The sequence below is a fragment of the Periophthalmus magnuspinnatus genome, chromosome 5 (assembly GCF_009829125.3).
Source record: "Periophthalmus magnuspinnatus isolate fPerMag1 chromosome 5, fPerMag1.2.pri, whole genome shotgun sequence".
Taxonomy (NCBI): domain Eukaryota; kingdom Metazoa; phylum Chordata; class Actinopteri; order Gobiiformes; family Gobiidae; genus Periophthalmus; species Periophthalmus magnuspinnatus.
The window spans coordinates 4,045,260-4,189,438 of NC_047130.1; the positions used below are offsets into that span (position 1 = coordinate 4,045,260).

Sequence of the window (144,179 nt, forward strand, 5' to 3'; positions counted from 1 at the left end):
AAAAACTTCTAACTTCAAGTACACTCTTCTACTTTTATGAATAATGAGTGTACTGGTGTGTTACATTTACTTTTATGTAATTGTTGCTGTTTTTTTCCTTGTCCTGTTGACGACAATCCGATCGAAATTTGCCACATTGGCCTTAATCTTTGCATATTTACCTGCAAATGTTCATTAATATGTGATGCCCATTTATAAATACATAAAATAAGAAAAATAGATTGTGAAATGACCATTACTTGCTGCATAACTATTGTGTTTTCTCCATCTACAGGTTGTTCTGTTTCTTCCACATAAATGGCTAGTATTAATGGGGTGATAGTAGCGATGTTAGTAGTGTTTGCCCACTGATCGGAAGGTCGGTGGTTCGAATCCCGCTCTCGACATAAACATAATTAGTTGACTCATAGGTTGGCAGTGCGGTTCCAGCTCCCACAGATGAATGTGTTTGGGTACACTGGTGTGTGAATGGGTGAGTGGCTCCTATGCACCGCTTTGATTATCTAGAAGGTGAAAAAGCTCTATATAAAAATGTGTTTGCAGTTATCTTTCTCACACTATTCTATCTATTCACGGCACAGTTGATACACAGTATGAACACTGTGAGCACTTTTGATGTTACGCATGCACTGGTTTATTCGAATGAGATGACGTACATTGTATCCATACACTATTTCCATATGCGTGCCTTTATTCATTGGCCCATGACTATTAAAAGTAGTCGTAATAGATCAAAGCTGACCATATAGTGTATATCCATTGCAGACTCAAACAGTGCAGAGTAAAATTGGCTGTAGTAAAACGAAATAGACCTATGTTCCTTACCATTTTCAAACAAACTAATAATAATAAAATAAAAATCACCTTCCATAATAATAAGACTTTCCCTCTACCTGATATGATCGGAGCTGTTTCTGGGTCAAATGTTAAGCAAGCGTGACAAGGGGGTGTATAAAATGAAACCTAAGTTGGTGAGAATAGACATCTTAAAAAGCTAGTTCTAAAGGCGAACTGCTGTGAAGGTTTTTCTAACATTCAAAATAGACATGTATTATGATGACTAACTGCTATTATGTTTTACAAGGGGGCAATTCTCTCCACACAGTAATGAATCCAGTCTTTGTTGAGGTCGGTAAAGTATATGATTAGACGTGATTTGTGCTTGTCCTGTGTCCTCGGGCCATGCTAAAAAAAACAAGCACTTGCAGATGGGTTGTTTCAGGGAAACCACAGCACCAAAAGGGATCCCTCATCATTGTGGGATTAACATACACTACAAAGTACAAAGGCTGTAGCACTGCCTGGGCTGTGGTGAGTTCTGCATTGTGAAAATTCAATTCAATTTTATTTAAATTGCGTATTTAAAATAGCTTCAGCTGACCAAACTGCTTCACATAACAGTAAAAAAATATATACATAGACAATACAGATAACGTGATATATAGTAAAAGAACAATAAAACAACAATATCCTGTCTAGCTAGTATTAAGTACCAGGGAGAAGAATTGGGTTTTCAGTTTAGTAATACTGTACATTGCATTAAGGGCTGTTTTTTTCCTACATGCAATTATAACCATATTACTTCATTTAACTTTTTTTCTAATCCACAAAGCCCCACAGACACGCAGAATCTCATTTCATCTCATTTGGTTGCACTGCCACTGGGCTTGGAGATAATATTAATGAACACTTGTGACAATATTGCAGGATTTATTGCACTACTGTTTATGAGCTATAGACCTTAAAATGCCAATGGGACATCCTGTCATTTGAGCATTTGGGCTGGTGCAATGACGTACCAAGAACCTTCTCTGGGTATATGCTAAAAATATACCTGGAAACATATATAGGGCAGGAGCATCTGTGTCTTTATTAGTTTGATTGAGGATTTTCAAGAACACTGGGAGGACAATATCTCTTTTTGCTTCTCGTTTTGCATTCTTTCTTGAATCTATCACTTGGAAATAGTACCGCTCCCGTGTGTCAACCTGATATTATTGTATTTATTTATTCCGAGCTGGCCCATTTCCACCAAAGCATTAGAGTCCTTGGCCATATCCATATCTTAAATAAATATTGACCCTCAAAATTCTTGTTCCAGCTAACATCTATTGACCCATAAGTCGATATAGTAATTGCTGTGAATAGATTGTGTGTTATGTATGTGTAACAAGAATTCTCCTCACGCAAATACACAAGTGTGACACCGACACCTCATACATCCAGTGCTTCACCAAAGCCATGTTGCTGTGGAGTTTGGTGTCAAAGTTTGCATTCCTGTAAAATTAAAACATTCTTGCACAGCTGTTTTTGAGGACAAAGATTTTTCATTATCATTAAGGTGATGCAATGTTGTGGCGTTTTTTGTTTTTTTTTCTTTTTGGCTGAATCTTAATCCCAAGTCTCTCAAGTATTTAAGTCCGATCAATGAGAGAGACAGAGAAAGAGAGAGAGAGAGGCATGTGAAAAGCAAAAGAGGCCACTTTAACCTGTGCGTTTCAGTGTCAGACAGAGGGCTCATGTCATAACAACACCACACAATCATAACAAGCTAATTTTTCTTTCAGGAAACATGTTTTTCTCTCTGAAACTGTACATTAACTTTAAAGACCGGCTATTACACTTATGGGTTAACAGTGCAATTAAGCTCCCCGTGCTTTAAGTCACTCCCCCTTCAAAGTGCCATCAAAACACATTTGACAAGCTAATGAAACTTTAATAATAATGAAGGTGTGTGGAGTTGTAGTGTAGGTTATTGTTTTGTTTTGTTTATCCTGCTTTTGTGTATTTATAAAAAAAAATGACAAGAGCAAGTGCAAGAGCATGACAAAGAGTGCTTTCTGGTTACAAAGGCTTGTTGGCTGAGTCCAAAATAGTTATAAGATGAACTACATGTGCATTTGTCGGCACTGGATTAATTAAACTCTTTTTTTCCTGTTGTGAACATTTTTACTTAGAAACCTGAAATACAGTGCAAGGCTCCACCAAAGTACGGAGCCAGTAAGACAAAGGGTAGACAAAGCTGACATCCTCTGAGTGTGTTTAAATCATCAGTACTCAGTCCTGCACACACGCAGCAGGTGATTTCACTATCTTCACCAAACAAAGTACCATACGGCGTGTATACATTTCTATCTCTCATCTAAACATGCCCAGATTCACACTAATTACAGAGGTAAAGCTGTTCCTGTCTGTATCTGGACTCAGGTGACCCCTCTCCACACTGCTCTGGCTGCAGGCTGCTGACACCCACACAATACAGGCCCTGACCCAGAACACTAAACTAAATACAATATGACAAAGTGCAAGATGGAGTGTCGGGGGAGGAAGCCGGTTCAGATGTGTGGGTTAAACTTGTGTTGAGCTTTGCATTTTCAAGTTAGAACATTCTTCACTTTAGAGTCGTGTAAGTGATGTGATTTTAATTAAAAGCGCTTTACCTGATTTGTACTGTCTTAAAAATGTGAAAAACAGTATTAGTTCATTTTAAACAGTTTGCAGTGCTTGCATGCTAGTTATTCCTCACTTACCTTATGCATTCAGAGCTTCAGAGTTTATAAGCGCTTTCTGCTGATTTCTGCTGTCACTGTAATGTTAACAATAACATGGCATGCTAACAGTGCACCGCTTGATTATTGGACAATACAATACTTCATAATGTGATGCAGACAGTACACAGTGGACTTATTTTGACTTCAAGAGCTTGTATGGTATATCTGTGCTGGGGCAAAACTAATTTTGCTTAAATATATGGAAAAAATGTGTACAGGGCCTTTAAGTTTGGAGATATTTTTTGCAAACAGGAAAAAACTGACTATGAATAAATAGTGCTATATGCTCTGATTACAAGTTGCATTTGCTGAAGTTACTTATTTGAATTGTTATTAACTGTGCAACAAAAATAATATTTTTTTCCTCACACTGACCGATTATATTTAAATAAAAATATAATTCAATATATATTTTTGTACTTAAATAATACAGACTCAACATTTACACAGAAAATAGTCAAAATTGTTCCTTCAAAATCTGAACTCTGCTCCAAACCACATGCTGACAGAGGACTGGCTCTAGACCTCTTGGTTTAAAAGCCCTAATTATATCATTGACAATTAGAAATGACTCAATCTTGATCTTGATTAAAATTGGATTAATTGGCCACTGCTAGCTATATGTAATTTTAGATATGTGCCAACAGACTACAGGGCTGTAGAGTATTACTTCAGCATAAAGCAAGGAAACTGAAAGAGCATATGACAAGTTTTCATGTTTTTCTAATTATGACTTGGTTTGGTGGGATAGTAAGTGTGGTAAATATTTATCATAGTTATCATTTTACATCAGTTACGTTTGTGGGGAAAAAAGTTGAGAAGAAAAGTACAAAAATACAAGAAGAAGTACTGAGTACAAAATTGTAAATGTATAAAATAAAAAAAAATAAAAATAAACTAGATAAAACTAGGCAAATTTTTTTGTAAAATCTTAGATATAATCATGTTTATGTGAAATGAGTAGTCTCATACTGTGCTATTGTCTGATCTATGTTATTATAATGTTTCCTCATCAAAAACACACCTGGAGTTGTGTTTTGTTTCATTCTCATAATTTGTATGTTGTAATGTTCCATCTTGTGATGTCATGTTGTAATACAGGAAGTGCTCCACCGTGTTTTTAAACTCCATACACCTTCACTAGAATCATTTTGGATAATTTAAACGCTGGAATTGCCAATCTCTACCAAGCAAAAAGTAAAAGGTAGCTGTTAACTTGAAAACTACCACATCATGACATCAGAAGGTGAAACAGAGCATTTTGAGCTCTGGAGATGTAGATAGCCTAGCAGGATTAGTTGTAGGAATGAAACAAAACACAACTCCAGGTACGTTTTTGATGAAGTAACAACATTCTAACATGACGTAAAGTTCACAAGAGTCTATTTTGTGAATATAGGACCTTCAAAAAACAGTTATTCATTAGTTACTAATTGAGAAAAAGCACTGATCATTCATAATTTATACTCTGCAAAAAAATCTAAAAGCTGAAAATACCACACGTTAAGTATAACATCACTCTTTAGAACAAATCCATAGATTCTTCCTAAACACTAAAAGGGTTTATTTGTAATATCCAGAGGAGCCATGGGACCCGCTCAGCTGGTTTCATTTTGAAACATGTACATGTGATGACTTCACTGCAGCACAAAGCGAACATATCCCCTCTCGGTGAATGGGAATTGTCACTTGCCATATGAAAAAGCAACACGTGGGGAGAGCACATGTGCAGTGGATTAACATGAGGCTCATGTGTAAGTGAGCCTGGGCCTGATAATAGGGACCATGTCACTCTGAGGTTGTGAAAGCACAGATGAAGCCTGGCTTGTACGGGGTTGTAACCGCATGGGGTGAAACCACACTCAAAACCTGACCAAATACTCTCTTACAAGTACATAAGCTAATAGTTAAGATCATTCATGAGTACAAATTACTTTTAGCTGTGTTCAGTTATGTAAGAAAATCCAATTCTGGTCAGATATACACTACCTTTGGCATTACCTTTTATAGAGATCAGAAGATGCCATACTGGTGCCGGTACCACTGTGGAATCCATATATATGTAACACTGTCTGTTTTGACTTTCACTTTCACCCCTGATTTAAATAAATACCGACTGCTTTGTTTTTGAAAAACAAGCAGAGGGAAGCAATATGTGCATTTGTCTATGGGTAAGACGCAAGTGCTTTTCTCTCAACTGGATTTAACTAAACTTAGATTTTTTGGCTTGTTCTGCTATTGTGACGCTTTAAACTGTATCACTTGGGCCAAATGTTTTGGATATCCTTCCACAAGCTTCTCACAGTTTTGGCCCATTCCTCCTAACAGAACTTGTGTAACTGAACCAAGTTTGTAGGTCACCTTGCTCGCACATGCCTTTTCAGATCTGCTCATACATTTTCAATAGGATTGAGATCAGGGCTTTGTGATGACCTCTCCAAAACATTGACTTTGTTACCCTTAAGCACTTTGTAACCAGTTTGGCAGTGTGCTTCAGGTCATTGTCCATTTGGAAGTCCCATTTGCGCCGAAGCTTTAACTTCCTGGCTGATGTCTGGAGATGTTGCTTCAGTATTTTCACATATTTCACATGTTTGTTCCTTTTGTTGCCATCTATTTTGTCAAGTGCACCAGTCCCTGCTGCAGCAAAACACCCTCACAACATGCTTCTCAGGCTTGCCTTTTTCCTCCAAACATAATGATGTTCATTACGGCTATTCAATTTTAGTTTCATCAGACCACAGGATATGTCTCCAAAAATTAAAGTTTTTGTCCCTGTGCGCATTTGCAAACTGTATTCTGTCTTTTTTAATAGTAATGGCTTCTTCCTGGTACAGTTGCCTTTCAGCCCATGTCTGTACAGTACTCGTTTCACTGTAGATGATGACACACTCTTACCAGCTTCAGCAGCATCTTCACAAGATCTGTTGCCTTTGTTCTTGTGTTGATATGCTTATTTTGGACCAAAGCACATTCATCTCTGGGACACAGTCTCCTTCCTGAGCGGTATGATGGCTGGACCTTCCCATGGTGTTTAAACTTGTGTATAATTGTTTGAACAGATGAACGTGGCACCTTCAGGCATCTGGAAATTACACCCAAGGATGAAGCAGACTTGTGCAAGTCCACAGTTCTCTTCCTGATATCTTGACTGATTTCTTTTGACTTTCCCATGATGTTAGACAAAGAAGCAGTGTGTTTCAGACGTGCCTTTAAATGCATCCATATGTGTGTCTCTAATCAACTCAAATGTTGTCAATAAACCTATCAGAAGTTTCCAAACACATGATCATCTGGGTTTTCGCAAATTGTTCAAAGGCATAGTAATGTTACTGTATTTAAACATCTGACTTTGAAGAAAGTAATGAAAAATTGTCTACAAAAATCCTTCTGTCATTATTCTGGCATTTAGCAAATAGAAATAATTTTGGTATCCCTAATTGATCTACAGCGGGAAAAGTTTAGTCTGATTTCATGTCAGACAGTGAGAAAAAAGCATATGTATCTTTTTTATATAACGTATGTAAACTTCTGGCTTCAACTGTATATAACATGATGGACCTTGACACCAGCTGTGCCCCATCCACAGAACATGTCAGCTGGTCAAAGGGCTATCAGAGTCTGCAGAGTGTGAGAATAATACCGTGAGAATGGAGGCCTTTTCTCCAGCCTCTCAATAATAGAGTGAGCTCAGTAAAGTTACAATAGACAGGTGTGTTAAACGACAGTGCCCCCAATAATCTTAATATTTCCACTTTACTTCCTGTTCACAATTCTGGCCTCACCATTTTTTATTTACTTTGTTCAATATGTTTTTTTCTGTCATTGTAGTACTGCTTTGTGTAACTACAAGAGGTTGAACGTGTCAGCATTTAACCCCCTTTTTGTCCAAACGAGCCAAATGTATGTCATGTCTCATCCCTAATACAGAACATCTATTTGACATCTATGACACAAAAGGTTGCGTATCACTCCTTAAACAGTTTTATGGTAATAGGGTGTAATCTGGTAGCTCAAAGTGTTATTGTGATAATTAATTACACCGACGAAGGATGGAACTATGGAACAGATGAGTGACGCAATATACACACGGCACTACTCCAGCTTGCTAAGACTTATAATACTTTCAGTTATCTAAGAAAACAGCTCCATAAAGGTCAAACTCTGCTATATTTAAACAGAGAAGCCGTAGTGTAATTGAATAAAATGTTATCTTTAGAGGGGTGATTTTAGGTCAGCTGGAAGCGCGTTTGTCCACTGATCTGAAGGTTGGCGGTTCGAATCCTACTCTCGACATAAACATCATTAGGTTGGCTATATATAAAAACATTTACAATTTGCCGTGTTTATTTAATTACCCAAAGAATAATGGAGAGTTTTTGTTTTTCTGAAGCCGAAAACATTACAAAATCATATGAATATCGTGATACATGGAGATATGCATCAGATCTTGAGAAAACTGTCCATAGTAATTACTCATACAAACGGCCCATTTGTCGTTCTAGTTTATTACAAGGTTTTATGATTGAACCAAACACGGACCCAAACACATGATTAAGTCTAAGTCACCAGGAAAACGCATTATTCTTTGTTACATTATGGAACCGGGTTTGCAGACGTGTCCCTCATTAGACCAGTTACAGGCTGTATTTGTAGCGTTTAACCGTACCATTACTCTGCTGTAAAGTAAAGTGCACTCCCTTAAACAAATGAGGCTGGATCATCTTGAGCAGACATTTGACCTGAGTCCCTGGTGAACTCTGTTGAACCCTAGCTCTTCTTATCTCTGCCTGATGAGTCTGGTCTGTTCTGCCGGTACCATTCCTCAGAAACAGAGAGAGAGGGAGAGCTCTGGAAAGCACTTGTGTACAGCTGTTAGGCTTGGTTTATCTTTGGTGCAATAAAAGCTCCCCTCAAAGCAAAAAACATTTAGAGGAGATCGAGTGCAGAAATGGGTAGCAGTCCTCTATTACATTTTCTCAATTTCATTTACTTGAGAAGCCGCACTTCAACTTCTTAGTTTGAAGTAGCAGTATTGAGTAAAAGTTTTGATTTGTCTGCCCACTGTGAGTAAGTCTGCAGTGTCAAACGTTTATGTCAACAATATTAAATGATTTGAACTGTCTAATATGTAATTTTATAATATATGAAAATTCTGTTACAGACTATCACTTTGTACACAGTTGCTTCAAATACTCATACTTTTATACTTATTCTATTTATTCAGAGAGTAAGTTTTACTTGAGTAGAAGTAAAAAGTGGCTCATCTCGACCCTCCTCTGACCACTGATTTACACATGCATTGATTTAGTAGATTCCTGTTGAGTTGCATTAAGATAATAACAAGGTCACTTATTTTGAATTAAATATTTATTTGTGTTTTATATGGATGGAATTCACTTTCATTGGACTCAGCTGTGAATAATCTCAACTGCTCAACACCACATGGTGAGCTAAGCAACTTTGCTGTAGGACAAACTTTTTTTTTTTTTTTTTTTTTTTTTTTTTACTTCTGCTGCTCCTCAAACTGTGCTCCCATGAATTGTTAACTGTGATGTGCAATTCTCAAACAGGATTAAAAAATGCGGTTCTCAAATTGTGGATTGTAAATTGCAATTCTTGAACTGTAGATTATAAAGTGTGATTCTCAAACTGAGGATTACAATTTCTGAACTCTTGCATGGGGAAAAACTGACCTCTTGTGATTATTATTTCATTTCCATTTTCAAGGACTAAGGACTCATTCCTTCAAGACCCAGAATTTGAATCACTCATCATCCAAAAACCTGTATGCCTCACAATCTCCTATCCACTGTATCCCATGTCCACAAAGGTCACTACAGAAGCGCCCTGACTTCAAATCCTGCTCTTTCATGACTGGCAGCTCACTCGGAGACTCTAGTCTGTCGGGGCGGGGTCAAGTCAAATGAGATTTTGAAAGCACTCAAATTAAAGGGTATCTCTTTGAAATCCCTACACCAGGCAGGGCCTCTTCATTCAAGATCTGCACTCCCTCTCAACCTATCTGATTTAAAGGGGAAGTGAAGTTTACTCTGTTGATAGCGGCTCTCACTGATACTGTCTGTGTACAACTCACTGTCTGACCCCAGTGACCGTCCATTGAGAAAACACACCCTCCGAGGCTCCATTGACAAGCGCACAGCGGAGTGACACAGTTCAGAAACAAAAATCAAAAAGCTGTAAACTTCTACAATTTTCTCATGTGTGCACAATCCTGTGACAATTTTATCTTATGAGATCTTGTGGGATGAGACCTTCCAGTCTCCAAGAAAGTCTGGCAGCAGGCCTCCACCCAGAGGGTCCTACTCTGCAGACCTCCACCAGGATGCAACTCCACCAACATGTCCCTTACCATTTTTCATTAGTTTACTTTATAAAGGACTTCATTACATCAGCTGTTACCTATTAAAGTTCATTAAAGGTGATTTTGTAGGTGCTTTTGTAACGTTACGTAGGCTTTGGTCTTTTCGCTTGGCCACTGTTTGTTTACTTTCAAGGACCTGTGGATATACAGAAGTCACGTGAGGGATCTCCTGGTGGAGGTCTGCAGGTTGGGTCCTCTAGGTGCAAGTCTGTTGCCAGATCCCTCTCAGATCTTGCCCCATCCCAAGAGGACCCTTTTGCAGGTCATGGGAAAACACAGCAATTATTCATCTTAAAACAGTCAAGGTGTGACAAAAAACATGGGAAAATAAAATAGAATGAATGGTTGAATGAGCATTTAAATCTAAATATCTTGATCTAGTTGTTAGTTTAAATGGTCAGTGACTGAGGATAATGAGACTTACAATTACTTTGAAATGCAGGGCAACTTTCCATTCACTGTTGGAATTGGAAAAGCATAACTCTTTAACACTCTAGAAGTCAATGAGCCAAGCCCGTGCACATTAAGCACTTGCATCTGACCCCACAGCTGTTAGACTGGTTTATGGAGACTCCTGAAAACACTGACCTGTTAGCAAAGGAAAGAAAATGTGTAATACATATTGCTAATCCCAATATTGCCCATAAAGATTGCTGATGAAAGAAGGATGATGTGGCTCTATATCACTTTTTCCTGTATTCCTATTCTGTTCACATCACCTCCAAGAACAACCTCACCGTCTTTTAACTTCATCACCTTTGTCACATTCTGTAATTTCTTATGTAAAACCATCTAGACTGCATCTGTATTAGGCTATCCAATCTAAGCAGCATGTGTTACCAAAGTATTATCTTAAAAAATACAGCTCTTAATAGCTACTAATTTGCGAAGATAAGAACTACTAACCTGTTGAGATAAACTTGACTCAGCATTCCTGCACATTGCTCTTTTACTACAGAGGCTTTTATATTGGACTGCAAAGGCAACAGACTCTATTGTCTTACCCTGATTATTACTGGTGATTTCAGTTAAGCGTAGCAGAACAAGGCCTGCATCACATTCGATTCTGCGTGAAATTCAAAAGAACTGGGGCCAACAACAATAATGGAACAATAGCAAGATATTTGTGGTATAGTGGTAGCTGTAACACATTTCCAGTAACTTTAGTGGTGTATTAACTGTGCCAATAGTGTATTGATGGTGGTATAAGCACAATAATTTCTCTTTCACAAGCAGTTTGAGCAAGGAAATCTTTGGTTGAGTAAGTTTACTTCTATTAGCCTGTAGCAGTCTTACAAGCTATTTTAAATATGTGGTACTTTATTCCCTCGTAGTGGACATAAATGACCCCTTACCACAATAGACTAGCAGGAGGGGCTTGACTGTGGGACAGTGGCTTGTGCGCGTGAGCCCGCCCCTCGCTGTACAGAGCTGGTGCACAGGCAGCAGCAGAGACCATCGCAGGCGAATGCAGGAGCAGCCCACTTCTATGAGCAGAATGCATGTTCACCAGGCTCTCCGTGGAGCGCTCACGTCCCGACCCTGTGTTTCCGCGGCCACAAATAAGCTACTCAGGAGTCGAGGATAACCAAGTTGGATGTGGCAGACGGACAGAGGGCCGACAGCCCGGAGCGACCGGACCAAGAGCAGAACTACACAGCAATACGGACTGTCGCTCTATTCTGAACGTGAACAATCATGCATGTGCTTCTCTGGGGTCTAGGGTTGCTACTATTCCCTGATGTATTGAATGTAGTCGCATTACCGGACAAACTGCTCTTAAATCAGAGTACAGGTACAGTATGACGCTTTTGAACGCCCACGTTTACTTTCTTCTACTACTTTTCTTGCACCACCGCGGAGGGTTACGAATGAATGGATTTTGAATGCAGCCACAGCCATATAGTTTTTTCCCCCGAACAAGTTCACTGACAGGAGGAAATAGCTTTGCATCTTCCTATCTTTGAATGAATTGAATGTAAAAGCCACATGGAATCTATTAACACCTTGTCTCTTAACTGTTTGCACTCTAGGAAAGGAGGACTCCAGTGTTTATGAAATTGTGACCCCTGTACGTGTGAATGAAGTCGGTGACAAGTTTCCAACAACTATGCATTTTAAGAGGAAAAGGCGAAGTTTGGACGAGAACACTGGCACTGCGCCGGATCAGTGGGCCTCACCAAATATTCACTACAGGATCCGTGCCTTTGGACAGAGCTACCACTTGAACCTCACGCGAGATTCGGGATTTATCGCACCTCTGTACACTGTGACAGTACTGGGACTACACCGCACAGATAACATAACGGCTTTTGCAACAGATGACAAGGAAGAGGAGGACACTGAGCTGCGGCACTGCTTCTACACAGGATACGTAAATGCACGTTCTGAACACGCCGCGGCCATCAGTCTGTGCTCTGGATTGGTGAGTTTTTACGCACAACTTTATCCGCATCTTATCACTGACTGTGATCAGTACTGTAAGAACATTTGAATAACATTTGAATTCTAATGTAAAGAAATGTATTCTTATAAATCCTTAATGCCAACAGGTTGTTGTACAATAGTTTTTCTTAAGTAAAAGCCTATGTGCAGTTCTCGTTTAGAAAAGGCGCTTTTTCTTTCGTTGCAGTGACTGCTGTTAGTAAATCAAAGCATTTCGCCGGCGGAAGAATGCTCTTAGCTGCGGTGCTTCCTGACAGCTTTAATGAACACTTTGCTCTGTATCTTACGTCCTTGCATCTCTCTAGTGAGCCGGTGACGTCTTTACGCACGTTTTTGCAGCGGGAGTATGACTAGACTGACGTCATAGCGCATAGAGCCTGCCTCAAGCAGTTGACTGGAGGGACATACACATGTTATTAGAAGAGAAGCGTCATGAATGTTTATTAAATATGTCCAAATCTAAGTATTAGTGCAACACAGCTTGTGACGTGTGCGGTGGTGCATGACTGGACAGAATGGATGATTGATAACAGCATATATTTTCATTTATATTCAGCTGGGCACTTTTAGGTCTCCAGAGGGGGAGTATTTTGTGGAACCCCTACACAGCTACCAAGGAGAACACTATGAAGAGGAACACATAAAACCTCATATTGTTTATAAGAAGACTGCTTCCAAAAAAGATATCTCTGAAGATAACTCCATATGTGACACAGCAGGTACTACAAACCACATGCTGGGATGGCAAAGACTTTACGAATTGGGAAACATATTAAGTTGTTGTTGTACAAAAAACTCAGTATGGTGAACCTGGTACCAGCCAAGAATAACAGGTGTAGAACGTGTATAAATAAAAGTGTAAAATTGTGCAATAATGAGTAGGGCATCAGCACCATCCAGGATCTCCAGCTGTCACAGGAAAAGACTTTAGGAAGTTCAGTCTTGTATCATCCCATCTCAGTTTACTGCTCCATGTCCTGTTGATTCTGGACTTCCTCTAACTCTTTGATAAGACCGCCATACTGATGCACAGAGCCAAAGGGCACAAAGACACATTTCAATATTCAAATCTAAAGTGTAATCTTTTCTTTTTTGTGCCAAATGAATTTACATAGAATATTTATGATTGTGTAGATGAAAGGAAGATTTTTCATCATTTTAACTGACCATTCCTGTACATTTTGACATCAGTCTACATCTGACTAAAGTCTAAAGATTAAGATGAAACTCGGGTCAAATCAGTCTCTTTTATATTTAGGTCTACTGCCCCTTTTAAGTCTGCCACTACAATTTATTCTTGATTTTTATGGCTGGATGCCAGGTTTACCTAGCCTGAACTCTTTGCACACAATGCTCCCCATTTTTCAGACAATGACAAGAGAACCAGAAAAAAACTGTTCAAATATTGTAACACTTTGCCTATGGAAAATGCACTGTTTTGTTTGCTTTATAATATATGGTTACAAGTGCTTCTGTTTTGGGTTCTTTTTGTAGGACATAAACAAAAACATAAAAGACACACACGAAGGAGAAGGCCGGCTGTTGGGGTCACCACTGCTGCGCCTGTGGTCAGCTCTAATATTCTCAGTGACATTGAGACATTGAGTTCTGGACTAGTCAGTGGAGCACTTCTTACTTCGGAAAGCAGCAATTCTAGCAGTGCTAGACCCTCAAATGATAGCAGCAGTGACTCCGGACCTCACAGGAGATCAAAGCGTTTCCTCTCCTACCCGCGCTTTGTTGAAGTCATGCTGGTCGCCGACAGCAAAATGGTGGAGCACCATGGCAGCAATTTACAGCATTACATTCTAACGTTGATGTCCATTGTAAGTTCTCACACTCAGCAAATCTGTTTTTAAGGTATTTTCTTCATCAGTCATTCAGGGCAAATTAGGCAAAGAGGCCTTTGATTTTAGGCTGTGTACTCATGCTCCAACATCTACAATATCAAACTGTCTTAGCAAAGCCTGTGTTATTCATATAGTTCTCAGAAAAATCAGCTCTAATGGATATTAAAACTAACGTATACTAAACGATACTGAGTAAAATCACTTAAATAAAATGAAATTGAACACAATTTTTCAGTGTGATGAAAAAATACGGCTGTTGCCCTAGCAATTAATGTGTTGAAATGTATACTCTATTTTCCTTTGTTGTCTATTTTTTTTGTGGTGTCAAAAACTTTATTGAGGGAGTATTTTCCTTAGTATTAAAATCAGTTTGACATTTTAATATTGTGACCACACTATTTTCCTCACATCTTCTGCTCTTAAATCTGAACTTTCATTGTCGTCTGGGACCACAGTTCCCCATGGGACCTGAGATGACCTATATTTTGATCTTGGCCATGATTGTATTCTCAACAGGAGGTCGCAGTCTAGTCAGCATCATCCCCTAACACCACTTTGTTATAGATAGAAAAACAACAGTCCTCCAAGTCTTGTATTATTGTTCATTTCTTTTTGGTCTTACACAAGTATTCACGCTTGATCCACTTTAAATACAGGTGTCTTCAATCTACAAAGACCCCAGCATTGGAAATGTCATAAACATAGTGATAGTAAAGTTGGTCATTATTAACCACGAACAGGTAAGTGACTTATAATAATAAGGTTTATAGTCAAAGCTATTTAAGTTTTCACTGACAAACTTATTGTTGACTGTTTACTTTTCCTATTTCAGGAGGGTCCAGTTATTTCTTTCAATGCACAGACCACTTTAAAAAACTTCTGCATTTGGCAGCAGAGCCAGAACATTCTAGATGACAACCATCATTCTCATCATGACACAGCCATCCTCATCACAAGGTGCAGGAATATCATATCATTCTGTTTATATACATTCATTTTGATTGAGTTTCTCATATTAAATGGACAATCATATCATTAACCCCTTTTAAATGTAATTAAACCAGCAGTTAGTGTGATTCTGCTGTACAATTTAACTTATTGTGTGTCCTTTGTACAGACAAGACATTTGTCGAGCAAGAGATAAATGTGATACTTTAGGTAAGTTTTATAATGTTAGTAAAATAAAAAAAATAAAAAATGTGATAAATTATAAATAGTAACAACAAACTAATGACAAATAATACTTTCAGGGCTTGCAGAACTGGGAACTGTGTGTGATCCATACAGAAGCTGTAGCATCAGTGAAGATAACGGGCTCAGTACTGCATTCACTATTGCCCATGAACTTGGCCATGTGTAAGTATTGAATAGCACAGTTAAGTGGTGTGCATTGATTTTAAAGGAGCACTATGCAACTTTTCTGGTTGAGAGTCCACCTGCTTCTCTAAATGAAGATGTATGACAAGTGGGTGACTCCAGCCAAGATTAGGTCAGCTCTATGGAGAGACAAGTCCTCTCCCTGTGAAAATATATATTTTCGCTAAAAACACCTGTAATTGAATATGTGCAGAAAAGACACGTTTAATGCCATACTGTGGAGCATTCCAGGCAATGCAATGACATCTCCGTAGAGGCAAGCATGATGGCGCACCCTCCCTCAGAAAAGTTACATAGTGTATCTTTAAAGAGCAAAAAAAATAAACTGCATATGCTTAACGTATTTAAATTCATGCCTGTTTTGACAAATCCTGTGTTCCAATCATTTAAGCACTTTCAGTTGTTTCAGTCTCTACCAATGGCCTGGCGGTTTATTATTTATTTTTTAAGGGATAGAATATAAAATAAAATGTAGCTGGCAGAGTTTTTTTTGTTCTTGTTTGTTTTTTAAGTTGGATAATATATGACCTTTTCAAGAAAATGTATTTAGAAAGTAAGTTTGCTTCAGGAGGGGGAGTGGGTTCTATGACTAAGTCTGTGCAAAGTCCTCAGTACGGCTGTGCTTGTGGTGTTAGCCGACCGCACTGGAGACTGTTACAGACTCTAAGAGCCGTCATCTGTAGAAAAGACTCTTTCTGACCTCAACAAAAGAGAGGATTGTTAAACTGTGCATTAGGCAGTGACAGCTTGAGCCACAGAGCTTAGTGTCGTATGGTACCTGTGCAGTGGGTCACTCAGTAGCTCACTGAGGACTCTGGGCACAGTCTAGCACCAACCAAGAGCCTGAGCACCCTATTGGAGATTTATGAGACTGCATACGTAGACCACTGCTTAGACGTTATGCAACTGGGAAGTGTATGCATGTCTTAAGTAAAAGGTTTACTTGTGTAACTGCAATCTTTTTGGGTCCTGTTTTCTGTCTGCCAGGTTCAACATGCCACACGATGACAGCAACAAGTGCAAAGAGGATGGAGTCAAAGTGCAGCAACATGTGATGGCTCCCACACTGAACTATAACACAAATCCTTGGATGTGGTCCAAATGCAGTAGGAAATTTATCACAGAATTCCTGGAGTGAGTTTCAGAGGCATTAGACATAAACAGATCATCATGGTAACCTTTTAGGGGTTTATATATTTGCTTTTTCTTTAATCTCTCTTCTTTTCTCAATAGCACAGGATATGGTGAATGTTTACTTGACGAGCCAGTTTCTAGGCCCTACACTCTTTCACAACGGTTGCCTGGACGGGTATACAGTGTCAATAAACAATGTGAATTGATATTTGGCCCAGGAACACAGGTGTGCCCTTATATGGTGAGTGCTCTCTCCAAACACATTACAGCAGTGGTTCCCTGTTTGAACACACTTGCATAGCAAAAGTGGTGTATAATCAAAATTAAACATGTATTAATGCTAACACTCATTTGTCAAAACAAAAAACTGTACACTTTTATTGTTTAGACACAGTGTCGCCGCCTGTGGTGCACCAGTCCAGAGGGGGTACAGAGGGGCTGCAGGACCCAGCACATGCCCTGGGCTGATGGCACTGACTGTGCACCTGGAAAGGTAAATATTACAGTAATCTACATTTAAGGAAGGATGCAATTTAACATTTAAGTTCTTTTTAAGTTCTTTCGTAATTTCAGGGCATTATAAATGTCAATTGTATATTAGTGTTTAATGGTGAAATTGTGGTCAAATAGCCAGTAAAACTTTGGTTAAGACGAAGGCAACTCAAGAATTCACAAAAACTTTTCCATTTCATGCTTCCATTGCTTTACCAGTGATCAGCTGTAAGGTATTTATATTATGTTTGAAGTTTTATTATGTTATGGAATATGACTGAGAGCTGTATGCATGGAATCTTGTAATGTTTTTTTTTGTTTAGTGTTACGTCTTTTCCAGGACTTTAGAGTGTTATTTGCCTCAGCTTATAGAGTTGTACCTGTATTATCAGTTGCATGGATATGATTTTATCTGTGTTTTGTGTCATTGGGCTCTGCTGTTTTTTTCTTATATTCTTTATTCAACTAAGTCTCATTAATTCATTTAAACTCATTTGTAGCACTGCAAGCATGGCCTGTGCATAGCCAAGGAGCAGGATGCCACCCCTGTAGAGGGAGCGTGGGGTGTATGGAGTCCTTTTGGAACATGTTCGCGCACATGTGGAGGAGGCATCAAGGTGGCTGCTCGGGAATGCAACAGACCAGAGTGAGCACTTCTCTTCTATTGTCTTTGATCTTACCTTGTTCCTATTTGTAATCTATGAAGAAGAAGTAGGCTCTCTAAAGAGCAGAGAAGTAGCTTATTTTGTATTATAGTGTTTGTTTTTTTTAAGTGTAAATGACATTTGATCTTCCTATAGGCACGTTGGACACAGTTTCACAGAATAATGTGTGCACAATGTTTCTCTTCAGACCCAGAAATGGTGGAATGTACTGTGTGGGCCGTCGGATGAAGTTTCGCTCCTGTAACTCTGAGCCCTGCTCCAGGCAGAAGAAGGACTTCAGGGAGGAACAGTGTGCTGCCTTTGATGGTCGCCATTTTAACATCAACGGACTACCTCCAAATGTTCGCTGGGTTCCCAAGTACAGCGGAAGTGAGGCTTTTGTGTTGTGACAGAAAAACTAATAGCAAATAGACAGTTGTTTGATTGTTTGCCATCTATTGTTTCAGTCCTGATGAAGGATCGCTGTAAGCTATTCTGCAGGGTGGCCGGCAGCACAGCTTACTACCAGCTCAGGGACAGAGTTATAGATGGCACGACATGTGGTCCAGACACCAATGACATCTGTGTCCAGGGCTTGTGCAGAGTAAGACCCTTTTCTATTGATGTGGTTGTGAATGTTTCTATTTTACTATAAACAAATCAGGTACTAACAGTCAATTACAGTTAGTTGCCAGATGCTGTCAGAACAGTAAAATATTTTGAAATAAAATGTAATTCCAGCATTTTTTTTTATTCATGAAGCAAGCAGGCTGTGACCATGTCCTGAACTCCAAAGCCAGGAGGGACAAGTGTGGTGTGTGTGGAGGAGACAATTCATCGTGCAAAACTATAGCGGGCACCTTCAACATTGTCCGCTATGGTATGTCATATACCTAAATGGGAATTACTATGAATATGGTATGACTTATAAGTTCATGAATCTTTTTAAACCCTACCTTCTCAGGATATAATGAAGTGGTGCGCATACCTGTTGGTGCTACAAATATAGATATTCGGCAGCACAGCTACTCAGGAAAACCAGAGGATGACAATTACCTTGGTAAGCACAGTATCCCAGCTTACAATGCAATGCTGTTTTGCTGCTATCTTGTTGGTATGAGCATGCTAATATCTAATAACCCTCTGGGTAACATCACATCCAGGCAGACAGTTGTGTCTGCATTATGTAATTTCACCTAGTGTGTTGAGGATGAACAAAAGAATATTTGTAGTTTTCTTTACAATGGCTAACACAATGCATGTGTAATCAGAGGGAATTGATGAATGTACATTGCTATGTTGCAGTTCTGAAAATCTAAAATAGTGTTTTATGCTAAATAGTCTAATATAAATGTGTTATCTCTCTGCAGCCATATCAAATACTCATGGTGAATTCCTTCTTAATGGCGAGTTTGTGGTCAGCATGTTCAAAAGGGAAATTAAAGTTGGAAATGCTGTCCTTGAGTATAGTGGTTCTGACCATATCATTGAAAGAATCAACTGTACAGAACGTATTGAGGATGAGATTATTGTCCAGGTATGACCTCATCTTCATCTGGTTTGCAGAAGAATGTCTTACAGCTTTAATTGATAACTATACTTGAGTCTAAATGTCTACAGAATATGTGTGTAAAGGGCCTGTATTTTCCAGGTGTTGTCAGTGGGGAATCTTTACAACCCAGATGTCAGGTACTCTTTTAACATTCCCATAGAGGACAGACCACAGCACTTCTTCTGGGATGCTTATGGGCCTTGGCAGGAGTGCAGCCGTCTGTGCCAAGGTGAGTAGGAGGTAAAACACACTGGCAGAGATAGGTGAGAAATGTATCGGAGCCACAAGCGAATGGGTGCAAATAATAATGGGATAACTGCTCTACAATCTGTCTTTTATAAATATATGCTTGACCTTTTGGACAGTTCAACTTGGAATAATGTCCACACTTACCAAAGAGGTTTTGTTCTTACAATGTAATGTTTATTGCATTATGATGTACATCTTTATACTTTTATTTTATTTTAATAGATAATTTTTTTCAGACCAAGGTTTATTTTGTTTTTATACCTGACAGTTTTGATTGCTCACTAGTGGTCTTCTTCAGAGTGGTCATGTGTTTTTTGGGTGTTTTTTTTTGTTCTTCTGTTTAATTATTCTTGACATTCTGTAATGTAAAATTATACTGTGTATTTTATCTATTTAATTTGTAACAGTCCTTGGATGTCTTCTACAGGTGAACGCAAGCGAAAGATTGTGTGTAGCAGAGAATCCGACAGAGTTGTGGTGTCAGACCAGAGGTGTCATGGTACACCCAGGCCAGCTGTTGTCACGGAGACCTGCAACACTGACTGTGAACTCAGGTTTGTGATGTTAGCAAGTCTTTCATAGCACAAACATGTTCTCATTTACTCATACCCCCATATGACTGTAACCCAGGTGGTATATCGCCCGTAAAAGTGAGTGCTCTGCTCAGTGTGGCACAGGATATCGTACCCTGGAAATATACTGTGCCAAAATAAATCATGCTGATAGTAAGACTCAAAAGGTTGATGACCGTTACTGTAGCAACGTTCATAAACCAGATGACAAGGAAAGCTGCCATGGCGACTGCAGCCCAGGAGGCTGGGAGTACTCGCCCTGGTCAGAGGTGAGAATGTACACTAAATGAAAGCCTGCCTTTTGCATGTGCATGTTCGCTCTGTGTTTACTCATTTGTGTTTTGTAGTGCTCCAAGAGTTGTGGTGGAGGCACCCGCCATCGAGGGGCAGTCTGCAGAAAGGCAGCAGAAAGTGGGGGCGATGAAAGCATGTGTAGCCAAAGGGACAAGCTTACCGTCCAATCCTGCAATGAATTCCTCTGTCCTCTCTGGAAAAGTGGGGACTGGTCTGAGGTGACTGTACATTACTTTGTGAAAATGTTTGAATTGTTTTTAGGACTTTTTTAGGAGTTTAAGTAGAAGTTATTTCTAGCTTCTCTTGAGTTTGACGTGCATGTATGTTGTAGTGCCTGGTTACATGCGGAAAAGGCTACAAACACAGGCAGATTTGGTGTCAGTTTGGTGAAGATCGACTGGACGACCACCACTGTGGTTCAGCCAAACCAGAGTCAGTTCAGACGTGCCAACAACAGGAGTGTGCCTCTTGGCAGGTCGGACCCTGGGGACAGGTCAGTTTAATTGTTGTGTCGTTTGGCAAGACATTTCAGCTAATCCACTCCATAACTGCTGTGGCAACAAAACTAGTTTACAACCTTCACACTGTATAACTGCAATATAAATATAACATGCTGCGACGGCCTTCAAAAGCTCTATGCAACTGTAATCCATTATAAGCAGCAGTGCAGGTTTTTTGTAAGTCACTACACTGCTTAAACTAATTTTACTTTATTTATTTTATTAGTAGTTTACTTTATTAACTGTTTGTGTTCAAGTGTGCTGTAAAATGTGAAAAAGTTAGCCAAAAGCCTTATGTAGAGCCAAAACATTCCAGGATGGGCAGATACAAGGATACATTTGAAGCCATTAAATGAAGCATAGTCAAATAGTAGTTGAAGTTGCCACCACACCGATTTGACCTTGTTTTATTGGAGGCAGTGAGGCAGAAGAGAAATGGGGAGGGTCCAATGACTTGGCAGTGCAGAAATTATTTGGCTCTTGATGGGGCTAATTTACTCGTTTTCCTCTGTATAGTGTTTGTAGTCATTCCGATGGATGCCTTTCTTGTCTTCTTCTCATACTCCCACTCCACTGCTCCTTTTTTCTCTCTTTGAACTCAGTGCACTACCTCATGTGGGCCAGGTTACCAGATGCGAGCAGTCAAATGTGTTGTGGGCTCTTTTGGTGCTGTGATGGACGACACTGAATGTAATGCTGCTACCCGTCCCACTGACACCCAGGTAAAAAAAATCATTTTGACACACTGCATGTTTAGTTCAGGTTTTTAATCAGTTTACTGCCTTGTTTTGTCTAAGTGTGATAATGTATTTGAGGCAGATTGTGATCAGGCCAGAGTAACAGCAGGTCTGAATTCCAGCCTCTGGCCAAGTGGAGCCTATGGCCCCACCTCACTGTGATTTCAACCAGTCAGTCATGAACAGGGTCATTTGACCAGCCATTCCCATCACTAGAGCCATTACATAGCATTACCAGAGATTATATGTGATATAGAGTGGAGGAATGGGACTCATGATGAATTAGCTTTAAATGTTTGATTTTTGAATGTTGTTTCCATATCCCACGTCTACACAGAGCATAAGTGACTTCCTTAAAAAGGTTCAATGTGGAATGTGGAGCCTGGTCACTGCCTGTCCAACTCAATTATGGGCCTTACCTCTAGAGAGAGGGGTCAGAGGGCAGCAGAGGGCACAAAGACAAAAGTGAAAGGGCAGAAGGTGAGCAACATGTGGCTGATGAGGGCGGAGTTTACCACAGCAGAGCATTGGCATTGGAGGCCCAAATACCACTCCACTATGACCTGTTATGACAGGGATCAGGCCTTTATGCTGAGTGGCTTACTACCACAATCCATAGTTTGAACTGACAGCCAACTTATTTCTTGTTGTTTTGGTAATGTGGGTGAGGTGTGGGGATGATGGGAAACGCAGTGGTTAAGCACAGAGCTTAGAAAATAAACTTTTTTTTTTTGGTTCAAGGCATTTGATCTAACATATTTTAGTATGGTTGTCTTTTTTATTGGATTAAGTATATATATTTTTAACAGGACTGTGAGGTGGCCCAATGTCCAAGCAGCCAGCCTGTTCCCCCGGGGACTAAAGTGCCCTCTCACCCGAGCCATAAAACTCAGTGGAGATATGGCTCCTGGACACAGGTTTGTAGTTTATCAGGAGTCCTATCTGATACTATATGTTGCTTTTTAGCTCATTTTTTTTTCTGGTACAGTGCAGTGCCAGCTGTGGAAAAGGGAGTCGTATGCGATATGTAAGTTGCCGTGACAACCAAGGTGGTGTTGCAGAAGAGCAAGCATGTGCCCACCTCCCAAAACCCCCTGCAAGAGAAGTGTGCTCTGTGGTGGCCTGTGGACAGTGGAAAGTATTGGAGTGGTCAACAGTAAGGAATCAACAAATCCATCTAACTGACAATTGTAGTAAACATTTATACTTCACATTTACACTTCATATATCCATAGTACATGTCTATGACCAAATACTATACATTACTATTATGTGAGATTGAATCCCAGATGCACTCATTGTGTCAGGAGAGTAACAAGTGTGCTGTAAGTGCAGTAGGAGGCGCACACAGAATGAGCAGCAGAGGGGCTGGAGTGAGGGGCAGAGCTTTGTTTACAGATGGTTCTCATCAGAGCCCTGTGATACAGTGCAGTCTGACTGCAGCGCTGGTCACCGCACACCCCCGCACATACAAACATGTTCACCCTCACACTTGCACACTAGGCCAAAGGCACTCAGGCCGCTCCCTAAGGAAAAATGTTTATCCACAAGTGCAAACTGATTCTGGTCCTGTGTATAGGTCTGAAGAAGACTTAAACCATGACTGAAACAGAGAGGGTTATTAACTTCTATTTACATGTTCTGTTTCAGTGCTCAGTGACTTGTGGCCAGGGAAAGACAACACGACAGGTGCTCTGTGTCAATTTCAATGAACAGGAAGTGGATGCCAGTGAGTGTGACCTGGATGATCGTCCAAACACCCAGCAGGACTGTGCTATGTCTCAGTGTCCACCCCGCTCCAGTGAGCCTCGACTGACCCCGTCCTTACCCAACAGCAGCACAAAGAACAACCTTCCTCACAACCAGGCCCACCAGTGGAGGACAGGACCCTGGGGCGCGGTGAGCTTTACATTATCTGCAGTACATGCTATAAGAAGTTGTAATCTCTCTATATGTAATGTATCTAATATGTTTCTGACAACAGTGCTCCAGCACTTGTGCAGGGGGTTTTCAGCGACGAGTGGTGGTGTGCCAGGATGAGAACGGTTACTCTGCCAATCACTGTGAGGAGCGCAGCAGGCCCAGTGAACAGCGCTCCTGTGAGGCAGGCCCATGTCCACAGTGGATCTATGGCGACTGGGGAGAGGTACCACTACAACACTTTTTTTATATTGTTTATACTGTTAAAAATGTGTGATAAATAATTGCAAAATAGTATTATTGTTATTAATTAATGAATAAAATGTATAAATGGTCACTCTACACACAAAATATTGTTTCTCAATACACATGTATTTTTCTTTGTATACAAAAAAATATGAAACCAGTTTGATTCAAAGGCTATTGTCAACATCTGTTTGCAGTGCACCAAACCTTGTGGAGGTGGCATTAAGACAAGACTTGTGGTTTGTCAGCGTCCAAACGGTGAGCGCTTCAATGACCTGAGCTGTGAGATCCATGACAAGCCCCCGGACCGGGAGCAGTGCAATACTCAGCCATGCCCCTCAGGCCCCCACTGGAGCACAGACCCCTGGAGCTCGGTACGCTCATAAAACAAACATCACTTCTGCTTCTCTTCCCATTCTTCACCTTAACCCTCTTTTCCTGCCCCACTCTGGGCTCTGAGACTTCCATAAGATATTTGAAAAATTGCCTCTGCTGGGCTTGGATGACAAATGTGCATGTGGTTACTACATGCAACATAGTCCACATACGACTGCCTGAGCCTTTCAGTTTTCAAGTCAGGATCCCATTGTACACAATCACAGTTTTGTAAATTATTATTTTCCAATATAATTTATTATAGTTATTGTAAATAGCAACAAATTATATTTTATTCTATAGATTATCCACTCCACACATCCATTGATTTGATATCACAAATGAATGTTTTGTACATCAAGAATAATTTTCAGTAGAGAACCTTTCATATTTTAGCCAGAGAAAAGCCCATATTTACAGAATCTGTCAGGACACATTTTCCCAAAATACTTTGTTATTTGTGCCACTACAAGCATATTTGATAGTACTTGCTATTTATTGGAAATGGTACTGATATTATTTTTGAAGCACTTGTTATGATTCCAAAGACCAATCCAAACATATGCATATCGTAGTACAAACAACTTTAATAATCACTTTACCTGGAATCCAAATGCATAGACCATGCTGGTGTAAACAGAACTGGTTCTGCGTACATTTCACCGTAATATTTTTGTATGTATGCAATGAATTGTTCCAAAGGTGCTGAACATGTATATTTATAATATTTAAGGTTGCTTTTGCTCCATATAGTTTGTACATGGTTTAGATAAAATTTCTATATGCTCAGAAATACCTCACATTTATCTCAAGTAGCCATTAAGCCAGTATTTTACAATGACACGCAAGGGAAGTAATATTAGTTAAATATAATTTTTATGACAAAACATGTTTGATAAATAGGCAATTCATTGAGATTCTTATGTTTTATATAAGCAGTGTGTCTTTTAAAATGGCTCCATAACTAAAACCCTGTTGGCTTTTTGAGCCTGACCTTCACTGTGTAGTTGTCAAATAGTGAAGGTGACCACAAGGGAAGTTACACGTGCTTTGTTTGTGGAGCTCTTACTCTGAGCCAACATTATGTCTACCTCAGTGTCTGATATGACTGCCCCCCACTGCACCGCCCTCTCCCAGCTCTGGAGAGAGAGCTGCTGTTTTAGATGGATTGAAACATGGATTGTTAGGGCTGCCTTGCACTGCTCTTGCATCAACACTATGTTTCTTCTTCCTTCTCATGTTGACCACCTTTCAAGGCCAGTTAAACCTCATATGGTATCTGTGGTGGGGGCAGTATGTGTCTACAGCCCACCCGGCTGATTCCCCTTGGTCATAAATGTCTTTGCTGACATTACACCTTATTTTAAGGGCCTGTAAAATCAGCAGTGAGTGCCTTTTACTGTGCTCATTTACTAAAGACAACTACTGTACATAATGGGTCCCATATGTGATTACAAGCAAGCAACCTTTAAGAGCTGTACGCTGAGGAGGTCAATGTAAAAATGTTACATTTATTTGTCCTTTTATTTTGGTGCTACAGAGTTTACAGCTCTAACGCCAAATCAACAGGTTCTGATAAGTATATATTGTATTTTCTTTTTCACAAATGGCAGTATTAGTTTCTGTTCAAGAATTTGTATATTTATGTAATTATTACATGTATTTATTGTTTTATTACTATGTATTGTCAGTATTTAATTTCATATGGATATGTTTGACTGTGTTTATTTTGAGAAAAAAAACAACTTTTAATTAAAAAGAAGTCGAGGTACTATCAACGGCTTTTTTTCCTTTTTTGACTATTTTGTCACATACATGAACTGGCCCACTTTATGGAGAATGATTCACATAAACCTCGCTTTATATGTTTTACTACAAGCTTGTCTAATTACTACTCACATTTTCTACTCTCCCTTACTCACAGTAAATTCTATTGCCTAATTATCATATTCATTCAGTCTCAAAGCTAACACGTGCATTTTACTGGGAAGAATGGTGACACATGCGAGTCTATGAAATAGTCTACCCCTCTGGCCCCTGGCCTAATCCTGGCTGGACCAGTGGACCACTAAGAGTGACTTCAGTGAAGAACAAGACACTGTAGTGATGTATAGTGGGTCAGAGGTTATGTTTGATCAGGGGAGGCCCCCGTGCCCATTCACTGCACCAGCATCAGTTGACTTCTGGGAAATCCCTGAGGTCCCATGTAAAGAAAATAAAAACATCAAAGCCCCTAAAATGTGAATATTGCCAGAAGAAGATGTCAGCATTTGAGAACAAGTTCTTATAGACAATTTAATTCCTATAATTTCCAGATTCAGATTTTCAGTTTAGACCTGTGCACCATAACTGTAAAATATAGAAATAAAAACAAGACACTCATTCATTATGAGATCAATGTAAATGGATGGAAATCATGATCAGAAAGATCCATCCTCTTCATCATCACCCTCATCAATGAATTCACCCTGAATGAGGTGAGAGTTCATAGCCAGTATTAAGGCTTACTCAATGAGAGAGCACCACTCGCTGGGCCCCGCACTCATTCAACTCAGGGCCTGTCAGTTTCTATCCATCCCACATGCAACACCCCCTTGATTATCCAAGCACAACACAACTGTTCAGCCTGTCAAAATGTGTTAGCCTCTCACAAGCAACTCGGAAGTGAATCACAACACTACCGGGTGAGCCTCCCCTTTTGATTGAACGTTTCAAAGGCAAAGCTATTAGCAAATCTCCAAACATCAAATACTGAATGTGTCATATGTGAACTTGAAACTTATAACTTGTATCCTTTTATTCCATAGTGTTCTGCATCCTGTGGAAGAGGTTATAAGTACCGTAAGGTGAATTGTGTGACAGGATCAGGGCGTGGTGTCCCAGATCAGAACTGCCTGCACCTCTCTGCAAAGCCCAGCAGGCAGAGGCGCTGCCGAGGAGGACAGTGCCCCAAGTGGACAACCGGGGACTGGGAGGAGGTAAGTCCTGACCCCTGAAAGATCTTTTCACCCTGTACACCACTTTCATGTAGCTTACTTGAGTGAGTAGACGACTAAATGTGGAGGAAAGAGAAATGTATTTTCTCCCAGTGCTGAGCCTTTACACCTGATGACGTGGTTTGCTGAATGCTAAAACAAGGTGGTCGGGGTTGACTGAAAATAAGCTTTAAGAAAATGAAAATGTCTTCAACATAAACTTGACATTAACACCAGCCAGTGTGAAGTCCATTTTAATCCAAATGTTTATATTTCTTTCTATCCCTTTTATCCTACTCTTCCTCCTTAATCTTACTCGAGTAAAGGACCAGGTTGCACATGTTATCCAAAACCTCTTGTCTGAAGTACTTGTGACGCCAGAGGCATCACAGACGATATGCACATGGATAGCTCTTTGCGTTTTTCTTCATTTTCACCCAACCTTCATTCTTCACATTCACCCCAATGGTCTAAGGTCCAAGCATGTGTCCTCCATATGGCAGAGATGATCTGAGTCAGCCCAGGACAGCTGTCGGCTGGACTGAGGCCAAGAGGAAATAGTGGTCCGCATGTGGCTGTTGGTCAGTGCAGGACTGTTACCTGTGGTACATTTGAATCACATAACAATGTATTCTGTACACTTACTGTATACGTGCAAGAATGGCATGGCTCATCTGTATCCAGACTCTGAATGAAACAAAAAAGACACTTTGTGCATGCACTCTAAATATTACATGAACATATACTGTAGTAAGATCTTTTACAGTAGAGTTTGACATGATGTAGACTATAGAAATTCTTGCATGCATTACATTTTTTCACTTCAACAGAAAATAATAAAACAAGTTTTAGTGGTAATCCTTACCTATTCCACCCCCAGTGCTCAGTGACATGTGGTGATGGCGTTCAGCGACGAGAAGTCTTTTGCCAAACTGGAGAAAAGCGCAGCGTGATGGAGAATGGCTGTTCCCCCCGCTCCAGACCTGCCTCCAGCCAGAGCTGCCGTGCGGCAGACTGCCCCTCACACTACCGCTGGAGAGAAGGCCAGTGGCACACAGTGAGTTCTATCTGACATTCTGTGTAGAGGCGGCCTCCCCTCTGCTGCGTCACATCTGAGTGAGAGAGTGAGTGGGGTTAGAGGAAGGAGGCCAGAGGAGGGGTGGGTATGAGCTGCTGCTCTACCCCCAGGGAACTCCCATCAGTTTTGTTTTACTCATATTCATGCTGATGAATTCAAGGGATTTGTGTCATTTCTAACTATTCCAATAATAACAGATAGAAAGCATTACTTACCTTATGCGTGTATCGTCTATACTGTATGATCAGGGCCACTTCACAGCTATGTTTATTCAATTCAATCAAGTATTTTATTTTATACTGTAAATAAACTAAACTATCAATATTTGAACATTACTAGCCCCTAAATTATAGTGATTTGAGACTACATTCCGGTTGTGAGTTATGCTTTTTTTCTCTGGGCTCAGGGCTATAAATTCTTATTTAGAGTGGGGAATATAAGAAGGAAGCATGCAAGAGCAGCTGCAGCAGAAGTCTCGTCTTCATGTACTGAATGTGGGTCATGGAACAGCATGATATGTCTTCTTTAAGGAGGCTCTCATTAGTGCGGAAAGTTTGTGGAGGTCCCTGCCCAAGTGGTCCCATTAACAGCAGGATGTTATTATAACAGTTCAACTAGTCTTTTTTCACTGTGCTGGTCTAGAATGACAGTCATATGTTGACTATTATTGTGTGGTGTATTTTTTCACTCTTTGTGGTTACTGGTGTTGTTTTTCATTCATTGTCACTGTATTTGTATACAGCCCCTGATCATATGTACCTGAGATATTGCATTAATGCGTGCTATATGTGTCTTGTTGACTCTAGTGCAGTAAGTCTTGTGGATCAGGTCATCGACACCGGGCCCTACAATGTGTGGACTATAAGGAACAGGAGGTACATGACATGTACTGTGTAAACCAAATCAAACCACCACATATAGAGAGCTGCAATACTCACGCCTGTGAGTACATTTGGATCACTGGGGAATGGTCTGAGGTACGTGACAGAATTCTGCTCTGATATCAGACATAAATGTGATCAGACAGATCATAATGAGCCTCTTATTCACTGTCATTTTCTCTGCAGTGCTCTGTGAGCTGTGGGCAGGGTTACCGCCATCGCCTGGTCTCCTGTAGTGAGGTGCATGTGGACAATGACAACTATGAGTACAGCCATCAGTCTCTATCCAGCTGCCCAGGCACTCCCCCAGAGACCTACATGCCCTGTGACACAGGCCCATGTGCGCAAGTGCAGGAATGGAGAGTTGGAAGCTGGGGACATGTAAGTTCCTAAAATGTGTTTCTTTGCCTTTTTATCATATTAAAACTGTAAAGCAGGTGTGTGATGTTACTATGAATAATAATGATATAAGTGTCAGGATACAATAGATAACATTCATTTGGTATATCACAAATATAACATAGATAATTAATGGGCATTGTATTTCATATTAACACAGCCCGCCATAAAATTTGAAAGTACAGTGATATATTACAGCATGCCCAAAATGTGGAAAACAATTGCAAATAAATATTTATAAATACATTCAATGCATGTACAGTCATTTATGTGACGTGCTCTGTGAATGGCACAAAATCAAACCAAATGTTGAAACCTGATCCAGAGGGCCATAGCTGTTCAAACATGAACATCCCATTCCCTTGGATGATGATGAGAAATGTGGCCAAAGAGCATGCCATTAGTATGTAGACTGATTTGGTTTTGAATGGCCTGCAGTGCTCGGTGAGCTGTGGAGTTGGTGTTATGGAGAGGACGGTGCAGTGTGTGGCAGCAGATGGACAAGAAGGCCATAGGTGCTCACCAGATGTCATGCCAGACTCTAAAAAATCCTGCAGAAACCATCAGACATGTGAGTGCAGACATATCAAATACCACAGCAGTTCACTTTTTACTGGTAGTTCATTTGCATTTACTTAATGTGACTCTGGCGTTAAATGGCACATTCAAGCATTAGATATTGTTACTTGTGTGTTTAGGTCATTTGCCTTTGAGCTGCTTGGACATCCGGAGCCTTAATGGACCACTCCCTGACAATGAGCATGTCCTCAACATTCAAGGAAAAGCTCTCAAGGTTTAACTTTTAAGCTATTTAAATTCCTTTTTCCTATCAAATTACACATGATGAAACACTGTCAGGTGTAGTTTGTGTTTCATCCCGTCCAGTTTGAGTTTGATTCAACACTCTCGCTTTTTTGTTTCGTTTTATTAGCTTTCCACTCTGTTTGACTCTTCACCTCTCACCCCTCTCCTCTCCCTTCTGTGTCTTAGGTCTACTGTGCAGGAATGCAGACAGAGATGCCTCAGGAGTATATCACCCTGACAACGGGTGAAGGGGAGAATTTTTCTGAGATCTTTGGCTTTAGGTAAATGAAGATATACAATTTAACATAGCCACTGAAGTACAAAAATAATGTTTGTTGTTTGTGTGCTTTCCAGACTCAACGACCCAACTCTGTGCCCAGCTAACAGCTCAAACAGAGAAGACTGTGATTGTCGAAAAGACTACAAGGCTGCTGGCCTAACCACCTTCTCCAAAGTCCGCCTTGATATCAACTCTATGAACATCATCAGTGAGTTACTGATCCATACTCAGCCATTTTGAGCCAAAATGTCAACCCACCAAATTATCCTGGGGAAAAAAAAACAATTACTAGTCACTAATTATCAAACACTGGGGACCACACTTATAGAACAACTTGGCTTGGTGGTTAATTATAGACATTCTTATGAGACTAAATATGTAACTTTTCATTTAAAACACATTTTAAATGTCTCATAAAAAGATATGTATAACAATGGCATGCTTGCTTATTAATGCAAATTCATACATTCATTTTTTTCCCTTTTTCTTCAGCAACTGATTGGCAGTTTGCTTTTACCCAAGAAGGACAGAAAATCCCATTTGCTACAGCCGGTGACTGCTACAGTGCCAGCCGCTGTCCGCAGGTGGGACTGCACCAAACATAGTAAGGAGGTTGAGTTTTGTGTGTACAGCCAATGATTAATATGTTTCTCTTTTCCTTTATTTCAGGGACAATTCCGGCTTAACCTCTCAGGAACTGGTTTTAAAGTGGCAGATGACACCTCATGGATAACTCATGGCAACTATGCAGTCGCTGATGTACATAAATCACAGGTAAACCTTGTATACACAGATTGAATGTTTTATTTTGAAAATAATAAACATGGAAGGTAATCATTTTTATTCTCAGTGTAAAATACATTGCATAGCGTTTTCTAGAGCATAATTAAAAGGGGAGCAGAGAACACAGACTACCTCTCAGTTTAGATTCTTATTCTTTACGTTACAATGAAGACTTTTGATGCAGATGCAATATTTCTACAGCTGTGTTTTTCTTGTACTGCTCTCACAATGCTGTACTGTCCACAGGATGGCAGCAGAGTGTCAGGAATCTGTGGAGGCTACTGTGGCAAATGTACTCCGTCTGCAGTCTCCCATCTGCCTGTGGCTGTAGCATAGATGTATCACACTGGTAGGCCATGCATGAAAAGTCCCATAAAACGCACACCATATATTACCAAGTGGTACAATTTTTCTAAACCTAAAAGGAAGCCAGTGCTGTAGTAAGGATAACCATTTGTCAACATATTAGCACATGCATCTGTTTACTTTTGGCCCTAACTTTTATTTACAAGTGCTTGTGCTCCTCCACAGCCCGTCCATCACATTACCTCTTTGTTTATAGTGTAAATACAATAATGTACACACCTGTACATAGTAGGAAATGTCATTATTTATTGTGTTGTAATATTTTGTATTGTGTCATTCCAAACTATTTTTATATATTTATATACCATGTAAAACTCTTTTCCTCCTTAAAATACTATAGATACTACAATGTGGGTTCTCAGGCGTTCAGTGCATGAGTCAGTCCTTATTTAAACATTATTGAAACACAGTGAACTACAAAGTACACATCAAGTGAAATATAGCTGGTTGTCGCATCTGAAACTACATCACAGATACATTTGTGTACTCAAATTAAACAATACCATTAAACAATACTTTTTGTGAAGCCCATGCTCATATACTTCACGTACTGTAGTAATTTGCTCTCAATGTTTACGTTATACCGTCCGTTGTGCACAATAATCATACACACATTAGGACCTTTTGCATATTACTGAGACACAGAAATATGTGGATGAAGTCATGTGTCAGCTGTGGTAATAATGACTGAGATGTGCACTGTTGTCTGTCACTATTTTTTTTTTTGTTTATTAATGATTTGATTGATACAACATCAGGGTACGTTTATTTTGTGTATTTTTTAACTGTATTCTTTGTAAAGATTTGTTTGAATGAACTACAAAGCCATATAAACTTAAATGACTTTACTTTACATGGTGCTATTTCTACACTTTTGTTCTTACATTAGCTGCATCAATCTACAATATGTATCGCAGCCAAAGGGGAATTCTTTTTAACTTTGAGATTATTTATGAAAACTCTAGCAGTATGTCAAAATCAAATTGACTTCTCAGGGCTTGTATGATAATGAAGGGACATTTGGTTTTGATATGAACTGTATTGTACATTGTAATGTCATATGTACTGTATTACTAAACCACATGCTCTATTTTATAATTATTTATTTCACTTTTCTTGTGAATGTACATAGTCTGTATGCAGTAATGACAGAGAATGCAAATCTCTCTGTTTGTCTTTTTTATGAATTTATGTACAATGTATGCGATTTGGTGCCATAGTCAAATAAAGTTAAGTTCATGTATTATAATAAGATATAAAGTTAAAAATAAACAAATAAAACAGCTTTTATTCACACTGTGCCTGGTTGTCTTTTCAGTACATTAAGCTATCCTGCCAAATGCAAACAACTGTACGCTACATTTCAAATGTAACTGTCTACCCTTGTAAAATGAATGTATCATCAGCGTGCAATTGTTCTATCTGTACTATCTTTGTTATCTTCAGTAAAAGTGATCAAGATCTTATGGTTAAAAAACATATTCTACAGATATTTATGTATTGATAAACATGATCTTGACTTATGTTCCCAGATAAGAGGTAGACATGTCCAAATCAAATATAGATTTTACTGATAACATTTATTTTTGATTAGGAAAAAAAAAAAAAAAAAAAGAAATTGACTCGGATCTGTATCCTCACTACCTAAACCTCAGAACTTACAGCTAATCAATAATCAGTGCTAGTGCAGCCTCTGTAGCTCAGTAAGTGAATTCAGGAGGTTCTAAGTTTTCACGTGTCTTTCCATATACTGAGAATGTGAAACTTGTATGTGTCCACTACATCCAGGTGAAACTTGTATGTGTGGTGAAACTTCTATGTGTCCAGTACATGTAGGTGAAGGCACTGGCATCCCGGGCTCAGCTATGATTTTTTTTTTTTTTTTTATACCTTTCTTTAAAAAAAAGAGCGAAGACGACATACAGTTCCTTTAAATATGTCTTTAAATATTCCAATTTAGAGAGATTTTTAACGCTCAGTCCTATTGGCTGCAGGACTCACGTGGGCGGGGCTTGGCAGAGCCGCTCCATCCAACCCCGCGAGCGTCTGGAGCGTTCACCAGGAATTTGGCCTCACTGGAAGAATTATAATACATCTCATTCAGACTTTTAATAGATTCTTCGTGTAGCTCTTTCCTCCTCGGGACTTGAGTTCACTTTTCTGGCCCCTGCTGTCATGTTAAGTCGGAGTTTTAAGAGACACCCCAGCAGCTGCTCCAGGACGGTACGCACTTTACTCATTTTCTTGACGTTTTGTTGCTTAGCGCTGTGCAAACACTTGTCTGTGTAAACTTTGAGTGCCGTTGCTGGCTAACTTCGACTACCATGAAAAAGTTGGACTCGTGATCAAATGGCAAAAGGAGGCAAAAAAATAAAAATAAAAAATAAAAATCCAACCATATGAATATTTGTGCTGTTTAAATATGTGTTCCTTATGCCGAGCGCACTGCACCATGGGAAATGAAGCAGAAATGAAGAATGAACCAGTGTCTTACAAGTTATTAAAAAATAACATTACATATGGATATTATAATAGACTATATAATGTGTGGGTGTGTGTGGTGTATGTGTGTGTGGGGGTGTGTGTGTGTGTGTGTGTGTGTGGGGGTGTGTGTATGTATGTGTATATGTCTGTGTATATGTATGTATGTGTGTATATGTGTGTGTACGTGTGTCTATGTGCATGTATGTGTGTATATGTGTGTGTGTGCGTGTGTATATATGTATATGTAGGGGTGTGTGGGGGTGTGTATGTGTGTGTGTGAAAGCATTTGTGTGTGTGTGTTTGTGTGTGCTAAAAAAACAAAACTTTACTTTATTAAACTTTGCTCCTTGTACCAAAGTTTGCCTCAGCAATGACAGGCTTAAAGAAATATCAATAGACGATATCGACTAAATTATTATTATGATTATTGTTATTATGATGATGATGATGATGATGATGATGATGATGATTATTATTATTATTATTATTATTATTATTATTATCCCCATGATGATATTCAGACCATCCAATGGCAGTCTATCTGAAATTTGCTCAAATGTTTCTGTAAACTGAGGTTCAGTCGTACAAAACTTGTATGGACTGAACTAGAGTCGTCCCAATACAAAAAATTCAAAAACTATTTCAGTCCTAAGGAATAGACTCAATAATACCAATTCTGATACTACTGTGATAATAAAAACACTCTTTATTTAGACAGTAATATATAATTAGTATTGTATTTCCAATATTTTGACAACCCTAGACTGAACAGTTAACCACAGACATGTTATCTTGTAACTCTGTTTGGAGGAAAAACAGTGTGTACATTTTTGTTTCTTTTTGATTTCCATCTAATTCTTTTTGCAATCCATTTTATTGCTGACAAACATTCTGTGTTGTAGCTGAACTGTGCGGAGGAGGCATACAGAGGACAGCCTTGTGTCACCTGTGGCGTGCAGTGCCCTGGATTTGCCCTGCACAAATGGAGGTACAGTGTTCACTCCTCTGCTAATGGGTCTCACTGACCATTTACTCATCTGTCAGTGACACCACATGTCAAAGGTGCTATTCTGCTCTATGACATATGGGTAAAACTACCTTAGGTCTTTGTTCTTAGACGATGATTAAAAAGAAGGACCCATGCACACAGTAGAGGAGACATTTGAAGCTTCTGTTAGGAGAACTCAAAATAAATATGTTGGCGAAACAGTTGTACATTTTGTGTCATGTTCTATCAGCAAACACAGTATTGTTGGAAAGTAACTAAATCCTAAATATACTGAATATATCAAAAATACGTAAGCTATATAAAATAATAAGAGAGTTAAATAAATTGCAGGATTTCATTAGGATTCGGACTGCATGGTTTTAGTAAGAAAAGGAGAAACCACTACTCTTGAGAACATGTAGGATTTTTCCCACTCTGATGTGTAACAAAGCTGCCACATACTGCATAAAACTGTCTTACTTGTATGTAATGTTTTGTATGTATGTGAACGTTTTCAGAGTTTTCAAAATACACTACTCCGAGTTGAGCATGTAAGAGAATATGTTACTTCATTTTAATGCAAGTTCAGTATTCTGTCACTAAATACATTCAAAGTAATCCCTCCATCACTGTCTATTTACCTAAACAATCGTGTAACAACATTGTGTCTAATTGACTTTAAGGAGTGTAGTACTATAATCGTCACCTTAATGTGAGACGGCACTGTCTTTTATTAGATCACTATCATCTGACTTTGGTTGTAACAAGGCACGATCAAAGTCACAAGAACAGTGCGCTAAACCGTGTGGTAATAAAGCACCTCCATTCGAGTCTTCCAGTCGATTAGGGGACCATGGGAGCGCTCAGAAAACAAATCGTTGCTTTACTTGATTTTCTTATTTGTCATAATGGTGATCGTTTGGTAAATTGCATCAACAAAAATAGTTAAAATGGTTCTTATGTAAAAGTATGAAACTGTGCAACAGACCAGATCGTGAAAACAAAGGAGAGATTAAACATAGCTGAAGAAGAAGCAGGATGACAGTTGCAGGACGCCAGGAGCAACAAGTGAAGAATTCTGTTATATTATTGACCTTTATTTAACCAGGATGAAGGGAGGGCAAAGAGAGCTGAAGTTTGCTGGATGAGATGAGACTGTCCAGAGAACCATGACTAGCAGTGTTGGATTTACTTATTGAGTTTAAATGTGGTAGCTGGAAAATGAGGAGCAGTTAGGATTGGGTAGGAGGTGCCGGCTTATGGCTGAAGGCGAGATGTGGCCCAACCCCTGGACATATTGAAAGTAATATAAAAGTAATCCGGCATGTACACATCAAGCTGTTTTGGTTCTGATATCGATACATTAGCTGATAACAGTGTAGGGACTGAAAACCACTTTTTCTTCTCTTAAACAGTTAAATTACTACAAAATTAATCCAATTGTGTTATGCAGTTGTTATTTATCCTGCAAGTAACTGAATTGCTTTCTATGAATTAAAGTTAAAACATTACTGGGCCTACATCAGTTTGTAAATAGTCTCATTACACCCAAATTAAACACCTGATCCAGCAAATTTTCCTAAAAGTAATCTAAAAGTTTTACAAGTGTACATGTGTTATTGCAATATTTAACTTCTTTATACGTGGAACAGACAAGAAATAGAGTTTGGTTGAATTGACTCAACAGTGGCGCAATGGTTTATCTATTCACCCACCAACCACAAACAAAGTTATACCATACAACTCAAGTAGAAGTAATAGGTTTGTTATTAGAAGTGAAATTTATTGTCAGTTCTGTGTAGCCTTCTTTCTGAGTGAGCCTGAGGGCCATATATTTGTCAGTTGTGTTATTTGTGTTTTAATAGGACAGGGGCGGGGCTAAACCCTAAGAGCTCGGATACAGGAGTCAGAGCCGCTTCAGGAATGCAGCCTAATTGTATTCTTTGCTAGCCTACAACAAAAAGTCAAGCATCTTCTCCCCAACAAACTGGAATCAGTGTTTACAAGAAGTCCAAGGTAGTTTCTAAGGCTGTTTTTATGAGTTCAGTCTTTGTTCTCGGGATAAGACATAGTAAATGTGTTTTTCTGAAGATTTAGTGGAATGTTGTGGACTTGACATGACCTTAAGGTACACGGGGCTCTGGTGATGAGGTGTGGCTGTTTTGTTTTACTGTGCTAGTAGTTAACTGTGACCAATATATTGTGGTTAATGGTTTTACTTTCTCTACAGGTGAAGTCAACTTTAGTCAGGAGTCCTCAGAGCTGAAAAATTAGCCTTCTGCGTATGTTTAAAATTGATTGGGGTATTGCTGAGTTTCAGATGACATCACAATTTTCCTAAGGTCTACAATATTCAGTGCAGATGAGGGGCAGATAAAATCCTATTATCATCTGAAAACCAATTTACTCCACATTGACTTTGCTTGTTTCTTTTCTATACAGAGTGAAAGTATTTAGAAGGCTCTGTACAGATTTCTTCTCTCTTCTGTTCCACTCCACAGTCACATTAAGGCTGTGTTTGGCTGTTTTTTTTAACTCAATATATTAAGAAGTTCCTCTCTTGTTTTCAGCACACGAGAAAGCCAGTGATGCATATGTCCCATCGCCCAGGCCGACCCTAACAGTACCTCACTACTCTTTGGTTGACGTCATTTAGCTTCAATCAAATCTTTGTGTGTAACAAGCAAGCCTATGCAGGATGTCCGGTCAAATTCACTAGATGAGAGGGCATTTCTTTGACTTTACGGTTCTTGCACTAAGTGAACCAGCAGTGGAGAAAATCCCCTGGCCTAAGTAACATGCTGCTCAGGGACGGCTTAGCAACAGGAGAAGGCTCTCTGGTGAATATTTCATGGCTGCTTTTGGATCCATTGATTTAGCCTGTGCTAATGATGCTCATTACCAGACTTACTAACGTGTGAGTGTGAATGGGAGAACCTGAGCTACGGGATCAGATGGATGCAGTCACCTTATACATCCAGTAATACTGTGGTCAAAAGACACTTTCAGTTTACACTGATCTAAGGACTGGGTTAGGTCAAAGTCAACTAAAGGCCTGTTAGCCCCACAACAGATGTCCTATCATCAATGCCAGAGCTGAACCACATGAGAAAATATCTGAGTCTTTTCTGACAGGTATTGCGATTGATTTGGATTTGAACTTTCTGTTTTAATATTTTTGATTCTTTTTAAAGTTCAAATTTTAAACCTTGTCCAGTAGAATTGACAACAAAATTGAAATATGAAATGACATATATATGCAATATGAAATACAAGAATAACATTTCAGAACACACTGTAGATCTTAACTACAGGGTTGGCGTTTTTTATGCAAAATAAGACAGAATATTTTATTGCTTGTGGAGGCAATTACTTCAAAAATTGCAGCCTTTTTGATTTGCTAATTGCATCCATTCAAATAGTGATTTGATTATGATTAATGTTGCAGCCCAAGCCAGTACTGATCAATCATATCTGTACTGACATATGGTTTGTGTGTCCTGCATTCAGAACAGTCAACAAGGCACATTGGCTAGCTTGTATTCTCATCCTCTTTTAAAAGTACATTATGTAACTTATCTGGTAAATTTATTTATCTCCATGAAGACAAGCAGTGGCACCGTCATGCCAATTTAAATGTCAAATGTGGAGAGGCGATCTCTCTTAAGAACAGATGCATTTTGATTTATTTTTGAGCAACAAATACATTTATAATAAATCCAAGCAAGAATTTAATGCCATATTTTTTAAACCTTCCAGGCAAAGCAATAACATCTCTATTAGTCTACTTTTTCTCTTCTCTCCCATTACGTTTTCCCCATTATATACCTGTTTTTATGAGGTTTTAAATATATTTTATTGTCTTTTTGTTTGATCTCCTGAATAACACAGTTGTAAAGGTCAAGGTTTGCACTTTATAATCGATTAAGTCAAAAGACATTCAATATATTTATATGTTTTCTATATATTTATATTCTACTACTACTACTACTACTACTATTTGCTTGCATATATTGCTTGCATATATTAGTACTACTTTCACTATTGATTCGTCAGATAAAGCCGCACCAAAGGAGCAGTGAACAGAGAGGAGGTCTGGAGCAAAACAAGACCAAGTTGAGTTTTAACCCAGCGCTGAATGCCTCCATGACGCCTGTCCCCTCGGTAACCCACAGACATCTACATAACACAAGCCGTCCCTGCTATTCACTGTGTTAACAAGACCACTGGCAGACAAATGCGTCAAAGCCCAGGCATTTGAATGGACCCTGTAAGGCCCACTCGGAGGTGAGAGGAGCAGAAGAATAGAGCAGCCGCTGGTGGGCAGGCTCTCCACAATAGATTAAAACTTTGACTTAAGAGGGATGGTTGCGCTTATAGGCGTGTAGCTAAGCGGTTGTCCCTTCTACTACCTCGACAAGAACACAACATCTTATTGAAGTCAGAAACTCCCTTTTGTCAAAACAAACTTTATCCAGTAAGCTTTTGGGCTTGTGGGACAAATTATGATACTAAGGAAACAGTTTGATACTTGATAACGCAGAGAAAAAGTACACCTTGACAGATTGTAAATGTCTCTACTATCGCGTATAGTCCAAATGCAATTTTCACCCCAAAATAACAGGATTATTTTTTTTAATTCTCAACAAATCTGTAATATTTCTTATTCAGTATTGATACTCACTCAAATGTGTATCTAGTTAAAGCTGCATTATGTTACTTGTTCTGGTTCTGGTGGAGGTTCTGTCAGCTACTTGTCTCCATGGAGATGTTATTGCTTTGCCTTAAATATTCCACCATATAATATTAAATTTATTCTTTTATTTGTGCTTTAATGTTCAAAATATACCTGAAAAACAGTTATTCTGACTAAGAGCTTGGTTGCCACTCCACAGATCTGACCTGTAACTTGGCTTTATGGCATCACCTGCTTGTGTCCATGAAGATAGATATGTTTAATGTCATACTGTGGAATATTCCAGCAGTAACATAAAAGTTACATAGTGCAGCATTAAGATAGTGTTTTAGTATTGATTAGTGATAGTATTTATTTGACAATCCCAATAGAATTACACATTATAAATAGTCTATAGATGTTTTTTTTTTTTACATTGGGATAAAGGTACAGAATGATCCGCTTGTTTTAGGTGAGCTGTGGGTTACCTGATGCAGCAGGTGGGCTCTGTCTTTGCAACTCTACACCAGTCAGGGTGTCAGGTAACCGAGTGGCAGTGTTACTCGTAGTATTAGCTGTAGCTTTTTGTAGTTTGTGTATCATTAGTGCTGCACAACTAGTTACGCAGCATATCCACTTATGTACACAGCCAAAGGTCAGACTCACAGTTGCTATTGAGATATCCTCCAGTTGTTGTTTTTTTTTTCATTAACAAAATTGAGCAAAATAGAAAATTTACTTCTAGACAGGGCTCCAAGATTAATTACAACACAAAAGCTGCTTAAGAACTATAATCTTTTTCACAAACATATCCTGTCATATTCTACATAAAAACTGCTAACTTCAGTAGTTTAGATCTGAACAAACATATTCTGAAATGCGATCCTTAGATTATCAGTATTGTATTGGTCATGTGTTTTGTTTTTTGTAGAAATATTGAATTACACAACTTAATTCATAGGTGGGAAGTTAGTAAGCCTTATATCAAATGGCCAGCAGGAGGCAGTCATGTTCACCTGATTGCAAGCAATAGCCTATGATCTTCTGTACAGTATCTTTGCACTTACCAGCTCATCATAGAAGCTTTTTGTTAAGTCTTCAGTGCACTTGTCTTTGTAAAACCTGCTGCAGTTTGTAAAAAAGTAAAAAAAAAAAGAAAGTGTTATGATATACTTTTAATCCATACTTTATATAGCCTAACTGTATAGATAAATTGCACACGGTCTTGACAGTGCATGGCTGCTTGACCATCATTATTGCAGAGGTATAAATGCTAATAATTGTCTAATTTAATAAAAACATGGTTTGGTTAGATCCACGGTAATGCAATTTTCAACTTTTACCATTTGATTATGTTTGTCACCCATTATCCCAACTATTTTCTCCCCCACAGCTGCTCTCATTCTGTTCTTTCTTTTGTAAAATATTTTTAGTGAAGGTTGTCTTGTTGTCAAGGTGACGGCTGCACTGTGTTTACGGTTTCCTTGACTACAGACGAGTGTTGCACATGAAGTTAAGGAACAAGGACAGAAGCTGTGATGGCATCTGGATTACACTGTTGACTGGGTCTGTGTAAAAAAAAAAGATCCGGAGCTTAAGGATTGTGCAACCAGCAGTTTACTTTTCAACTTGTAGTGCAGTTAGCATTGTGTATTGGCGCTTGTGAGAAAATGTGTTTTATTTGGATGGATGTCTGTATTGCAAGTCTTCCGAATAATGTGAGATTATAGTTATTTAATATGGCAGTCATTGTTACAGCAAATAACTGTGCTGAAATCAAATTTGAAGAAACATTGAGGAAAGATAACATTTATTGATTTTTAGATCAAATTGAATTGATTTGATTCGTTTCAAGGACAAGAATCTCATTTTAATTAAGTCTACCCAATAACCCTTTTGTGGTCTGTTAGTGCCATATGACTTGGAGCGGCGTGTAACATTGTTTGTCCACTGCAGGACGGGAATTCCCATGATTTTCTGACATGACAGTGGCCCTGAAGATGACCGCAGAACCGTGAAGTCACTAAGCCAAATGAGCTGATGTCTGAATCAAAAGGCCAGTGATTTCATGTCAGAGGTCAGCTTTAACCAGCAAATCCCCTTTTCCCTTGTATAATCCTGAGTCCTGGGCCTTTCTCACACCATGACACCAACTCACACAAGTGCATAACCATAAGATAAACGTAAACTAATGTTCCATAAAGCATTTTAATCTGGCATCTTATAAAGTCCTTTTATGCCCTGCTTTGTGTATAGGGCGCTGAGACTTTTTTTTCCTTCCTCATGTTGATAAATTACAATGTATATATGCATTTTTTCTTTATATATGTATTGATTTTAGTGAGCATACAAGTACAATACAATAAATGCGCTCTACTGCAGTGCCAGTGTTCGATTTTTAAAAAGTCATATTAAAATGAAACGCATAGTCATACAGTAGTTCATGGTATTTTTTTCTGCAGTTGTATCAAGATTTAATGTGGTTGATGTAGACTTTTCATTTTGTGCTTTTTTATTCACGATGCAACGTTTATGTGAGGTTTAGTCTAGCGCAGGTTCAGTCCTAGTCTATTCCCAACGTGGATGTGGTGTATGTGTAAACTACATGTTCAATTTGCAGGAATAATGTTTATTTATTGCGTAGCACAACTCCCTTGAAGTGTAAATATTACTGTCCGTCCAGGTGTATATACTGTGTCACTGTGCATTCTTTACCATCGAACTTTCCTCTATTCAATCCCATGAGTAATAGCACCCGGATCCACAGCACATCTCCTCCTTCACATACCTCTGTCCTATCCCCCTGCATATTCATCTGGTGTCAACATCAAAGTCCGCACTATTTACAGTGGGCTCTGGGCGTAATTATTATCTCGTTTGAGGCCCTGTCCCATCTGCCCTTTATTTATCAGGGGTTATTTATTTACCCGCTCAAACCCAACCACCTCTTCCTCATTACCGCCCCTTTAATCTCCTCAGAGTAGAGAGTAATAGACTTATAATGAAGCACATTGCCGTTAGAAGTAAATAGTTTGCTTGCAGCACTGAGAGATGGGAGCGTCCTGTCCTTTGCCTGATTTTGATGGCACGTTTTTTTTTTTGTTTTTTTTTGCTCCCATCTGTTTGGCTGATCCGCCTCTGGGATTTCTCTGTTTGTTTACTGTCTAATGTGTTTTTAAGGTCTGCTCATTTGGCCTGCCTTTTATAAGCGGCTTTGATTCACATCTGCCAAGAGACGTTATCGGTTGCCATGTTGGGTTATGGTTTAAGCCACTTGTTGGATTAATATGAAAGTTAAAGAGGGGCTATTATGCAAAACCGTGGAGCGTGCTACCATATATGTTATAACGTTGTTCTCTCATTAAAATCATGCCTGAAGAGGTTTTATAAACTTTTTTACACTCATTAAAATGTTGTTTTCTGCGTGTATAGGATTTTCAAAACAATAAAAGGTAACATAGTGCTCAAAATATGCAATGTGTTAGTACCTACAGTGTAGTTTAATACCCCCCCTCTTTAAAATATGCAGTTGTAAAATGTTTCAAATCATGAGAAGTGATTAATTTTGGATGTCATTGCTATGGCACAGTGTATTATAATTGTGAAGCATTTATAATATGCACTGTTGTTGTATCGGTATCATGAAGTTGGGATTTTTTTCTATCTATCGTGTCTGCAGCATACCCCAAGATATCCAGCCTATATTTTTTTCTTAATTTTTTCTATTCCTAATGTAACTAGATGAGCAATGAAGTTAAAGAGGTGGCGGCATCTTTCTACAGGCATCAGTAGTATAACAAAGTACAGAAAATTATACTATCATACTATCATTTGGCAGTTTAAAGTTATTGGCTGCACAAAATCTATATCAAACTATCCCCAGCCTGACCTGGACATAAAGTAGGAACTAATTTGATGATGCTTTCATATGGGAGACCACTGAACCCAAGAAGTAGAGCTTGAGTCGTGACAGCAGGACAGTATTGTATCCACCTGTGGGACGCCCCAAAGCAGGTGCAGACTGTGCTCACCTCTACATGTGTCCGCCCATGTTTGGCTTGGTGTGAATAGTCTCAGCTCTTCCAATATAATATTCAGTGGCTTGACATTTAAGCCAGAAAGCGTGCCTCCTTTTATACATAGATGTTTAGTCCAAAAAAAAGCACAATTAGGATGTGAGGATACAGCCAACCTAAATGTTTTATACTTAATATAAGCTGTACATTAACTACCTGTTCTGAGAATCACTATTACTTAATTTGGACATCGTTTGTAAAAGGGCTGCATGATTTAGAAAAAGAAAACACATTGGAACTGTTGCCATTACGTTAAGATTTGCAATAAATGTTTGAAAAGTAGTATTTTTTTCAGGGTGCACATTGTAAACAACTCAGGAGCATTAACGTCACATACATTTCAGAACTCGTGTGTACAGAAGTTTAAACTGCAGGTACTACATTTTTTGTTATTTGCAGAGGATATGCTATTAATTGCAACTCTTTCTATAAATTTCTGTCTGATTGTGATTGATTGTGCAGCCCTAGTTTGTATATAAAAGGTTTGTCCCGTTTGGCAGGTTATGTAGGAGCAAGGAGTAGGAGCATGTACTTGTTATGAACACAGGGATTAGTGTGATGTACACAGTGTATTTATAGCACAGAGAGCATACAGGCTTCTCTGATTAATGATGTGAGGTGACACAAGGGGAGCCATGACTTTGCTTAACCAACACCATAGACTCAGCAACACCTGCAGTATAAATGTTTTATTTTTATTACACAGGGAGACAGTGTTCTACAAGAGCAAGAGTTTTATTTCTCCCCAGCTGAAAAATTTTCAGAGTACTTAAATAGTAACTCCTAAGAGAGATTTATTTCAGTCTATCAGACCACAAATAGGTATACTTTGTTGTGCCTATAGGGAATTTTGTCCTCAGGGTTAACCTGCCAGGAGCAATGGACCATCACCAGATCTTGAGGCTTAGTCAGAACTGCCAAACTGGATACACATTTTCCATAAATGCACATTACGTTCATTGCAGCCTACACTCATTGCACAGTTCCTATAATTGCACATCACACTCAATGCACAAATCCCATAATTACACCTTAACCTCACTGCACATTACAGTCACTGCACAGTTCCCATTATTGCACCATCCGAAATATTGCACAAACCATTCATTGCACAGTATTTCAGTCAGTTTGGCCTACCATTCCAGACATGTGAAGCTCAGAACCTCCAGAATTCACTCACTGAGCTGCAGAGGCTGCACTGGCACTCATTAATGACTGACTGCAGGAGCTGGGGTTTAGGTAGTGACGATTCAGATCAGAGAGAGTCCTTTTAGGTTTCAGCATTGAAACTGGCAACCCGAACGAGAGACTCATGTGAGGCTCATTCTGCATTCTCATTTAATAATTATATTGAGAATCATACACAACTTGGCAATCATGTCATATGTTTTTGAATAAACCAGCTTTGCAAATGTTGATTTGAACTTTTTTTTTTTTTTTACGACAGAAAGATACTGTTTATGTAACTGAAAATCTAAATCTTGCATAGTGTCCCTTTAAAGTTGATGGGACAAACCAGAGCGCGTGGAGGCATTAGCACAGTCAGACACTTATAGATTTAGATCTGTGTGTGTGTGTGTGTGGGTGTGTGGGGGGGGTGTGTGTGTGTGGGTGTGTGTGTGTGTGTGTGACCTATGACGTTATAGGAGGTGGTTTTGTGCAGGGTGCTGGACTCATTAGCCCAGTTTGGGGTGAACAGGGTCATGTTCCTGCCTTTTGCATGAAGATCTACACATGTGGGAGTGATTTGGTGACTGGTAGAGTTATGGTATTTGATAACCACTTGTTAATAGGGCATGTTTCTACCATCTGCTTGTCTTTGAAATGTTATTCCTTTGCCTGGCCTGTTCCACAGCATCATATTAGTCTTGCATTTATTTAATTACAGGCGTTTAATGTGAAAAAATATAGTGTGAACCAAAACATGCATTCTTTCTGTCAGTGGGCTCGCTTCTCCACAGATCTGACCTGCAACTTGTTCTGGTCCATTGATAAGTTTAATGCCATATTTTTACACACTTCTGATGTTATACTGTCTAAAAGTGTTACCAGTTTGAAATGAGGATAAAAGGACAGGTTGTGTATATGGCCACCTATGGTCTCATCTTCACTGAGAAATAAGTAATTGGATGATCAGTTGATATGCAAATCTTTCTTCATACAAATTCATACTTTTTGTCTCTGTTTTTTTTTTTTTTTTTTATCCGGATGAAATGTTTTTGTTATTCTGCGTTTTACTCTTACTTAATTTCAGTTCCATGTTAGAATCTGTAACAAAAGCTCAAGGATTTTGGCAGTGACTACAAACTGGATTCACATTCACTGACACAGTTGACAATTCATCACAAACCTATCGTTGCACATAAATTCTACACTTACTTTGCCATCACTATAAAAAATCACCAGCACATCTTTGCTGTTACACTGGTTCCATTTGTCTTTGTAGAGCATTAAAACGTGGCTCTGGTGAGACTGACGGCAGATATGATGCTTTTTCTAATGAGATTTTTTCTTTCCTTTTTGTCTCACGAGGGAATCATTGGAAAAGCCTTGAACCGTGAACAGAGAGGCTGGACACAGAGAGAGTGGAGGGGGAGAAGGGGCGGGATGGTCCCCGACTCCATGCTACGCATTGTCAGTTTGGTTTGCCATGAAGGAAATATTATTCCCCTATAACCTTTTCTTACAAAAGCCAATGTTGAATGTGGAAAAACAACTTTTTACACATTTATTTGACCTTTTTTCTGTATTTTTACTGAATCTACAATTTTTCATTTAATACACAGCTCTGGTTTAATTGAGAATTGATTAATCAAAATGCTGTGTAAAAAGAATTAGAATTTGTAAAACTGTAAAAGAAGCTCACAGTGAGAACGCTGTGTGCTGTCTGCATATATTTACTAACCCGTATCCTCCATGAATCAGGAAGTAAGGCTGGTGCACTGTTAGTTGTTGTTAACTTTACCGGGACAGCCACTGAACATTGAGATATGAGCAAGAAAATTGTGGTGAAGTAGGAGGCTAGGAATGCGTTCGGAAAATGAGGAATAACTTTAGACTGCTGCATACTATAAGCCTAAGACAGTTAATACCACGCTGACCTTTAAATAAATACAATAATCTCATCTCAAACATTCCTTTTTGCATCCCCATAAATCCCAAATGCATCTTGTTTGCTCTTGTGCATTTCAAATAGCAGCAGATGTATAGGGCTCATTTATCTGTCTGTTAACCCCCCCATCCCTCCCAGCATGACAAATGACTTCTACTTAGCTCTGACTTAATATAATGAGCAAGCTGATAACCTTTTTATGCAGCCTTTTAGCCTCAAACCAAAAACACAATAGGGACGTCTGTCAATGGAGAAAGCATGCTCATTGGTATTAACTAGCTTTGTTATTTGTTGTCATTGAAGAGAATGGACTGCAGATATTATTCGAACACATCTCTGATATGTATATAAGTATTGTTTAGGATTTGTCATTTGTAGTTTGATATTTTTGACTGTATTCTCTATAATAACATTTAAATTATGAAAATATTTTATCTATATTCCCAAACTTTTGAGGCCAGTACTGACAAAATAACTATATAATTAAAAGTGCTGCACCTGATTTTTGCTGAACTATTCCATTTTAAACAGTTCTCAGCGGTCCAAAGTTATTCCTTAGTTACCTTATACATTCAGAACATTCAAATTAGTCAACACGATGAGTTTACAAGCACTTTTGACAACTCTGACAACACCAGATCGAAATTTTGCTGTGACAATAAGCAATAACAACTAGCATGCTTCCTGATTATGACCTCCATCAGCAAACCCATGCAGCAGGATAGAATAGTTTTTTGTATCAGCTGCATAGCTCATTATCCTGCATTACTCCCAGTAAACCTCAACTAATAGACTCGCACGACTGAGTGTGCATGAGAAAAATTTTGAGGGGAAAATGACAGGAAGTGCAGCTATAAAACACTAAGAGCCCTGTCAGGATCCTTATAGTCTCGTTTCCGCTTGAGTAGGCATCTTCAACTGGAGTGGTCATGCTGTAACTGCATGACTTCCTGACTGTCTACTTTCCCCTGATAAAGGCAGACATTAAGTACTTTAACAACTTAGCGTCAAAGGCACTGAGGCGCAGGGATTTCCTTTGTCAATGTGGGGTGATGGACCTGCTTTTTGTCCCGGTCTGTCCACGTTAAGTTGAAATACAGAGGATGTTCTGGAGATGCTGTTAGATCACGTCCAATGGGACAAGTGGCTTGGCCCGCTCAGGCTGAACTGAACTGCCATTGCAAAGGAAAATCTCATTTGATCTGCTTTTCTCTTTGAGTGGATGTATTTGATGCAGCCTGAGTGAATCACTGTCAGAATCAGAGAAAAAGCTTTATTGTCATTCCCAGTGAACACATTTTAAAACTATTGGAAATGAATAAATATACCAAATATTTGACCAGAATAATTAATTTATAATATATTCTGCTGAAGTCTTAGTAATGCATTTCCTCTGTGTTTGACACGCATGAGTTAAATGAAGAATTTCCTTTGTTAAGTTTTAGTAAGTTATATTTTGAAGTCTGTCAGATGATCAAGTCCTTTTAACTTAAAGCTGCACTATGTACTACCAAGTTGCATCCGTGAGTTGTTATTGTTTGCCTGTAATGTTCCACACTATGGCATTAATCTTTTGCATTTATTCAGTTACTGGCGGTTTTATTGCTTCAAAATATATGGTAAAGCATGCATTCTGTGAGTGGGGTCGCGTCTCCAATTTTTTATTTTTTTTTTAAGTTAGATATTTGGACATTTAAATGCCCGAATTACAGACTGAAGGGTCATTATTCAGGTCTATTTTCCACTTTATTTCCTCTTCTTAAAGCCCCCCTGTTGTCACATTTAAACCCAGCGTCTATTATGCATAAGGCTGACAGTATCATTGCACAGTCACATAAAATATGCATGAGCTCCTATGCAATCCCCCTCCTCACACTTTGGTTCTCTACCCCCATAGGAAGAAATCATTTTGTGCTGTCTGATTGGGTTAGCGGCCCAGGATCATCAATCCATTGTTCTGGTCCACTGGCATCTTCAACCAAGACAAAGGATGAAAGGAGGATGGTGGTAACAAAGAAAGATATGCTGAAGAAGTAAAAAAGTACAGGTGTGGGCACAAGGTTATAGCATTTCAAATGATTCAAGAAGGATGGCCCTATATAGATTCTTTTTTGAGCTGCTGTTGTAGCCAATAATAGCCAGTATGACTTTTTTTTTAAATGCATTGCAAGGACCAAAAATGTATGCTAAGTTATAGTAAAGTTCACAAATAATTTTAGAATTTTTTTAAACATAAAACCACATTTACCTTATAGACTATTTCATTTTTCACTCATTAATCTGTTCAAAAAGACACATCTTATGCATTGGGCTCATGCACTGGGACATGTAGAAAAAAATATTGGTGCCAAATATCAGCTACATTTTCAGACTGTTATCGATATCTGGGAAACCCTCTGACTAATCCAAGCCTACAAAGAGCCACAGCTTATAAGAAGGACTCTGAGCTCATCAAACAGATGGAGACTCTACTGGGGCCTGTCAATAAAAGCAATATGTACTGATTGATCGTGTCACGCTGCGTCGTCCCCAGAGACTAGAGTTCGTGTGTGTGTGTGTGTGTGTGTTGATTGGGTTTCAGCTGTTGGGTTGTGTGCGTGTTTTGGTTAACCCTCTAGCGATGTCTTATTGTGTGTTTTTACAATAGGAGCGCCTTCAGATCTTTGCACGCTCCTCCACCCAGTTCTCTATTCAGAATGCTGTTAGTTTAGGGGCACTCTGTGGATCGCCCAGTGGCTTTTAAATGAGATCTGAGAGCCCGAGCATGTGTCCGCTGTGTAATTTAGGGATGTTTCTTTCCAACCGTTTTGTTCCCATCCGTGAGGGGAGTGGAGCCAGTGTTATGATTGGTGTGTGAGGGTTTGCGGTGGAGCTAAGAAAGCAATGGAAGACGTATTTAAGCTCAAAGTGGATGAGAAGTGACAGGGACATCTGGAAGACTCTAGATAGACTGTATGGGAGACGCACACTTTAATGATGGCATTTTAGGATACTTTTAAGACTCAGTAGTAGAAGTGATAGGCTTTCTTTTAGAGATATGCCAATATATCGAGCTGATATTTGGACTTTTTAACGTATAAGCTATCGGCCTTAAATCTCCAAACCGATATTTTGTTTTAGTCTATCTGCTGCCTGAAAAATACATACAAAGCTTTATATTAACACTTTAATACGAAGAGATGGCTGCACAAAACATGACTACACAGCTCTCATATGGGTTTGTGGTAAAAAAAAAAAAAAAAAAAGGGCTTGAGGGAGTTTGGAGTAAATTTATATTACATCATTTGGGGAAAATCATCAAAATCTGCCTTACATATCATTCCAAAAATATGGGCAGAGCTTAGTGGCCATCGGTTTCTCTGGATTCTAAATAATCGGTATTGGCGCCTGTCATGAAAAAAACACATATCAGTCTATTTTTTCTGTATGTTTGAAGGACTTGAGAAAAAAGTATTACTGAAATTGGTTATGTGACTAAACACGGTATATACGACTTTTTAAGTAGTAACTTCCTTAAAGCTTGGGTTAGATTTTTTTTTTTTTTTAATTAAGATAAACGACATTATTGAAATCAAACCATAAAGCAGAATTTTCCCCCAGAAAGTACTCTAAATGTACAAAAAATTACTTTATTGTCAAAGCAAAATCTGACAATTGCACGCTGTCAGCATCTAATTGTTAAACATTTTATCATTTGCAAATAGTCACGATAACTACTATATCGACTTATCGCTCAATACATGAACTTGGACTTTTTCTTTGCAATAATGGAGAGAATTTTGTTATTTTTGTTGTGATATAATAAGGTTTGAGCTGTAGATGGATGAATAAGTTACTTCTGTGGCTAATTATTGCTTCATTCTGACATTTATTTGTTCCAGCTCAGGCCTTTTAATGACACGGTATAGTTTAAAATTAGTGTACTGGGATTATCCTGCTTTGTGTCATTAGCATTAAGTAGTTTCAGTATTATCTTTCATCGTGGTATTTCTCTGTATCTCTCTATTTTAGTGTGATATATTGCTGAAGTAAATGTAGACGATAAACGACATTATTGAAATCAAACCAAAAAGCAGAATTTTCCCCAAGAAAGTACTCTAAATGTACAAAAAATTAAATAACAGAATGCTTATGTAGATAGTAGTTTGTATCTAGAATGAGTCATAGAAGTTCATAATTCAACCTTCTACAGCTCAAATCTCATTGTAGTACAGAAAAAAAGCAAAAAACAATTCCCAGTAGTACAAAAAAAAGTACACACGATAAATAATGACTCCCAAAAAGTATTGTTCCATTTAATATATATGGATGATGGAAGTTGATGTAATATTTCTCATGACAGACCCGGAGGTCCTCATCATTTTTGAGTTTTTGCATATAGTACGTTTATCTTTCTTATACCGGCTGACATCATACACCGCTCCTATAGGATTAATCGTTGGTGAACCAAAATTGAGTTGTGGTACGACACTGGAAAAATAAGTATAATAGCGTGCATGTAATATGTATATAGAAAAACATATAGCAGCCATCCCACAGAAATATACTGACTGTGCATAACCTCGTCATGACCTCAGCTCGCATTGGCAATCTAAACATTTCCAGATTGCTGAGGGTACGTGCTATTTCTCCCATCCTCTTGTCTTCAATGACTAATACCTCCTGCAAATTGCCTTCTCATCATGAGTACTTGTTTAGTCAGCAGGTTCTGTGGATAACAACAACATGACTTTATCTTTATTGCTCGCCTCATTCTCAGAAGCCTCACCAATCACACTCAAAATATGCAGATTTGATTATAACCATTCAGGGAGTTAATAGTTTCTGGATTAATGGTGAGGACTTCATTGTCTAAAAATGCAGTATTCTTTAGTTATAGAAGAATACTGCAGTAAAATAAAAATTCAAAGCTGTTAACTGGACAAAAAGTTGTAGGAATGAAGCTGTTTCGCTGCTCGTCCATGCTGCTTCTTCAGTTTTGGTCAGATTGCCTTATATCTATCTGAAGGGAGGAGCTAACTACACTGAAACTAACACACAAGCCAAGTTGACAGATTTGACTTTTTTCTTTTACTATGGATCATACCTGGATGACTGAGGGATTACACAGACATATATATATATTTTATTTAATTCACCTTAAACTGTGAAAGTGCTTGGTGTTACTCATATCCTTGGTTACTAACGTCTTCCACACAGATGACCGCATCGTGAAGTCCTAAGCTTTTAATATTTCCTCTGCAATTTGTCATAGAAAGAAGTGTCTTTTAAATGCAGGGTGAGAGTGATTTGTTTCTGAATGGTTTATTGCTGCGCGGGTTGGTGGTGAATTCTTAATAATTACTTCTCCATGGAAATCACTGTTTTGAAGTTCCTCAAGTTATCCATCATTCGCAGTGGAGACAGTTTCAACCAAACAGAAGCCTATCTTCATCTTAGGGGAAAAAAGAGCTGATTTGTGTCTTTTTTCCAGCTTGTCCACATCGTTAGGTTGATTGACAGCTGTGATGGACACTGCTTATTACTGAGCTGTGGAGGTGGAACGCTGAGTAAGTGGTGCGACGGCGACCTGTGAAAGAGTGCATGTGGGGGTGTGAGGAAGTGTCTGCTTGTCAGTCCCCTGAGGTTTAGAGCATTAAAAGGCATTAAAAGACTGCGAAAATGACAATAAAAACATGTTTAAAAGGAGAATATGAACTACCGAGCTCATGCTGTACCATCAGTGTATTTACTGAAGTTTTAAAGATGAGAGCATTCAGAGTTTGATTTCAAAAACTGATTATATACTAAAATAATGTTGATTTAATTAGAATGAAAGTGGATTAAGGGTTTTCAGAAGAATCGCAACTCAAAAACTTGATATTCTAACATCCTTTACCCAATTTGGTTCCATTGTAATAGAAAACAGAAACAATTGTGAAAGTAATTGAGTAATTGCCAGTGATGCTTTCTTAAACTAATAATCAATATGGCAGAGATTTTGGTCAGTTTATTGAGTATCCGCTATTGGTAGTAGCTAGTAGTAGGCTAGGAAAATATCATAAAAAGGGGCTGTGCATAAAGTAATACATCTGTTTTGCCACTGTATAGTTAAAAAAGCATCTCTAGGGTCAAAATTAGACCAGTTTGCGCTTTTCAATATCTCATTATAAAGCTTATTTATCAACCATGAACCAGTAAGTAAAGCTGTTGCACTGTTAGCATGCTAGTTGCAGTTAGGAGTGGCAATTTTCAGGCCATAAACATTGCGAAACGTGCTTCTAAACTCATTGACGTGGATGGGAGGCACAAGTTTGGAAAGCAAAGTATAAGTTTGGATGCTGAAGACACTTTCAAATGAACTAGTCCTGTTTTTCATGCTTTGAAGCTACAGTGACTTTAATTGTGTTAAATGTACAGGTTTGAGCATCTAGACTGAAGCTGTTGTATGTGTTGTGAGCAGGTGTCAGATCTCCTCGAGCTGTTAGGCGTTTTAACTGTAGGAGAAACATGAGGATCTGGACTCTCTTAAAGACGTGAGAGAAAACTGAGAATGTGTGAACTGCTGTTGTCCATCTGCGTGTGAGTGTGCTAACAGAATCTTCATGGCTGTAGACGCTTGAGTGAAACGGCTAGCTGCTGTGAAACCCAAGATTGGCCCTAAGTGCTGGGATTTGCCTCAAGAGCTCATAAGCACTTTGCTAACTGCCGGAGAGCTGGATGCGAGGGAGCTAAATGATTGTCTGTTGTCCATTGTCCAAAAAGACTGCAATGTTCTGTACTTTGCTCATGCATTCTGTCTTGTTTAAGTTCATGTGAAAAACTAACGGATTGAAAACGGCTTTGAATCTTACACGATCTTGTATTGACCAACGATTTATTTTTGATTTTCAGGGAACCAAGTCTAAGGACGACATAGAGCCTTAGTGGTCTGAATTCTTGTTTCAAATGAAGAATGTCTGTGAATTGATATCTGGACCGAAAATTGAACCCCATCAACCTAAATCATTGTAACAGCTCACCTTTGGGCCACAGCTTCCTCGAAAATGGTGGGACTTTTAATTGTTAAATGTTGATCATCTAAACATGGCCAAAAGATAATTCATCTAGGACCGAGGAGGTGTAATTTAGAACTAAACTAAACACGACCTAATCTAGGACTAAACCACATTTAAATCTGGAGTACCTCATTTGAAGGTGGAAGTAGGTGTTTAAATCAGTGTAATTCATCCCTTGCTCCCACATACTTTTTGGCACATCATTAATATCCACATCTTTTCTTTTTTCAATTGGCAAAGTGAAACTGGGGTAGACCGCCTACGCGCATCCAATCAGAGCGCAGCATTTGGCACCTACTTCCTGGTTGACAAGACATTTTTACACATAATACTAAAAATCTAGGGAAAACAGATTTTAATTAATTAGCCCCCGTGACCTGTCTCCGGATAAGCAGGAGAAAATCGATGGATGGATGGATCAATTAGCCATAAAAAGCCTGTATTAAAAATCACACAAAGTCACAAAATCAACCAAAATGCTTCAGTTACCACTTCACTTTGAGAACCACGGGCTTTTTCACTCTCTAAAAATACACACCACCAAGATCTTAAATCCTCACAGCTTTGCTTTGACTCGGCTCCTCAGTTTGCATGAGTGTGTCAGTGAGGTTACCCAATATGCAATGGATAACACTCAGTTTGCCAAAAGGCTCTCTGCCAGACCATGAGAGGAGCAATAAGCACAAATCCTGCTCTGTACTCCTCTCCCACTTTTGTTTCCCTCTCACCCAGAAACAAAGGATGGAATACTTCAAGATGTCTCTTTATCTCTGTAATGTGCACCACTGTCTTGGCCATAAGAAATAGATGTCTCTTCTCTGTAGACTCCTCTCATCTTCTGTAACAATGCAGGCCTGAAACAAAGCCATGCAAATGAGAAAAGAACGCTCAAGCAGTCGGGAAATCCGCTGGAATATTGTCGGGTCACAAGACTGTGAATCATTTTGAAGCGGCATGTGACAAATGTGACCTTGGAAAAAAATGTCTGTCCATAATTGATTTTAAACACAAAGACGACCTCTGGGTGTTTCTATATATGGGTCTATCTGGTTCTAAGGGTTACTATGAGTTACTTTAATGTTTCAACGTGGTGTCAGTGGAGCGTAGTAAGCTGGGTGAACTTGCAGAAAACACGATCATATCAGACAGATCCATGGCGATACTTCATCTTAAAGACATTGTACATTAAAAAACATGAATGACAGTTTGTTTTAGTGTGCAGTGATCCCATTCTTCACTTAACTTACGCATTTGAAGCATCCTAATTGTTCACTTCAATGAGTTTCTAAGTACTTTTCACAACTTTCAGAGCCTAGAGCGGAGATTCGCTAACACCAACTAGCATGGTAACAGCGCACCATCCTCACTTCCTGGTTTGTGGACGATAAAAAATGCTTCATATTTAGATGTAGACAGCGGTTTCATTTTGACCTTAAGATCTGCTTTTGCAATATAGGCCTATTGCACTGGGACACGACCAATTTTACTTTACGCTCAAAATTCAACAAAGAGCTAAATGCAAAATATGACCTCATTTTGGAGCAATGAATGCATTTCCATTTTATTAGAGTTCTTCCCCCCTGATTGCTCTGTTGGGGATTGCTGCATGCACACAGATTTGCAAATGGTAAATATTTCCAAATGATGTCTGTGAAGAAATGGGTTACAGAGATTTACAGTAACTGATGGACACACAGATAAGCTTGTGTGGGGTTGTGCTGTCTAAGTAAATATTTGTACATTTGTTTCTATCAGTTTTTCATGTCATTTTTGTATTACATTGTCTGCTTTGTTATTCCCAGTGACCCTGCTCTTGGGCGATGTGTGTGACTGATAACTTCATTAGCCTCCTGACACCACGCTCCTCTGTGTCGGATGGTTAGACAGGGCTTTCCCTCTCCTGTGTCTCTGTCGGGACACTGCAGGTCTTCTACACGTCCTGGAGTTAACACTGACAAATGAGGTGGTTTCTGAAAAAGCATTAGCTCAGCCGTTAGGAAAATAACTGGGACTATTGTAGAGTCTTGTTTTTTTTTTTTTTTTTGTTAAATGAATGTGACCAATTGTTCCCGTCATACATTGTCAGTAAATTAAAATATAACATATTGCACTTCTTTTTTTGAAATTATTGTTTGTAATACATCATGGTTATTGTTGTAGCTATATATCTGACACAATGTAATCCTTCTATTGAACTGCTCAAAATATCTTGCCAGTTTCATAGCTTCATTGTTTCCAGTTATTTGACTATAGTATTATAAGTAATAAATAATAAATTACAAAGGACTTATATCTTAGAACGCCAGAAGACCTTTGTTTCAGTCCATGCTTAATTCTCATTACACTTTTTATACCTCATTGATAATGAGAAACAACACACACTAAATATAGTTTCTTTAAAGCAGACTTAGCTTTTGACCGTGTTATAGTTGTTTCCTCTCACCTTTTAATCACCTGAAGTTGTTTTTAGATTAATTTGTGCATATTTGAGCATTCTTTAATTGCTTATTTTCAAGACGCCATTTGGCCGATCAACCCCCGTTGTCACTGCCACCGGCACAAGCTCACTGCTCTGTAAATATTTAATTTTCAATATTTAATCAATGATACACGGTGCAATCGGGAGTCATTTTGGTACTTTTTTTTAATTTACGTCTCCCTTTCATGATGTGCAGCTATCAACAGTTGCAAGGCTCTTTGTTGTGATGACGTTTACGGTGACATCAGCTCCAACTGGACAATGCAGTTTTCTTATGCAGGAGTCTGTGAACTTGTTTCTTTTATCAAGTTGAATATTGAGTTTTAAAATGTCCAAATTATAACATAACGATCCATGGGTGTCATAGATTATAACTATATAGCAGACACAAGAACAATAGGTATCTCCATGTGATCTTATGCAAGTTTTGATATAGTTCAAAACCATTCTAAACATAGGTCAAATTTCAGTATTGCCCAAATGATTATGGTGCTTTCCTATTAGTTTTAGTATCAATTAGTATCTGGGTATCACTTTTTGACAGCTCGTTTGCAGGCCATTCTACGCAGATATGTATTTCAACATCTCAGACAAGTGTGGTCTCTGTTGCCAGGTGCAGACAGGGCTATCCTCTTAGACCCCTGCTCTTCTCCATAGAACGATCTGAGCTGTTGGTGTGAACAGTAGTGCACAGTGAAGAGTGAAGCAGCGGTGAGGACATTGTACCACATGACCGCTGGCCTCACGGACCACAAACCACAGGTCTGGACTGCACCTCAGAGAAAGGCGGCTCTTTCCTCTGCTCCTGTATTTATTTGAAATGACTGGGCTGGGAGGGGCCGGGTAGACTCTCTTGCATTCAGACATACTGGGCTACAGTTGGTTTAGGTTAGGCATCTAGAGACCCATTACAACGTCACAGTGGTCTTGTGTTGATTTAAGTTATCCGCTGCTAGACAGTGCGTTAGACAGAAGTAGTCCTGCAGATGTTTCCACAGACTCTGCCCTGCTGCAGATCCAAGACAACGCACTGATTGACTGCCCTGGGGGGAATACTACCGCGGCACTCCCTAATAAACTTCAACATCAGTCATTGTAACTGCACACAATTTGCATTTGAATTTAAGAGAGTGCACAGGAATCTGGAAGTGATAAACCCAAACCTGAAAAATGTGTAAATGCTGAATGTTGTCCAAAAACATTAATTCTGGCACATTAGCAAGTTATTTTTAAAGACATACAAAGAGAAATACAGTAGGAGATGTATTTACCTTGTTAACATGTTTCGACTGCTAGCTGCAAGCCATCTTCACAACTGTCTTCACAACTTCAGCCAAAACATGTCAACAAGGTAATTACATCTCCTACTGTATTGGCTGAATATAGTGCCTTAATTTTATACAAACTAATAGCTAAATAAAAAAAATAGTTCAATTTTTTTTTTTTTTTTTTTTTTTTTTTGGCAAAACAGTTAAAATAACATCACGCTATTCCAATAATGCTACCTTGCTGTATGGTTTTTCACTAAGTCAGCAACACTCATACTTGCAAGCATTGTATAAAAGTGTTTCTTGGCCCATGCTGGAGTTTGTAATAAAATCATTTGTTTTATCATTCATATTCATTCATATGAAAGCTGAAACAGTATATTTTGGATTCAAGATTACTACTGGGAAATTTTGAGTTATTTTTTTGCCTTTACAATAAGATTTAAGCCATAAAAAGTTCAATTAATAACTTCTATGAGTCATTACAGATGCAAATTAAGTACTAAAGTGTTTCATTCTGCTGTTTACTTATTGCATCTCATTTTTTTTTTTTTTTTTTACAATATTGTAGATTTAGAATAGTTTTTGTGGTTTAAATCTGCTGTTGGGTTGTGTCAGTAGCATAAATTAGCTTCAATATTATCATTTATCATCTATAGTTACTTCAGCAATATATTGAACTTCAAAATCTGTTATCGTGACAGGCCTACCGGGGAATTATTTCAAATGTTTTACAGTGAATTACAAGTCTTGATCATCTCCTTAGGACTGTCAGTTTTCGAGTAAAAGCCCAACATTTTCCAGACCATGCTTGATAAATGAGAACATTTAGGTTTTAATAAACAAACCAGAAACTATGAGCACTTTCTTGAGTCTGTGTGCACTCCCTGATTGGACTTTTCGATTGTGAACCTTTCGAGATGAGAGAATAGTCCATGTAATTGTAAAGCAGCGCGGTCGGCGTCTGTTTAGCCCTGAAAGTGCATATAATGTCTGCCTGCTGTGAGGGGATGTATTTTGTGGAACAATTATTGTCAACAGTGGATTTAGCGGTTTCCACTGATTGCGTTCATCTGTTGATAGTTGATGTTTTCCACACATTTACATTCCTGTTCAAGTGAAGACATCTACACCTCTACCATCATTTCACCAATCTGTCATTTTAGCTCTCGTGCATAAAACAAACATAACAGACCATTTCTATAAAAAAAAATAAAGCACATTCATTTCTTCACCCCTTCACCTTTCCCCCAGCGCTTCATGATGCCTTGAGGAACCTTGATTCGTTTTTCTTATTGAGCTGCTCTGCTGTTTGACGGTGTTGGTTCCTTAAGCGTTGATTGGTGCTGCTGAGTTGTACTTGGCAGTGAGTCAGAATATTCCCCAGAGTGGTGTAAGTTTGCCACTTGGACACTGTGTTTTTGGAAGGTTAGCTCCTGGAGTGATGGAGGAGCTTTCTCAAGGGCGCTGTTGAAAATTTGGACGTAAGGGATTGTTTTAATATAAAGAGCTCAAGCACACTGAAAGGTTTGTCGGTTCATGCAAAGTCAGGCAGAATAGTGAGAATAAAATAAAGTTAGAATTGTGAAGACTAGGAATTTCATGATATAAAACTTTAGTGTTGCAATTATTGTGATTTATGATTATTCACTTGTTGACAGAAAAATCCCTATTCATTGTTATAATCGATCACCATTCCCCTTGTGTGTGAGTTTTACGAAATCTGAATTTTCTGAATGATAAAGTTATGTTTTTGTTATACATAAACAGCTACAGGAAACAGCTTTTTAAATGTAGCTTTTAAATTTGTCACAATTTTTTTATATTTTATTCACAATCACATTTTCACCTGAATTATCACGATTATGTATTAAATGATTAGACTCTTGCCATCCCTTATGTAGCCATTGGACTGGTTTTAACTTGGAAAGATAAAGTTCCCTTACCTTTGCTTAATAGTACTGTCTCCCAGTTGAAGGGTAAATGCTGTTTATAGGGAAAGGTGGGATGCAAATGTTCCAACAATGCTAACGTGAGTGGTAGCTGCTCTAAAGGCTAGATATATTGATATATTAGTGTAGTTAGCTTGTTCCTTAAGACAGATATAAGGCAATGTCCACCGGCAATCTGACCAGAACTGAAGAAGCAGCTTGGATGAGCAGTGAAACGTCTTCACTACTACAACTTTTTGTCCAGTTGACAGATTGGAATTTTTCTTTTACTATGGGTCATACCTGGACGAAGTGATATATTGTTTGTTGAGATTTTCATTGGCATCTTCCTGGGGTCATTTTGAATCACAAATATTACAGCTCCTAATAATCAAAGTTTATAATACTTCACAAGATGTTTCAAACCATATTCACTGTTGCAAACTTTTAGAGGAGACTGACCAATATGGGTTTTTTTCACCTTTTTTTTCAAGCTTTGCAGATATGTTTGGACTGATTTGTAAGGCAGATTTTGTTCATTTTCTCCAAAATATATAATTTAAAATGATTACAAACTCACCCACAGCCCTTTCTTACCGCAAACCTTTAAGAGCGCTGTGTAGTGATGCTTTGTTCAGCTTTATCGTCTCACTTAAATGTTCAAATTAAACTATATGTTCATTTTTAGGGCAGTAGGTCGGTCTCTGAACATCTAAGACTGATAGCCGATACATTAAAAGTGCAAGTATTGTCCCGATACATCTTTAATTTTTAGAAGACCTTCGCTATTTTCTCAGTATTTTGTGACATAACTACAGATTTGAACTGTGCTTTTTAAGTCACATTATCTTCAAACAGGAATCAGATGAAAGAGTGCTTGACTGGAGAATGGGTTTAAGGATGAATTAAATTAAAGGGATAGACCGGGGCACAGTTGCTGCTAACAAGGCCTCGTCATCTCAGCTGTTGGACTGAAGTGGACTGACTCACTCTCACAGCTGTGCCGAATACCTCTCCTTTTATTTTTAACACACTTATACTGGACTCCTGAGGGTCCCGACTATTGTCTCAAAGCTCTGTTATATATCAGCACGTGCACTTTAAACAGCAGATAAATCACTTGTAAAATTGTACCATCATGTTCACATTTTTAAAGAAAGCAAACCAATTATCTTTTTAAAAATATTTATATGTATGACAAGTTAGTTTTTAAAAAAAAATTATTTATTTATTTATTTATTTATTTTTATCCCAGTTTTATCTAAGTTTCTTCTGGTCAAGTTTAGTCGTGGTCTTGTTAACTCTTTTATTTAGCCCTGATCTGATCCTAGTTTCTGTTTTCTTCTATCTAAAACCTGAATAGCCCTGGTTTAGTCTTTTTTATGGTTTTCCTGAATAGCTCATCCTTTATCAGCCATATAGTTTATTCTTAATCCAGCTGCTAAATCCTAGTTTGTGGTTAGATCATTTATGTTTTCTAATCCCGCTCTACCACATATGAGTGCAGCACAATTTATATTTGATCCCATTTTATGTGGAGCCTCCAATTACACTGAACGTGACAGGGCTAAGAACATTCGTGTTAGCGGCAGCGCTCTCTCTGCAGACTGTTGACCATGTGAGTGTATGTGTAAACTGCAGTGCATTCCTCACTGACATGCTGCCAGCTCTTGTAATAGCACCCTTGTGTGAGAGATTGTCAAAATAAGAGCAGGTTTTTGAATACATGCACAAATTCACATTCTTTTTTAACACCTAGAGTAGAGTTTTGGATACTTATATTTAATTTACTTTTTTATCAGACAATGTTACACCTATATCCTTAAAATCTTTGGAAACAGAACGTCTGCATTCTGAAGCCCGGTTGCGTTCTGTGCATTAGCTCCAAGCATTTTCAACAGGTGGGTTAATGCTTCCCTCCAAACATAACAAACTGTGAAAAACCAGGTTCAGTTTGGCGACCGACTGCCACATTTGAATAACATCAGAGTCTCACAACAAGACATTGCAAAGTGTAAGACTTTAGTGTATTTATTGATGAGCGCTCAAACCACGTAATGAACATTATGTTGGACCAATAACAGTTTGACCTTATACATCAACTACTTGCATATCTACACGACAACAGACTTATTTTTAAAGATTCCAAAAACTGTGTAATGTAAGTTTACTAAATGCAAGGAAGTAGGAGTCAGGAGAGGAGAAAGGACAGTGAATGAAAAGCTTTTCTATGTGGATCTTCGTGTTCTCCTCAGACTTAGCGGCTTAACCATTGATTCGACTGTCCTCTCTCTCCCACCGCTTAGTCACTGCAGCGTAAACAGGAAACAGGTCGATGGGCACGGCTCACTGTAGCATTCCAACCGCATTGATCTGGTGTATTGATCCAAATCCTGTTGTTGTTCATATCATCACAATTACAAAAGGTCTAATCATACGCCTGGATGGACATACCGTTCAACACCTGCACACTTTTGATTTCATTAATAACGCTAGTGCACATGAAAAGCGTAGTGTATTGTATTTTATAACACTAAATAATGTGGGGGTATGCCCATATTATAGGTCTGTTAAACAATTATTTTATGGTTTGTGCTGCTAGCTAATAAGCAAAGAGAATGCTTTACATGTGGTAGTGTAAATACTAGTCATTTTTTTCACATGTTAAAAAAAAAAATGTATATGTCCCAAGTAAAATCCCAGGGCTATAAAAATATAAATATATCTCTGTCAAAGTCTTTAACATACAGGTAAGGGATGGAAAACAATATTTGACACAAAATACGGATATTAAATTATTTTGAGACAGTATTTGTAGCAGATGGTCCAAGAAAAAGTATGACCAAATTTTCCAGTCAATTTGTGTTTTTTATGGAGATTATCAAAAACTTGATCACACTTAGTTTTGTTTTAATCTCATACATTGCATTAAACCCGGTTACAACTTTTGCCAGACATCCATCTCGTGTCATAAGGTCTCCACAGGGGTGCAGCCATTTTAACAAAGGCCCATTCTCTCCTCTGTTACTGAATGACATCTCGAAAGACACAGTATTTAAATGCTTGTGATATATTCCTTGCTGCCCTATGTATTCCTATCATGACACTAGCTCGCACACACATTGGCACACATCGCAAAGGTGAGAAGTGTGTCTGGAAAAAGCTGAGTGCCTCTCCTGTGATAAGGTCAGCGGCTCAGGGCCTGTCCATCAAACACAAGAGGCTCTCCTGTGCTCCTCGGCCCACAGAGATGCACTGATTACAGGGAGGGAAGCAGTGGAGAGGCAGGGGAGTAAGAGGATTCAAGTATGTCTCTGCAGAGAGGCCAGTGGAATAGACTCCATGAAAGAAAGCCCTCTATTAACTTCCAAATACATTAGAAAAGACTGGGTGATTTTTTTGCACACACTGGACAATTACATTTTCAGTTGATTTTAACTGAAGTCAGAGCAATGACTGTTAGTGTGTCAAACAGGAGAAGCTCTTTACATTCTAATTTTGATTATATCTGATTATTTAAGAAATTGTAAACTGCCTCCAGTTACATTCATATAAATATGAATAGTTAATTCATAGTTAATAGTTAATAGTTTATATTAGAATGTGATTTTTTCCCCCTACAATGTAAATAATTATTAAAAACATAAATTAATTGAATTGATTTGATTAATTGATTAATTTCATTAAAACTTTACTTTATGATATTTATAAATGCATTTGAAGAAAATCTTAACTGGGTTTGCAGAAGCTTTTGCAGCCACTTTGTAGAAAATATGATCAGTTGAGACTCATTTGTGTCTCAGACTGTCTTTCTTTGGCATACATTATAACTGTGGTTTTGTAGTAGAGTAGCAATCTGATTATCAAAAAAGTTTTACTTAATCTGTAGAATTTTACAGTAACCAATTTGAAAATAAGTCTCACGTTGTCTTCCATTTTGTCTTTGCCTTTATTTGCATATTTCAAATGTCAAAGAAATCAGATAACTCACATCAGGTGTAACTGCTCACATGACATTTCAATAATCTAACTCCAGAAATCAGATAATGATCAAATTTCCAGTGTGCATGTAAACACAGCCTCTGGCACATTAGTGCTGAGAGGAAGTACAATTGATATGCTTTTTACATTTCAGCAAAGACAACAAAGAACATAATGAAGACCAAACAGGGACCAGACTGCTTTAACAAAGAACATGAGGCTGTTGTGTTCATATCAGATGAGCATGACACACTGTTTTCCCCTTATTTAAACATTCAAGCTGTAATCAGTTACACAAACCTCCAGTCTGTGCCTCTAAACAAGTGAAGTCTTGAGACACCAATTCTGTTTGGGTTTACACTTTAAAGAGGTGCATGTGTGTGACTTGTGCTTAGCGAAGGTCACAATATGAGGGCAACTTTTAGGTGCATTTGGCAGGATAGACTACTCATTTTACTAAAACAGGATTAAATGATTAACATTTTCCTAAAAATCATGCCTATTTTTTTTGTCTGTTTGTAAATTTTGGTCAAGTTTGTAACTGTACTTCCTGGTTGGACACAGTCAGCAATTGAAACACACATAGAGGTCATTTCTTAACTTTTAACGAGGAACAAAACATGACTAAATTACTCAATAATTATGATTAGACAAAAAATAATAATAATAGCACTTTTATTTTGTTAAATGATAGTTTAAACTATCAGAAAAATGCTTTTTGACCATGCATTTTAAATGGCATATTTTCAGTGTTCATACGTACGCAGAGGTATTCCAATATGAAACCTACCTCTACTTCCCATATTTTTGCACTTTCCTCCAATTTTTTCCCACAAACTGTCACTTAAAACTATGACAAATATTCACCACAGGTATTATCCCACCAAACCAGGAAATAATCAGAAAAAACATTAAAAATATGAACTTTAAACTATGTCATTTGTGATATCTTTTTCAGTACTTCAGTTTGTTCGATTAGTAAGTGATAAACTCACCCATTCACACGCACATTCAGATACCAGTATATACAGACACCGGGGCGAGGGGGGTTAAGTGCCTTTCCCAAGGACACAGCGACAGCATTCATCTGTGAGAGCTGGAATCGTACCACCAATCTGTGGGTCTGTGGATTTGACCAGTCTCTCAATGATGTCCCAGTCGAGAGCGGGATAAAAAAGACTCACTTACCCTGCGCTTCCTGTCTCACACCAGTGATCACAGACAGCCCAGACATCTCCACTCACCATCTCCTAATACCAGGAAGTGACCAGAACACAACTGACCTGCACAAATCCCCAAAAGATGGATTGGACATTTATTGGATGCACAGCTTAGATCTCACCCTAATGAATAAAGTGGGGTGTGAGTGAGTGGGGCCCACAGCTGATGCACATGTAACATCACCTCTATCTGTGGGAAGTTCTCATAATAGAAAATCTGGCATTGGAAAATCTCTGTTGTTTTTGATCCATCTGCTAAATGCATTGCACAAAACAAGGCTATTTTTGGATGGGAATGATTATAGTGGGAAAGTGCCAACCCTCACACTGTCCAGTATACCCCTGATAAAAGATAATGAGATGAGACTGTTTTTGAAGAGATTGTGATAGTGCTTTACTATGGTAGAGGGAGCAAACAAAGTGAAGTTACAAGTTAGCGTTTGCTGTTACATAATATTCAGTGTTTTCTGTTAGATTAAATTCCCAGTCGATTAGTTATTTTCTTCAAATCAAAGTACAAAACCAGGTAGTTGATTGTCCTTATTACATAGGTTTCTCCAATGTTTTGCATAAGCTTGAGACAGCATATAGCCTCCATGCTAGGGTCATATGTCTGTGTCTCAGTGTCATATGTCTTGTGCTTAGATCACACTGAGCTAGTCCCGGAGGTATGACAGCTATGTGGGAGCAGAGCTGTCAGCAACGTGCATTGCGAGATAGGGTCATAAAATGAACGAAAGTAACAAGCTAGTATCATGGGTGATCTTATGGATAGGGATGTAACAATAACTGAAATGCTTTGATGCTGTATTGTCAAATAATAATATCATGGCCATAGTAGATTGAATTTCAAGCTTCAATAAAAAAAAATTTAAAAAACAGAGGAAACTACATATACCATGATCCTTTGCTCTGTTTCAGTGCAGACAACATGAAGAAATAACTGTTATTAAGCACTTTTATTTGCTAATCATTTTCATTTTAACAGCAATAATGGTACCAAAGGCTTGTTAAGGTATTTTAAATGGAAAAAGTTGCATATCCACAATTTCGTTACGCTTCCCAAAATCTTTAGGCAATATCATTGTACTGTGAGATTCGGATATTATTTCTTCCCTAGCTGTGAATTGAGCAGCCAGAATTGTAGGAAAAAAGTTTGAAAAGATTTATAAATGGTACTTTTTGTTCCCTCTTTCTGGTCAAATGTAAATAATTTTTAAATACTTAATAGTTTTTTGATATGTACTCATAGTTTGCAGTACCATGGACATGTGCAAAACTGAAGCTACTGTTGTCTTGGAACGAGATTCTAGTCTCTATGGTGATGTGCAGAGAAATCTAAAGCCATGCATGCTTTCTCCTTTTATCCTAGTTTATAATGCCACGTTACCATAAATACAGAGCTTGTGTGGAAACTAATGGTGATGCAGGCAGTTTGCGGGGCAACAAAACCTTTCATTAGGCCCAATGCCAACCATATGGGACAGCAGGTATAGACCTCTATCAGTGTGGGCCAAACCTCTACTCACTCACACATGCTATTACACCATTCAAGTGGTCAGGACAGTTTGGATAAAGAGCGGAGCACCTGGCAACGCATTACAACAGTGGAAATCAAGGCTGGCAGCGATTACCTCTGCTACACTGAAGAGTAGTTTGGATGACATTGGTTGAAAGAATAGGTCTTTGTATGTCTTTTTTTTTTCCTTTTTGTGTGTTCAGTGGATAATAAGGGTGGAAAAAGAGATGAGACACAACACAAGAACAAGACAAGATTTTAATATTTTAATACCTAATTTTGTGTGGTTCAGCTCACAATTTTGCCTTTTTTGTTACATATTGTACTACATACTAGTTTGTCAAGAGGAGTAGCTTACTAGCACGTAACCATTTTTTTGTCCAACCAAAATGGAAATATATTGAAAAAGATCACATTTTTAAATGTATGCACAATCTTCTAGCAATTTCTTCTCACACCTTCTGGCACGACATCTTGTCCTATCCCTAGTGGTTAATGCTATTGATTGAAAAGTCGACTTTGTCTGTGTTCATCATCGTTATTGTTGTGTAAAAATCATAAATGTAAGCAAATTGAAAATCTATCCATCCATTTTCTTCCACTTTACCCGAGACCGGGTCACAGAGGCAGCAGTTTCAGCTGGGAGGCCCAGAGTTCTCTCTCAGCACACACTTCCTCTAGCTCTTCCAGGAGGATTCCGAGGCGTTCCCAGGCCAGCCAAGAGACATAGTCGCTCTAGCGTATCCTGGGTCTTCCCCGGGGCTTCCTCCTGGCATCCTGGAGGCATCCGGAATAGATGCCCGAGCCACTTCATCTGGCTCCTCTCGACGTGTGACTGAGCTCATCAACCTATCTCTAAGGGAGCACCTAGCCACCCTGCAGAGGAAACTCATTTTGGCTGCTTGTATCTGTGATCTTGTCCTTTTGGTCATTACCCAAAGCTCATGACCATAGGTGAGGGTAGAAATGTAGATTTACCGGTAAATTGAGAGCTTTGCCTTTCGACTCAGCTACTTCTTGACCTCAACAGTCCACTCTGAGACTCTTGAACTCCTCCACTTGAGGCAAGGACTCACCACCCACCCAGAGAGGACAAGCCACCTTTTTCCGGTTGAGAACCATGGCCTTGGATTTGGAGGAACTGATTTTCATCCCAGCTGCTTCACACTGCTGCAGGTCCTGGCTCGATGAAGCCATCAGGACAACATCATCTGCAAACAGCAGAGATGAGATCCTCTGGTTCCCAAACCGGCCCCACTCTGACCTGTGTCTGTGCCTAGAAATTCTATCCATAAAAACAATGAAAAGAGACAAGGGCCAGCTCTGGTGGAGTCCAACATGCACCGGGAACAGGTCTGATTTACTATGCAATGCAAACACAGCTCCTGCTCTGGTCATACAGGGACTGGACAGCCTTCAGCAAATGGCCCTTCTCCAGATCCACAATGCACATGTGGACTGGCTGGGCAAACTCATGAACCCTCAAGCACCTGATGGACAGTATTGAGCTGGTCCAGTGTTCCGCAAACGGGGACGAAAATCACACTGCTCTTCCTGAATCCGAGGTTCGACTACCAGTCGGATTCTCCTCTCCAGTACCCTGGAATAGACCTTACCGGGAAGGCTGAGGAGTGTGATTCCCCTGAAGTTCGAACACACCCTCTGAAACACCTTCTTAAACAGAGGGACCACCACCCTCATCTGCCATTCCACAGGCACTGTCCCTGACCACCACGCAATGTTGCAGAAGCATGTCAGCCAAGAAACCCCCACAGCATCCAGAGACTCAGGATACTCAGGACGGATCTCAACCACCCCGGAGCCTTGCCACTGAGGAGCTTGCCAACAACCTCAGTAACTTCAGCCAGGGTGATGGATTAGTCCGCCTCCAAGTCCTCAGTCTCTGCTTCCTCCTCAGAAGATGTGACAGTGGGAATGAGATCCTCAAAGTATTTTTTCCACCGTCCAACAACATCCCCAGTTGAGGTCAGCAGCTCTCCACCTGCACTGTAATGAGTGTCTGTGAATCACCGCTTCCCCCTCCTATTTCATAGGCATCAGACAGTTTGGTGATTGGTGTCTTGCCCAAGGACACAAAGACACTAAACCACAAAAGTCCAGGTTATAAGACAATCAACTGAACAACTGTCGCCATATTAATTTTATGTAAAAAGACTTAATAAAGCATTAGTGGACAAGTATTTCGATTTTAATTTGGTTGTTAATAGTTATAATGGACAAAAGCTAGACCCAGCCCAGTCTTTCCTGGGTCCACACAGGGACACAGACAAACAACAATTAAGAATTACTCATTCCCCTAACATATTTGCATATGTCTTTGTGCTGCTACAGATGGCTTTTAGGGCAAGGAACAGGGATGAAAAATGTACACACTGAGTGAATATAGCTGGAGAGAATAGAATACTCTTGAGGATTAAAGAAAGTTAATTAAAAAGAGCAGAAGAGTGAAGGTCGTTTGGAGGTGACAGTATCATCACGATGTCTTTGTTGAATCTTAGGAGGATCAAGCAATGAGGTGAAAGGAGGGTCTACCGCAGAGAGGAGCCGGAGCAGGGAGAAAGGGCTGGGGGCTGTGCCAAGGTGTCCCATTTGTGATGAATGATCCCTTAGTTAAGCATGTGTTCTAGGGCTGGAGCATATCATATCGCTGGTGTTTTGTAGTAGCCTACACAAGAAATTAGGGCTTGTGATACAACCTGGTACAATGTTTCCGTTCTGTTAATAAAGAGCCTGTATATATTGTATAAGCTCTTGAGGTAAATATATGTCTGCTGTGTGCTGTCTGCATCTAATTAGAAATTGGCATTATTAACAATATATTATTATCTGATAATCAGGAAGTGTGCATTAGTATGCTAATTGTTAGCTTTACTGTCACGGGAAAGGAGGAATAACTTCACTGCAAACTGTTTATAATGAACTAGTTCTATGTTTCGTGTTTTTAAGACCTTTAAGAGTAATGAAGTTGGGCACTGTCTCATTAAATAATAAAACTAAACTAAGGCCTAAGATATATTGTTAATTATATAAATTGAGCAAAATTTCTCATTTTCTTAAAATGACATATTGTCCCATCATAGTGTGCACTCTTCAGCTTCTTAAATGGAAGAGCACCACAGCCTTGGCATGAAACATGAACAGATCCACTAGCGTCTTGCACATTCTGCCTCCGAAATGTGATCTGTCTCCAGCCACCCACTGTTTCCTCATCTCCACAACTTATCCTCCCTTTGTTTCTTTGTGTCTCGTTCCCCAGACCAGAAGTGGCAGCAGCACAGTGTGCTTTCAGGAAAAGAAATAGCCCATTGTTGGGTATGACATCCACGCATACGCCATATGAGAAGAGACAAATGGTGGATTCTGTCTTGTCAGTAAACAAGTGGTGTTAGCTTGTCCGCATGCCAACAACGCTAAACAATACAGACAGAGAAAGACAATGGACTTGCATATGTCATTACACGTGGCAGCAACATGGCAGAAGAAAAAGACAGAATGAATTAATCATAGTACTAAAAAAGATTAGGCAAGCCATTGCCGTAGCAATTAACTATTCAAAACAATATAATCTCCTTCAAATGGTGAAAGGCACTCAAAATGTCACTTTTAAAAACGAAGCTGAAAACCATGAACAGCTATAGTTTTCTGAGTGTATTATGTATCATTGATATTATAAAACTGCCAGTAGAATTACTATTACCCCTTAAAAATCATCAGATTTAGTAAGTAGCCATGTACTTTTTCTCTCAAAATGATCAGAAAAACTGAATGTACAATCCACTGACTCAAATGATGGTCGTTTTTCACCTAAATCTCTCCCAAATGACTGGAGCCTAGTGGGGAGAGTCAAGGGTCCAGGCAGAAAGTGGGGCAATACACATTTCTGGTTTGCTTTCTTTTGTATCAGCTATTTATATTTTAATGTTTTACAAAACAGATGTTTCAGATGTTGCACTTTTGCCCGAGGTAACTTAGTTGCCCACAAGTAATCACAACAGTAATAACCTGGCAGCCAGATGGGCGCTACGTCTCAAGATGGTACAAACTCAGCAAGTGAATTCTTCTGACTTATTTTGTTGAATTCAAGGGCAGACAGCAGGGTAATGGACACATCAGTTATGTTGAGAAGAGATGGTAAACACACCTCTGGTTTAAAATCTCTGTATTCTCAGTGGAAGATGGCTGTATTGGATACAGCGTGAAGGCACTAAATCACACTCCTGACCTGATTTCTCTCCACCAGGGACAATGCCTCACAGGTGACTCCTTTTCATGCTTTTACCTGCAAACTCAGTAACAGTTTGCTCTTTCAATCCTTGGGCTCACTCTGATTGTTGAATGTCTCAGTCAAGCTTCCAATTGGTCTGTGTGGCTGAAGCTTTCATTGATTGTAATAGATTTTGAACCCCCTATGAAGGCGTTTTGTGGTCATCATATTAAAGAGTCTATCCGATTCTTTCCAAGTAAAATTTGTCTTGCCCCAGTCGAGATATATTGTAAATCTTATCTTGGGATCAAAATGAGACCACCGTGTGCCATCTACATCTAATTATGTGTTTTTATTGTCTGTGAACCAGGAAGTAAGGTGTTAGCATGCTAGTTGTTGTTAGCATTGTCATGACTGCAAAGCTCCACTCTGGCCTCTGCTTATAAACTCATCACGGGGTGAATAATTAGGATGCTGGTTCAAAATTAACTAGTTCAGGTTTCTAGACAGCAAAGATCTTGTAGCCTACAGCAGTAGTAGTAGCTTTTGTTCAATTCACCATGACAATAGGTATTGTTAAATATAAAATTCTAATTCATAAACAAGACTCTGTAGCTGTTAAGCTCTGGTAAATATGTTTAGTCATAGACACAGATACATGTTTCTGATTAAGAGACATATGCATGGGCATTGTACCATTTTTACTAGCAGCAAAAAAGAAATAATAATATAAAACATTGCTTTATTTTAGTTGAAACAGTTGAAAACCACATGCTTTGGAATAGAAAGTGTATGGAGTTCAGAGTGTAGAGTGTGAACACATGCGCACGTCAGACAACCCGCTGATCTTGGCTTGTGCAATGGATTTGGACCAAGTTTGTGTGAGTGGGTGTACTCTGCTTCTTGGCTTTCTCTTCACTGTATATGGCTTTTGACTGCTCATATTCACTTTTTCATAATCTAAAACTGTTGTTTTGGGGATCACTTCTCTTGTCTCCTCTCATTTGGCTAAAATCAGGCCAGTGAAAAGTTCCACGCTTCTTACACCTACGTCATTTGATTCTGTCCGGAATAGCTGCGGTGTCGTCATGCCTGGAGTTGTACAAATTGTATACACTACATTATTGTTTTGAAGCATAAAAATTGAGTGAGATAAACACTGTCAGCGAATACTTTAAGAGGAATGTGCATAAGAAATAGACGAGTGAAAGAAAAGAATGGAGATGAATGAATGAAAGAAACAAGGCAGGGAAAAAGGAAATAAATTATTGTGAGAGGGGTCACCTCTCCGTGGATCTGGCCTGTAACTTTACACCTCTTGATAGTCTCCACAGGGATGTACACGTTTAATACTATACTGTGGAACATTCTAAGGAAATCAATAACATATCCATGGAGACAAGCAGGTAGTGTACCACCTTAACTTATATTTCAGGTATACAACAATACATTATGTCTTAGATTGTCCTTTATTTGGCTTGAGAGCTTATCTGGAGTAAAGCACGACTAAACCTTGTCAGCCACTAGCAGGAAATTTTCCATTGAGAAAAAAAGTGGCGAATGTGCTATGGCTCCTTTGGTCTGCTGTCATATTCCTTCATAGTTTTGTCAATGGCTTATTTATTGCACTTAAGATTTCAAGTGTATTCCCGCATGATGAAAGAGCTAAGAATTATTTGACCTCTTTATGCTGTTGTAATCACAATTTAATGCAAGCTAGCTGTCAGACATTGTCCTCATTAATAAGTGGTAAACACCTGTCAGCAATCTTAGCTATGACTGAACAGGGCTGCCAAATCCATTTTGAAGGACAACTCCATGTGTCTGTGTGCATTTGTGTGGCTGCGTGTGTGCGCAAGTGTGTGCATGTGTGTGACCCCACTGGAGCATGTAGCATTAATGAGTGGCCGGAGACGGGGCTTATCAGTAGGTCCTCAGTCCTGTCCAAACTGTAATGAGCTTATAAATGCTCTGTGCAGACTTGCAATCCTGCACTGAAGCAAAATACACACACGTCAGACACATTTAAATTACGCTATGACAAATTCAAATAATTATGTTTTTAGAGGTTTATAGTAAAAGTCAAGCTGTGCATGTTACAGATGTATTATTCCATTTTAATAAAGCATTGCAACAACAACTTATTTATTTATTTATTGGATCCCTCTTAGCCCCCTTACAAAAGTTAAAACTATTCTTGTTTGTATGACACAACATAATAAAGACATGTATTAATATACCTGGAAGGATAAAGAGGACTGGCTAGAAAAATGTTTTTAAAAGCCATAATTAAAGCAGTGCATGATCAGTGGCTGTATGTAAAACCACCTCTAAACCAATGAATGACTTCCTGTAGCCTCGTGTATCAGTGAGCTGCAGGCTCATTATTACATCTGAAGGAGGAACAGAGCACCCTTAAATGTTCCCACACTCTACAAAGACCACACTGCAGATAAGACAGCTGCCATCACTGCTGCTTTTCATGGTGCTTATCTTTATGCGCCCACAAGCCTGGAACAAAACAGCATTTTAAAACTGTATTGTGCTTTGTTATTTCATTGTAACTGCTCTATGTGAAATATCTGTGCAGAGAAGGTTTCAGCAGTAGTCATCATCGTCACTGGTTTTGCAGATGTTTGGGCTCCCATTCAAAGGTCATTTTTGATGGTATTTGTTTGAAACCCCGGGATTAATACTACACTGAGTTGGATAAGTCTTACACGCTCTTTCTTGTCAAATCTATGTTTAATTTTAATGTTTTGTCTTAAAAACATGAAATAAACAAACTTGTTCATTTTAAACAGTTTCCAGTGATTGTATTTATTGAGTGTGGACGGTTTTATTACTGGTCCATGTTTTCCTCACTTACCTAACACATTCCTAGATTTGCAGTTATAATGATGAGTTTATAAGCCTTTTTGTCAACTTATGGCCAGGGCGTAGCTTTACCTTTACACACCAATACTAAGCACCAGCATGATTCTCGGACAATAAAATTCTTCATAATTGGATGCAGGCAGCACACAGTTGTCTTATTTTAACCCTAAGAGCTGTTTTAGTACTGCAAAAAACATAATTTTGTTCAAATACATACAGAAATTGGATACAGCTACTTTAAAGATACCCTTTTTTATATTTAAGGAAGTTAAGTTGACCTAAGCTTACAAAAAAGACAGTCAGATGAAGGCAGACTGTTGCTTAGGAAGTAAAGCATTAACTCACTAACTAAAAGGTTACCAGTTGGCTCTGACAAAATGTTGCCCTTTCACAAAACGTGCGTAGTAGCTGTTTAATTATGATGTGTTATACAAGTTGGCATGTTGCGTCAAGCTGCGTTACGGTAGTTAGGGATTCCTTTAAGTCATAAAAAGATGTACAAGCCGACCACACCTCCAGCCCTGCACTGCATGTGGCTGGATCCCCCAACCGCACACGCTCCCACAGAGATAATGAAAAACACATGAGGACATTCACTGAAGGTACATGTATTCAGATTAGGCATACTTTGATTTTGCATTCTCTACACAACATTGTATTTCGATTTTGTCTTTCTCTCTATTATTTAAAGTATCACACAATGCTTATAGTATTTCCAAAAGATGTACAACATTCCCAAAATGTCTCTTTGCAAAACAAAACTAAAATGTGTTTAATATAGGGTAATAGAAAGTGTAGCGACTCTGAGCTTTTGTTGCTTAGAGACGAGACCGGTAAAAAGTAGAGACACAAAATGCGTTTTCTTGTGGTTTAATGAAACAGTGGCTTAAACAGGTTATACATACACAGATGGTATAATGTAGGCCTTCAAAAATAGTATGGTAACAAGCAAACGAAGCGGTCAACGAAAAATACAGCTACCTGTCGTTTCCTCTCCACATTCCTAGATAGCAGGAAACCCGGTGCCTTTGAAACTACCGGCACATCACCTTTGCCCACGTGACCCCCCGCCCCTTAGGCATTGCCATAGCAACCAGTCACCCATATGGCTGCTACAGAAATGTATGCTTTAATTTATTTGCTGATACTGACACTTTCTGGGTGTACTGAAGTCCATTGGTAGATGGGATAGGCTCCAGTTGGATACTTTATAATACCGGTCACCTTAATAAACCTTAAACCTTAATCAAAGTCATGTTTGCACTGTTGTTCTGATGTTGTTGTGTATATCTATCTCTATGACTATTTTATTTTTAAACATAGCTTTTTTTTTAATCTTTTTTAATTTTATGCGTGCCCTTATTTGTATTTATAATAGCTATATTTCTACCTTTTTATATTATTATTTTTCAGTGTTTTATGTTGCACTTTATCACTGAAGAAAATTCCTAGTTTGTCGTGTCGAGTCGTGTTCTCTGACAATGGCAATAAAAGTCTTCTGATTCTGATTCAGTTCATTGTGGCCACCAACAATGATTAAGCAGAAGATCAATAATAAGATTGGATGTAGTGACAATGCTTTAAAAAATATCTCTGGATCATTACTGGTGAGTTCCATTGTTTTTCAAAGACTAGAAGTTACATTGATTATATTATAAAGAAGCATTGGTTGGACCTTTTTCCCTCACGCTGCCTCGTCTTTAACTCTTGGCTTTGTTTTCCCCAGTCTTCTGCATACCTTCTGAATTGTTTTGAATAGCTGCCGGCAAGTAGAATGTCCTATGTAATGAAAGGTGTTGAGATAGATTCACGTGGACATGCGTTCCCTCCTCTCACTCGAGTCAATAATTTAACCAAGCCTTCACAGATCGCACACAATCCTTCTTCGTCACGTGTAACAGCTCACACACAAGCACAGGGTTTGGCACACTTTCCCTTTGAGGTGTCTCTTTTAACCCAGTTCTGTCTCTGTTTGCCTGCAACAAAGATTGAACCTCAATCTCATATCAGAGTTTCACAATATAAAATTATGATGTCACAATTATTATTTGCGATGATTATTGGCACCATGACCAAACAGTGAAATCCGTAATTCACTTAGTCTATTATGTGACAAGCTTTACGAAATTAATTAAAGTTTACATGATGTTTTTTCATGTTTTTCTATGTATTACTTGATTTAGTCGAATAGTGCCTTTGGTGAATATTTATCATAGTTTTACAGTTAATTGGCAGTTTGTGGAAAAAAGTTAAGTAGAAAAGTACAAAAACACAGGAAGTAGCGCTGAGTTCTTAATGAAATACCTCTACTATGTCATCAACACAAAAAATTCCATCTAAGCGAGGATGGAAGGCATTTTTCGGGCAGTTTAACCCATCATTTAACAAAATAAAGGTGTTGCCATGTATTTCTATTTGTCAAGTAGGATTCCCACATAACTGGAAGCACCAACTGCAGCATAATTGTAGGTTGTAGCCGTAGCAGGAATAAGGTGAATAGATGGAATCGCCTTGTTTTGCTCCTACAATTCTTCCATGCTTATCATTTTTGTTTTGAGGATTATAACTGCGACCTGAACAACCATCATTATCAGTTAACCAAATAAACGTGACATCCCTGCTCTCATTACAACTTAACATTTGGTTGAATCCAGCAGGGAGTACACCGTGGTGGTAACACATTGTCTTCCACCTACTTCATGACTTAATTGTTCACAATCTGTGCACTGACAGAGTCCAGTTTTAGCCACTGCGTCTTTCCTTTCTAAAAATATTCCTCGTTCATGCACAGCAGAGGTGGCCTTTGTATTGCTGTTCTGTACAAATTCTGTTCTAGTCGTGAGTCAGCAGATTGCACCAAGCTGAGGTACGGTGTATTTGTACTGCAGTGGAATGAGTGCAGTCTTTTTTCTTTCTTTCTGTCGATGCTAAAAAAGTTACATGCACAGGACAGAAATGAGCCTTTCCTGAAATGCTTTAGAGTTAACTTGAGCTGTATCAGAACAAGTAAGACCAAATAGACTAGTATACACCTGGACAACTGAGGAATTACACCGATATAATGGTAATATAAACGAAAGTACACTACGATTTAATGTGGAAAATGATCTGATTATATTGTCTAAAGAGTGTCTTATTATCGTGGTATCGGAAGTATTGAGTCTATTCTTTAAATTTGAAGTTTTAGTATGGTGACAACACTCATTTGAACCTAGTAGAAGGATATATCATAATTAGACGCATTCAAAGTGAGATCTTTAATCCATTGGAAATACTCTGAAGATATATTGGGACATAAAGCACATTCAAATCCTGTTCTTTTGAATTTAAGCCCAGAATACAACTACATCTATTTCATCTGGTTCCAACACTCACTAGTTTGACAAAGCTTTTCCTGATCTCCTCTTATTTGCAACTAAGCTATGATTCCTGTATCTTCTTAAATCAAACTCTTTTGGCAGTGTAGAGCCGTTAGTTGGGTTGTCACCTTCAGTATAGCTCTCCAATTGCATGAGCCCATTTTGTCATAACGCTGTCATAATCTTAAATGCCTGCATGTCGTATATGTCTGGAATTACTGCTTCAGATGTCATGCATTACCATAACAGCTGTTTAAAGCCACCTGACTTAAGCAGCTCAGTTATATAGATAATGTAATGGGCTTTTAGTCATAATTAGAATAGTGTGGTCTGTCAGTTACCGGCTTTTTACAGTCTGGCTTTGCATTTTCAAGTGCTGACATTTACTAAGTGATCAAGGACAAGTGCTGTTATCTTTTGTGTAATAAGTCATTTGTAACATAAGGCATTGTCGTTTGTTTGGGCCATGTTCTATGTTCTTGAAACTCAACTCAAACATATAACTACGCTGTGCTATTAATCTAATTTTAACCGAGATTTTGTCATTTCTAATCTGGGTCTTTTTAATCAAGATGTCTACAGCCAATCAGTGTCAGTAAAAGCATGTGGTTTAGAGCAGAGTTTGAACTTTCGAGAAATTAATTTAATTATGTTGTTTGTGTTAAACGGTCTGTCCCATTACATCAATTAAAATGTCCAACCAGAATATTGGCTGAACCGATATTTGGAAGCCCATATTTGGAAGCTGATATCCGATCCAGCATCTGTTGTCTATTGATGCTGTTTTATGAAGTGTCTTTATGGTCTCTCTCTTTCAAAGTTTGTTGTTTCAAGTTTCTATCTCAAGGCTACACACATACAGTAATTCAGTTCAACAAATGTCAAATATGATAATAATTTGAAAAACATATATTGTCTTTTTTGACTATTTAGCTCTAGTGTCCATGATGATGTTAGTTATCGTTGGTTTCGAAAATTCCACTTCCAAGTTTGATTTCCAAATTTAGTTTGTTTCTACATAGTCTTCCTTTGTTCCATGCTTATGGGTGTCAGCTTCCTGTTATACGGTGCTATTTTGAGGACGGTTGACTATTCAAAAGATCAAATTTTCCAGGATCAGCGGCAGTATCTGATACCAGTATCAGAACGGTGCTAATCTGAACTGTTTGTATTGCAGAAATGAATATTGAAAATACATTAATTTGTTTTTTTTATAGATCATATTTTATTTTCTATCTCTAAAACATAAAATTCCTGTTCGTCTCATTGATTGTCAACATCCTTCAGAACAGATCTTTGCTTATGATCTTGGGGTCACGGCAGACCAAACAGAACTAGCAGAAGTAAACCGTCCTCAGCAGGTTGTGGCTTGGCTGTGTTCTCAGATGTGTATAATTCATAGCACATGGCTAAATTGTCCCAGATGCAAGGGTTGATATGTTGTTGTCCCTGGATGTTTTTGCTAAATCATCAAAAATCTCTTTTCACATATCCAGCGTTTCTGCATGGGGCCCATTTCCACAGTAGGGATGTGGATCGATTCAGTGTTTTGGAAAAATGTACTGTGATTGAGATCAGTAAGCAAAATGTACAACTTAAATGTCATAATATGTCAAAGCAAAAAAGATTCATGGAACCCCCGTTAAATCTGGAGTACCTGATTTTCATAGCATTTTTATTGCATAATAAAGTTACATTTGTTTTGCCCCATTACAGATATATTGTAAAAGCAACTCTTAGGGTCAAAACTCCACTTCTTTGGTCTTCTGATGGTTCATCGTGGTGAACAATTCCCACTGCCAACCGTAAACTGGCTCTCTTTTTCATGTTTTTCATATTAGCTACAGCGTCTATCACACTCATTCCTAGCTTTCAAAGCCCTTTGGCACATTGCTAGTTTTCATATGCGTGAATTTTTAGGTGCATGGACAGCTTTAGATTTACAACAGCCTTTTCAGACGAAGCAGGTTGGATCGCTAACACACATTCAGCCCCTTATCCTGGAGCGTTATCGCAGCACACATGGCTCTTTCTCCCGGGTTTGCAATCAATTAAATATTTTACAATTAAATGCAGACGTCTGATTTTGCTGTGTCACTATACATCGTTCATCATGATCAGGATACTTTTGAGTGAACGCCTCCTCCAGAACTTAGCGTATTAAAGTTTCCATTGGTTTACCATCAGGCTTACTTAGGAATTTGCTGTGGTGTGATGACACAATTTATGCCTATTTATTTTCCAATTAGAATCCAGAAGAACTTTGGTTACTCGCCCCAAATCCAACTGTTTTGTAGGTTATTGATCTGGCCTAGCTATGAAAACGAAAGACCCTCTCAGAGAAGATGAAACAGAATCAATAAGGTCTGCTCCGGTCAGGGGAGCAGTGGCCTTTGCAGAGTCACATTGTCAAACGCAGCACTAAAAGCTACAATCAATAAAACTTGTATCACATTTTCTGATATTTTTTGACACCGCTGTGGACCAAAATTAATGAAAAAACCAAGGTGAACATTCCAAAAGCACTTTATTTCAATCTAATACAGTTCCTATTGGCTGAAAGAGGCTTATTTTTTTCTTAAAATGGAGGTCATCCTCACTGGTGGACAGATCCATAGGTCAGATTGGAGAGAGCATGACTGTATTGGCATGTAGCGTGCTCTTAGATGGATAGGCTTGGCCCTCCTGATTTTCACACTCTCTTTAATGTAAGGTCTTTCATTCCATCTGTTGTCTATTGATGCTGTTTTATGGAGTGCTTTTATGGTCTCTCTAGTTAGTTTGTTGTTTCTAGTTTCTATCTCAAGGCTACACACATACAGTAATTCAGTTCAACAAATGTCAAGTATAGCAGTAGTTTGAAAAAACATTGCCACTGCCAACTGAAATCTTGTGTATTTTTTCACTGTTTAACTCTAGTATCCATCTTAAAGTCATTTATTGTTGGTTTTGAGAACTCCACTTCCAAGTTTGATTTCTAAATTTAGTTTGTTGAGTCTACATATTCTACCTTTGTCTCCATACTTCCTCATGGGTTTCAGCTTCCTGTTATACGGTGCCATTTTGAGAATGGTTGATTATTCAAAAGATATAATATTTTGTTTTCAATTGTTAATTGCTATGGCAACTGTCTAACCTTCTGAAACCCATGGATAGTCATGGATACAACCTCAAGCTATAGAGTCTGGCTCAGATCTGGAGAAAGTTGAAACAATAATCTTAACTTTCTTTCACATTCAACATTGTAATCTGCCTTTTTACATTTATTAGTATAAGCTTAATTATTATTACTTCTGGGTCTTTTGTGTGTTTGGTACTTTTGGGGCTACTTTGAGTGCAAATGTCAGTGCTCTTTTCACCTTACACTGTTGCCAGATAAATGGCATGAGGTGTTTGCGTTGGCTCTGAACATACGTCTTCTCTCAGCGACCCTCTTCAGTGCATCTCCTTGTTCTTGTGTTGGAATACTTGGCAACCTCGCATATCCTCATTTAGCCAGGCTGCACCTACGGAACACTGGCCTCATTGATGCTTGGGTCGACGTATGCTTTTTTCTTATGCTGCAATTTGACCAACACACACTAACCTTACTGTTCCCCGGCTGGTGTATGCATTTCAGATTTAACCTTCCACCATATTTGATTCTATCCTTTTCACACAATAATCTGTACAATTGCATACAGAGCAGTACCTATAGTGAAGTGTTGGCTAGATTAAAATCCTGGTAGTCCAATATTTGTGAGCCAGTAAATGTATCTCTGTGAAGAAAATAAGGTATCTGTTTTGCATTTATTCAATTACAGATGTGTTACAGATGTTTTATTGCTGAAACATGCATTCTTATTGTGAGTGAGCTTGCCTCTCCACAGATTTTGACATCCTCTTCATTTGACCCATCCCTCGTCCGTCTGCAGTCCAGCACCTGGGGACCCATCCCGAGATTTTGAGCTAGGCCTGGTCAGACCTACCTTAGCTGGAAGATTTTTTTTTATATTAGACTCTGCTTAAGAATTCTTGATCAAAATTGCATCTAATAATAAACACAAGCGCCATATAGTTCAACCATATAGAGAGGATTAAATATAGTTGATTTTAATATTTGTATCCAGACTTGTATGCACTGAGGAGTCTGTTCAGGAACATAGGCAGGCATAGACACTGGGTTTTGTGTACATGTCTCCCCTCCCCCTTTGGCCTTTCCTCTTTCCTGGTTTTCACACAAACACACAGCATTGAGGTTGTCTCCGCACACACGGCTCACACGGAGGTGCACAGTTCAAATAAACAGGGCCCTAAGCAGCCATAGGTCTGGTGTACACAGCAGGCAGCTCCTCTCACTTCTCTCTAATGGGCCATGCTTTAAACAGAGCATGGATGAGAGGAGGGCGAGTGCAGAATGAATTACTGACAAAAGATCTAGCACTTGGTTTGGTTTATGGGAGCTCTGTACCCTCTGTGCACACTCTCTCTTTGAAAATACTGTGCAAATAATTCTTGATCATTAACTTTACTAAACTAATTTAGTACTGTACTTCAAGTTGTCATAGTGGTCAGACCTACTAAAAAAAGATTGTTTGTCCAATATTTAGATTCTCTCTTTGCTCCCCTCCTCCCTCTGTCCAAAGCTGTGTAACTGTTAACAGCCTATTGTGAAGAAATGGTTGACTGTGTACAGCTCTGTGTCAGCTTGTTCCAGAACTGCCATATTGTTTTTAGTTTTTTTCATTTCTTTTTTGGTCTCATGACATCATTTTTGTATGTAATATTAATTCCAGAAAAAAAGATGCTTTCTAGTGTAGGGGGTGGCACCTGTTTGCCGCCATGGTATCAAGTGCATCCAAATAAATGTAACTAAAGCTTTTATTGCAAAAGAAAATTCAAATCTGTCAGCTGGACAAATATTTTAGAGTGATGACATTTCACTGCTCATCCAAGCAGCTTCTTTAGTTCTGCTCAGGTTACTGATGGGACACTAAAACTTTTGTCCAGTTAACAGAATTTTATTTTCTTTTGCTGTGGAATCTGAATGACTGAGGGATTACACATACATTTTTCATTGTAAAATATGCTTTTTCTATGGAAATAGGTATGTTTAATATCATACAATGGAGCATTCCAAGCAGCACAATATCTCCATGAAGACAAGTTAATTGTGGACCCTGTAAGTGAAAAGTTATAGTTAATTTTTAAGTATCCCACATCACATACCCCACATGATGAATGACAAGAAGATCAAGAAATCTATCTTATTTGGCCTGTTGTTTACCTTGTATGTACTGCATGTTTCTTTTTGTGTCCCTCATAATATTTCAACTTAATACACTCCTATTGGCACTGCCTTGTTGCTACTTGTGTGACACTAATGCAATGGGAAAAAAAAGTCTACTTAATTATGATGACTAAGTCAGAAGTATATACTGGAGGTTATTGGGTTCATTAATGCAGTTGGTTTAGTCATGGGTAGGGCTGGGCACTGAAACTCGGTTCTAAGAAGGAACCAACTGTAAAGGTTCGGTTAAGTACTGGTACTGAAAAAAACACTGCCTGTTTGTTGCCAAGTTTTGGTTCCTTTGCTTTAAATGCCAGCACCCTTTAGCCAATAAATACACTGCACTGATTTAACAGCAGAGCAGGTGCTCGCACATCACGACTGTACTCTGCACAAATGAATGGCACAAACTGCACTCGCATTTAAACATAGTCCTACATGTGTCCAAGCAAAGCACAGTGTATCATCTTACCCGTAAAACAGACTAGCTGAAGAAAGCGTGCAGAGTTTCAGTGTATCCATTTGAAAACACATTAAGTCTCCAGTGCCTTTACAGTGTCAAATATCAAAACACGTAATAATAAATCCACTGAAACCGAATAAAGAACCATCCAGGAACTGGTATCAAAATGTAGGCATCGTTAAAGTTCTGGTATAAAAAAAAAAAAACTGTACCCAGACCTAGTCGTGAGTAGTACGGAAACAGTGTGTTTAGTATTGCACTTAGGCCTGTCATGATAGCAAATTTTGATGCACAATACAGAAAATATCATGATAAAAATTTATATTGAAACTAATTAATGGCGCAGACACAATAACCATGAAGTAAAATAATCCCACTAAACCATTTTTAAACTATACAATAATAGTAGGTAACTGAAGCTATCTGCTTTTTCTGAAAGTTTACTCTTCATTGTGAATATATCCACCTGCCGCTCAATAAAACTATGACAGAAGCTGACCAATACACTATGTTCCAAATTATTATGCAAATGATATTTTTCTCTTATATTTTTCTCTGATTTAGCAAAATTTTCAATGTCAATGACAGTTATAATTTTCAAGAACAAATCTCCCTATGATAACAGTATTTTTTCAAGAATAAAAACTTAAAATGCACTGTTCCAAATTATTATGCACAACAGAGTTTCAAACCATGTTATTATTGTAAAGAACTAAAAATGGTCATTTTCAATTAGAAGCATTGTTACTACTACATTATTACTGAAATAAAAACGCTATTTCAATCAAAACATCTTAACAGATCAAGTTACATTTTAACATAGGAGCCCTTATTTGATTGGAGCTTCACAATTTCTGCATTCATTGAACTTGTGAGTTTGTGGAGCATTTCTGTTTGAATTTCTTTGCAGAATGTGAGATTAGCCTCCCAGAGCTGCTGTTTCAATGTGAACTGCCTCCTGCCCTCATAAATCTTTCGCTTGAGGATGCTCCAAAGGTTCTCAATAGGGTTGAGGTCAGGGGAGGATGGGGGCGACACCAAGAGTTTCTCTTCTTTTATGCCCATAGCAGCATGAGATGGTCCATTGTCCTGCATGAAGATGATTTTGCTATGGAAAGCACGGTTCTTCTTTTTGTACCATGGAAGAATGTGGTCAGTCAGAAACTCCACATACTTTGCAGAGGTCATTTTCACACCTTCGGGGACCCTAAAAGGGCCAACCAGCTCTCCTCATGATTCCAACCGAAAACATGACTCCGCCACTTCCTTGCTGATGTCGCAGCCTTGCTGGGACATGGTGGCCGTCCACCAGCCATCCACCACTCCTGGGCCATCCAGGGTTGCACGGCACTCACCAGTGAACAAGACTGTTTGAAAATTAGTTTTCATGTATTTCTGAGCCTACTTCTGCTTGTGAGCATTGAGGTGGCCGAATAGAAGGTTTATGCATAACTGCAATTCTTTGAAGGATCCTACACCTTGATGTTTGCAGGACTCCAGAGGCAGCAGCAGCTTCAAATACCTGTTTGCTGCTTTGTAATGGCATTTTAGCAGCTGCTCTCTTAATCCAATGTATTTATTTGGCAGAAACCTTCCTCATTGTGCCTTTATCTGCACGAATCTGTGTGTGCTCTGAACCCGCTACAAATCTCTTTGTGTCTGTCTTTGACCACAGAGCAGTATTAAACAGAAAAGCAGGGAATTGCAACATGCCAATTTTACCAAAGTATCAGATCGTTACATGGATGAGATCACCATATCGCCCACCCCTAATTCAAATCTTAGTATTACTATTGCATTACAAAAAAAATCTCCCCATTACTGCAATATTGAAGCCCAAAATATATTGTTCCACCCAGGACATCACTAGACCTACAGCTATACTGGGGCACAGGCCCCTTTGTATTGTACATATGTATTTTTTCTTAAGTCTCATATTGTACACCTCTTTCAGACAGCGGGGTCTGTATTATAGTACAAGTAAAGGCAAATTCACGTGTTTTCCACATGCTACTGTTCATTTGTGTCTAACTCTTGAGTCAGTGATTCTCTGTGGAGCCCCAGCCCCCACCTGCCTCTCTCTGCTCCACCCCTGCTCTCCAGCGCTCTGAGGGCACACAGTGAGCTGCAGCCTCATATCGCTCTGGACAGACCTCCAGAGTTCAGAAATCACTAAAGGCTCTAACATAGCTTATAGGACACCTGGCCTCACGTTTCAAGTTGCTTTTAATCCAACTGGAATATAGTGAAAATGTGAAACATGTCACACTTCACTGTGGTACCTAACACTATTGAGTCTACACACACATATTCTATCATAATTGTTTATGCTTCTAACTACATGAATATGGTGGATTTTCAAAAAATAAAAAGCCTCCTACTGTTCTTACTGCATTTGATCACTCGCTATATGCAGGTAAGGTGCAACTACGTTACACAGCACACGGGTTACCCCAGCGGTGTCCCCAGCTCCTCTCTTGTGCAGAACCATAGGTCATACAGTGATGCTCGGATCACCGTTATTAGGACACGTTTGGAAAGGCAAACAAACTCTCAAGAAACAGCACAGAACCTTTAAGGAGAGATTGAGACTAAAGCCTGGACCTGAGCTGACCTGGTGTAGTGTGAACTATGAAAATGTAACCTAGAAAACCACATGGGTTTAGTCTACCTATGTGTAGTATAGTTTTGTGGGCAAGAGCAGGGTGCTCCTCTTGTTGTTGCACTCTTGCTACTTGTCTCCTGCACAGAGCACGGGCTGCGTCTTTCCATACTGGGGCACAGCCAATTTATACTCGGGCACATGCCCCAGTAAAAAGGATCTAGTGACCTTTCTGTGTGGAGTTTGCATCTTCTTCCCATGTCTGGGTGAGTTTCCTCTGGGTGCTCCAGTCTCCCCCATTAACCCAAAACATGCACCATAAGTAAAATTCTCCAGCTATGTTAAGATCATGGAGATGGGTCCCCGAGCTCTTCTCTGCAGTGCTTACTGCTCCTGAAGAGATGGCATTGAAGGATGGGTCAAATGCAGAAGACAAATTTCCCTAAGGGACAATAAAGTGTTCCTTAACTTAAAAATAGTATCTGTCTGGACTAAATCTGCCCTGACTAGCAAACCTAAATATTTAAACATAGCATAGTTTACTTATTACTAAGGAGCCTGGAGAGCACCAGCTCCAAACCACCAACTTGGCAAAATAATATTAGGTCTGCAAAAATGTGACACGTGTGAGCTTGTTTTTTTTCTTTTTTCTGCCAAATGCAATGACTTCTCCAGAGACTTGTCGACATATAAAACATGTGTTATACCTTTGTTGTGTTTCCTCTGCACTGACGCTTGGCTTTTGTCTAACTTCAGCTTGGCTCTGGAAATAAAAGGCGATCGAGTATCACTAGTGCGGCTGCTACCCTGCAATTGTGGTGCAGCTAATGGCCATGCTAATATTTATTATTGATGAGGGGAACATCTGGTCAGTCTGAGTGAGATTGTGGGCACGAGCCTGCATGCAAAGTGATTGGTGTCCCAGAAAAGAGTTCATAATATGACTTTATTATGTAGACATTTAGTGATCTGCAAATTTGTTATTAAGTTGGTGTTTTATTGTCTAACACATCATAAGAATTATGTTTTAACATTTTGTAGATGGTAGTCCTTTTTGTGTACCAAGAGCTAATGTTTTGACCTCTGGCAAAAAAATACAACTCCAGGTATGTTTATGGTGAGGATATGCCATTGAAACATGATTAAATCCATAAAAAGTTATATTTCCATTAAAAAAATTAAATAAATCCCTACAAAAACAAAAAATCAGAGGTCAGCCACCTGCTTGTCTCCATGGAGATGTTGCTTTGACTGGAATTTTTCACACTTCTATCTTGCATTTGTTCAGTTACTCATAAGCAGTGTAACCTCTCCACTGATCTGACCTGTAACTTGGCCTGATGCCATGACTTGCCTGTCTCCATGAAGATAGGCGTGTTTAATGTCATACTGTGGGACATTCTAGGCAAAAAAATAAACTCTCCTTGGGGACAAAGTTACATAATGCAACTTCATCAAGCTTAAGACTATTGTTATGTTCCAAACTGCTTCCAAAACATCTTGCCTTTAAACCATCTACAGCAACATCAACACCTTTCTCCTTCTAACCCATTTCTCTGTTTTCCTGCTGGAGAAGTGACCTAGTTCTGAGTGTTAATGCACATGCAGGGCTGACAAAAGCTCTACCATCTCCAGTCACCAAGCAGCAGGAAGAGCTGTCCTGTTTGGGAACTGCTTTCCACCCGGAGAAGATGGATGGTTTGACAGGTAGACAGCAGCTACATACCCTTGAGAAGTCCACCCACAAGGTCACCTCTTTGCCCTGCCCTTCTTCTTGTCAAACTATGCAGCCAAGCAATTTCTCTCTCTGGACTGCTTTTTCCGTTTTTCCTGCATGCTTGTATTTTCTTTTACTTAATGGCTTACACAGACCTCTGTACCATCCAGGCTACTGAAGAGTTGAGTTTGTGTGCTAACGAACCCACAAGCTAATTAGAATTTCAAACCAAGCTGGCCAACCCAATTCCTTGGCAGTTCCCTCTGTTGGAAAAATACTATTTCACCCCTCACCCGTGCAGAATTAATCCTGTTAATGGTGAACATGGGTTGAATAATGGGACACTTATCTGAGCCGGACACGGGCACTGAAAATCTCTTTGGTGCAATAGCCGTGACATGCCTACAGCTTATGTTTGACGTCTACTGCCTTTGGGTAAAATGGAGGTCAGTAAGGAAAGAGATGCACTGGAGTAGATTCTAAAACTTTAAATGTATAACGTGCAGACACTAGCTCAATCATTCTTGCTTGAAATTCACTCAACTGGCAAGTATAGCAAAGTCTGCACTGCATAATAACTACAATAGATAAACAAGGACTAACTAGGTCTAACAAACGAGGTTAATAGGTTAAATTTTGCAATTGCTGTTTTGACCTGGTTGTTGACAATTTCTAGGCCTATCCACTTGAAATAAAAACTGACAAAAAGTTCAAGTTGTTTTAGAGTTATTTTTTACCATCAAGGGCAATTAGGACAGAGTAGTGGGTCGCAACGATATATTTTTGTCTGTAAAAATAACTTAAGCCACAAGATTAATATGGAAAATCTGAGTATCCAATCAGCAGTAAGCAAAGCCGGTAATTGTGATTAGGAAAAGCAGTGGACCCCAACACTGGCTGGCAGGTGGTTCATCTCGTTGTAAATGGATCTAAGCACTCACTGTGAACCATTGCGTAACTAATGTAGCATAAGAGAGGTTTTACAGCAAATAAAGGAATGATTTGATGGAGGCGCAGAGCTGGTTAGGCATGGGATGGACAGTTCTGAGTTCATTGGTTTTGAATTGAGGCCTTTGCATTTATAACTGATTGGAAATATATGGTAAGTTGTCATGCCAATCACAAGTATTGGTTCCTGGTGAACTTTGTGCTTCTGTCTTTTGAGCAGGTGCAGCCAGGTCTGGAAATTATTTGTGAGAGATTAAACATAGATCATTATTTTACATTTTTTTCCATTGTTAACTGTAATATTGGTCTCAAACAGGTTAATAATAGAAACAGGTCCGTGGACGTCCTGTTTAACACTTCAGAACAAAGAAACCCTGCCTCTTCATAGTGAAATTTCAGTGTAACATGCAGTGATTTTGAAATTAGGTGTTGAAAGAATTTTAAAACCTTACATGTTTGAGCAGGAGCCATTGAATTGCAACTAAATACAAAAGTGAGGGCCCTCAATCCTCAAATGTAGCACAGTGCTACAAGTAAGTTAAGCATGATGGAACACCATTATAATTTGCTTAAAAGCTCATAAAAGTTTATTTTCCATATGTTCTCTTGAAGGAGTTCTATTTAAACATTCTTGAGAAATGGCTGTACAGCAGTGGTAAGAAAAGTAAAGGGAAGTTCTCTCTCGGCCTGCATGTCTGAGATCAGCTGTTGGTCGAGCCCAGCTGCCCCTTGTGTTGACTCTAGAGTGATAGCCATCGGCATTTGCCACATGAAAGAAGCAGGACTGCAGTTCCTAAAAAAGCAGATGAGAAGCAGCGATTGAGAGACCATGTTCGGATCCTGGCTACATTTAAAATTGGGATAAACCAATAATCCAGGTGTTTTTCTTACCATATCAGACACTGTATATAAATCATTTCCTTCCTCTGTAAAACACTCATGCAGAATAAGAGCCTTTGAGGCACTGCAGTCTGTTTGCATAGTTTAGATAGACCCTTAGCCCAAGGGAACGTGCATTTACAATATCACTCATCTTAAGTCCTGATAGAGACAAAAATCTTCATTTACTTTGCATGCTTTGAAAGGGAGGAAACCTGTTTAAGTCATGGGTTAAAATTACCATGCAGAGGACTTCAGAGTATGCCATAAGTCTATACTGTACACAGCACTGCTATCCGAGGTATGTCCCTCAAGCTGCACTATACAGCCTCTTGGCTGATAACATGCCCACATTATTCATTGTACATGAGATCATTATCATTATAACTCCTATAGCTATTCATAAATGCACTATAAAATGTAAATGGTACTTTAATATTGTAATGCATTAGGTGTGCATCTGTCATACAGAACATTATCACTTCAGATGGAATTTTTATTTTAAAAATATTGCCTTTTCAAAATGTCTTTATTCAAAGTATTTGTTGAGTAAAAAAAGTAGGAAACTGAAGTAGCTAAGCATTTATTTAATTGACAAATTGAAAAATAAAGTTTCTTTGAAGCAGGAGGTTACTTGTAGGTGGCAAGAAATCTCAGTATATTTACTTGTAAGTAATACTACTCAAGTAGAGTTGCATACACTTATAACTAGGCTACTGCAACAAATGTTCAAAAGGTTTTGCAAACAAGGTTGCTTAGTGGATCAGTGTTTTTCTCAAGTCCATCACAAAACTTAAAGTAATGAAATGTATTTAACACACATTTTTGCTTGATTCTTAGTTGGCTATATTATTCTCTTCTCTCTTTAATTAGCAAATAAAGTTTGGTCGGGGAATGCGGTTACGACTTCCACTGCATTACCCAAGCATGAGAAAAGTACAAGCATTAGATAGGATTTTAGTCAGGATTAGGTGGGATTTCATAGGATGAGATCACTTCTCGTGGTTCTTTGTGAGATAGCTTCATTTTTGTTTTTCTCTGGTGTAGCCTAATTTGATGACTAGGCAGGATGTAGACCACTCCAAAGCTTTTCTTTTTAGCTTTGGACTAATAAAATGATTCTAAATTGTCTATACATGTTGGATTCAGGGATTTATTTGTCAGTAAGACTTTTGTCCTTTCACCCACAAATGTCTGTTTCTCATGTTAAACAACATCGTTTTGTTTACATGAGCTTAAGCCCGCCGTTTCCTTGTGTGGGCCAGAAGCTACACCCTTTCTCTACCCCCCCCTCTATCTCTTTCCCTGCCCCGGGTCAGTTGATTCAGGGAAGTGGTCCTATTCACATGCAAATGCTGACGGGACACCAGTTATCTATGCCACTAATTACCCCTGTGCTGGGACGCTGACATCGTTGTGAATATTTGGCAGAGCACGAAGAATGAGAGGCAGCGAGAGGGAGAGAGAGAAAAAGAGAGGGAGAGAAAGAGAGAGAGAGAGAGAGAGAGAGAGAGAGAGAGAGAGAGAGAAGCAGGTAGTGAGGATAGAGATCTTCAGAGTAAAGGATAAAGTTCTCTTGGATGCAGTATAAGCAGTTTTACGCACAAAAGCGGGGGATGGCGTCAGGATTTGGGTAGCTCGCTTATGGAGTCTATGTAAGTGCGCGTAAGAAGAACTGTTCTGTGGGTGCTTTCACTGCCCTCAGTTGCTTATCTGTGCCAAAGAGCTTGTTCTTTTATTACGAAGGTGCACAGCGGAAGTGTCACGTTGATGGCAGTGCGCTTGGATGTGGGTAGTTAGTGCTGTTCAGTGGCTCTGAGCAGCGAGCGCAGTCTCCTGTCGTCTCTTCTATTTTTGCGCACTCGAGACTTTACGGATTTACTTTACCTTTTCCTTCATCGCTCAAGGGAGTATTGTTTCGGCGGGATTTGAAATTACTACGGATTAGTTTTGCGTCTTTGGAACTGGGACTTTTGGCAAAGTGGACTTTTTTTTATCGAGCTTTTGGTTGACCGCTCGTCTGCGCTTTCTCCCCTTTTGCAGAACTCCGGAGTATTTGCAGAGTGTTGTTTAAAATACATTTTAACGGAGGGGCTATATTATACAGGAGTACGGTCTCTGTTCTGTAGCAGCGTTCTAGGGAAAGCTGTGCGCTTTAAAGTTTAACAAGCAAACACTACAATGAAGAGGACTTTCATTAAAGCCATCGACAGCATATCCTACGCAGTGGTCAGGACTATGGCTCCTCTCCACAATTTATAAGAAGGTAAGACCTGGATAACTATCGCTTTGGTGTGTTTTGGCAGTAGGGTACTTTATTTTAGCTCAGCACTAAAAGCATCATTTTTTTAGAGTCTAGAATAACAATAACGCATCAACTCAATGTACTGGAATAGAAAAGTTGGAGCCTGGTTAGAAGTTACTGGGTCGGTGCCACTCTTGGCACTTCTGACCTCATAGACGCGTAAATAGGTCGTCTGGGGCCATATTTAACCCGTCTGTTTGGATGTAGCACTACGGTGTGGTTTATGGTTGTAGATGTCCCAGTGTGGACGTGGTCTGCTGCGTCAACCCCCACCCACCCCCTGGAGCGAGGTGCTCTGCTGCGCCATCCAAGCACAAAGCTGCGTTATGGAATAATGGCACTCCAGTACATGTCACCATGCTTAAATGGTCTCTCTTGGTTATATAGGCTTATTATTGATAGACTATATGTGCGTTTCATATAATTTAAGATTATCTTGTAACAAATGAGTTGAGGCTGTTACTCTGTTACGTCATTACTGATGCCAACTAACCTTTTCGGAAAGTCGATGCTTGGGGACAGTTGTTTTCAGCTCAGATTTGCACTTCCTATAAACTAATTGATCCGTTAACTTGGGGGACTTTGCGCTGTGTCCGTGGATTAGCGCATGAATGCACAATGATGAGATTTCTTCAGCTGCCAGTTCTGGTGTCACTGTTGTCCGCCAAGTTAAGAAGTCAAGTTCTAATATTTTAACAACCCCCATTGGATTTAAAATCTGTCATCTTGGGTTTGTTGTTACCACTAGCAGTTTATCAAAATACATAGGCAGTAAGCACTCATTCGTGACCAAAACAGTCCACGCACCAGTACTTTATGGAACAAGTCAAACTCTGTATGAATAAGTAATGTGATCCCGACTTGAGTATAGGATGGCTGCAGATGGAAAGTGCCCCAGTTATATGTTGCACAAATATCTATGTATGTATTTTTATGTATGGCCTGCACCTTCTCTCCCACTGCAGACTTTATATGTGGAAGACAGAAACAGAAAGTGCAGTTTATGAAGAGTATTTATTTCTTTAATTGGTTAGTGCATTACTTGGGTGGACTGTTATTTGATCTGACAGATGTGTCCTCTTTGCATGTCCCCAGAACTTATTGCATTTGGTTGCTAATTGCTTGCTCATGGAATACCTTGGTGGGGCCTGAGCCTTGTAAAAAGTACACCTCCAAGACATATAAATAAGCAGGAAAGGAATGAACACAACCCCTGGTATGTCTTGAATGAGAAAACAACATGTAACTAACGTAACACATGACAATACATTATGTTCCCTCAAATGTCTGCTCACCTTTGTCAGTTACTTCGCTTAGAAATAAGTATGGGAAAAAAGGGCTGAAATGTTCTGTGCATTTGATACTTAAATGGTGCACTATGTAACTTTTCTGGTGAAGTATTTGCCACCTGTTTTTCTCCAATGAGATGTTATTGCTTCGCTTGGAAAGTTTGACACAAGCACTTTAACGTTATTTCATCACACATGCTTTTATTGTTGAAAATGGCTTGAATAGCATACATTCATACTATGAGTGGGCTTGCCTCTCCATTAATCAAACCTGTAACTTGTCCTGGTGGTGCACTGGCTTATTTCCATGGAGACAGATAATGTTTAATACTGTGGAACATTGTAGGCAAAGCAATAACCTCTCTATGGAAACAAGAAGCTGTCACAGACCCTCCATTAGAAAAGTCACAGTTTGCATTTTTAGCTACTTTTGCACCCTGATTACAATCTCTACATGATAAGATTTAATACTCTCATTGTTGACCTAAAACAACTTAAAGCATACGAGTTAGTTATTAAAGATGCTGTTTCCTTGGATACAGCGCTTGCACACAGGACTAGCCAATGATAATTAACCTGATACAGTGAATGATTGCCCGCTGACATCGCGGAGATAAGAAAGTAACTACCCCCCAGGTTTCAAACAACCTCACCACTGGAACTGACCAATGAGGACGCAGCATTTACAACCCCCCAAGGACTGAAAGCAAGAATCCGAGGTGAAAGCAGCACTTTTTTATGTCATTTATGAGGTGTCATTGGCGGAGTTAACTTGGGTTACTGGAGTTCCTAAATCTCTCCTAATTGAAATCACATTGATCTGAAGAGGATTAAGGCTGGGAAGCACCAAGCATGTGTGGTGGTTTGGAGGAATGTGTGGAGAAGGCCTACATGTGTTAAATCGCTTGTTTTATGAAATCATTCTAGTTATATTGCTGTATTTTTATTTGCCACATGTACAATAAGAAATAGTTTATTAGGTGTAAGTGAATTGTATAATTTATTTCTGCAAAACAAGGACTGCAGATCGGAACTAGCTGTTTAGCTGTAATCTGGTGTGTTTTTATGGGCGTATGTCTTTATACATAGTCTCCTTTAGTCTTTATTTGAAGGGACAGTTACTACTAAAGCAAAAAAACATATTTTGCAGATTGGCTATTCTTGACATATGTTTATCACTAGGCAAATTCTGAAACCATTACTCTTACCTTTACTGTTACTATGTTGGCTGCTCAGGTCTACTCACATGCATACTAAGTCACACAGAGTACATAATTCAGGAAAAAGAGAAAAAAAAGTTTAAAAATCACAAGCAGCACTGATTGCGTCTGAAATGTAGTGTGAAATGTTTTCTGCAGAAGGAAAGATATTTTATCCGAGCCTACATAACTCTCCCGGCCTACAAATGACTGATGACTTTTAAATCATCCATGCTGTTAAAGATGGCATTTGGAGCTGTTATATTGCCTCTTACTTGGCCATTTTTTGCCTATGTTCCTCCTCAGCAATATCACTACTCCATTTTTTCACATCCATTGAACTCCCTGTCAATAATATCTGACCTCTTCCCATGTAATATTTATATGGTGGGGGTGAGAGCTGGGACTGTGAAGTAGCCTGCTCTTCCATAAACTGCAGCAGTGTGCATGTGGAGATGGATGCTGACAGTTCATGAATATTCAGCTGGTGATTGGGTGCTTCAGTCCAGCCATAAGCCAGTGTTGGAGTCTATGCTAATTAAAGCATTTTCAGATTTTTAACTGTTGTTTGGCTTCTGTTAAAATCAAATATACATTTTTAAGCTCGAATTATTTTATGTGCCTCATCTGCAAGTGAAATGCATGTGTACCTTTACACTCAACTTGACCAAACCTTTGTGCCAGAAGTACAAAGTATTTTCAGTACAATACTTAGTATAACTTACAATAATAGTTTACAATACTTATAACAATGTTGACCTGGACATTATAACAATCAACTTGATATCACAATCAAATCACAAAGGGCATAATTATTAAGGTAAGACAAGAGTTAAAGGCAAACAGTACCTTTTTACGAAAGATATTTTTACAAACCTTCTGAAATGCATGGGATTCTACTGTTTTATCAGATCATGTCTGAATATTTTGCCAAATGTTAATGCCCTATGGACATGTTTAAAAGTGCACCGTGAACTGAATTCCACTTAGATTTCTTTCCAAAATTGTAAATTGTGGTCCTCTTTTTTTACAATAATCACTGTTAGATGTAAAACTCTCCTGCTCGAAGTTCTATAGCAGTGGTTCCCAATCTGTGCCATGTGCACTACGCACAGGGAGTACGTGAGAAGATTTTTGGAAAAACAGAAAATGGACATGTGGGGCTGGATCTACTGTGTGGCACACAGCAGGAGGTGGCCATATTACACTATGTCCCTACTTATGTTGATATTGTTTGTATTTTTTTACCCTGTGTTCCTAAACTTGGAAATATTCCCCAACAGTTTGGATCTGTCATCCAAATCTATGCGTTCCTTGGCAGTCGTCTAAATCCAAGTGTTATTTTCCAACATGAAACAATCTGCTGCACGTGCAGTCCAGTTTTATTTGTAACAAATAAAGCATAGTTCAGTAAACTCAACAAACACAGCTGTATGCTGAAGGATGCGGTGTTTTCCCCCTGGAGATATACGCTCTGAGGGAGCCAGGGGAGGCAGAGCGTGTGAGGCAGACAAGTTTGTGCTGAGGCCTGATGTGGGGGCACACACGTGAAACCTCGAAGCAGAAAAGCTGCTGCTCCGTGGGGCAAGCTGCGACCCTCGCTCGGACTTTGGCTCTTTTTGCCCTTCAAGCCAAGTGCACCTGATTACACTCTGATCATGTGGATTGTTTGAGTCCTTACATTCAGCACAGAAGTCTTTGCTCTTGTGTTTAAGGGCACTTAACACATACTGCTCTGTGTTTATAATGCATAACAAATGTAGTTTATGTTTTATTTTTTCAGATAATAATAATTTTATATTCAAAATTATTATTATCTCATATTTCAATAACTTCATGGTGCAATGGAAGAAAGGCGCGAGCTCCAATTAACAGAGTGCAGGGAGTAGAACTAATGTTCAAGACCTCCATATTGGTGAAGGTCTGCGCTCCCCTGATGTGCCTTTGTGAAACTCTATGCCTACTACATACATTTTGCATGTTAGGAGTGGCAAGACTGGGCTTCTTGTCTTAATTTGATAATATTTGTATTATTTGGATCTGCTAGTCCTGTCCAAAAGCTTTAAAAGTGATGCACATGTTTTGATATAATTACAGATATTCCAACTATTATATAATATGTGCTCAGAGTCAACAGACTTTATCTTCAAGTGTGTCGCAGTGCGGGGTAAGCAACAAGTCGTCAAACTCTCAGGGGGTACACCACTAGAAAAACTTTGGGAAGCTCTGTTCTGTAGCATTGCATACTTGAATCAAACTCAAGGTGAGGTAAGGCCAACTCTCCATATGGGGCTCTTGTCATTGACAGGTCCCAGGCCTCCCTCCCTCCCTCTCTTTCTCTCTCTCTCTCTCTCTCTCTCTCTCTCTCTCTCTCTCCCTCTGTCTGCTGTCCTTCCGTCTGTTTCTCTTCCTCTCTCCCTCTGTCTGTCTCTCTCTCTCCCTTTGTCTCTTTCCCTCCCTCTCTTCCTCTGTTTTCCTCCCTCTGTCCCTCTCTTTCTCTGTCTCTCCCTCTCTGTAGTGTCCAAAGTGTCCTGAGCTTGTGTGAGTGTGTCAGACAGGTCTGGCTTCTGTCTGCAGCCTAATGGGATTTGTGTGTGCTCCGTCTGCCCCAGGGTCTGCAGGGGCTAGAGCCAGTGACCTCCTGACCACTCTTTTCTTCACCAATGAAGGAAAGACCATGGGTTTATGTGGACCAGAATCTGTCTCCTGTGGCCTCGTGTTTGCTTCATAGTATCAACCACAGAGAGCCTGGTGTTTTCTGTGGTCCTCATCCTCCTTGAGAGCATAGTGTGATTAGTTGGTTCTTTTTCTCTGAATAATGAAAATAATGAAAATCTAAAATAAAGATAATAAGTTGATAAGAGGTTGAATGAAGTAGTATTTATCTTGCTTTGAGTTGGCCATATTATGACTTTCCTGAAATAAGGTTTTGCCAGTGGAGTATAAAATGTCCTTTTCTTCTTAAATTAAGAAAAAGACAATGCATTTTCTCATTTAGAATGTTACTTAAAGATTGGATAAAAATTAGATATTTTTTTTTCATTTTGGTTGCTTTTACTGAACAGTCTAACTTGTGAGCGGGCTTGCATCTCCACAGAACTGACGCTTACTTGACCCGCAGAAAGCTTCCACCTGCTCGTTTTCCTTGGAAGTGTTGTTCCAGAAAGTCACATACAGTAGAAGATCATGTTTCTTCCAGTATAACTTCATATACTTCATAAATGCTTTGATTAATCTGACTTTCCTCTGTCTTCATTGTGTCTTCAGGAAGATCTGCATGCACTGTAAGTGTCGCTGTGAGGACCATGCAGTGACCACCATGCCTGTGGAGATGGAGAAGACGGTCACAAAGCTCATGTACGACTTCCAGAGGAACTCCACCTCGGACGATGACTCGGGGTGTGCCCTGGAGGAGTACGCCTGGGTCCCACCGGGACTCAAACCTGAGCAGGTACAGGCTTGTCCCTCTGTTCAGCACTGCACACACGGTTTACCTTCAGAAATGTACAAACCTTCTATTATTGCTTTGAGTTTAAGGGATTAGTCATTCAATGTAACTCCAAACATTGTGCCAACAACATTGTGCCATATCAAAATTAGGAAAAGTTTTATTGTCAATGTCAGTGGATGAAATTTGCAATGAATAATAACAGTAGAATATAAATTATGATAAAATATAGCAGTTGCCACAAAACGAAACAAAAATTTCAAATACCAAAGAAAAAAGCTTGATACTTGATACTGACTTGATGCCACACACTTTTTACTCAAGACTCAAATGCATGACAATACAGGATTACTCAAATATGCATGAATCAGTTGAAATACAACTTTGTGTAAGCTAATGATGATGGAACACCACTATAACATTGACTACAAGCTTATAAAAGTAGATCTTACATAATAGGTCCCCTCTAAATATCAATTACCGTAGTGGTAAACTCAACAAACAAGAAAACTACAATTTTGTTAAAACTCTAATCTAGCTGTACCCACTCCTGTGTGTTTGGAAAGTAGTTGTGAGAATAGAGTTTTCCTGCCCAGCCAAGCCTCTTACAAATGTATCCAATGACAATGGCCCTACTTGAGTTCACGTTACAATCACAGTGATCTCCATTGTTATGTTTGTAGTTTTTGTTACATGCACACTGCTTTGTGACTGTAGCCATGTTTACTGTAGCTGTGCAGCACACCATGCCTCAAGGTCTAAATATTTCATTGCATTGACTAACAAAGGTAACTCATAACTTGTCTATTTTCTTATTATTTAGGCATACACAGGGTCTGTTATTGTCTTGTTAAATCTTCTCCTTTTTACGTACAAGTTGCTAGACTTCAGCAGGCAGTGCTTAAAGTATATATCGCTCTACAAAAAAAAACAGAAAAAACCTGTCTGTGTAACTGAAATTTTTTTATTTGTTTTTTCCTGTAATGATTATGATTTTCTAGCATCAGAGCAATAATTACATCATCAAAGTGAACTTTAAATGTTAAAAGGTCAAAGTACTATTGTGTTCACCTGCTAAAAGAGAATAACATTACAGAACAATACAAAAGAATTTTATTATAACTATATTATTTTATTATAAATGTCAATTGAAGGGTCTTGTGGGATACACAAAATATATTCTCAACATCACCTTTATAGACAGTTGTACGTCTGTATCTGTTCATGAAGCCTGGTCAATACCATGTTGGCAGACTGACCAATCTATTTCTCTCGTGTGTCTGGGTCACACACACGACCCCAAAGACAATTAGCCTGTCGCTGCTGGAGAGAAGACCTCTGAAACATAGGGTCATCCTGATAAATGGTGCACTGGAAAAGCATCAAAGATAACCTTGGCTCTTGATACACCGCAGCTTATAAACAGGAGACTTTCACAAGGGCAATTTAGGGTTCATCAGGTTCATAACTCAAGCAATACCAGTGCGTGAGTTCTTTTATTGACCAAGGGGTACGGTTGATGTGGGCCTTTTTGTATGCCCTGCTCCTTCCTCATGACACCCAGCCAACAAGAACAGTATAAGACAGAGATTCCAAACATGCAGCTAATCTCTGCGATCTGAACAGTAGTGTTAGGTTTCTGCATAGGAAGTCCCACACTACCTGTGTGCTTCCTAGTCAGCAGTGTGCACTCCGCTTGTGCACCTCGTGTTTGTATAACCGTGATAACACAGGAGGAGCATTTGGAATCAGAAGCTTGTAAAATATACAGCATAATACAAAAGAGTACAGAGAAGTGGAACAGTTCTACCAACTGTTTTTTGGTCAAGTTTATAAAAACAAAGCATTCCTTTCACGCTACCATTCCAATGTCATGTGACTCAATGTCTCTCTAATCTTCAGCCTAGAAATTCAAGAGGATCTGGATCAAAATTACAGTTAACTCAAATAAGTCCAACATCCAAATAAGGCCCAAATTAGTGACTTGTGCGATTGTGGTAGAACTTCTGATGCAGCAGTTCACCTGTAATTATCTCTATGAAAAGGAGAAGGCTATTGTAAGAACTGTGTATTCTGTTATGTACAACGCTACCAATACAAATAAGATTAGGACTGTATTGATATGTTATAGCAAAAAATAAACACAATTTTTATGGACCCAGATCCCAATTTTACAATGATTTTGATTTCTATATATACTGTAGCTAGGGTAAACGTAGTATTTTTCTATTGCCTTTAGGAAGTAAATAAAATCATCGGCTTCTTCTAAAAGTTCAGATGTCATTGTGATGGTTTGATCCTTACAGAGGTGTGGAAAAAGTGTCTGTCTGTGTTTGACGCATCCACATCAAGTTTATTAGGATGTAGCAAACAGGATTGATCAGAAAAATTACAAATCATCTCTCATTCATTCACTAACACCACATTCCCACCATGTGTGTCTGTTGGAGCGGTGTTTTGCCAGTGCCTCCTCTAACCACCGTCAAGTGGCCTGTTGAGAGACTGTAAGTGCTGGTGTCTAGAGCTGTCTTTTCCTGCGGCCATTAGCGCCAATAGAAAGCAGCTGTGAGGAGTGTAGAGCTGCTATTTGCTTTAGCCGCTAAAAACACTCCTTTGAGCACACTTTGGGATTCAGCACGGCCTATAGTTTAGCCTGTTTTCAATTACAGTTATTATCACAAGCTGCTGCTCTCTGCTGCCTGCAACTGAGCCGGCCACAGGACAGTGTGCCTTTCTCTTTCTCCACACTGGAATTTTGTTGTTCAAGTGGGATGTATAATTGATCACAGTTTTGGGTGATTTTAAGGGTATACTAAGCGAGAATAAGTTGTTGATTTTGTTTTCGATCATGGGCACAGCAATCTATACTTGGTGATACTTGGTTCCACTATAGTTCTGCTGTTTCATTGCCGTTAAGAAATAGCAATAGTCAGTCAATTATTTCATCCTATATAAAACAAAATGCATTGTTACCTTACCTTCAGACAAAAAGACACTTATCAGACTCTAACCCTGGGACAGTCAGGTGCCACTGATGGTGCAGAAGTCTTAAAGGTGCAACTTTGTGTAACTTTTCTGGTCCATTTCCTGCTCGTCTCATAAAAATGTTATGTCTTTGCGTGTAATGTTCCACTCTATGGTATGAACTTGTCTATCTTTCATTTATTCAATTACAGGTGTGTTTACTGCCAAAAAATACTTTGTTTGGTTTTCTTGTCTCCAGGGAGATTGTTAAGTATGCCCCTTGTGAAACATTCCAGGCAAAACAACAACATTTCCATGGTTTCAGTTCCCCTTACACAGTTCTCCTTTAAAGTTGGGTTTAATTTGGACACCATTTGTAGGATCATTTTAGTCCGTACTTGTCCTGGGCCTTACTTGAAATCAGATTTAGTGTGTCTGTATAAACAATTGCTTTATATTGCTGTACTGTATTAAAATTTGGTCAATAGGTATAAGCAGGGCAAAGATCCTGGTCAGGACAAGAAAATGCACAGCTCACTAAATGCTATTACTGTGATCTGAAATACAATGCATTTGATCGTGCCAACCTGAAGCAGCCATGTTTGACTCCAGGTTGTATTGGAGTGTATCTTAAAGGAGTGCTGTTGGATTTAGCATTAGTTGTGTTTGGGTTATTTAAAACTGTTCCAGACTGTTGTGCACCTGCTTGGGTTAATCTGTTTGCATGACCCAGTATGTGCTGCCAAGGACACAGCTGAAGGCTCCACTGCACCATTCATTAAATAAGACTCTTCTCTTCTACAGTGATCACTCAGTCCCACTCACTGTTACACTAGAAGCTGTGAACTGAAAAATTACACTCTTCTCCCATCAGTTGTCCACTATAACACATATCGGAATTAGATCTACAAATTTCACTACTAATTTCCTGTTATTGAATGTGGTTATTTCATTTTATAAAGTGTAATTCACAGATGTAGGGTTGTCAAAAGTATGGAAAATCAGATAAAAATCAATACTAAAACTATTATCAAAACTAGACACTCATTTGAGCAGGTATCAATACTAAAAAAGTCACATTCACAGGACAGAAATGAACTTTTACTGAGCAGCTTTAGAATGATCTTGAGCTGTATGAGAACAAGTGTAAGACACGTAGACCACAGACCAATTTTAAGACCCATGGACCACTATGAAACATATCTATATAAAAGAAAGTACAGTTATTCAATGTTGAAAATGACATGTCTAAAGAAAAAATGTTTTTATGATTATAGTAATATCAGAATCAGTACTGAGTCTATTCCTTAGCATCAAAATCAACTTTGAAATGTGAGTATTGTGACACTACCCATACGTATATATACATCAGCTATTATTTTTTTTACTTCTTAACCTTCCATTTGCACAAGAATTCTAAGCAGATTTGCCACTGCTATAAAAAAAAGAAAAGAAACTAAAAATTGTAGGTAAAAAAAAAAATCCTGACTATATCTTATTAAATCAGTCTGCCCCAGTTCAACATGTATAATGATTCCAATCTCTGTCCTTTCCATCACTCTGCGGGTACTTATAAATAATCCATGCGACTCACATTGTCACTTTATCTTATCTAGAGGATTCCCCAGTCATTGGGCCTGTCAGATTAGTATTAACCTACTGGCCACATGCATTTTATATTATTACACATGCATTGATGTACGTGTCCTTTGTCTGAGTGTGGAAGTATGTCACAGGTCAGTAATATATGGCCCCACAATGAGCCAAGATGGAGGGAGAGTTTCCATTAGACCTCTCTTGGTGGAACATAAATCTCTTTCATTTTATATCTGACACAAATCTGTATCATCCAGGTGGTCATTGCTTCTTTTAATATAGCCTTAAAGCTTATATTGTTTCTTTGCTGTGTTGATTGAGTATTTCCTATGTTTTAGACTGTAGTACAAGTTATTTGTATTTAAATTGATTCATGCAGTTTGAGTAATCCTGTATTGTCGTAATCCTTGGCTCAAGTGGTCAGAAAATGTCATATCCCCACCCACATCCCTATACTTTTATACTTTTTAATATTCAGGCTCTGAGTCATACATGAAGGGTTCAAAATTGTTCATTTTTTTGCAATGACAACAAAACCAACATCTGCTAAGGTGAAATGCCACTATAAAGACACAGGGCTTATCAATTTAGCATTTTTGCGGGAAGTCAGTGGTCCCATTTCTTTTATTAAGCCGTTTTAGATCAATTTAGCAGTTTACAATTAACATAATGTAAAATAATAATCTGCAAAATGTTGATCTGTTTACTGAATACTAGGGAAAAGCATTTTATCTTCTTTCATTTAGGGGGCAATGTTCATGCGTTTCCTGAGTTATGTTATGATTCTGCTGTTATTGCAATACAGACATATTCAAAAATTATACAAAACAATATTTATTTTCCAAACTTTCCATTTTTTTTTAGGTTTTGGCTTCAGGTTAGTCTCTGTTCAAGTGGTTGGCAGCCTGTTACAGACCCTAATCCTCCCTAATCCATCCATCTCCCCACAGGTCCACCAGTACTACAGCTCCCTGCCCGAGGACAAGGTGCCCTATGTGAACAGCCCAGGAGAGAAATACCGCATCAAACAGCTGCTCCATCAGTTACCCCCCCACGACAATGAGGTGAGCCCCCAGACTGCCCCGCCCCCATCCATTTCAAACCTATCTACCATCCAGACAGACAGACCTTCAGGGCAGCACAGATAAGAGGAGAGGATACCAGACCTGGGAAGAGTTTTTGTAAAAAGGAGTTTGCTATACTATCTGGTGTATCATTTTCAACAATTAGCAGCAATAAATAATGTTTAAACAATGTGTAAATCTTTGCATTCTGACAAAAAGTTTAAGTTGAATAAAGTGTAACGTTAAATTATGCTACGGTTAAAATAGCAAATACATACATATCCATCATCAGTGAGCTATGCTACTAAACAAATCTGTAACTTATGATCATTTTTGTGACTCCACAGCATTCAGGTTGGGTCAAAAGAATATTGATTTCTGATTAAACATGATTTTTCTCGTCATATATTTCATGGGTTGTCTGCCACCATGGAAATTGTATTGTTTTGCCTGAACGTATCTATTTTGCATTAAGTTTTAAAGCTCAGAAATACCTTGAAAAACATTTACATTCTATCAGTTGCATCACCCTGCCAACCTGTAACCTAGCCATGCATTTTCCACCAAATTTTAACAAAAGCATCAGACCTGTGTCAACAGTTTTACGTGTGTGTTTGTAGTTGCGCTACTGCAACAGTCTGGATGACGAGGAGAAGCGGGAGTTGAAGCTCTTCAGTAACCAGCGCAAGAGGGAGAACCTGGGTCGCGGCAACGTCAGACCTTTCCCTGTCACCATGACCGGGGCCATCTGTGAGCAGGTAACAGAACGGTGCATTTAAATCTACATTATTAGAAAATCAGCAAAAAGAAAGAAAAGGATTCCAATACAGTGGAATCTATTTATCTGCCTCTCTATCCATCTATCACTATGTCAAAGACGTAGCATTACATAGTATTTTTTAAAATGGGTAACAGTTTTTGAGTATTAATATTGTTAGAATGATTGTTGAATAGGCTTGCAAAAGTAAAAACAAACCAGACTCATGGATTACTAGTTGGCTAGCGTCTTGAGCTACTAAAGAACTAAAAAGAACTCATTTTTTTTGGTAAGGTAGTTAAAAATTTTAGCAATTGAAATCCGCTATAAAGAACAATAATAGATATGTTCAGTGCAGGCTGTACGGGTGATATAGGATCTTAAGACCTTTTCTTCTAAATGTCAAACCTATACTCAAACCTGAGTTGGGTTAAAACCAGCATATGTTGCGGTTTATGCTTTGAGTGCTGTGTTCAGTGGCCCATGTGATAGAGCTGTGGCATTTGTTGTCTTTGTTATGAATGACAAGCGCTCAGTGTTGACATTCAAATCAAAGAGCCACTACAGATGTCCTTCTAAACCACCTTGTCGCTCTCACCTCTTTGTTTAGCCGTACGTCGGATGCACAACAAGGATTTAAATCAACTGACACGCTGCAGTATACCGAGCTCTGATTGGCCATTGAATACTGTTTGTAGGTGATAGAGTTGGTTGTTATAGCCCGTGAGAGTAAATAAAAAAACAACAATAATGTCTCAGCTTTCACTTGTTTTTCTGTGTTGTATCAGAGAGTTGTGTTTTCAAATTTACTGCTTAGTGCTTGTATCCTTTTATGTGGTCTGTCTGGATTTTTATTGCGGAAACACACATTAATACACATTATATACAGGTGAGGTTGAATTGATGTAAATCCCCTGATCTCCCTTCCAGTCTACCTGCTGTGCTGGGCTGTGTGCCATTTAGACAGCACCATTGTACATTTTGGAGTAGATGTTCAAACCTGTACTTGTAATTTCTCTGTCTCTGCTCCTCTCTAACTACAAACACAAGTAACAACACCTACTTTGAATGGCCAGAGGTTATGAAATATGCAGATCTGTGGTTTGAAACAACATAATCCATCTTTAAACTGTTTAAATAATCAAGTTTTGAATTTAAAAAAATCCCATTAGACCTCTCTAGGTCTAAAATGCTATTAGATTTGTGTAAAGAATAGCACCTAGTACTTGAATATTTCTTATGCTTACTTTATAATTTTACTTTAAGTGGAGCTAAACACTACATCCACTTTTTTGCTACTAAACCGTGTATATGGTGTTTTGATAGCATTATTTACTGTCCCTAGTAATTTTTTTGCTTTTAAATTTGCAGATTTCTGGTCAAACACAGCTAAATCTAAGTTTGTGCTGCCTGTATTTAATTTCCAGTATTTGGTGTTATCACAATAGACTGCCCTTTCTGATTACAAACACCTGGCTGCAGGGGCAGAGTTTAAAAGTGTGGTTACCTGTTAGACCAATCACATTGTTCCTTATAACCCCAGACATGACACCTCCTACCCCTTTGCTCTTTTCTTTAGTCCTCCAGGATTTGACATGTGGTTGTGGGTGGAGTTTAGGTGCTTCGTCCCACTTTAAGTACAATTTTGACATCAGTACTTCTAACAGAGTCTATTTTTTGCCCTTGAACTATACTTTTACTTACGGTACAAATTTCAGTACGCTTTCCACTGAATCTAACTTAGGGTTTGGCCTTGTGTTTTTGCAGTGCGGCGGGCAGATCAGTGGTGGGGACATAGCTGTGTTTGCGTCCCGGGCAGGCCACAGTGTGTGCTGGCACCCGGCCTGTTTCGTGTGCAGCATGTGCAGCGAGCTCCTGGTGGACCTGATTTACTTCTACCACGAGGGCAAGATCTACTGTGGGCGGCACCACGCGGAGAGACTGAAGCCACGCTGCACGGCCTGTGATGAGGTACAACAACAGTCTGCACACAGGGCCTGCTTATGCTAACAGACAGTTCAAGATTGACAGTTAAGGCTTGGAATCTAATCTAAGGTACCAGGGGCCTTGAACTAGGGTTGTATCGAAATTAGATACTCATTTGAGCAAGCATTGATACTAATATAAAGTCACATTCACAGGACAGAAATGAACCTTTCCTGAACAGCTTTAGAATGATCTCAAGCCATATCAAATCAAGTACAAGACCACACAGACTAATATACACCCAAGGACCTCTATGGAATCTACTGACTGACTAATATATAGTAAAAGAAAGAGTGTATTGTTGTATTGTATTGTTATCTTGGTATAGCAACCAGTATGGAGTATTGAGTCTATTCCTTAGTATCGAAATCGAGTTTGAATTTTTCAGTATCATGGCAACAATGTTCTGAACCTGATCATTGTTAGTGATTACTAGCAATTTCATGTGTCATTGGATATTATAACCCCTTCTTTTATATTTTCACTCTATGTATTCAGACATAAGGCCATGAACTGTTTTTGAGCAAAGTATCCAAAACTCATAGCAGATATAAAATTTTAATAAATTCAGATTTTTTTTTTCCAATCTATAAAAAGTGGAGCACCTGTAAATCACTTGACTCATTGATGCTCTATTTTTATTTTTTTTTAATCACTCTTTTTTCTGTTTTTCAAATTAAAGTATTTTAAAATAATACAATTTGTCAAAAGAATTTATGAACTTTTTTAATAAAATGTTGTTTTCAGTACTGTTATACTCTCTACTCCTGCAGTTCATATAATTCACAGTAATAACACTTACCCACAAACCTCTATGGCTGCTCCCTCCTATGTATTTTAGCTGTGAATTGAAGCTAAGACACTTTTACAATTCAGTGCTAGCGTTAGTGCTTAAAAATACCCTGTGATTTGGCAGCTGTGTAATTAAAAGTAAACCCACCACTTGAACAACTCCCACTTCCGTCACAACCAGAGAAAGTGGTGGGGTTATTGGTGGTTTTCAGAATCAGAAGATGTCAAACTCCCAGATGGGGGTAAGAGACAGCTTTTCTTATTGTTTACTCTGCATTTTCATAAGAAATGCAAATGGTAAATTCACAATAGTTGAACCTGATCATTTCCAGTTACAAGAGCCTACAACTTTGTATTGTATGTTAAAATGTAGTAATAGTAAATATAAAAAATATACCAAGCATGTTAACCATATGCATTTTAGCTGTCTCCATCTATATTAAAATATTAAAATGTTGTGATGACATCTAAAATCTAGCAATACCTAGTGGGGATTTAGCTTGATAAACAGTACTCTTTCATTTATCTCTGTCAGATCATCTTTGCCGACGAGTGCACAGAAGCGGAGGGCCGTCACTGGCACATGAAGCACTTCTGCTGTTTTGAGTGCGAGACAGTTTTGGGGGGTCAGCGCTACATCATGAAGGAGGGCCGGCCCTACTGCTGCTCCTGCTTTGAGTCGCTCTACGCCGAATACTGTGACTCCTGTGGGGAACATATTGGTATGTATGCTCACACAGTTCTGAATAAATACACTGGTAATGCCCCCTCGGAGAAGTGGTGTTGTAAAACTGTTTGCTTGATTGTTCACACGAAAATATTTGACTAACTCTATAAACTTTGGAAACACATTGGGACCAGATGGCAATTATTAGCACAGAATGGTTTCCCTCTGTGACCCCTGCCTTTTGTTTGTGTTTCTGCAATGCTGGAGATGTGAATAGTTTACTGTTGTTTAATAGTCATTGGAGCATATGTTCACAAAGTGCCAGTACCATTTTTATGTATCAGTCAGACACTGTACAGTGTAATGTACATTTGTTGATTTGCATTGTTGCAGGTATTGACCAAGGCCAGATGACATACGATGGTCAGCACTGGCATGCCACAGAGGCCTGTTTCTGCTGTGCCCGCTGTAAGCGCTCTCTGCTGGGACGACCCTTTCTCCCCAAACAGGGACAGATCTTCTGCTCACGTGCCTGCAGCCTGGGCGATGAGACTAATGGCTCAGACTCGTCAGACTCCGCCTTCCAAAGCACCCGCTCCACCCGGGAGTCCAGGCGCAGCTCCAAGGTGGGGAAGAGTGGAGGGGGAGGGGGGCAGGCCGAGAGGTTTTCAGGTGAAGTGGACCCACTGTCTTTACAAATGGACCTTCTGAGTCTCTCCAGCCAAACTCCCAGTTTGACCCGAGAGCCTCCTGCCTGGAAGAAGCAGGAACAGCTGTGTGACAGCTACGCATATGAAACACAGTCAGAGATGGTCGCCAAACCAACACCCCTGGAGCTGCTCAGCCAGTGCAATGTCAGGACTACTTATGCAGCTAGCAGCCAGCAGGAGCACAGGAGACCCCTGCTCTCAGCCATGAAGGGCCATTCTCTGAATGAGGCCTGGTTTCAGGGACTGCCCAATGAGTACCACCCACCCAAACTGCGAACTCAGAAGAGCTTCACAGAGGTGTCCCAGTGCACACAGCACCACTCTGGCTTCTCCGCAGAAAAGCGTTCTGTAAGTCTACACGGCTTCCAGCGCGACAGAGACCACCCCCCTTCTTCTGCACAAGTGGCCCGCAGCAGGAACCCCATCAATGCACTTACCTTCACTGAGCACCTCACCCCACTCGAGCAGACACCGCGAGGCTCCATGGAGTCCCTGGGGATCTCCAAAAGCATCAGTGAGTATGACTGCTTATGTCATGATGTTCATTATATTATGAATGTGTTGACTTAAATGTCCATGTAATGTGTACAGGTAACCCAGCTGATGCAACAGGGAAGCATCAAGATCAGCTCTCGCGGTTCTCAATGCCAGACCTGAGTAAAGACTCTGGAGTGAACTCTGATAAGAGCAACATGAACACACTGAACTCCTCTGTGCAGTTCCGCAGCTCTGAGTCTCTGCACAGCCTCACAGCGGGACAGCCCTACCTGGAGATGGAGCCCCCCCACTCTGCATCAAATCAGGGCCAGTACTGTGAGCCCCCCATGGCTGTGGGCTGCAGCAGGGCTCATGTCCCCCCTGGTTTCACCTTTCAGGAGGAAGACCGGCTCAGCCTGGTGAGCAGTGCCAACGCGGCGCGCCTGCCCCCTATCAGTGAGCGGAGGGTCAGTGCTGTGGGCGGGGGCAGAGGTGGTGCATTTCAGATGGACGCTCCAGAGGATACCCCCCAAAGGCGCAGACACCACCACCGCCCCCGCCGCTCCAGGCGCTCTCGCTCAGAAAACGCCCTCAACCTGGTGTCTGAGCGCAGGCCACGAGCTCAGGACCGACCACAGCTGCATGTGCGTGAGGATTATGACCGCTTCCCTGTGCCGCGGAGCAGCAGAGAGCAGTATGGAGCAGGAGGGGGGAGGTACCAGCCCCAGCCCTTCAGACAGTGTCCCAGGACCACCTCTGACCTGTGCCTGCAGAACCCCCAGAACATGCGGCACTCTGGACTAAACCAGTACACCTGGGATGACTATGACGATGACTGGTGCTCCACGTGCTCTTCCTCCTCGGATTCAGAAGACGAGGGCTACTTCCTGGGTGAGCCCATTCCCAGACCTGTGCACATGCGTTACCGGAGCAACCAGGAGCTTGGGCACAAGTACAACACCGGGATGGGTGGAGCCAGTCGTAGTGGACAGTTACACTCTCGTAGCCGCAGGAAAAGCAAGAACTGCATCATCTCCTAACAGGAAGTGTCAGTGTTGTAAATTGTGATTTCATTGAATGGATTCCTAAAGTCAGTGAGAATGATGTACCAGTGTTGGCATCTGTATTCATTTAGTATCTTACAACAGTGAACGTAACATACAAAATTATGTGCAATGTAATCCTTTTTAATTTAATTTCTACTGAGCAGTGAGCACAGTTGTGAGGCAAGATATATTATGTCAACCGTTTACTATATGTATATAGTAAATATTAATAATGTCACTTAAGTTAAAGAAGTCCCTGTACATATGGTTGTAAATGAGGCCTCACATATTTTTATATTTTGTATGGATAAATCCTTTTATGTGGCTCTATGATTTAGTCATAGTAAGTGTCAGAAAACAACTTATGCATGTTATATTTGGCTGACTTGTCTTGCATTTGGAATAAAACATTTTCAGAATATGACTGAAAGCTGATGTTTCTGTGTTGTAATTGGCAAAGAAGTGATGTGTTACAACAGTAGGCCTACTAAGGTCTGCCACACTGTAAATTGGATTGGCTGTGACGTCCATGTGCTCTGGCCAGGATTACAAGCTCTTTAATCCACACACACATGCCCATATGGAAATCACAGGTAGACTACTATGTAAGGGCCAGGCATTTGATTAGCTGCTCAGAGTCTAATTCTGTTGACATGGTTTGGCACAATAATACTTTAAGTTCACCTAACCTCAACTTCTTCTGGGCAAGAGCTTGATGGATTAAACAGAAGACATTATAGGCTATGGCATAGTCTTCATAAATGTTATTAAATTTGCAACATTTTAAATAAATGTAAAAAAAAAAAAAAAAGAAATGTATTCCACATAATTTTGCCTAATAATTCTAACTTTACAAAAATATAATACTTCAGTTTATTTAGTTTTAGTTTATTTAGTGTGCATGTAGGTCTGTACATAATGCTTGTGTGCTCAATACATCATCAATTTGCATCACATAACATTACACAAGTTGCCTTTTTATACATTTTAAAGAAAAAGTCGGCCTATTACTTCTTTGACCTTAAGAACATAGACATATTTGTTCATACAGTCATCCAGAATGAACCATTACAATTTCATTTTAGACAACCAAATCGAAAGAAACTAGACCTATTATATACTGACTGTTTGACTACTGTTTTTACTGTACATCATTATCATGGGAAAAAACGTAGTTTTTGAAGGCTTTTGCCAAGCTCGCAGCCACTCCGGGTGTGTGTCCATCTGTGTAATTAAAAGCACATGGGGAGAGTGTGGAGAGGGCTGCTACACTGCACACATACGCTTCCTGAATGGGCCCATGTTCACAGCAGAGGAGAGAGGAGGTGGGAGAATCCTCAAGTTAATATGAATATTCAAAATAAATCTTATGAACCTGTGGAAAATATAGATAAATACTTCTTCAGAGCCATACTTGGTGTAAAAAGTGAACAAAATTAATATTCATGCATGCATATAACCATACCTGTTTGCTAATCCCCAATCTACTTAGATTTCCTATAGCAATATCCAGAATATCAAGTGTCACAGGGGCTACAGTGGCTCTTGTCATCTAGTACAACCTGCTGTGTCCTTGAGCAAGACACTTTATCACTTTATCCACATTGCCTGGTATGAATGTGATGTGTAGTAGTCAAAGGGGCAGATTGTACAGATTGACAGCCTCACTTCCATCAGTTTACCCCAAGACAGCTGTGAAGTGTGGAGAGAATCAAAAATACAATGTAAAATGCTTTGGGAATCCTGAAAAGAACTATACAAATCTAACATATTATTAGGAGTGTTTTCCTGCATTTAGATTTTTTTTGTAATTCTTTGTTCTCTGCAATTTCCCCCCTGGGCCAGTAACAGCTCATAAATGTATCATAGTGATTTTAAATTGAGGTAAATTCAAGCTAGTAATGTAAAAAAAAATATTGCATAGGTGGCTCTGCAAAATAAACTAATGCTAAATCAGCAAATCCAATGGTGGAGTCATTTCGGCAGTGCAGTATGAAACAGATGTTATACTTATACTTTACTTTAATGCAACTCATAAACCTGAACACTTGAACAATAGTGTGCATTGTCCTTACGTGACCACTTCTGACAGCAGGCCGCTACATTAGGAAACTATGTGGAGCATTCTGTGTGCTTCTTCCCACAGTGTGCGCAGATAGAGTTACAAAGTTTGTGAGGGTGGTTCTGCAGAGGGAGCAGTGGGCGCAGTCCCGAGGTGTGAAGACGAAAATAGGGTGATTTGGCTGAAAAAGAGACTGGTCAATGGTGTATTCCTCCTGCATATGAGCCCTCATCTATCCTGTGTTCAATTGTCACTGTTGCACTGTTAACAATTGCAACCAGAAGGCCATTTATTGTACTGTATTTGAAGTTTTTTAACTGCAAAAACAGATATCTCTGTTTTGAAAAATTCCCAAGTATTTTGTTACCATCTTCTATGTTTTATCAAATAATATAATGTCAAAATCAAGAAGGGTCTCCTCTGTCTGACAGGGTTCTCCTCTGTCTGAAAGGGTCCTCCTCTGTCTGATGGGGTTCTCCTCTGTCTAACAGGGTTCTCCTCTGTCTGACAGGGTTCTCCTCTGACAGGGTTCCCTCTGTCTGACAGGGTCCTCCTCTGTCTGACGGGGTTCTCCTCTGACAGGGTTCCCTCTGTCTGACAGGGTCCTCCTCTGTCTGACGGGGTTCTCCTCTGTCTAACAGGGTTCTCCTCTCTCTGACAGGGAAGAGCTGACTAGATTAGAACTAACACACCCTATTTTTTTTTTTTTTTACAGTGTCTATCTATTCATTTTATTTTAAATGTTATGCTTGTTTGTTTTGCTTTCGCCCTCTACTCTCTTTCCTCTCTTTTTGGTTGTCTTTAGGCAGGTTTTATCTTCTTCCTCTCTCTCCTGTAGTGCTCCTGTTTGGATGTTTAATCACACTCCTCATAGTAATCCTGCTGTTATTGGCTAGTACGCACGGTTCAACCCTATAGTGTAAGAAAGCAGCATAAGAGAATGTGGGTAAGTCCCCTGTGAGCCTCTGAGCCCTTGATTAACTCGTCTAATCTGTAAATGCATTTGCACTTACTTCAGAGTGACTTTTGACCTCGCCTCGGCTCCAGTGCTGACAAATCATGACTTAAGTTTCCGGATCAGGTGGGGCATGGGTCATGACTTTTTTTTCTTTCTTTCTTCTTCTTTTTTTTCTTTTTTTTGGTCAACCCCCCAAAAATGTGATTTTGATATATTTTTTAAATATGGCCTGTTTGGCTCTAAAAACATGTCCTAATTTGTATGCTCTGATTTATACCAGCTCTGATGGGTGTACAGTACTGTTACATGTTGATGTTGTTGAGCCTGTTATTGTAACACTACTTGACTTTCACTAACAGCAAGAAAATCTAAACACACTTCTTATTCCAAAGATGGATTTCTTTTTCTCCTGTTATATCTCTTGGAAACTACATAAGATAAATATCGCCATCTGTTGACAAATATGAGTGCTTGCAACTTGAATCTCTGCTATTGTTTTTGTTTTGTTTTTTACAAAATAACAGAACAGGCACTTAACTGGGATAAACAATAGTTTATCAAGTATACTATGGCAGATTGATTACACTGACTACCCTGAATCTTTTGTTTTCACTTAAATAGAGTTTTTATGTAATATTTAAACGTTGTTTGTGTGGCAATTAATAAAGATTGGAGATTCAAGATTTTCCAGATGAATGTTTTTAGTTATTTTAGGCTTCTCCAACCACAGTCAACACACTTTACACACATAACACATAGTGTACATTTGATTCTTTCTTGAGGATCTCTTCTTATTAGTTTGGTTGAGTGTCTTAATTAGAACTTGTTTCATGCAATAATCCTAGATTTATGAGAGCATGCTGATGAAAAGAAAGACTTCACACCAACACCAGGGTGATTCAACAGCCAAAAGCTGTAGAATATCAGTTCAACTTCAAATAAATGTGTATTGGTTGTGGTGAAAATGTACAGTAGGAACTGGGGAAGACTAAAAGATATTCTGAGAATTATTTATGATCAGTACTACACAATGTTGGACAAGGGGGGGAACTGTAGAGGCAGTTTTTCTCGATTTGCAAAAAGCTTTTGACACAGTTAACCACAATCTGTTATCCAGTGAACTTAAACAACTAATCATATCCTACCTGTCTGACCGCTCCCAACTTGTGACCAGTGTGACATGATGTTTGCAGATGACACGGTCTTTGCACATGGGAAAAATTCAAAGGATGTGACAAACAAGCTAACAAGTACAATGTCAAAGGTCACAACGTGGCTTAGTCACTGCAGTTTACAAATTAATGTCTCAAAAGTTTGCATGTTTTTTGTTTGTTTTTTTTCTCCAAAAATCACCTTAACCCACAATCAATTATTTATATTTCTGGACAAACATAGAATTCGAAACCAAATTGAAATATTTACACATTGTTTCCCTTTATCATTCAAAACCCAAGTCAAAACTAAAAGAAAATTCACTGGGGTCTGTCAAATTTGAGATTTATTAGAAACAATTACAAGCAGGTACAATGTTCCCTCACTCATATTACATATTGTCTCATCACTTGGCCCGACACAGAAATCCTTTGGAATCATTATAGAAACAAGCACTGAAAGTATTAGACAGGAAAGCCCTGTCATCTCCATCACCATTGTCACATTTTCCATAAACACAAACTCCTACGTTGACAAAATCTCCTGAAACTCCATCATGTGTTTAATGTATAAAATCCTACATGGTTTAGCTCTGCCTCCTCTTTCCTCCTTTAACACTGTGCAGTTTAACAGACGGACCAGGGGCAGCTCTGGATGGGACTGAACCATCCCCCTGAGGGAAACAGCATTCAGCCAAACTGTGTTCTCCTTCACAGCCTCACATTACTGGGACTCAGTGCCAGATGTGGCTAACTGAATCACAAAAATTTGAGTGCTGATGTTTGTTTTTGTTTTTCTCTTAATCTTATGATCATGTAAATATTTAAATGCTTTTTGTATTTGTATTTTAACAAATTGATTTTTATATGAATGTTTTGGGCTTTTTTTATTTTTAGGGAGTCTCCTTCCATCTGGCAATATATATGTTAAAAGTCCTTGTGTTAATTGCACATAAAGTTATCACTGCCAAATACCAGCCAAGCAACACTGGAACAATGGACTCAAAGGTTAAAATCTGTACAGATGACTTGAGGAAATGGTCATCTGTAAACTCTTACTTACAGAAGATATAAAGTGTAAATATTATGTGCATGCTATTTCTCTTTTTATGTGGTTTGAAATGTGGTTTTGATCAATTTAAACAAACAAATTGGTTAAGTGGTTAATTCTGGAGTATAGGCAATGCTCCAGTAACTCAACACTTGAGGTGATGGGATTACTGAACCAAAAAGATTTTATTGTAAATTTTGCATAAAATAGATATTTGAATGAAATGCATATACTATTTACTCAAGTTCACTGAAAAACTCAACAACAAAAGCTTTATCTAAGTACTGAATTAGATATAAATAATAACCTTGTTAACCTGATATTGTGTCAGGGCATAAAAGTAAATTATTATAGGTAGATAAGATAAGATAAGATAAGATAAGATATGCCTTTATTAGTCCCACAGTGGGGTAGTTATTAAGGCTGCATTCACACTTTCACACACACCGCATCAAAATCCAAACTAAACCGATAATTAAACCAGAACTAAAGTAGAACAGGACCGAACAAAAAGTCTATATTAGCATAAACCTTTCAGAAACCAAACCAAGGCCAAACCAAAACACAGCCTTAGTTGACCACTCTCTGTTCTCACTACACTAATAAAACACAGAGCTAAAACACAGTCTCACAGGTCTCTTGGTCTGTAGTGGAGGACTTCCCGCACATGGAGATAGTCCTAAACTCCTCTGAGATCTCCAGCACGCTCTTCCCTTTGGTCTCGGGCAGAATGAAGAAAGAGTATAGGCCTCCAACCAGGCACCAGCAAGCAAACAGCACATAGCAATACGAGCTTAGAGCCGCCTGCAACACAGCAACAAGTCACAGTCTTATAAATATGTTAGGTAAGTAGCCAGTTATTCCATTTATCCCTCTTTTAACAGAAACCTGCCTGATGTTTACAGAAGTAGCCCCACACCTTGGTCAAGTGAGAGAACAACCTAATCAAATACTGATCATGTTTGTAAAAGCAGTGAAGGAAAGTGAGGTAGACGGGGGAAGAATGGTCCATAATGAGTTTCAGTTTAAGTTTACATTTTGGGGACTGAACCTATTTAGCTCAGTGCTGGATGGGAGTGAAAACACCTTGATTTCAGATTAGATTGAAGATTTGGTGACCTGATTTATGGTTAATATTTCTGTACTTACTGCAAAAACTGGCACTAAACTGAATCTTCTTTGTCAGCACAAATAAACAAAAAGGAAAATATAGTAGCCTCAGAAAGTGGTGCCACACTAAAGATGTGACAGGACTTTAAGGCATAATATTAATTAGGCAATTGTGGAACCAATATTTAACAAAAAATGGAAAGGTTCAACATTTTTGGCTTGTTTTGGTATTTATTTTCTGAAATTACAATCTCAAATTGTGGAGTGTGAATATAACGGAAGCACGGTTTGAAAGGTTTTATTCTCTGAAACAGTCTGCAACACCAACACTTTGTGCATTTTGAATATTCCTTGAAGAATAGCAGTACTCACCATTAGAAAGGGAAAGATGAGGCCCATTATGGCGTAGCATCCCCAGCGATATAAACCTACCAGAACCACCGCCGCCATCCGCTCAGACTGGATAAATATTTCCGTGTTTAGAGTATTCACACTTCCACCTAAGAAAGAAAAAAAACACATACACAAACTGACACAAGAAGTGAATTCAGTACAGAACATTACTCTTACCTGGGCCTCCACAGAAGAAAACTATAACAGTGACAACAAATATAACAGTGAGGTATGGAACCCAGTAAGCAGAGTCCTGGAAATGTCAAATGAATGAATGCATATGAGGAATTACTTTGTGATGTATGGATAGTACAATATATGAAGTATTTAAGAGGCAGTATACCTGGAAATAGACGGTGACAGTGACCAATGTCCAGCTTACTGCCATGACACCATAGCCAACCCAGAACAGCGGCCTCCTCCCAATGTGCTCCATCAGAAAGCCCTGGTAAATGTCACACCATAAACAATGGCTCAAAAATACATAAATGAATTGTTTTTGGTTTTGTTATGAAATAATAGAATTACTTATATTATTCATTGCATTGTACTTTGTCTTTAGTTCAGTTCAATAAGCACAGAGCACTCTTGCTATAATTATGATGTTATTATGATTATTATATTTTTGCAGTAGGACATCATATTTCATTTCATACATTTTTTCAAGGAAGGGTAACTTACACAAAAGACTGACGTGGCAATTTCTGTTACACCAAGAGCAAGGGTGACATATCGAATGTTGTCCTTTGGTACGCCCGCCTCATAGAACATGTCATAAGAGAATGTGCTGACCTAAAGAGAAAAAATACAGCCAGTCTCATTACCACTAATGATAATAAAGTTATGCTTTATGTAAGATAAAGCAGGTAACACTGCATGGATAACAGCAATGCCTAATCTGCTCTGATTTTGGGCAACAGGGAAGCAGTAGCTCAGATCTCATACATTCACCCAATAGTTTGGAGGTTCTAGTATTGCACTGTTGTTGTGCTCTTGTCCAAGGCCCACTTTGCCCTTATGAGTAGGTGGTGATCAGAGGGACTATGCCATGGCATGGAGTCACAGTGTGACTGATGTTTAATTCAATTTATTTTTGTTAGCCCCCAAATCACAATAGCAGTTGCCCCTTAAAACTTAACAAGCTTAACAAGATCATTAATTTAAAGACGGGGTATTAACTGCTAACACATACTTAAATCCATGTTACCTTTCATTGTTTTAAAAATGCTATACTTGCCAAAAACAATGTACTAACATGTTTTATAAGTTTCACTTTCGTTTTTGACACTGAGTCCCCCCTTCCTTCACAAGGCTATCACAACACAATCAGCTGCATCCCCTTAATGAAGCTACTGCACATTGCATCAGGATTTTGAAGTTGTTGTGTACAGTTTTGTATCATGCTTTTATATATTTATGGAGAACTGTTGTGTGGCAGCATGGATGAGGCAGGCAGCTGTGTTCTGAGCATTGCACAGAATCTTACAGTTAACCATGAGGACGGTTCGAATAGGGCCTGGCAGAGATGAATGCATGGATGACTTTGTATAATACCCTCTCATTAATGAACAGAAAGTTAGAGAATCAAATAGTGAAACAGACATTGGTCAATAACAGACAGCAGAAAACATAACAAGCAAATGGTTAACTGTGCTAGAAAAATCCTGTCCTTTGACCCTCCTTTTTAGCCATAGACTGTATAAAGAACAAAGTGAACATTTTAAGAACAAAGTGATGAGTCTGACAGCAGCAATTACGTAGAGAGGAGCGACAGTTTTTCAATGAAAAGTGAATTGGAGCCAGAGTGGATTGAGCCGGAAGCATGTCCATGCTCACTTCTTATTTGGAACACGGCTGCTAGCAGGTCAGCTATGTCCATTTATATATACAGTCTATGTTCTCTGCAAGGAAAAAGAGAAACCTCAAGGAAAACCCACAGTGATTTCATAGTGAGATCCACTCCCATGGACAGCCAGGCCACAGATGTGTCCAGGACTGACGAGCATCCGTTTGCAAATAGAGTTCAAATCTGTAGGGTCAGAGACTAATCAAGACTAGTCAAGACTAATGGACACAGGGGGACTCATCTAGGGTAGGGTAGGGGTCATCCAGCCGGGTATGAGGTGCAAATGAATGACCTTTACATATGAATGCTTACAAGAGCCATAAGCCTTTGCTCCATTTATGTTCAGCCAACATTCAGCCAAATGAATATACATACAGTATATTCATTTGATTCATTTTATTTTTAGAGAATAGAGGAAATTCTGTGAACCTCTCCATAACATTACCTCATTCTGGGACACCATTAATATCATATGATTTGAATATCGTTGGAGCTTACCACAGTTACACCTGACATCTGGTTGCAGCCACAGATGAGCAACAGAGTGAACAGGGCCCATCTTGCTCTCCTGGACCCCAGCAGCTGTAGAGGGCTCTTGGGAGGAGCAGCTTCGATGGCTGCCTGCTCCACCAGCATCTCCTCCATCTCCTCCTTGTAGTCCCCCGGGCCCCACAGACTCTGCAGCGCTGCAATTGGCACAGTTCATGTACAGTAAATGAGTGACCTGATTATTGGTCATGGGTCAGTAAGAAATGTGTTACTTTTAAAGGAGGATGTACTAAAAGTGTGTTGGAGCAGTATGTTTTTGGTACTGGTGGTACACAGTTTCCTTATAAACGCTTTATATGTATTATTTTTGTGGTTGTGTTGGGGTAGGAAATAAAACGCATTATTCAAAAACAATTACTTACTTACACATCATGCGCAACCCTAAACATTTTTAATATATGTGAGGAATGTGCAAACTTCACTGCTTGAAAAAATGCTTTATAAGGCAGTTGCTTTTTTTTATATTAATTGTATTGTTTTTGTTGTGTATTATGTGGACTCACCTCTCTTGCAGGCTTGGTCATCACCCTTCTCTATGAACAGGTATCTTGGTGCCTCTGAGAAGAATGGCAGCAGCAGTATGTTGAGCACTGAGAGACAGGCTGGCACACACAGGAGCACGTTCCACAGCTCCTCACGACCCATGATCTCACTGCATAACATATGAGGAAAGGTTCAGAGATTGAGAAATGACAAGTAGAAGAGAGAAGGATGGAGGCTACAATCACAAATGGTTGGAGAAAGGCATGCCAAGAGTCCAAACTCAAGGAATTTCAAATGTAAAAGTACTCATAATGTACAGCTTTCATTATAAACATAGCATTGCAAGTGTAAAGTAGCTGGTTTATCCCTAATTTAGACTTTAAATAGCACTGTGATAGACTTGGTTTAAATATGGCGGCACTCAGAAAGGATTTTTAGGTAGTACTTGAAGTTTGAGAGCCACAGTGTTTTTAAAAAAAAAAAGAAACCAGATGTGCACACGTTTTTCCAGATGTGTACACCATAACTGCAACTGACACCTCCCTAAGCAGTCCCCAGTACCATCACTGTCCTACTAAACCCCAGGAGGAAATCAGGTAGGAAATGGGACTGCATCAGCCCCTGACAATTGGATAAGTAAACGAATATAGTGAAAAAGCCATTAAACGTCAGATAAGGAAAACTTCCCCAAACACATACATAAGCGGCAGAAGGATTACAAAATGTTCAAGCACACATACCTCAGTCCAAAGACTTGTCCGGACAGTTTACCAAGGGCAGAAAAAGTGCTGCCTGTAAAAGTAACGATACCCCGAATCTTTCTAGGTGATATCTCCCCCAGGTACATAAGATGGATGCAAGAGCCCAGACCTGCAGATCACAAAACAATGCCAAACGATGACGATGAGTTAGACAAAAATTGCAGTCCTCTATCCCTGCCCACTGCTCTATATACTGATTATTCAAACTCCAGGTTATACAATAGGGTGCAAAAATGTGTTTAAACCTATTCCAAACTCTCTCTGTGTGTTACATTTTCAAAAAAACTAAAAATGCATCTCCATGTCCCGCCACATTCAAGAACTTGTCCCTCTTTTTCTACAATTTGAGGTTATCACTCTAGCTATCAGGCTAATATTTGCTTTTAAACTTACCTGCAGAAAACCCATGCAAGGCCCGAGCTACTATGACCATTTCAAAAGACTTAAGCTGTTTACTTGTCAAAATCACTATGGCTGCTGCGATGGCAATACAGCTGTTGCACATCATGGTCTTTTTCCTGTCAGATAAAGCATTTAGCCTGCAGATGTAAACAGGAAATTGAAAATATATTTAGTTTTGGATGATTTCTTACCTTCCAAGCTTGGAGGACATGAATCTAGCACTGAGCACCCCAAATACCCCCCCAAATGCAAATATGGATACAATGAGGGACCAGATCATGGTGGTGGTGTGAGGAGGGGGCACCTCGCCATAGCGTGTGAACCAGCTGCTGTTGATAAAGCGCTGGATGAACTGCAAAGAGCACAGGTGTCAAAGATGTTACACTTATTCTGGCTCATGAATAATAAGTCAAATCATGTTGCAGAAGAACTTACTGGTGACGGTGAGCTCAGTCCCGTAATATGGTAGCCCACGTGAAAGCTTCCTCCCATTCCCAAAATAATTATGAGGTAGATTGCATTGCCCCGTGTCTAAAACAAAGGGGATTAAAATAAATTGACTTATTTATCATCAGATTGTTTGCTGTTGAGGCATGTTGAAGAACAGGTTTAACCCTTTTCAACGCATCAGTCACAGTTTGCTACATTTGAAGCTCTAAACGTGTTACTGTCGAGAGGAACCAGCTGAGGTGGCTCAGACATCTGTTCAGGGGGTTAGGGCTCAGATTGCGAGCACCTGGTTACCGGGCCATTGCCCACGGGGCCCCGCAAGGATGATGTGGGTCCATCCTCCTGTGAGTTCACCACCTGCAGAGGGATTCATAGGGTCGAGGATTGGGTAGCAGTCAAGGACATGTGTCTTGACGGTGAAGAGATTTTGTGAGCTTCCTCATAGCCCCACAGCTCAGCCACCACGCACTGGAGTTCACCCGGTGAACGAGAGGGTCTCGTCCCTGTGCCTTCTGGTCAGGAACAGGTCTCTCACTGTCGTGTTGGCCTACGGGTCGAACAGCAGTTCAGAGTACCCGGCCTTCTTGGATTCCCTATGTCCAGAGACTCCATTGTTCTACTGGGGGACTTCAACGTCCACGTCGGCAAAGCCAGTGACACCTGGAGAGGAGTGATCGGGAAGAACGGCCGGTTCGAGCAAAAGGGTGTCGAATCAGTGCATGTGGCACTAGGACACCCTCGGTTTGTATTGGAACAAATCTGAAGAATATCAAAGGTCCAGTAGCAGCTTGACGGAGTAATCTGACGATCAACCAAGGTTCTCTAGAAATGATAGGCTGCTGTTTATCATGCCCTGTCTTCCCCTCATATATATGTGAAAACAAAGGGGAGTATTACACTTCTACAGAGTCTTAAGTGCTAACACATTATAACACAATATTACCTTTTATCACAGAAAACAATGTATTAACATGTTTAATAAGTTTTGGTTTTGTTTTAGACTCTGAGTCCCCCCTTTATTTATTCACACCTGGGCAAGCTGAAGCAGACAGGTGGGAAGAAAACTAAACAATTTTAATTGATAACTTATACATATAATACATGTGAAATATTAACAACATCTGCATACTATTAAAAAAATCATAAAAGTTGTCTTGCCTACCAGCTGTCGCAGAAATGTGTCCATTCTGTGTCCTTGTGCATTCTAACATTGGACACTTGACAGTCAGGGATTTGTGTTAAAGCATGGACTCTGTCATATTATTTTGGTTATCATTAACTTTGTCTACTTTTCAACAGACTGTGGTGTAACCAGCCAGCTCTTGCTCCCCTAAACAGCCTTGTCATGATCAGGAGTCTATTTTGAAATTCCAACAAGTAAATTATCAGGTAACAAATAAAACAATATCACATCACTTTGCCTAATAAGATTGTTCTGAAAGTGTCAACATATGACATTCTGCTTTATGCCACATGAAAAATAGTTAAACAATCCCATAAAACAACCACAAATCTAGTGATTATTGGAATAAAATGCCTACCTCAAAAGAGATTACGAAGATCCTTTTAACAGTTTGTTCTAAAAAAGAATGAAACAAATCATTAGAAATGTTTGCTTTTATTATTGGGTCTGAACCAAAAAAATACTGGTGAATGTGAAATACATGACAACATGGACATTATAAGGACTTTTTAACAGAACTTTAGATGGGACTGTTTGGCTTCAGCGCATATCCAGCCTTTTTGATCACAATCTAAAAATAGTAACAAAACAAAAAAAACTAACTGCAACTAATTAACAATGCTAGGCTACCTAGAATAAAAAATGGCTAAAAACAATGAGCTATTAATGTATAGAACCAGAAAACAACATTTAAGAAAGCAATGGAACATACATTTGTTATAGGCTTTGTAACACGGGTGACTGGGTGTTTTCTTGTGTTGGTGTGGGCCAATGGCCATGTAATTGGTGGCTGGAAAGGGCAGTGCTTATTGTTTAAAAACCCTGTGAACCATCTCCCTCTAGTGATGGAATTTTGGCTCTTTTATGGGAGCCGTTCAAAAGAGTCGCTTGTCTACTATTTATTCATATGACAGAAGCCAGTGTGAGAGCTCATTTTTATCTACAAACTAATCATAGAGAAATGACAAAGGCTTAAATGTGTTTCAAATGGTTCAAACTGAGAGTGGGAGTATGTTTACCTTTGGGAATTATGCAAAATCTAAATAAAACATTGCACTACCTTGATATACATTTTATTTTTTGTGCACAAAGCTCTCACTCGTGTTGCCTGCTCTGATTCTGTCTCATTCTTGTATCGGTTCAGCATTAATCAGTATAAAAATGCATGCCAATTAAAAAGAAAAAGATTCAGCTCTTTTAAAAAATGAGATCCAGATCCAACCGTTCACGCTAAGGAATAAACGCATGAATGTATTGTATCATTGTGTCTTGCATACAAAGATGCTCAGCAATATACCAAAATTCAGTCTTAAATGTCTTTTAATTTAATATATATCCAAAACTTGGGTATAGTCAAGATCCCATTTAGCCACATGCTCGTCATGATTGGACACCAGTTTTGTTCTTATTCTGCTGATGCTGCATGGCAAATTGATATGAAGTACACACTGAAGTTATGCTTCAGTAAAAACAGCTCGAAGCTCTGCTGCCCGGGGTGACATGACTTTACTCCACTTAAAGACCTTTTTAGATACTCTGTTAGCAGGCAGATTAATAATCTGATTCCACAATCTGGCAGTGTCACAATTTTTTTGGATTAGGGACCCAGGGACCCAGCCCATATCACCCTGTGCTGCCAAAACAGGGACAAACTTGTGCACTTCCAAGAAACAGCGGATGGCTCTGTTTTGTCTGGTCAATGGCAGGGCGAGATGTCCAAACTGACCCTGTGTGCCTTAAATGTGTGTGGATGCTTATGTTTTCAAACACTTTAGAATGGTTGTGTTATTGCCTCTCTCTCTTGTGTTATTGTCTCTCGGTGGAGGCGGTGGAGGCGGTGGAGGCGGTGGAGGCGGTGGAGGCGGTGGAGGCGGTGGAGGCGGTGGAGGCGGTGGAGGCGGGGAAGGTGGCTGCGGCGGATGGCTCTATGACACTGATATGTATGCACGGGTAATATCGTGAGATCAAGGTGACTGCGAAAAAACCCCAACTACAGCTACCTTCATCCACATTCATGGAGTACAAAACCTAAACATATGATGGGAAATGCAGTATTGTCAGCTTTGTGTCTTTTAGGGAATCAGTGCCATCCTTAGGTAGTACTGGGTCAGCTGAGTGTGAAGTATGGCCCAAGAGGACCATTTGATGCCACTTGCAGCTTTAATCTTTATTTATTTTATTCAATAAACATGTTTGACAACATACTGTCATCATGATTAACCAGATACATTTTTTAAATAGTCTTTATTGTCTTTATTTTATGGTATGGTATGGTATAATTTTATTTGAACAAGGACAGTGCACAACAATACATTGAACTTAAAAAACGAAACAAAACAAAAAACAGGAAAGATGTATGGTGTCGGGTTAGAGCAAAAGTACTAATTTCCACCTGTAGTCTCAGGACAGGCTCATGATTAAGTAAAAGTAAGTTTGGTGTAGATGGATGAAAAACCTGTAAACATATTGTACATACATCTAGTAAACACATCTCACCCCCACAACACACACACACACACACACACACACAATTTCAGCAGCTAAACGGGCTAGCAGCTAATCAAGCTGTACATTTACTATTTTTAAATTGATGTTATTTTTGTTTTTATTTTTTATTTGGTTGTATATTTGTGTATTGTTGATAAGCGTAGTCTGTTAATTAGGCTTAAATAATAAAGTATGTTTTTCACAAACATCTCCAGAGACCTTTTTTATGATATAAGGTGGAAAGTAAATCAGATGTCTGGATAGTGCAGATTTATGGAGCAAAGTCCTTGAGCTTCACTAAAATCACACCCGTGTAAGGTGAAGGTCACTCAAATTTAATCAGATTACTTTTAAAATAAATGATTGTCTACCATTTCATTTCATGACAAAAAAAACCCAAAAACAAAAAAACAACAACCTCAAAAGCGGACTCGTATGGACTCCTCCATACTCCTTACCAAACCTGGTCACGTGGGTGCAGGAACTCTATTGGCCTAGCTTAAAGGTGCACCTTTTCTGGTAGGGGTGCCACACTATTATAGCATTATGGTTTTGTAAATCACAGTTGTTTTTATTGCTAACAAAATAGCTACTTTGAAAAAAAAATCTTATGGTGAGTGGGGTTGTTTTGTCCACAGATCTGACTTGGAGTTTGTCCTGGTTGCATCACCTTGACTTCATGGAGATAGTCATCCTGTGGAACATTTCTAGGGAAAACAATTAACATTTCCTTGAAGACAAGTAATTGGTTCTCTATCACAAATGTTACAGTGAAGTTTAAAGTTAGTGCTACTTTAAAATGCTGTAGGCCTAGGCATAATATATGATTTTGTTATGAAGTTACTGAGGTAAAGTTAGCAGTGTCTGTATTGTATTTCTGTTTGTGCAGTTACCTGTTGTGACAAACTATTACCAGCAGGTGGCAGTGCGCACACCGCCGCCTCTTAAAGCGCTCGCGCCTGTTTGATGACACTGCGGAAGTGAACAGCCGAATGTTTCCGAGTATTTCCCGTAGTCATCGCAGACTAGCCGAGCAGCGCTGTGGTCGCTCCTCTACATCAGTAAATAGGCTGGATTTGTGTACATTTTGGGGGTAAAATGCCACTCGAAAATCTAGAAGAAGAGGGTCTGCCTAAGAACCCCGACTTGAGGATAGCGCAGCTGAAGTTTCTGCTCACGATGGACGGGCACCGACAGGATGCCAAAGTCAAAACTGAGCTAATGGATGCAATCAAAGCTAACAGTGAGTTAGCAGCTTTATTACATTGTACCTTTTTTATTATGGTTAACACAGTGTATCCGTATTATTTTATTCTAAGCAGTGTCTTTGTTTGGGTACAGAGTAGAAATAACGTTCATTCGTTTGTATGTCTGTTTTAGCTAACAGCCAATATTGCAAGAGCTAGTGTTAATAAACCTACAACAACAACAACACTGGTACGTCTGTTCCATTAGTACATAAAGAAGGTCAGCAACCAGGCTACAATGATATGATTAGGGTTATAATGACTGCTGCAATCATGGAATTCTGTAATAAGAATATAAGGCTTTGTCTAAACTCTAGACTAGACCGTGACACCAATGCTTGCTCTCTTATAGACATGGCTCCATATTATGAGGCTCTCTGTAAAGAGCTGAAGTGGCAGCTGGACACGGACCTGCTGAGCAGAATGAAGAAGGCAAACGAAGAGGAGCTTAAGCGCCTGGATGATGTGCTGGAGGATGCAGAGAAGAACCTGGGAGAGAGTGAGATTCGAGACGCAATGATGGCCAAAGCAGAATACCTCATCCGAATTGGGGACAAGGTACTGTTAGCTATATGCCTCATGATAAACTAATCCTTTCTTTTAGCTATACATTAGTTAAGTTATTGTTAAAAAAAGAAGGATAAAGTCCAAATCTCAGAATGGTATTATCAATTAAGCTCATGACAGTGCTTATCCCTATTGAGACCAAAGTGACAGATGTGATTGTTACCGACTGTTTCTTTTAGTAAGACAATGTGATTGTTATTTAAAAACTATTTGTACTAATACAAGTGCCTTAAGGCTTAATATATTCCAATATGTGACAGGCTTTTACAACTTGACAAGCAATATTTGAGTTGTATAATATATATATATATATATATATATATATATATTATTATTTTTTTTTTTGGTATTGTTTCTGCTTCAAAGAATGCATGAAAAAATCTATAAGTATATTATAATGGAACTCAAGCATCACCACATTGATATTATTATATTATAGCTGATAGTTGCAGTTTGCTACATGTTTACAGGAGGGCGCCTTAACTGCATTTAGGAAGACCTATGACAAGACTGTGGCTCTTGGACATAGATTGGATATAGTGTTTTATCTGCTGAGGATTGGCCTCTTCTACATGGATAGTGACCTCATCACACGCAACTCAGAGAAAGCCAAAAGGTAAGGCACTCAATCAGATGTGAGACTGCTTGAATTAAATGAGCCAGTCACTTTTGGAGTAAAGAGTATGTTAGTCTGCTTAATTAAATACTCTATTAATCACCACTCTCACCTTGTTTTCCCCTATGTCTGTAGCCTCATTGAGGAGGGTGGTGACTGGGACCGGAGGAATCGCCTGAAGGTCTACCAGGGCCTGTACTGTGTGGCCATTAGGGATTTTAAACAAGCAGCCGAGCTATTCCTCGACACGGTGTCTACATTCACTTCTTATGAGCTCATGGACTACAAGACCTTTGTCACATACACCGTCTATGTTTGCATGATCGCACTCAAGAGGCCAGACCTGAGGGAAAAGGTTGATTATGACACATTTTTGTTACAAACATATAATAATAGTGTTTTAGAGATGTTTATTTACTCAACTACTTTATTTTTCACAGGTGATAAAGGGAGCAGAAATTTTGGAGGTGCTGCACAGTCTACCTGCTGTTCGCCAGTATCTTTTCTCCCTGTATGAGTGTCGCTACTCGGTCTTCTTTCAGTCACTAGGTAGGAAAGTATTAACATGACAGGTATTATGTAACTATATAGTAAGCGCTGTATTACGCTGTAGTGAATTCAATTTATAACACATTTTCTGGCATGGTGACAGTAAAAAGTCTCCAAAGCCTAATCCTTGTGCTTCTGTTTGAGTACATTATTTTATTTATTTTGAAAAGCTGAATGTGTCTGTGTTTAAGACCTGCTTCTAGTTCAGAGGTGCATTAAACCACATTGCTTGCATGTCTTCTTTTGTGCACTGTAGCCACAGTGGAACAGGAGATGAAGAAAGACTGGCTCTTTGCTCCACACTACCGCTATTATGTGAGGGAGATGAGGATCCAGGCGTACGGTCAGCTGCTGGAGTCCTACCGCTCCCTTACTTTGGGCTACATGGCTGAGGCCTTTGGGGTCAGCACAGAGTTTATTGACCAGTAAGTTTATTAAATGAAGCACCACGTATGTCCTCAGTGAATGACCACACTTCACTTAATTATGGAGTACACAAATGTAAGACCACACAACAAAATCTGATTGGACATTGTCTTTAGCAACTATATCAAGTTTAACAATTAGTGATGTATAAAACTGGTTGTTCTTCTGCTAACAATTGCCCTCATAGAAAATTATGAGCAGTTTGGTGTTGGCACACTAGCAATTGGTTTATTTTGTTATGACTTAACATTTTTACTAGCAATGCAATATGTTCCAGGGAACTGTCTCGCTTCATTGCCGCTGGACGTCTTCACTGTAAAATTGATAAGGTTAATGAGATCGTGGAGACCAACAGGTAATGTCACTGTTGCTTTCCTGTCTTTGATCTGTTTTTATGTCTGATCCCTAATGTGTCCTTTTCACTGCAGACCTGACAGTAAAAACTGGCAGTACCAGGAAACCATAAAGAAGGGTGACTTGTTGCTGAACAGAGTCCAGAAGTTATCCAGAGTTATAAACATGTAGCCCCTTAAGCCATTTCATGTTTACCGTACATTTGGAAAGCCAAACTTGTATTTTGTCTGACAATATTGTGTGTATATAATAAAATTTGTTAAACAGACTACATATGGTTTGTGCAATGATGAGGCAGAGACATTATTTCATATAAATAGCAGTATAAATTATTTTTATTTACAGAAACTTGTTACAAAACAAATACTATACAATCTTTTTTTCTTTAAATATTAATTCTATTCTATGTTTGTTCATGAATTACATAGCAGCCAATACATAAGTCCAGCTGAAAATTGATAAAGAAATTTATACACACCTTTACATAATGAAGGGTTGATTTCTTTTTCCTTTCATAAATCAATTCTCTTTCACATTCCAAGAATATGAAGCTAATAATGAAAAAAAAAAACATCTGTACAGTGTGTCCATCTGCTGGAGACAGTGTAAAGATGTGTTGTGTGGGGTTAAGCTGAAAAGGGTTTTACAAAATAATTCAACGCCATGCAAAGGCTACTGAAAACTTGTCAGTAAAACTTCAAACTGGGCAGCTGACAAAAGCTCAGTTTGACCGCATACAGGGATAGGCAGAAAATGACTCCTAAACACTTAAACATTCAAGTAAGGTAACAACACTGTCCTCAAACAGTCAAAGGTGAAACTAATTCAGGCACTTTCTTAATTGAGTGTTTCATTTAAAAGCTGCAAACTAATCGTTTCAAAGCTGTCATTTCAATTGCTAGTTTGGCAACAATATGTGAGCAGTTGACTGTTTGAAGCGTTCTTATTCCTTGTGATTGCTCAAGTCTCTTCAGTCTTAAAAAGAACACTATTTTTTCAATTGTGAAATGTGTTTAAGGTACTCCATCTACTTAATGACCAATGTGAGTTCTACAGTGGGCACAGCTTAAAGCCAGTAGGACGTCAAAATCACAGGCTCACACATGCTTTCATTATGTTGATTCAGAAGTGTTGGAAAAGTACATGTGAGAGAGACCTTGAACTATGAAAAACAGGTTGTCAGACAGACACTTTGCTACAGCGGCAACACCATTCCTTAAAGGATTTCAGTACATAATTCATGAGATGCTTCACTTTCTGAATATCACCATATTGCATCATATAGACTTGGCAGTGAACCACTTTATAAGATCAAGTTATGACTTTCTCATTTTCAAAATAAATAATGACTCATCTTAAAATTGTACCAAAAATTCTGCATGTACGAAAAAGGCCTGTGCAAAAATACATATTTCACTATGTACAAATTGTTAACAAAATACATATTCTCAAATATGGATATTTCAAAACCTTTCACACAAAAACTGTAAGGAAAACAGTAAATGATGTTTTCTTTAAAAATGTATCCTTTATACTTTCTTCTCTGAAGGTTCAACAGACAGTGCCAAAAGAAAATGTCACGTGAAGCCATCTTCATGAATCTTGCACTATTACACTCACTTGAGACATCTCAGAGTATTGCCTGATTTAAGACTCCATATGGACAAAGGGAAGTGTAGATTAATACTTGTGACAGTGTTGTGATGAGGCTCGGGTAGTGGTTTTACACAGGACACAATCATCCCCACAGAGACAGGTGAAATGCATAATCTTCCTCCAGTTAAGACACTGTACCTGATTCCCTGCAACACTAGATAAAACTCTACAGTACACAGATGTTAAAGTCACTCCACTGTTTGGGACACAATCTCCTTAACAACAGATGCTCTAACTGCATCTGTGCAAAACTAAGTGGGTCAGACTGCCAAGCATTTAGGTAAACAAATTGGCAAGTTGGCAACATTTGGCTTGTATTGGAGCAGTACCTGTGGAGAAAATAGGTATATTGAGAGCGGCTTCCAGTTGGGTGCAAGTCTACTACTCATTAGGAGTTGTGATGTAAAAGGACATAGACAATGGTCAGGTGTCTCTAAGGCCAAGCTATTGTTTGATAAAAGAATTGAAGGGGCACAGTAGGTGTCCTTTCACATTTGTAAGCACGAGCACATCTACAAAGACGTGTAGTTCAGTGTAAAAGCTTATAAAGAATCAACACTTGCATAATTGTTTGGGTAATGAAAAACTGACTGAGTCACCCCTTTCTGTTGAACCCACTTACAGCCTGTATTACATGTCAGCAAAAGCGAGAAAAATGGAAGGTTATCGTTTTTTTTGTGTGTGTCACAAGCGGCGCTTGGTCATTTAGCTCCCTTTAAAAGGCTACTGATGTGGTTGTAAATAAATCCAGTTCTTCACCAGAATCAATTCAGATAATGAGAAAAATACTTACATCCAACTGTCAGGGTGGTTCTGTGGTTACTGTGTTCTGTGACAACAGCTGATCTGAAATATTTTTTGATGACATTTTGTTTTCAAGACAGATTTAGTCTAGACCCTGTTTTATTAAGAGTAACACAATCACGCATTACCTAAAATGTTGGTTTACAATAAATAGACAAATTTTATGCTCGATTAGGCTTTGTTTAAGAGAGCAATAGCCAAAGAACCAGCCATGGACGTACACAAACACACACACATTCATTGTCCACACAAAAGATTGGCTCGCCGTCTTCCTCATTGTTAACATGATTTGTAAATTTGAATTTCAACTGAACCGATCAATGGCTGTGTGTCTTGTTCCTCCTCTCGTTATTCTGACAGGAAGACCTCTCTGTATACTGGGGAGACACTTGCTTTAGGGTCATTGGGACAGTCTAGAGACCCAAGCACAGATGATTTGTCCCCGTACAGTGCTGCCGCCACCCCAACCACCCCAACCCACACATGGCTTTGGGAGAATTTGTAAGGACCACACTGACTTCACTGAGCAGCCCAGATCATCTCCACCCTGAGGACTGTGGGAAGCTGAGAGTAATGTGGGTTTGACGTTTGAAGGCCTCATTCAGACCAGAGCAATAACCACTGCCCTGGATGATTCCCCGTCCATCGTTACACAGGGGCAACACTGTTGTCAAGGACGAGCCTTTGGCTGTGGACACATACAGAAAAGAGGTTCAGTGGTATGGTTGGACAGAGTCAGACAGAATAGATGTGAGCAGATATGGTTCTCCCAAATGTCAGATATGATCATTTTAGGCTTTGTTAGCGTTTGTATCTATATCTATAATATTATATTCATTTTCAGCTGTCTTATTTCTCCAATGGCAAAATGCTGAATATTTCAGAAGAAAGCGCAATACTGTCAACTGGAAAAAACTTGGAGTGAATATGTTTTGAGGCTGGGTGAATGAGGGATTAGGCAGACAAAATGCTGAATGAGTAAGTGTATGTCACCCTCTGCTGGCAATAGTGGGAAGTGGACAGAGGCCATTGTGGATACACAAAGGAGAAAACTGCTAAGAAGTGAAATTATCAGAGTAAGTCCAATGAAGGTGATGGCCTTGGCCTTCCATTTCATACTATAATCATATAAGGGACTAGATTGGTTCTTTTAAAATGTCCAATTCAACTGACAAAACAGGGTGTAGTACGAGAAGTCTGCAGCTAATCCTGTCAGTAAAAGCTTGTGGTTTGGAGTTCAGATTTCAGGAATTATAAGATTGAAAATATTTGAATGGAATCAAAAATCATAATAAGTCATTCATTTTTTTCCCTATCACCTAGACTTAATTAAAGATCATTTAGTACATAAGAATCTGCACAAGCCAGCCACTTAAATGTCAAATGCAAAAATGCTCACCTGATGTGAATTGTTAGGTAACCCTGGAGTGCCTGGAATGCTCCGTCCATGCTTCCCATGGATGTTGTTAATAGCAGGAGACTTGGACATCTTAGGCCTGCCTGGCCCTGCTCCCCCGCCTCCACCGAGACCTCCGCTGTTCACACTGCTAGATGCGGGGGAGCTCTTGCGCTTCTTTCCTTCCAGGCGAGCATCAGAGTGGTGACTGAAGCTGGTGTGGTGCTCCGATGAGGATGACTGGTGATGGACAAAGGGCCCCAGAGACAGAGTGGAGTCACTGCTATTCATCACTACGCTCATGCGCTTGATGGACTCGGCTGGGCTGCCCGACGGGGGTCCACGGGCAGGCGGCCCTGAGGAGCCCCCAGTGGAACCCATAGATGCATCTGCCTTGAGGCTGAGGGAGTTGGTCCGCACGGTGGGGCCACAGTTGAGTCCCACACTGTGAACACCGGTGTGAGATGAGGATGCTGAGGGTCCGAGTGAGCTGTGATGAAAAGTGCTCCCTGAGCTGCCCACATTTGCACAGTTCTTTTTGAAAGAGGAGGAGTAGTTGGCATTGGAGGAGGATTCAGATGAGCCGTGGGATGAAGTTAAAAGAGAGCTGTTCTTTCTTTTCTTCCCCGAGCTCAAGTTGGTGCTACTGCTATTACTGTTGGCTCCACTGCTGCCCCCGCCTGTAGGGTTAGGCGTGACAGGTGCAGTAGAGCCAGAAGGGATGTCTTTGGGCCTGAATGAGGCTGACCTGGTAGTGTTGCTGCTGGACGAGCGGGACTTGAGAGAGCGGCCTGAGGTGAGGTGTGGAGCAGAAGATGAGGATGAATGGGCTGAAGGCATCTGCGGCGACGAAGACACTTGTCGGGCCTGCGTGGTGCCATAGGCCGGATGTTCAGCCCCGCCCTGAGGGGAGCTGCGGGCATTTAAGGTGGTTCCATAGGAGAGCACAGACTTGCCCTCATAGGACTGGCTATACGGGGACTGGGGCAAAGGGGCAGGGGGGCCCAGGAAGCCTGACGAGGGAGTGCTACTATGGTAGTTTGTGCTTGCCCGATGGGTAGGTGCAACAGAGGAGGAGTTCTCCAAGGCAAAGGGAATTTTCCTAGAAGACACAATGTTACGATTTTGAAATACTCCTCAAAGTAGCACATTATGACCATTTCAAATACGCAATTTAATAATAATAATAATGATAATTATAATAATAATAATAACTTACTTCCACATCTGAGAATTAACATGCTTGTCCATCATTGTGGTTAGAGCACAACGCACTGTGTCCCACCGCCGGTCAAAGGAAAAACAACCTCTTCCATACAGTCGGCTTCCAAAAGTACAAAACTAAAACAGCATTAACATTATAGTTAATTTTTGCTACACCCTCTTTGAAAATGTACAAATCATTTACACTTACAGCTGCTGGTCGAGGGTGATAGCCCGAATAGTGACAGTCAAATTTGTCCACATTCTCCTCCCTCTCCTCATTTTCACCCTCATCACTGGAGGGGCGTGAAAAAACATCTGGAGTAGTTTGTGGATGATGTGATAAATCATGGACACTTGTGGGGTCTCCTGGTGTCCCCCCTCCATGGCCGCTGTTTAGTCTAAAAAGTGTCAAATACTGTAAATATAACCTTGCAGAAAGTTTGGGAACAGGTTCCAAGAACATTGTGATACAATTTTTTGGCATATCCCACACCCCTAGTTTGAGCTCAAACACAGCAGTGAGCACTGCACTAAATGGATTCTTCTTTGTGAACTCAGAAATATGAATAGAACAAAGAATAAAACAATCCATGTAGCTGTACAAGATAATATGATGACAACAAACATTCAAGTCATGAGAACGGACATTCATCTTCTGCTACTCACCGTGGAAGACTGTGGCTGCAGAACTTCTGCTTGCCAACAGACAAAGGCTTGGTGGCCTCGAGCACCGGCCCGTTTCCATGAGCCACCTGATGGGGGTCATGTGCAGAGGGGGCATGTGAGGCGGGGTGGCTTTCCCTGAGAGGAGCGCTCTGCTGAGAATGAGGCTGATGGAGCTCCTTCTCTTTTTCCCGCTCCCGTTCCCTCTCTCTCGCTCTGCTCTTGTGCTCCGCCAGTAATGTGTCAAAGCGCTTCCTCCGACCTGGCACTGCCCTCCGCTGGCTTAAAGAATGCGTCTACAAGGGCATTTGTGTTACTCGCATACTTACAAAGTTGCGTAGATTTACTGGACTAAATCATATGCTGAATTTTGCCTTACCTTGCATGTTAGTGATCTTGTGCATGGTTTGCGAGCAGACAAATCCATAACACCACAGTGGATATCCGGATTAAACTCGCGTTCTATAGGCATAAGAATTCAGCATACATTAATTTTACATTACACGAAGCAATATGACTTTAAAGCTTGTAAATGAATAAAGATAAACATTATGTGCATGCATGACTCATAAGAACATGTTCAGAATACTTTTTAGACAGAACTATAACCACTAGTTGCTGACCTGTCACTTTCTTGTTAAAGTGGCGTCTGCTACTGGCACTGCTGCTGTCCTGCTTCTTGTCAGAGAGGATGGCGAGGTGACCTTTGCCGTTGGGTATCTGACCCGGGGCTGGTAATGGAGGCTTTGGTATGGAGGGACAGTTAAGGCCTGGTTTAAGGGCTGATGAGGAGGTGGTAGTGATGGGAGTAGTGCTGGAGCTCACAGTGGTGCTAGAGGAAGATGTTGAGGAAGATGAGGTGGTAGTGGGAGCAGAGAGAGTCGGCACCAACTTAGCTGAGGAGTCCACATTCAGATGCATCTTCTCCACCTTGACAGCCGGGGTGAGGCTGGAACACAAGGTTAGAGAAATGAAGAAGGCAGCAAGGAGGAAGCCAAGAGTTAGAAACAATGACCCAGTGACAAAGCCATGGTAAGACACAGATGTGTATGTGTGAATGGGGCTGGGAGGACAAAAACACATCTGATATGATTCACCACAAAGTTATCTGTTTCAAAGGTTGTGTCAAAGCATCCAAAACATTTTAAAACAGTAGACGCAACATTTTTTGTTTGTTTTTGCAATAATTGCAATATTATTGTAAAAGAAGTCTGTCTCATCTCTATACAATTTCAGTACATCAAATGTGGGGGGTATTTAGCTTTCTTTCATTATTTCAAAAGAGACATAAACTTACCTTAAAATTTTAAACAGGTTCTAATGGTTTTCCCTGATCATAAACTTTAAATTGTATTTTGATTTATTTGAGCATATTTGAGTAGTCTAGTATTGTCCTGCATTGTTTTCAACTACACCCTATAGTGGCTCACGGCAAAGAATAACAAAAAATAAATAAAATAAATCAGTCTGGGTCATAGTCATATAAAATCTTCTGCCCTTTCTGTTAGTAAGTTTTTTTTACAATAAACAACATATAAAATCACAATCTATTCATGTTGTAATTTGTCACAAAATAACACAAAGAAAATATTACTTCTTTAACTTATTCTAGTGCTTCAAATCAGGTAACTTGGGGTATGAATAATTAGGATAAGGTGCATGACCCAGCACAGCCAGGTCAAGGCACCTCTCTTAGTGGCCATAAACAGAAACTTACATTTTGTCGGGCTGCAGAGCCCTTGGGTAAAAGGGTGGCCTTCTGGGAATGCCCGGAAGCTTCTCTTTGGGTGGTTTGAGCAGTTTGGAGTTGGACAAAGGCGCTGAAGAGGAAGAGAGATTGGATCCAGCAGAGGAGGGTCGGCTGAGAATCCCTCCACTAACTACTCCAGTAGCTGATCCTGAGCCTAGCCCAGGTCCAAAGCCACTACCGCTGCTTCGGTTCCTTCCAGACAAAGGGAAGGTTGACGTGGTCACGGGTTTGCTGGCTGAACTGTGTCTTCTCTCTGCAAAGACACAATCAAGATGCTCATCAAAAGTGAACACATCTGTCCCGGAGAATCGTGGTAATGACACTACAGCTGATCACTTTGTTTTACAGCAGGCCAATGAGCACTTCCAATAAGCACAATTTGCCATTCTTTCAAACTGTGCTTAAAATAGAACCAGGGAACAGGTCAAGAGTTTGATTCCCTGCCCAAGCTTTGTAGAACAGCCACAGATAAAAGGCAATGTAAGAGCAGAAATAGTCATATAAAGCCATAAAATGTCTTGGACTTTTTTATGTTTACACTTTGATGTTATCAGACTTTAAATAAGAGTGTAAGTGTTCAAGAGGAAGTTTATCAAGTATTTGACAGGAATTTTATAATATTGACATCAACAGATAGAAAAGCAACTTTAAATCATGTTTAAAAAGTCATATTTGTTAAGATTACTTACCATAATGTGCTTGAAAGGCTTGGGGCTTCACTACCTGACTACAGTGGTTGCACATCACCAGGTAGAAGTCATCTTGTGCTGGACACTGTCCAAAAATGGGCATGTCTGCACAAAAGAGAAATTGATTGTACGAAACATTAAATTTGTATTAATATAAGTATGATTTAACACTCCTAATCCCTTATTGTATCCTGCCGGTTGGAAAAATGAACACAGGCAACTGCTACCCCAAGAGAACCCAAAAAGTCGTCATAAAATGAAGACACAGGTACAATCACAGGCCTGTAAGCTCAAGCATCACATATAAAGCAAAATTACACAATTACATTTTCCAACTTCCAATGGTACTAGGGATATATTAAAACCATCAGCTCTGTTCCAGGAAAATGTACTCAGATATCGGCTCTAGAATATCGGTTCAGGGTTAGGTCAATTATTATATATTGTTTGTATGGACCAGTCTATGAAATGTTTAAAAACAGACTTCATTGTTCCCTACACTCCTATGTGCTCAATAAGGTCTGAGGGGCAGCTCCAGCTTCTCATCCACAAAAACAAGCCTGAGAATCTAGGACATCCTTTTCTTTGGCCAGCCCCAAACTTGTATTATTTAACGCAATTGTGTTTGTATTTATTTATTTATTTTTATTGATATTTTGTTTACTCTGTGCAGCACTTTGGAGAACTCATTTGATTGGATCAATACATAAAGCCAAATAATGGATTTTTGGATATCTGAAAAACTGAAAAAAAAAAAAGGATCTTTGCTTCTCTACAAGGCATAATTCATATTTACCATTCGATAGTATTCTATATATATTATAGCATTAAAGAGGTGAGAAGAGGTGGTCCACTTAAACCCACTCCACCAGCTCCTTCAAGTGTTCTCCAATCATCAGTGGACCACTGCTGAGAGACGAGGACTGTTATCTTAAGCTCAATAAAAGGTTTAGAAGTTTCCTCTAAAGGAGATGAGAAGCAGCCTGCCACAGAGAAATCTATGATAATACCTTTTGTTATATAGAACCTGTGACAAAATAAACAAAAAGACCAAATATAATATTTGTAAAATCCATATTTTTGTAATTTATACATTTCTTCTGATATAGGGTTTAGTTTCACATGTAATTTTTGTACTTCACTTAAAAAGCAAAAGACCCAATGTACACCTTCTAGTCAGACCAGCAAGGTCAAACAAACTCCTTCCCAAACTAGTGCCACTGTTCACTCAGGATTGTTTACTTGTCATTCTCTACTGACATGATGAACTGGCAGCGACATGTACATCGAGACCGGTCTGTCCTGAAAGGACATCAAATGTTACATACAATATGTGTCTTTAATAATTGTATCTTTTTTTGTTGCAGTTTGTTGTTGTAGCTATTCATTGGAGATGCCAACTCTTCGTTGTGATGACGTTTATGGTGAATTTTCAAATGCGGAAGTGAGCAGACTTGTTTCTTTTATTAAATTGTTTTAGATGGGATTAGATTTAGTATTGTGATTTAAAAGGTCCAAATTATAACATAATGATCCATGGGTGTCATAGATTATAGCTATATAGCAGACATACATACTGCTTTAAAGAGCATTAGACCAGCCTGCTTAATTTCACCATTCTCACCAAAGGCAGAGATGGATGATCTATAAAGAACAGTCACAGGTCTGGCGCAGTCTGACCACAGCACAGGCTGTCAGTATCTGATCTGTAGAACTACCACTTCAGGAACTTTTTCAAAGACATGATTAATTGTATGATTTCATTATTCATTTTTCTACCTGAATTAATCACTACCACCAATATTTTTTGCTGTGAATATGAGAATGGCAGAAATGCCATCAAATACATTTAGTGGTGAGTCATGACAGAAGTATAGTCATCCACTGGTTCTAACCCCATAGTCACACACAAACACCATGGGAGTATTACAGTCCACGCACAGACTCCTATGAGCAGCATGTGCCGATCAGCCCCATGGCACAAACAAGAGCTGGACAGACGCAGTGACATGTTAGTGCCATGTGTTTCAGGAGCTACACTCAGCCCACAGTCCTGCTCTGTCAACCACACTCTCAAATACACCGTAGGAAATCTGCACAATTCCTCAAAGCACAAACAAATGTTAATTTAGCAGAAATCATGCGATTTTCTTTGAATACGCACCCAGGTTATATTGTTAATGATGCAAATGCAGTGACTGCAAATAGTCTTTTGTTAATGCAACATAAGCCATAACAAAATCTCAATCTCAATTAATCTAATCATGTCTAAACAAGATGATCAGCAAAGGAAAATGGACAAACAGCAGATTGATAAAACTGATGCATGTGGTAATTGATTAATTGCTTCCCAAAGCTCAACATAACTATACCACCCTCAAAAAGTGGTACTATCATAGATTTCTTAAAATTAAATTAGTTGGGTAGCTTTTTAAACGGCACTGATTATTTTGTATTCTAAATAACTAAACAATTTTAAATTTGTTTATTAATTAAGCTGTAATGGCAATTAATCATGAAGATAAAGATATTATATTGGCCACAAAAGGTTTGTTGTGTGATATATGTTCATACATGTGTGTCGATGCAATCTCCCCTCCAGGAGAGCTTCGGTAGCAACAGTTTCAAAAGTAGCGATCTGGACATTGTTTTTTTTTTAATTGAAGACATTTTTGGCAACCTCAAATCAAAATTGATGATGACTTCTGGAATAAACCATTGTTATCCTATAAATGTATACAGTAGTCTACTGCTAGGCTACTTTGATACTATAAGTCATTTTATATGGAAATTCATAGTGTGACTTCATTAAAGTGCTACACACCCTCCACACTGTTAGTAAACGATTCAAATCTAAATCTAACTACAAGATCGATAAGCTATATGCTAATTGACACTGAATTAGTTAACTCTACCTTTAGGGAAATCTAAAAAACATGTGATGAAGGTTTTTTTTTTTATTTCAATGTTCCAGCAGCAAGTAATGTCATAGTTTACTTAGCCACCTGAATAAATGTATTGCATTAATATAAAGTACACAGGTATATTTGCCATTATAACACAGATGAGCCTACTGGAATGCTATAGCCTCCGTAAACAGTATAAGAAATAATAAGTCCTATTTTGGTATTGGTAGGAACATAGTTTAAAGTTGGAACAGGGGACAGATAGGCTGTAAAAATGGCGTTTTATAAACGGTAATAGTGACTGGACAATCAAGATTTACTTGGGCACAATAACGCTGGTAAGTGTTTGAATCGTGTCTTTAAACGTGTGCAAATCCACAGAAACAACATACACCTTTGGCCCTAAAGGGAAAAAACACTTACCTTCTCGGCACAAACGCATGGCTTCGCGATTTTTCCCGAAGTCTTTAAAACTTTCCTCCAATTCAGCACCTGAAAACATGACAATAGCACACAGACAGATAAATAGTTGCACTTGCTTGCCTGCCTGTGCTGTTGCTACCAGTAGGATTTCCTAATATTCCACCAAAACTGCATGCAATCGGCCAAAAAAGACAGACAACACTAGCAAGTGTCGCGCTCGGTATCGCTACCACACGTTCAATCGGGGCGTTGGGGAACTCACCGTCGTTGCCGTGGAGTTTGGCAGCGTCGACCCAGTTGCTCCAAGGCTGTCCCAGCATTATTTCTGGGCTAGGCAGGGATCTCCGCTCCGCAACAGTCGCCATTGCTGTGGAGCCTTCTCCCCGCTGGATCTGCTGCTGCTGCTTCAGCTGCTGCCTGGCCGCTCGGCGCAGCTCCCCCCTGACGTCATCCTCGGCCCTTTCCGACATTCTTTCCGCTACAATGTAACAACACAGGAGTAAAGCTTTGGTCGGGTTCGGGATAGGAGGACTTTTTCACTGATTGACACGAGCAAACGCGTGTTGTTTTAGTCGCTTCCGACTCCGAGTCTTCAACCACAATCAAACCTCCGCGCAACAAGTCGTCTTAATAAAGATTATTGATAATATTGAACGATCTAGGCGTATTTCAATAAACCAACTCTAAACCTACCTGAAGGTCACACTGCAACTGCTAAGCTAACAAAAAATGTTACAATGATCGTTAGATTAATAGAAATGAATTAGGATAAATATAGGCCTACATAAACAAATATCCTACGCAGCCTACATAGCCTGTGTAAATTAGTATTATTTATTTAATAACCAATTTATTTAATAATCACTGAAACAATTCAGATAGGCCTGTAAAGTACATTATAGTCTTTTTAATTAAGATGACACCAAAAATACAATATTGTTTTGGATTAGATTTTTAATTATTAAAAATGTACCCTCTATTTAGGCTACATAATAACGGTTTTGGACTTATAAGCTACCAAATGGTAAAAAAGTAAAATCCTCTGAAATGTTTATAAATCTATGTTGTGGTTTGTTGCAAAATCAGTTAATTGTGACATTTCAGTTAACCCAGATGTATTTGGTGAGATAGTCCCTATACTTGAAGTGTTTTGCCTGGCCAGGCAATAACATTTCATTGACACTGAAGTTAAGTGCATTCACAGGTTTGTTTTTCAAATTATGTAAAGTATAGTATGTATCAATTTTTACATGATAGTTTGTGAAGAAAACCTGAAAAAGGAAAGTTTGAAATTACAGAACGCAGAGTTTCATACAAAAAATAAAATTAAAAAATCCTTCTATAAATCCATGCCAATTTATGTGTAAAGGAACAAGTTTTCTGACAGTTTACAGTTTGAAATGCCAAAACTGAAACTGAATTTTGTGCATTGAATTAATCATCATTAAAAGCAGAATTTTGAAAGCATGATTCTAAATTAATTATTTAATTCTACAATTCAAGTCATGTTAACTTCAATTCAAATTCAGTTTCAGCATTTGAGTTTATTTTCAATTTCAGTTTAAGTCACATATCAGCCCATACCAGATTTGGCGGCAACAATATAGTTGTATGTTATATGATCATTATTTATTTATTTTATATAGTCAATAACATGTGCCATTGGAGTGCCTTTCAATAACTTCCTTTTATCTCCCACCCATGCAAACTACCCGAGTACACATTCTGGCACTCAAACCAGGATTTCCCTGTTGGAATGCATATAACATCTCATCAAGAGAAAATAATCTATGAGCAAAATCTATTTTATTATAATGATCTAAAGAATGCACTTCATAGGATACAATAAAAATAAAGCATAACTGCTCTTTTAGGATTTATTTTAATCAATTAAGAAAAACATAAACAGCTATATTTTATGCTTCGTGTGAGGGGTAAAACAGGAGAGATGGGGTGAGCCATGTCTATTCCATGTCTATTAGCTCTTCTGATCAAAAAGAACTGAAGATTTTTGTGTTGCAAAGCTTTTGTCCAGGCACTCTTTGGCTCTTCTCTCATATGGTTAGATCAAAACATCCCAGCTCACTTTAAGAGTTTGTTGCTCTTTTGATCTGCCCCTCCTAGATTCACCAGGAGCATGCACAAAGCGCACCTTGAACCTCAGGCCTGAATGAATGCTGGTTACTTAGATAGTTCAATTAACAACTTGAGACTTAAGCTGGGGATGGAGCTGGTTTCAGCATTGAATTTAATGATAAGCCTGGATTTGTAAAACAATGTGAATAGAAAACCCCATATGTTAAGAGAATGTTGTATATATTTTACCATTTAAGTGTCTAATATTTAGAAACAGAAATCTCTTTATATTGCTATATTAACTCATTGGTTACCAACACAAAGTTTACTACTGTTGATGTGTCTTCAGGGAAAACACTTCACTTCACCTTGTCTTGTATGAATGTGGTGTGTGAGTGATTGGTGATGGTGGGAGGGGCCAATGGTGCATCACTTCTGTCTACCCCCGAGCAAATGTGACTACAGCAGTAGCTTACCACCACAACGAAAACAAGGAACATTCAGAGGAATATTACAAATCAAAAGAACAAGTTGCTAAATCATACTTTTCGGAAACTAATGGAGAAAAGTGATTTAACCTATAATAGAGCAGTGTGCACTCTCAGAAGCAGCAATTATAGAAACCTCTTAAAGGCATTATAAAGATAGTAGGTGTTGATGATTTGTGATAAAAAAAGGAATCTAGGCAAAATAAATTATATCAACGTTTTGTCATATCACTAATCCCTACACACAAGGCATACACTAATCAAAAACAAGAATGAGAAAAAAGAAGCTGTAAGGACAGATCTGACTCCCAGCCTAACAATTGTACTTTTATGTCACGCATACCTCAGTGAATGTTGGTCCTAAATTCTGATAATCAGTTTTTGTTTTTACTTTTTTATGAAAAGACACTCTGCATTAATGGGATAGACATAGAGTTATTATTAGACAGATACTAAACTTCCCGAAAATGCAGTTTGATTTATGCAAGTGTGAAAAATGGAGGCAAATCAGAAGTCAGACTTGATGCTCTAGGTGGTGGAGTTCATTTATACCATACTATAAAAGGAAAAGGTGATTAAATGTATTATTTGAATCTGATATGTTGACACTTGAAGCCTACCTTTCAAAAGTTAATTATTTTTAACACTGTCAGTCGATCCACATCAGTAGGTTCATCAGCAGACACTGCAGAGGTCTGAAGACACACAGCACAAACATGGTAAAAGGACAAGTCAGGAGTGTTTTTTTTAACAAGAGATTAATTCAGTTAATACGAATTCATGAATAAATAAACAAAAGATTTAGCAGGGTCAATAAAACCGTCTGATAGTCATCAGCTCTCTTCAATATTTTACATCATCAAAACTGCAATTCATCTGCACAATAAACCTCACTAAAATGCACCCACCAAGGCAATGCAGCCATTGTGTTCTTAAACAAAATACGTATTATTATTATTATTATTATTATTATTATTGGTAATGTTTTATCCATATCCATTTTTATCCAACACACAATGGCAGAATATCAGTGAAAGTTCTGAACTGTCGGACAGCCACAGAAACTTTAAAAAAGTGCTTGAGGAACTCCTTCCACACAAATATTTGTCATAGTGAAGCAATATCTAAAACAAAAAGTGGAAAATGACTTACTGTAGTGCATGAATTGGCTACGTTTATCCACAGAAAATGTAGAAAATTGTTTCAACTGAATTTCTTTGGCAATATAATGAAAACACAGTAAGCCAACAGTTCAACTATATTGTGATGTAACACAATAGGTTAGTACCTTAAAGTAAAAACAGATACTTCAATAGGGCAATGCTGTGATGAAACATGAACATTTATTACCTAAAGAAAAACTTACTCTTGAACGTAGCCTATTTAAATGATCAGCTCTCACACTGGCTAGTACATAGCTTATTTTTTAAGGCCTAATTGTGGGGTAATGCCAACCACCAATAACATGAAAACGGGTTGCCTGGATACAGTTTAAAACATCAAATGCATATTAACAACTCGTTTCACAAATTTTCAGCAATGAAAGCACAAATCAATCTGTTGGCCATTTCTAAATGGAGGCAGCAGTTTCAGAGGGTTAGCAGCAGCTACACTCCCTATTTAATACTTGCCAGGCTATGTCCCTTTGTCATGACAATGGTGCCGTAGTCTTTGGTCATCAAAGTGTAAAAGGTGGACCCTGTCAAATATAGCCGTGTATAAAATACACTTGAGTGAAGGTTAGTGGAGTGGCTACAGACGTAGCCATCAGTGGTGGCTACATTAGCCTGCTAGCTGAGCCCTTTAGCCAGCCATTACTAGCACTGGCGAGGAAACTGGCAAAGCCTGACAGCACAACACAAGAAATAAGCAATAGTCATGACTTGACAGAAACTACACTCTTACCGGTGTTTTAGAAGTAGTGGATAAAAACGAGACTCCAGAGAGACTAAAATCAGCTGGATGCACTGGATAAAAGACTACAGGCGGTGGAAAAGAGCGAGTTCAGAGCTCAGCCTCTGTGGAGGTCTTCACCTGGTGCGTCCATGTCTGTTTACCAGACTGCATTCTGGGAGCAGGACGTCACCGCGCACGTACGCACGACTCACAACACAAGTAACACAAGTTTAAAAAAACAGTTCAGGTCAAATAGATACAGAAGTCCCAATATACGTTTAAT

General features: G+C 39.2%; 5 protein-coding genes across 6 annotated transcripts; 3 read left to right on the forward strand and 2 right to left on the reverse strand.

Moving 5' to 3' along the window:
• The first annotated feature begins 11,276 nt into the window (after positions 1-11,276).
• LOC117370721 (A disintegrin and metalloproteinase with thrombospondin motifs 9-like) lies at positions 11,277-33,081 on the forward strand. Its single transcript, XM_033966243.2, has 39 exons — positions 11,277-11,731; positions 11,970-12,361; positions 12,938-13,100; positions 13,876-14,207; positions 14,888-14,971; positions 15,064-15,188; positions 15,349-15,389; positions 15,482-15,587; positions 16,596-16,742; positions 16,842-16,983; positions 17,131-17,235; positions 17,735-17,880; positions 18,087-18,268; positions 18,346-18,482; positions 18,641-18,758; positions 18,843-18,938; positions 19,249-19,415; positions 19,530-19,659; positions 20,107-20,233; positions 20,310-20,520; positions 20,599-20,763; positions 20,877-21,038; positions 21,648-21,767; positions 22,592-22,699; positions 22,771-22,938; positions 23,433-23,681; positions 23,767-23,928; positions 24,146-24,322; positions 27,131-27,301; positions 28,179-28,355; positions 29,183-29,353; positions 29,444-29,638; positions 30,095-30,227; positions 30,355-30,449; positions 30,647-30,741; positions 30,815-30,948; positions 31,233-31,324; positions 31,410-31,514; positions 31,770-33,081. Exons 1-39 carry the CDS (start codon positions 11,635-11,637, stop codon positions 31,857-31,859), a joined length of 5,817 nt encoding a protein of 1,938 aa, XP_033822134.1. The 5' UTR covers positions 11,277-11,634; the 3' UTR covers positions 31,860-33,081.
• Positions 33,082-34,034: 953 nt separating this feature from the next.
• Positions 34,035-109,678, forward strand: prickle2b (prickle homolog 2b). Of its 2 annotated transcripts, XM_033966533.2 has the most exons (9): positions 34,035-34,112; positions 35,276-35,361; positions 97,059-97,242; positions 102,750-102,863; positions 103,484-103,621; positions 105,388-105,591; positions 106,934-107,120; positions 107,459-108,289; positions 108,367-109,678. In XM_033966533.2, exons 1-9 carry the CDS (start codon positions 34,065-34,067, stop codon positions 109,290-109,292), a joined length of 2,718 nt encoding a protein of 905 aa, XP_033822424.2. In that variant the 5' UTR covers positions 34,035-34,064; the 3' UTR covers positions 109,293-109,678. The 2 variants fall into 2 exon arrangements, with proteins under 2 accessions (XP_033822424.2, XP_033822423.1); XM_033966532.2 differs by lacking the exons at positions 34,035-34,112; positions 35,276-35,361 and adding an exon at positions 90,848-91,264.
• Positions 109,679-115,133: 5,455 nt separating this feature from the next.
• On the reverse strand, positions 115,134-121,718 carry slc2a9l1 (solute carrier family 2 member 9, like 1). Its single transcript, XM_033965980.2, has 12 exons — positions 121,677-121,718; positions 120,500-120,595; positions 120,256-120,416; positions 120,056-120,180; positions 119,642-119,771; positions 118,922-119,070; positions 118,368-118,555; positions 116,705-116,815; positions 116,367-116,468; positions 116,201-116,276; positions 116,003-116,130; positions 115,134-115,324 (listed from the first exon to the last, which is right to left on the reverse strand). The coding sequence occupies exons 1-12, from the start codon at positions 121,698-121,700 to the stop codon at positions 115,136-115,138; spliced, it is 1,479 nt and encodes a 492-aa protein (XP_033821871.1). The 5' UTR covers positions 121,701-121,718; the 3' UTR covers positions 115,134-115,135.
• Positions 121,719-125,160: 3,442 nt separating this feature from the next.
• Positions 125,161-128,211, forward strand: psmd6 (proteasome 26S subunit, non-ATPase 6). The gene is made up of 8 exons (XM_033965982.2): positions 125,161-125,427; positions 125,784-125,989; positions 126,469-126,614; positions 126,750-126,969; positions 127,055-127,163; positions 127,420-127,588; positions 127,867-127,944; positions 128,018-128,211. The coding sequence occupies exons 1-8, from the start codon at positions 125,283-125,285 to the stop codon at positions 128,112-128,114; spliced, it is 1,170 nt and encodes a 389-aa protein (XP_033821873.1). The 5' UTR covers positions 125,161-125,282; the 3' UTR covers positions 128,115-128,211.
• Positions 128,212-128,257: 46 nt separating this feature from the next.
• Positions 128,258-144,077, reverse strand: LOC117370530 (ataxin-7). Its single transcript, XM_033965974.2, has 13 exons — positions 143,906-144,077; positions 142,621-142,695; positions 139,699-139,914; positions 139,437-139,505; positions 136,108-136,212; positions 135,386-135,671; positions 134,292-134,617; positions 134,048-134,130; positions 133,672-133,964; positions 133,214-133,403; positions 133,019-133,140; positions 131,803-132,901; positions 128,258-131,091 (listed from the first exon to the last, which is right to left on the reverse strand). The coding sequence occupies exons 3-13, from the start codon at positions 139,904-139,906 to the stop codon at positions 131,074-131,076; spliced, it is 2,799 nt and encodes a 932-aa protein (XP_033821865.1). The 5' UTR covers positions 139,907-139,914; positions 142,621-142,695; positions 143,906-144,077; the 3' UTR covers positions 128,258-131,073.
• Positions 144,078-144,179: the final 102 nt, after the last annotated feature.

Coding starts and splice junctions, on each gene's coding strand:
- LOC117370721 (XM_033966243.2), top strand. CDS start 11,635: ATGCATGTGCTTCTCTGGGGTCTAGGGTTGCTACTATTCCCTGATGTA. Junction 29,639..30,094: donor GAGTTGGAAGCTGGGGACAT/GTAAGTTCCTAA, acceptor AATGGCCTGCAG/TGCTCGGTGAGCTGTGGAGT. Junction 30,742..30,814: donor TCTGAGATCTTTGGCTTTAG/GTAAATGAAGAT, acceptor TGTGCTTTCCAG/ACTCAACGACCCAACTCTGT.
- prickle2b (XM_033966533.2), top strand. CDS start 34,065: ATGTTAAGTCGGAGTTTTAAGAGACACCCCAGCAGCTGCTCCAGGACG. Junction 34,113..35,275: donor CCAGCAGCTGCTCCAGGACG/GTACGCACTTTA, acceptor TCTGTGTTGTAG/CTGAACTGTGCGGAGGAGGC. Junction 35,362..97,058: donor TTTGCCCTGCACAAATGGAG/GTACAGTGTTCA, acceptor TTGTGTCTTCAG/GAAGATCTGCATGCACTGTA.
- slc2a9l1 (XM_033965980.2), bottom strand. CDS start 121,700: ATGGACACATTTCTGCGACAGCTG. Junction 120,596..121,676: donor ACACATTTCTGCGACAGCTG/GTAGGCAAGACA, acceptor CCTTTGTTTTAG/ACACGGGGCAATGCAATCTA. Junction 116,816..118,367: donor AGATGTCAGGTGTAACTGTG/GTAAGCTCCAAC, acceptor TTTTCTCTTTAG/GTCAGCACATTCTCTTATGA.
- psmd6 (XM_033965982.2), top strand. CDS start 125,283: ATGCCACTCGAAAATCTAGAAGAAGAGGGTCTGCCTAAGAACCCCGAC. Junction 125,428..125,783: donor GGATGCAATCAAAGCTAACA/GTGAGTTAGCAG, acceptor GCTCTCTTATAG/ACATGGCTCCATATTATGAG. Junction 127,589..127,866: donor AGCACAGAGTTTATTGACCA/GTAAGTTTATTA, acceptor AATATGTTCCAG/GGAACTGTCTCGCTTCATTG.
- LOC117370530 (XM_033965974.2), bottom strand. CDS start 139,906: ATGTCGGAAAGGGCCGAGGATGACGTCAGGGGGGAGCTGCGCCGAGCG. Junction 133,965..134,047: donor CAAGATCACTAACATGCAAG/GTAAGGCAAAAT, acceptor ATGCCCTTGTAG/ACGCATTCTTTAAGCCAGCG. Junction 133,404..133,671: donor TGCAGCCACAGTCTTCCACG/GTGAGTAGCAGA, acceptor GACACTTTTTAG/ACTAAACAGCGGCCATGGAG.